We start from the raw sequence: 144,179 nt of genomic DNA, 5'->3' as shown, positions 1-144,179 counted from the left end.
CTGACCTAGGGCCCTGTACCCCATCGTGCTCGGTACCGGTCAGCTCTGTTGGTCGCTCTCTGGTGCCTGCAGATCCTCTTAGATCGCGTCTGTTGCACCCCAGACCGACGTCCTTGAACCCGGTCACGGACTCCTCTGGTCCACTGTCTGCAACCCAACTCTTATCTTCCTAGCTCCCCGGGAGCTAACACTCCAGCTCCTATCACTTTGAGAGCTGTCACAGGTCTCTCTTGGTCCCTCCCATCCGTCTGCCTGACCCCTAGTTGGGTGGCCCTGTTCCAGCTAGACCAACCCACTGTTGTGTGTGACAAGTCATGGTGTGAGGTGTTGATTGGGGTTTGTGGTGCTGATGGAGGTGACACCGGTTTCTGGGAGCCTGGAACCATGAAGGGGTAGGTCCTGCACCCGGGGGAAAAAGGATGGCATTCCCTGTAGCACCCTGATGTACTCAGGGGCGCAACAAGTCCACGTTATCCTTATATGTTAATGAGATGTTCCAGGCTATGGGTCAGACATTATATGCAGGAGAATCTGTCAACACAGCTTATATTTAATAAATGGAGGTGTTACCATTGTGAGACCTGCAACTAACACAGAACAGTAGAAATGAACTTTGTCTTCTTACGAACACATTTGCTGCAGCTCTCACAGCTCTGCTGTATTGCAACAGTATTCCAGCACTCACTGCCTGCGAGATGGAAGGTGAGAGGAAAGTGCAGATGTGTCAGTTATAGGCTGGTTTCAGACGTCCATGTTTAATCAGGTATCAGTCACACGCATGGTTATGGTCACACGTGTGTCATATGTGTATCATACGTGTGTCTCACGTGTGGCACATGTGTGACAGGTACTGGAGAAAATACGGGTCTGTGAAATAACGCTCATTATATTTATCGATTATTCACCGCACTCAGGAATCCGGAGCATCGCGGGTACAGCACTGCCGGGGACAGCACTGCGAGGACAGCACCGCCAAGGACAGCACCGCGGGCACAGCACTGCAGGGACAGCACCGCGGGGACAGGTGAGTATTCTGCAAGCACAGGTCATCCGAGTTCCCAATGAACTCTGCTGACATCCTGATGACCTACCGCGACACCCGCACTACAGCTTCACGGGTTCATCAGAGTTCATTGGGAACTGTGATGAGTCCCCGATGCTGTCCCCACAGTGTTCTGGCTTCCAGGTTCTTACCACACACACAAACTCTGCACACACACACACACACTCACACACACGTATACACTGAGCACATATACACACATCGTAGACACACACACATGGATACACCGAGTGCATACACACATAGCGCACATGCATGTATACACTGAACAAACACACACACACACTCTGCTGCAAACTCACCTAGCGATGCGGTCCCCAGCACTGAAGTCCCCAGTGCTGTCCCCGGTTCCAGCTCCACAGGGCACTGAATATTCAGTGAGTGTAATGAGCGGCGATAAAGAGCGGGAGACAGCAGAGCCGGAGACAGCATCGCTGGAAAGAGGTAAATATAGAAAATATTTTCATTAAAAAGACCCATATTTTCCCCGGTATGTTTTCCACTGATGTCACACGGATCACATCAGTGTGCGGTCCGTGTGACATCCGTGCTGCGGAGATGCCTGCGTGTGTGCGTGCAGGGTCATGATAGGTCACACGGTCCGTGTGCAAACACGGACGTGTGAGGCACATCATAGAATAACATGGGTATGTGTGACATCCGTGTTAAAAATGGATGTCACACATACATAAAACACGGATGTCTGAAACCAGCCATAATCACACACAGCTCTGCAGTGAGATCAGGAGAGCAGACATTACTCCTCCTTTCATATAAAATATACTCTGCAGGCAAATTCTCAAGGAGATTGGTATCTGTCATTTACTTAAGAAAAACGTGGATTTCTCTGGAATAAAACATTGGATTGCAGATATCAAGATATCACTTAATTCAGCTTCTGATGACCTACATGCCCATTTCCTAAGCCATTTGGAGAGTTAACCCTACTAATTCCCTTTAAGCTTAACATTTTTTTTACTTCACTGAAGAGAGCACAAGAGTAAGATGCACAAAAATTCATTAAACTTGCATCTCTTTTGTAATTTATGCCAGACGGAGAGGCTCAATGTCAAATAAAGTATAAATAATCTAAAAATATTATACAACATAAAACTGTAAGAAATTTAAGAAAGATCTTATTGTCAAAAATAGTCTGGGTAAAATGCTGGAAGAGGATCAGGAAAAGTCCAATCTATTAAATACCTACTTCTGTACAGGATTTCCACAAGAAAACTCCATAACTTATGATGTGGTCAAGGGTCCAATAAATTCTACATTAAATGGCACCTGATTAATGCAGACAAATCACCATGTTTAAACGGCATACATCCCTGAGTCCTACAGGATTAAGAACCATGATAGACAGACCACTATATCTAATATTCAAGGATTCCATGATAACAGGATCTGTACCACATAGCAAATGTAGTGCCAATATTCAAAAAGAGGACAAAATCATCTGAGCGTGAAATAGGCTAAGTTTAACCTCTACTGTAGGAAAAATCCTTGAAGGTTTTCAAATAAGACATGCTATCCTGGAGTATCTCCATAAGGATGCGCTAACTCGCGCTTAGTGACCAGTGCCAGGCAGCTGCTGATAAGGAATACAAAATAATGGGATGCTTTCAAAGAGACACAGATTCTCATGACAAGAACATAGTTTTACTCCTATACAAATCACTAGTTCGGCCTCTCTTTGAATACTGTGTACAATTTTGGTCTCCAGTTTATAAGGAACCATAGCGAGTGCAGAGAAAAGCAACCAAGGTTATTAAGGGAATGGAGAAACCGCAATACCAAGACAGGTTATTATAGATGGGGTTATTCAGTTTGGAAAAATAAAGGCTTAGGAGCGATCTTATTACAATGTGAATATGAGAGGACAGTGCAGAGATCTGTAAAATGATCTTTTTACACCTAGGCCTGCAATGATAATAAGAGGCATCCTCAACATTTTCAGTAAAGAAAGTAACCGTATTTTTCATATTATAAGATGCCCTTTTCCTCCCAAAAATTTGGGAAGAAAATGAGGGGTGCGTCTTAAAATCCGAATATAGCTTATCGGGAGGTGGAGAATTGGCAGGGGGCTGTCTATGCGGCTCTCTGTGTGGGCGGCCAGGTGCCTGTCTGTGCGGGCAGCAAGGTGCCTGTCGGTGCGTGCGGACAGCTGCCTCTGTGTGCCGGTGGGCGGCTGCCTCTCTGTGTCGGCAGGTGGCTGCCTCTCTGTGCAGGTCGTCGGGCAGCCTGCTGACTGCCACATTGTGCTGGCGGTTGGCTGGCTGTGCAGACTGTGGTGGCTGTGCTGGCAGTGGAAGCTGTGATGGGTGTCGCGGATGGTCTGTCTGTGGTCCGGGCTTCAAATGATGGTGCAAGGAGCCAGTGCGGACACAGATGGAGTTTTTTGGATGAGAGCTCTATCTGATCAGGCACTGCTCCGGGTGCCATTACTTTGAAGCCGGACTGCCGACAGTTCATCTGGGACATTCGCCGCACCGGTCTGCTCCACCACACAACCACCACAGCTTCCGCTGCCAGCACTGACCCGCCGTTGCTACCAGCAGTGACCCGCCGCCGCTGCCAGAACTGACCCGTCGCCGCTGCCATCAGCAGACCCGCTGCCGCTGCCACCAGCAGACCCATCGCCACCAGCACAGTCTTTGCCTCCTATGGCCTTGCTCCACCACCGCCGCTACCCCTCTCCGGTAAGACAACACTGGAGAAAAGACGGACCCCCTTTTTTTTTTTACCTTTTTTAGCTCCAACATTAGGGTGCGTCTTAAAATCCGGTAATTATTCACAGATGGCGTGTCTTTACAGTAGGTTAAGAGCAGTGAGACTATGGGAATCTCTGCCACATGATGTAATAATGTGATAAACAAGAGCACAAGGAGGTTTTTTTGGTGCAAATATAGAAATTTATTTCAAAGTCAATAAATAGCAAGAAGAGGATAAAAGACATATCAAGCACAGAATTCGGGAATTAAATACCTGGGTCCCGTGGACCACCATTGTAATTACTTGTACAAAGTTAATGTAGTGGGACAAGATTTTAGAAAGGCCAAGTAAAATCACAATGAATTTACATATCAAGCCAGGCACAGACAGTGATCTATGTCTAAAAAACCCTTATGTAGTAAAAAAGGGGGCTATATATGGTATAGTTAAAATGAGAGTCAGTAATCATAAAAATAGCTTGTATGAAAAAGGTGGGTTTAAATGAGTTGTCTGCTCACAGCGGTGGTGCACGAAGGCCAGGTCAGAGGAGGACCTCCACCTGGGTCCAGTGGACCCCAGCCGTGCAATTATCAGAGTGATAGGACCTAACCAAAAGAGGCCCACATGGAGTCACAAGTATTTTTATAGATAAGGCAAACCATTACAAGTAATCCATACAGATGAGCCACTCGGGCTCATGAACCCATGAGCTATGTGTAGTGTAAAAAGAGAGTTCACAGGATCTCAACTGCAAGTCATATTCAAAGGTGGATTGTGGGTTCACAGTGGAAAGCTTACCTAATCACAAAGGTGGTGTAGGGGAGCCAGACCAGAGGGGACCTCCGATGGCCGTTTCGCGGTATACTACCGCTTCTTCCGGGAGGGGTGAAAGTATACCCTTCCCAGTATGACCCACATGAGACCTTAAGGTATAACCATGAGGCTCTTTGTTTGGATGATGATGTAATAATGGTTGATTCACTACATAAGTGCAAGAAGGCCTGGTGATCATAGCATTACAGGTTATGGGTGCTAGATTCTGTGAATGGACATTGATCCAAGGAACTAGTCTGATTGCGATATGTGGAGTTGGGAAGGAATCTTTTCCCCTAATATGAAGCTTACTGTCTGCCTCATGGGGTTTTTGCCTTCCTCTGAATCAACATGTTAGGCTATGTGTTGTACTTGATGGACTTATGTCTACCTTTAATCTTAGAGTCAAAAAAACTTTTGTGGAGGGAAATATGAATTTGTCAGGTGCACTTGGCCATGAGCTTTCTCGCCAAAATCTTGCTTACTTTTGAAAAGCTGGTATAGCTGGCCGGAACTGGCATTAAAAAAAGAATTTTGTTTTGCTTAATTTTGAGAGGCACAAAAAAATTGAGACATTTCAAGCGTTTTTCACAAATATTCTGATGAACATGGCTTGATGAATTGGCCTCTGTTGCCTCTGTGTGCCAATATAAACATGGTTCTATAGAATAGTGTGTATAAAAACATTTATTCACCTTTTTAATCATATAAAAGATAATGTCCTGACATGGCAATTGTATGAAATTGAATGAAATATGGAACAGAAAATGTGATAATAGATGTGATAGTCTAGGTAGATCATTAAGAAACAATTGTATATATGTATATTAGAACCTATAACTATGGAGAGAAATAAGATGAATAATTTTTAACTATGACAGGCCGGATATTGAAACTTTACAGATAAAGCCATGGTCCACTAAATGTGGAAAAACATATATGAAGAGCTATATATTGGATTCACTGGCCATCTGTCCTTTTTTTAAGTAGTAACTCATCAAGGCAGCAGCTGCGACAAGATAGACGTGAGGGGGAAGGGACACAAGTGTAAGGAGAGATGATTTGGAAAGAAAAGAGAAATGGAACGTGAACAATCTCAAACTGCACAGTAGGATACACACAACTTTACATTCATATCATGTTTCTGCCATTCTGTGAACATATTATTAATCTAATTGGCAATACAAAAAGTAAAAGTAGTTAAGTAAAAAAAACAAGTTTAATAGTCTTGACTTGTTATAAATTAATGTACATTTGCATGCAAAATTTTGGACACCTTTAGTCAAAATTCCTGTTATTGTGAACAGTTAAGCAAGTTGAAGATGAAATAATCTCTAAGGGGGGCTTTACATGTTGCGACATCGCTTCCAAAATATCGTCGGGGTCACGTCGTTAGTGACGCACATTCAGCGCCGGTAGCGACATCGCAACGTGTAAATCCTAGGTGCGACGATAAACGATTGCAAAAGCGTCGAAAATCGGTGATCTGTGTGATCATAATGTCGGGTCGACCGCAGGTACGATGTTGTTTGTCATTCCTGCAGCTCCACACATCGCTGTGTGTAAACCCGCAGGAGCGACAAACATCTCCTTACCTGCGTCCCGACGGCAATGCGGAAGGGAGAAGTTGGGCGGGATGTTATTTCCTGCTCATCTCCACCCCTCCTCTTCTATTGGCCGGCCGATTAGTGACGTTGCGGTGACGTCGCTGTGACGCTGAACGCACCTCCCCTTTGAAGGAGGGATAGTTCGGCGGTCACAGCGACGTCGCCGAGCAGGTATGTGCGTGTGAAGCTGCCGTAGTGATAATGTTCACTACGGCAGCAATCACCACATATCGCATGTGCGACGGGGGCGGGTACTATCGCGGTCGGCATCGCTAGCCGATGCTAGCGATGTCGCAACGTGTAAAGTACCCCTAAAAGGCATAAACTGAAAACTTTATATATATATATATATATATATATATATATATATACTGTTAGGGCCAGGTGGACGGGCAGACCCAGGAGGTGGATCCACTGGGCCGAACTCCTTGATGATGGTAAGGGGTCCGGTAGCTGGAGCACTATAGGTAGCAGAACAGTCCGTGCACAAGAGTAAAACGTAGAAGTCCCTGGGACCACGGAGTCACTGATGGTAGTCCGGGTGACGGAGCTCAGGTTCGGAAGCCGAGAAGATTTCAGGCGGGGTCCGGAACCTTTGGAGCGAGATGACGGGTCACCGCAGGGATCCGAGATGGTACGGACTGTCAGGATGGCAGATAGGCAGCGTTCGGGGTTCAGGATTCGGCAGGACCGGATGGCGAGGCAGGCTCGGCTCTAGAAGAGAGAGAGGTGAGTATCTCACAGGAACACAAGGAGACCTGACTCCTAGCTTGAGAAACACGAAGATCAGGCCCCGCCCACTTGGACATTAAACCCCTTTATACCCTGTACCTGTGTGCTTCATTTCCTGTTAATGGACGCTGGCCCTTTAAGAAAGGGTCAATGACCGCGCGCGCGCCCTAATGCGCATGCGCGCGGCCCGAGTGCCAGAAGCCAGAGCAGGAAGCTGAGAGGAGGAAGCAGCAGAGCCGGGCTGGGGCTGAGAAGCCGACGGGCGCCGGGAGCGGGGACCAGGACGCCGGGGACGCGCCGGTAATGGATGCTGGAGAGCGGGGAGCGGCGGTGACCGGACCGAGGAACCGGGAAGCGAGGCAGAGGAGCCGGGGAGCGTGACAGGTGAGCCGGGGAGCAGCGCAGGGGACCCGGGGAGCGTGACATATACACACATATAATATACACACACACTATATATATATATATATATATATATATATATATATATTATATATATGTGCTCGTTAACCAAGTTACTCATTCAGCAAAGCAAGATTTCCCATAGGAAATCATTGCAATGCAGACAATTTGTTCCACAACTTGTTACATTTTCCATCCTGGTCCCCTATTGTGCCACTCCAAACACGCACAAACATACACAAAAAAACCCACGCATAAATGTTGCGGGCGGGGGACAGACCACCGCAGGGGGGCTGCTCGAGACGCTTGGATCCAGGCAGTTGCTGTGGCTCGAGTGGAAGCCGGACCTGGGCTCGTGCAGCCGTCAAGTGAGAAAGGGGGGGTTATTTACAGGGGAGAGTTTGTCAGTGACGCCACCCGTGGGTTGCGGTGATTGTTGGTGACACTGCCGCTGCCTTGGTATGGGTTGACCGGGGCTGATGGAGCGAGGCAGCAGGATCGTATCCCCTCCACGGGTAGGGGAGCTGTTGTCCCGGGGCCCAGGTGTAGGTGGAGTGCTGGGATGCAGTCTGCAGGGCTGGACCGGATGATACCGGTGTACTTACTGTTTTGAATTAAATCACACAGACTCCAGATAGTAAACCAAGTGCTGGAAACCGGTAGCTTCCGGAGGGGTGTGCTTGGGTCCCGCACACCGGTGGACAGAACAGGGGCCCTTCCTCCTGCACTTTAGTGTCTTGTCTTGTGGGTTGACTAGTCCGCATGAAACGTGGTAAGTCCACTCCCGGTGACTTTTCCGTAGGAGCTGTGGCCCGCGAGAGCTGACCCATGGGATTTTAGCAGGCACTTGCAGACACCCTATTCCCCACGTTGGTCTTCCATCTCGCTCTATCTGGGCTGTTAGTGGGACAAGACTTGGAATCTTGTCCCATGCTGGTTAATTGGAAAGGTGCTTGCAGCTGTCCTCTCCCTACGGTCCAGGTACCCCGACTGTGCACGACCTCCGAACCAGATTCCCGCTGTTGGCACCGGCGGGCTACAACCCTGCCCCAGTCCACTTAAGGTCTCCCACGACCGGATCTCCGTCGCCTGTGGCCCTGCTCTGCCACCTAGTCAGCTTAGGTAGTCCGGTAGTCCGGGAGCTACAACCCCAGACTACCACTTCACTCCTCTCACTTCCACTGCTCAACTCTACTCTGACCATCTTAACTCTGTGTTCCCTCCTCTTAACACCTCAGAACCCCTAGGTGGGAGTCACCATCTGCTTCACTCCGCCCACTGGTGTGTCCCTATTGTCCTGGGGGGTGACTAAGCTTTTGTGGCTGGTATATGTACCTGTGTGGGGTAGTGTTGGAAGGCTAAGGAGGAGGGAATCCTGCATCTGGAAGATGGATGCAGTCTTCTGTGACAACCTGATTTTGTCAGACACGCACAAACACACATGCACACACACATACTATGCTCAGCTTACCATCCGTTCCCTCGCCGGCTTCCTGGAACTTGCAGTTCGCCCGTACAGGCTGTGTATCGGGTAACCATCGCGACCGATGCCGGACCTTCCGCTCCCAGCGCGCTGACGTCAAAGGCAGGAGCCGCTTGCCTCTGATTGGCCAGCGTGCTGCCTTTGAATAGCGGCTGACAGGGGAAGTTCCTCCCTCATCGCGATGGTTACCGGATACACATCCTGTAGCGGCGAACTACAACAACCCTGAGGCCGGCGATGGAACGGAAGGTAAGGTGAGCATAATATGTGTACCTTCCATTCCATCGCCAGCCTCAGGGTTCTTGTAGTTCGCCGCTACAGGATGTGTATCGGCAAGTGTGACGCCCTGGCAAAACCAGGTAGTCACAGATGACTGTACCCCCCCACCAAGGGTACAGAAATCGCCTCCTCCTTGGGAATTTACCAGCGGGACAAGGTACCAGGCCTTGTTCACGAATAGAGAAGCCCAGATAGAGCAGACTGGCAGCCCACCGCGGGGAACAGGGTGTCCGCCAAGAACCCATTGAAGTCCCACGGGTCAATGTCTGCGGGCAACGGCTCCCTCTGCGTCCAAAACAGCAGGGGAGTGGATTTCTCCCATTCCACGTGGGGTTAATCCATACACTACAAAAACACAAGTGCAGGAGGAAGGGCTCCTACACTGCCAACCCGGGTGCAGGACCAGCACACCCCTCCAGAGGCAACCGGCATCCGGCCTTGGTTTACAATACGGACTTGGTGTGATTTCTTCCTAATTGTGAGTAGACTGGTATCATCTGGTCCAACCTGCCGACAGCACCCCAGCCCTGCTCCTCACCCACACCTGGGCCCCGGGACAACACCTATCCCCTACCCGTGGAGGAGATAACACCTTGCTGCCCCAACGTCATCGGTCCCCGACGTCGGCCCCGAGAGGCAGCGGCGGTGCCACCATCCCATCACCGCAACCCACGGGTGGCGTCACAGACAATCTCCCCTGTAAATACCCCCCTCTTTCACTGGGTGCGTGGACGGGCAGTTGTGCGAGCCCCTGGGTCTGGTCACCACTCGAGCCCCAGACACGATCCCGGACCCGAGCGTCACTTGAGCAGCCCCGGTTGCCGCAGCAGAGGCGGCACCTGTCCGCGACACAAGGATCGTGACTTCCCCTATCAGCCGCTACTCTAAGGCAGCGCGCTGGCCAATCAGAGGCAAGCGGCTCCTGCTTTTGACGTCAGCGCGCTGGGAGTGGAAGGTCTGCCATCGGTCGCGATGGTTACCCGATACACAGCCTGTACGGGCAAACTGCAAGTTCTAGGAGGCCGGCGAGGGAAAGGAAGGTAAGGTGAGCATAATATGTGTGTGTCTGCATGCGTGTTTGTTTGTGTATGTTTGTGCATGCTTGTGTGTGTTGGCATGGACTGCAAGAGCGGGTTAGATCGCGGTGGATGTACGGAACCAGAAGTGTGTGCAGTGAGTATTTTGCTCGTATAGCAAAGCTTGCTCGTAAACCGAGTTACAAATTTACAGCAAGCTTTGCTCGTTAAGCGAAATACTCGCTAACCGGGTTACTCGTTAAGCGAGGTTCCACTGTGTATATATATATATATATATATATATATATATATTATACAGTTCAGATCAAACATTTGGACACACCTCATTCAAAGAGTTTTCTTTATTTTCATGACTCTGAAAATTGCAGATTCACATTGAAGGCATAAAAACTATGAATTAACGCATGTGGCATGAAATACTTAACAAAAAAGTGTGAAACAACTGAAAATATGTCTTATATTCTAGGTTCTTCAAAGTAGCCACCTTTCGCTTTGATTACAGCTTTGCACACTCTTGGCATTCTTAAGATGAGCTTCAAGAGGTAGTCACCGGAAATGGTCTTCCAACAGTCTCAAAGGAGTTCCCAGAGATGCTTAGCACTTGTTGGCCCTTTTGCCTTCACTCTGCGGTCCAGCTCACCCCAAACCATCTCGATTGGGTTCAGGTCTGGTGACTGTGGAGGACAGGACATCTGGCGTAGCACCCCATCACTCTCCTTCTTCAAATAGCACTTATGCAGCCTGGAGGTGTGTTTTGGGGTCATTGTCCTGTTGAAAAATAAATGATGGTTCAACTAAACACAAACCATGAATCTACAATTTTCAGAGTCATGAAAATAAAGAAAACTCTTTGAATAAGAGGTGTATCCAAACGTTTGGTCTGTACTGTATATATGTGTGTATGTATGCATATATATATATATACTAGCTGTACTACCCGACTTCGCCCAGGTTAATAACTGTTGTTAACAAAATAGAATGTATTAACATTCCCGGGAGAGAATGTATAAATAGAATGTATTAACGCCCTGGATAATAACTGTCTCTCTGTCTCTCCCTCTGTATATATCTCTCTGTCTCTCTATCTCATTGTCTGTCTGTCTGTCTCTTTCCCTGTCTGTCTCTGACTGTCTCTGTCTCTTTCTCCGTCTGTCTCAATCTCTTTCCCTGTCTGTCTCTGTCACTTTCCCTGTCTGTCTCTTTCCCTGTCTGTCTCTTTCTTTGTCTGTCTCTTTCCCTCTCTTTCCCTGTCTGTCTCTTTCCCTGTCTGTCTCTTTCCCTGTCTGTCTCTTTCCCTGTCTGTCTGTCTCTTTGTCTGTCTGTCTGTCTCTTTGTCTGTCTGTCTCTTTGTCTGTCTGTCTGTCTCTTTGTCTGTCTCTTACCTTGTCTGTGTCGGTCTCTTTATGTCTGTCTCTTACCCTGTCTATGTCTGTTTCTTACAATGTCTGTGTCTGCCTCTTTCCCTGGCTGCATTGTGACACGCCAACATTCCATTTAAGGGCGTGGCTGCGCATTCTTCTGAAGTTCTGGCTGCACTGTGGCTCCCAGCTCCATTCGCTTTCATGGAGGCAGGTTTTTTGGTGAATAACTGTAAAGCACGGGGTTAAAATTTCCCCTCAAAACATAGCCTATGACGCTCTCGGGGTCCAGCCGTGTGAGTGTGCAAAATTTTGTGGCTGTAGCTGCGACGATGCAGATGCCAATCCCGGACATACATACACACATTCAGCTTTATATATATATATATATATATATATATATATATATATATATATATATATATAATAAAAATAGGCAGGCAGCAGTCCACAATTTTTTTCAATTACCTGACCCTTAATGTTGCTTTTGCTTGCAGCAGTTCTGGAATTTACCTCTGTTGTCTTGTTGCTTTTTTCCTGCTCTTGTTTTCCTCCTAATCTCTTATTTTCTTATAAGTGTGTGTGTGTGTGTGTGCTGAGTAAGAGAGTTTTGGTTTCCCCGTCTGTCTATTTCTGTGTTTTTTCAATATACTCCTGTCCTACCCCTCCCTAGGGGAGGGGGAGAGTGAATAAGATCAGGACTGGTCAGGAGCAGGGCTAGGAGGGAGACTCAGGCCTCTCCACCATTATGAGTATCCCTGAGGCTAGGGATAGCAAAGGGCCCCCTAGCTTGAAGGTCAGCTTAGGAGCCCTGCTTCCCTGCTATCCCATAGTCATCATGACATATGGCTTGTTCGTTATCATTGTTAGGAATTGCCAAGTGATGCAAATTCATAGTTTTATAAAAACTCAGCCTCCTCTAACCTTGAACCAAAAAACAGCAGCAATGGGTTCTTCTAAGCAGCTGCCTAGCACTGTGAAAATGCTGGAAGCCAACATAGCAGGAGAAGGCTATAAGAAGATAGCAAAGTATATTCAAGTTGCCCTTTCCTCAGTTCGAAATGTAATTAAGAAATAGCAGTTAATCAGAACAGCAGTGTAGGTCAAGATAAGGTCTGGAAGACCAAGCAAAATTTCTGTGAGAGCTGCTCGTAGGATTGCTACAGAGGCAAAACAGAATCTCCACTTGACTGCAAAAGACCTTCAGGAAGATTTTTCTGACTCTGCAGTTGTGGTACATTGATCTACTGTTTATAGACATCTGCACAAATATGGCCATCATGGAAGAGTCATCAGAAAAAAAATCTGTCCTGCATTCTCACCATAAAATACAGTGTCAGAAGTATACAAAAGAACATCTAAACACGCCTAATGCATTTTGGAAACAAGTCCTAAGGACCAATGAGGTTAAAATAGCAGACTTTGGTCACAATGATCAAAGGTATGTGTGGAGAAAAAAAGGGCACAGAATTTCAGGATAAGAACATCTTGCCACCCGTTAAGCATGGGGGTGGATCAATCATGCTTTGAGTTTGTGTTGCAGCCAATGTCACAGAGAGCTTTCACTGTTAATGGGAAGAAAGGATTCAATGAAATTTCAACAAATGCTTGATGCAAACATAACACCATTTGTAAAAAAGCTGAAGATATAAAAAGGATAGCTTCTAGAAATGGATAATGCAAGCTGAAGGTTTTACAATAACCCTCTCAATCCTTCATAATCAGATCTGAACATCATTGAAATTTGTGTCTAGAAATCAAAAGAGTAGTGTATGCAAGACGACCCAGGAATCTTACAGAAATGGAAGACTTTTCGAAGCAAGAATAGATGAAAATCCCTCAAACAAGAATTGAAAGACTCTTGGCTGGCTACAAAAAGCATTTACAAGCTGTGGGAACCTCCAGCTGTGACCGCAAATCACCTGATGGATGTCACAGCTGATCTTGCGGCTCACTCTCTCGCTACTTGAAGCTCACAGCAGGCAGTCATGTTCTATGGTGCGCGCTGTAAGCTTCAGATGTAGCAGAGCTGGCATTGCCATGGGCCTCGTGTGTGTTACGTCAAATATGCAGGGATGTTTTTGGGGTTAATAAAGGGGGTGAAAGAGAATGTTTTTTGTATTTTATTTCAAATAAAGGATTTTTTCAATGTTTATGTTTATTTACTTTCACTTAAAGATTAGTAATGGGGGTCTCATAGATCTCCCCATCATTAATTCAGGGCTTAGTGGCAGCTGTGAGCTGACAATAACTCCTTATTACCCCGATTTCTACTGCACCAGGGCAATTGGGAATTGCCTGGGTGGCTGCAGGCTGCTATTTTTAGGCTGGGGTGGCCAATATGCACTGGTCTCCCCAGCCTGAGAATACAAACCCCCAGCTGTCGTGCTTTATCATGGCTGCGTATCAAAATTGGGGGGGGGACCATACGCCGTTTTTTAAATGATGTATTTAAATCATTAAAAAAAAGCCACACGCGGTTCCTCTAATTTTGAAACACATCCAAGGTAAGCACATGGTTGGGGCTGCAGCCTGTAGCTGTATGCTTTATCTGTGCTGAATATCATAATATGGGGGGCCCTACACAAAAAAAAATATTTATCTTTACTATACGATATAGACCCGCAGACAGGTTCTGTGATTGGAAGAATCAGACGCTGTCAAACAGGCTAGGGGTGCGCCTGTCTGCAACCAATCATAGACGCCTGTGAGCGGGAAAAGCAGTGCATATGCAATGAAGGATAATAAGCAGGTACATCTGCACCGGAGCCTTGGTAAGTATAGCGTGCTTGCTTCATTCTTTTTTTTTCTTTATTCTTCCTTTATTTTTTTTTATTTTCGGCGATTCCGGATCAGTGCTCGTAATTCCCTGAGAAGCCCAGGCCTTGCACTCGGGTACAGGCCGGGTCCACCCATTACTATTGCTTAACTCTTCTCAATTTTGACTAGGGGTGTCCAAAGTTTTACATGCTACTGTACAAAATGAAAAATTGCTGGAGCCTCTACTCTACCTTAATACATGTTTTACCCATGGCTTTCCCAAGGGGTAATTAGGGGATAATCCACGTATTCTATTTTGTTATTACTGATGAGAGGGTGCTCAAACTTTTGCATGGCACTGTAGAAGGTGGTCCCTGTCCCAAAGAGGATTTCAAATGTAATGTCATTCTCACACAGATGTACAGTACAGAAATTCTATAGAAACCTAATTAGTTTAGTATAACCCCTTCCTGAAGTAGGATGTAATAGTATGGGTTCGCCTAGATATAGTGTGCTCATGGTTTGAGCCCGCACCATACCTGGCAAATGCTGGTTGTGCTATACAGCAGTCATCTGCCTGTAACAGCAGTGCCACAAGCAAGTTCCGATTCCTAACGCTTAACCACTAAAATTAAGTTGCTATCTTAGTTCAACTATAAAGTAAAACCTCTCTTCATGGGAAAATTTAATTTTCTCAAAAAAATAATATTTATCTACTTATATAACACCATGAATTCCACAGCGCTTTTCATGTATTAGCAATACTGTCCCCATTGGGGTTCACAATCTAAATTACCTATCTGTATTTGGAGTGTGGGAGGAAACCAGAGTACTTGGAGGATACCCACACAACCATGGGGAGTAGTCTACTATGTTTTGGTGTCCGCCTGCAGAAAACGTATATGCCCGAAAATGGTGCAAGACAGAGCACATACTCCATTATAGTCAATGACCCTGTCGGCGCATGCGTCCGAAACACGTTGTGTGGAGTGGGGGAGGGGGAGTTCGGACGGATGCCCCGACGGGACCACTGAATGTAAGTAAAAAAGCAATGTGAAAGGGGCCTTAGAACTCTTAAAATTGTTCCAGAAAATGGATTATTTCTCCAGAAAATTATTACAATTACACATGTTTTGTTATATACATATTTATTTCCTTTATTGGAACAACACAAAAAAATAAAATGGCAAATTGGACATAATTTCACACAATACCCCCACATATTTTAGCACCTTTCCAAAATTGTGGGTAAACAACTTTATTTACAGCATGTGATACTCGTTTAAACTTACCTGTGGCAAGTAACAGATGTGGGCAATATGAAAATCACATCTGAAACCAGATAAAATGGGGAGAAGTTGATTCAATCTTTGAATTGTTTGTCTCTGTGTGCCCCACTAAGCATGGAGAACAGAAAGAGGAGAAGAGAACTGTCTGAGGACTTCAGAACCAAAATTGCTGAAAATTACCAAAAATCCCATGGTTACAAGTCCATCTCCAGAGATCTTGATGTTTCGTTGGCCAGGATGCACAGCTTTACAACTCATGGGGCTGTAGCTAATCTCCCTGGATGTGGGAGGAAGAAATTTTTTATGAAAGGTTGTAAATCAGAATAGTCCAGATGGTGGGTACTCAAGTTCCAAGAAATTCAAGTTGTCTTGCAGGCTCAGTGTGCATTAGTGTCAATGCAAACTACAGTTAGGTCCAGAAATATTTGGACAGTGACACAATTTTCGCGAGTTGGGCTCTGCATGCCACCATATTGGATTTGAAATGAACCCTCTAAAACAGAATTCAAGTGCAGATTGTAACGTTTAATTTGAAGGTTTGATCAAAAATATCTGATAGAAATTGTAGGAATTGTACACATTTCTTTACAAACACTCCACATTTTAGGAGGTCAAAAGTAATTGGACAAATAAACCAAACCCAAACAAAATATTTTTATTTTCAATATTTTGTTGCGAATCCTTTGGAGGCAATCACTGCCTTACGTCTGGAACCCATGGACATCACCAAACGCTGGGTTTCCTCCTTCTTAATGCTTTGCCAGGCCTTTACAGCCACAGCCTTCAGGTCTTGCTTGTTTGTGGGTCTTTCCGTCTTAAGTCTGGATTTGAGCAAGTGAAATGCATGCTCAATTGGGTTAAGATCTGGTGATTGACTTGGCCATTGCAGAATGTTCCACTTTTTTGCACTCATGAACTCCTGTGTAGCTTTGGCTGTATGCTTGGGGTCATTGTCCATCTGTACTATGAAGCGCCGTCCGATCAACTTTGCGGCATTTGGCTGAATCTGGGCTGAAAGTATATCCCGGTTCACTTCAGAATTCATCTGGCTACTCTTGTCTGCTGTTATGTCATCAATAAACACAAGTGACCCAGTGCCATTGAAAGCCATGCATGCCCATGCCATCACGTTGCCTCCACCATGTTTTACAGAGGATGTGGTGTGCCTTGGATCATGTGCCGTTCCCTTTCTTCTCCAAACTTTTTTCTTCCCATCATTCTGGTACAGGTTGATCTTTGTCTCATCTGTCCATAGAATACTTTTCCAGAACTGAGCTGGCTTCATGAGGTGTTTTTCAGCAAATTTAACTCTGGCCTGTCTATTTTTGGAATTGATGAATGGTTTGCATCTAGATGTGAACCCTTTGTATTTACTTTCATGGAGTCTTCTCTTTACTGTTGACTTAGAGACAGATACACCTACTTCACTGAGAGTGTTCTGGACTTCAGTTGATGTTGTGAACGGGTTCTTCTTCACCAAAGAAAGTATGCGGCGATCATCCACCACTGTTGTCATCCGTGGACGCCCAGGCCTTTTTGAGTTCCCAAGCTCACCATTCAATTCCTTTTTTCTCAGAATGTACCCGACTGTTGATTTTGCTTCTTCAAGCATGTCTGCTATCTCTCTGATGGATTTTTTCTTTTTTTTTCAGCCTCAGGATGTTCTGCTTCACCTCAATTGAGAGTTCCTTAGACCGCATGTTGTCTGGTCACAGCAACAGCTTCCAAATGCAAAACCACACACCTATAATCAACCCCAGACCTTTTACCTACTTCATTGATTACAGGTTAACGAGGGAGACGCCTTCAGAGTTAATTGCAGCCAGGGGCGTAACGATCGCGGTCGCAGAGGTCGCCACTGCGACCGGGCCCGCACTGTTATAGGGGCCCGGCAGCCGCTCTGCAGAGCCGGCTGCCGGGCCCCTATGTGTAGTGCCGCTGTGTAGTGGCCAACTGTGAGATCGTTAGGGGGCCGGCCTGTGAGTCAGGGGGGCCCGGTGTCAGTAGGGGGCAGAGGGGCCCCTGACCTGGAGAAGCCACCAGGCGTTCCTGACCTGCTGCAGTGCAGAGGAGATGTGCTCCTGCACGGCAGACGGAATCCATCCCTACCAGGACCTGCGATGATGTCACGCCCATGTGACTGTGTGGGAGGAGACACAGGATGCCGGGGAGAAAACAGGAGAAGATACTTCGAACACATGAGTGGTAATGAGAAAAGAGGGGACATGAGGGGAGGGGCTGCAGGGTGAGTGGGATATGAGGGCTGCAGACTGTGACAGAAGCATGTGAAGGGTGCAGAGTGTTTGAGAGGGGTAAGTTGGGGTACAGGCAGGGTGAGATATGTGGGTCAGGGTGTGTGTGTGTGATATGGGGGTGCAGGCTGTATAGGGAGCAGAGTGTGTGACATATGGGGGCAGGGGCGTAACTACCGCAGTCGCAGGGGTCAGAAGGAGCTGAGAGGTACTTGTTTTTTTATTTGGCTGGCTGCATGACACATATAGGCCCGGGGAAGCTGCCTGCATGATACATGGAAGCCCTGGTGGGTCTGGCTGGCAGGCTGCATTACACATAGAAGCCCTGGGGGTTGGCTGCATGACACATGGAGGCCCTGGGGGGCTGGCTGCATGACACATGGAGGCCCTGGGGGGGCTGGCTGCATGACACATGGAGGCCCTGGGGGGGCTGGCTGCATGACACATGGAGGCCCTGGGGGGGCTGGCTGCATGACACATGGAGGCCCTGGGGGGGCTGGCTGCATGACACCTGGGGGGGGCTGGCTGCATGACACATGGAGGCCCTGGGGGGGCTGGCTGCATGACACATGGAGGCCCTGGGGGGGCTGGCTGCATGACACATGGAGGCCCTGGGGGGGCTGGCTGCATGACACATGGAGGCCCTGGGGGCTGGCTGCATGACACATGGAGGCCCTGGGGGGGCTGGCTGCATGACACATGGAGGCCCTGGGGGGGCTGGCTGCATGACACATGGAGGCCCTGGGGGGGCTGGCTGCATGACACATGGAGGCCCTGGGGGGGCTGGCTGCATGACACCTGGGGGGGGCTGGCTGCATGACACATGGAGGCCCTGGGGGGGCTGGCTGCATGACACATGGAGGCCCTGGGGGGGCTGGCTGCATGACACATGGAGGCCCTGGGGGGGCTGGCTGCATGACACATGGAGGCCCTGGGGGCTGGCTGCATTACACAGGGAGGCCCTGGGGGGGGCTGGCTGCATGACACATGGAGGCCCTGGGGGGGCTGGCTGCATGACACATAGAGGCCCTGGGGGGGATGGCTGCATGACACATGGAGGCCCTGGGGGGGCCGGCTGCATGACACATGGAGGTCCTGGGGAAGCTGGCTGCATGACACATGGAGGCCCTGGGGGGGGCTGGCTGTATGACACATGGAGGCCCTGGGGGGGGCTGGCTGCATGACACATGGAGGCCCTGGGGGGGATGGCTGTATGACACATGGAGGCCCTGGGGGGCTGGCTGCATGACACATGGAGGCCCTGGGGGGGCTGGCTGCATGACACATGGAGGCCCTGGGGGCTGGCTGCATGACACAGGGAGGCCCTGGGGGGGCTGGCTGCATGACACATGGAGGCCCTGGGGGGGGCTGGCTGCATGACACATGGAGGTCCTGGGGGGGGCTGGCTGCATGACACATAGAGGCCCTGGGGGGGATGGCTGCATGACACATGGAGGCCCTGGGGGGGCCGGCTGCATGACACATGGAGGTCCTGGGGAAGCTGGCTGCATGACACATGGAGGCCCTGGGGGGGCTGGCTGCATGACACATGGAGACCCTGGGGGGGCTGGCTGCATGACACATAGAGGCCCTGGGGGGGGCTGGCTGCATGACGCATAGAGGCCCTGGGGGGGGCTGGCTGCATGACGCATAGAGGCCCTGGGGGGGCTGTCTGCATGACGCGTAGAGGCCCTGGGGGGGCTGGCTGCATGACACATATAGGCCCAGGGGAAGCTGGCTGCATTACACATGGAGGCCCTGGTGGGGCTGGCTGCATGACACCTGGTGGGGCTGGCTGCATGACACATGGAGGCCCTGGTGGGACTGGCTGCATAATACATGGAGGCCTGGGGGTGTGGCTGCATGATACATGGAGGTCTATGGGACTGCATAATAAACATGAAGGACACCTTATACATAGACTATAGCAGCGCATTATACATGGAGGTCTATGGGGCTGCATTATAATACATATAGGACTATGGGGGCTACATTATAATATATGGAGGACTATGGAGGCTACCTTACACATGGTCTGTGGGGGTGCATTATAAAGCATGGGGGACTGTGGTGCAGTATAAAATATGGAGAACTATGGGAAATGCATTATAATACATGGAGGACTATGGGGGTGCATTCTAATATATAAAGGGTTATGTGGGACCCTTTATACTATTTGGAAGGCTATGTGGGGGCCATTATAGTATTTGGAGAACTATATATGAGGGAGGAAAAAGATACAAGTATGGGATGGGAATGTTTTGTGCTGAGGGAAAAGGGCTCTTTCCCATGCTCTGCTATACATCTCTCAGCACCCAGCTTTCCCATGCTCTGCTATACATCTCTCAGCACCCAGCTTTCCCATGCTCTGCTATACATCTCTCAGCACCCAGCTTTCCCATGCTCTGCTATACATCTCTCAGCACCCAGCTTTCCCATGCTCTGCTATACATCTCTCAGCACCCAGCTTTCCGATGCTCTGCTATACATCTCTCAGCACCCAGCTTTCCCATGATCTGCTATACATCTCTCAGCACCCAGCTTTCCCATGCTCTGATATGGGAAAGCTGGATGCTGAGGGAAAGATGTATGACAGAGCATGGGAAAGCAGGGTGCTGATAGAGGGATTTTAGATCATGGGAAACCTGGGTGCTGTGGGTAAAAGCCAAGTGTCAGCATCATTATCCCGTACCCTTAGTGTTGTGTACATGGAGGGGGGCCCCGGTCCAAAGTTTGCACCAGGGCCCATCAAACTCTAGTTACGCCACTGATTGCAGCCCTTAGAGTCCCTTGTCCAATTACTTTTGGTCCCTTGAAAAAGAGGAGGCTATGCATTACAGAGCTATGATTCCTAAACCCTTTCTCCGATTTGGATGTGAAAACTCTCATATTGCAGCTGGGAGTGTGCACTTTCAGCCCATATCATATATATAATTGTATTTCTGAACATGTTTTTGTAAACAGCTAAAATAACAAAACTTGTATCACTGTCCAAATATTTCTGGACCTAACTGTATCTATCGACATTTGAATTAAATATATCGCTATGCAGGAGACCCAGGAGAACCCTACTGTTGACACAAAGACATAAAAAATATATACTATAGTTTGCCACAATGTAGAATTCTTCTTATAAATATTGATTTGTTTTAATCGAGCGGCAAGGATTGTGCTGCTGCGTATCTGAAGAAACCCCATTGAGGGAGACCATGATGAACCCCAGAGATTTTTTGAACCGGGGGGAAACGCGTCGAACAGGATAGTAGCAATCCGGCAACCAGAGCTATGTACCATTATGACCAAGAGATTTCTGGGTGAAATTTGGTTAGTTCCTTGGTGAATATTGTTGCATAGAGAACTATTTAAGATCATTATGGTTCTAAAAGGTTGCCTATTGATATTTTACAGGTCTAAGGCTGCTTTCACACTACGTTTTTTTAAAATGCGTCATGAACGTTTTTTTGCTGTAAAAGTGGATCCTGTTTTTACAAAGAAAAATGCATGCAAACGCAAGTGTTATTTTGCAGGATCCTGTCACTTGAAGTTTATGAGCGGGCATTGAAGTCATGTGATCAGGAGTGAGGGGAACTGAACGTGACAGACTGGGAGCAGGCATCTGACAGCTGCGGACGCTGCTAACCAAGGTAAACATCGGGTAACTAAGCAAAGTGCTTTGCTTGGTTACCGGATATTTACCTTGGTTACGAGCGTCCGCCACTCTCAGGCGGGGGAGAGAGAGAGGAGAGAGACGGGGGAGAGAGAGAGAGAGGGAGGGGGAGAGAGAGAGGGAGGGGGAGAGAGAGACTGATCACGCTAGGCTGGTTTCTGGGCATGCTCAGTAGAGCAAGCAGGATCCTGTCTATCAGCATGCCAGCGTTGGCATGCGTTTGCGTGCAGTATAGTCAGGATCCAGTGAAAAACAGTATTTGGATGCAGCTCAAAAACGCTACAAGTAGCGTTTTTGAAAAAAGTTAAAAAACTGCAAGTCGCTGGATCCTCACTATAACGCACGCAAACACATGTGAACGCATGTTGACGCGAGTCCATTGCAAATGCATTGAAATGAAAACGCATTTGCACTGGATCCGTTTTTGCGTTAAAAAAACGTTCATGACGCATGTTAAAAAACGTAGTGTGAAAGCAGCCTTAGTTGTGCTCTTTGTGTCCTTGTTATTACATACTTTATTTAATTTGCTGCTATGAGAGTATTTGTTAACAGAACCTTATGCTGCTAATTGTTATTTAACCTGCTGCTATGAGAGAATTTGTTTAGAATTTACGATTTCCATATTTATGGGCGTATATATTTTGTATGTCAGAGGACACTGGTTTATCTTAGAGTGTACTAATATTGACAATTATGTCATTTTTGCATGATAATACATCTTTGAATAGGTGCTTTATGTGACATATATCACTGAGTGGTAAATATGTCCCCTTGAATATATCGTTATAGGGGATGTTTTTTGTCTGTGTTGGAGATATAATTTGTTACTCTCCCATAGACTAATAGGGGTCTGCTAATTGTTATTTGCTAATCCTTTGGGTTTTTGGTGCTTGATCCATCTTTCTGAATTAATATTAGATGTGATGTGTGGCGTGCAATAAGAGGTAACCCCAGCACTCCCTGTATTCCCAGATTAACTACACGTTTAGACCAGTGCAGTTTAAGAAGGGTGAGCCGTCTTTGAATGGGGGCGCCACTCGTGAACTTAGGGTGCCAACCTCCGCGGATAGGTAGGGAAAGTAGGAGGGCGATTGGTCCAACCCCTACCTGAAACACTGGAGCACTTAACCTTAGCATTTTTTGTGTGTTTTTATTTTTTGGATACCAGATTTTAATGAATCTAATAAATACAATTTTAGGTTTTTTTTTTTAAGGTTTTATAGATTGGTGGAAGTCCCAGCAGTGGGACCATCACGAGCAACAACTCATGATGTATTCTATGGATAATCATTCACCTTTTCCTAACCCATCTTCCTTTATCTAGACACTACCTGAAACATATTGTAAAATGGCCAATTAAGCTTATCAGCTTAAGCACTGCTTGAACATTAATAGGACCAAGAAACTCCTTCCTGTCCCAGTTCCACAGAGATAGTTGACACAGGTGCAGAGTTTACTTTTCAGATTCATGGGCTATTTAAAAAAAAAAAAAAAAAAGGCATTTCAGTCCCTAGTCTACTCCCTTCAGACGTGTCAAAGGAAGGACTATCGGGCTCACAAGGAAACCAAAGGCCACCAAGTTGTGTTCAGTAGTGTACTAGACTTCTTATGGTCTCGTTACACATAGCGACGTACCAGCGAACCCACAGTAATCCGACCTGGCAGAGTTTACTAGTTCGCCGCTACATGATCACCGTTGAGTTGTCAATCAGACAGATCTCCGCAGCGACCAGCGACCAGCCATCAGCAACCCATGTAATGACGGCTCCCTGCATACTCAGAACCGACACTCGTTGGTCTCCTGCCGTCAAACACGCCGATGCGTGCTGCACAGCGGGAGACCAACGAGCAAAAAATGGTTCTGATCGTTTTGTCACAATCAGCAACCTCGCAGTAGGGGCCCGCTCGCTGCTGCTTGTCACACACAGCGATATCGCTGGCGAGGTTGCTGATACGTCACAAAAGTTGTGACGTTTCAGCGATCTCACTAGCGATCTCGCTATGTGTGACGGGGGCTTTATCCTGGCTACAGCAAATGGTAAGAAAGAGGGTAGCTATATATTGCACCTATCCACCCCAACATTTGATAAAGGCTTACCAATCAGCAATAATATTGTTACGACACTCTGTGCAAGAGGACCTTTAAAAATGGCATACCCTGTGGATACTACTCTGCCTGGTATAAAAACCCAGATAGTACAACAGCTGCGGGGATGGTAATGTATAGGCAAGACAGTAATGTGTAATGTATAGAGCAAGACTGTTGTTTTTTATATCATGAGGGGGGGCGGATAGAATAATTTGTTGCCAACCGAATGGTGTGCTTTCTCCCTACAGTACTCCAGTGATATTTTTTTATTGCATTGCTGGAGTGGCGCTTTAAATCTAAATCCCTTGATTCCTGTCTGTCACGCCCCCGATATCCCAGCACCACTCCTTACCCACTGATCCAGTCCCTGTGTTCCGGCACCGCTCCTTACCCACTAATCCGTTCCCGATGTCCCGGCGCCGCTCCGTACCCACTGATCCGGTCTCCGTGCTCACCGGCCGCGGCTCCGGCTCCTGTTCCTGCTACCCTGCGTCCCCCCCCCAGCTTGCTGCGACTCAGGACTCTGCCTCCGGCTCCTCTGCATCCTGTTCCCGGCCTCCTATGCTTGCCTCTGGCTCCCGGGCTTCGCGCATGCGCATTAGGGCGTGGGCTTGCTCATTCACCTTTTCTTAAAGGACCAGCATCCCTGGAACAGGTGATGGCTGATTGCAGGTGCAGGGTATAAAAGACTTCCTGTTACATACGGGTGGTGCTTGTTCAACAAGTTCTCTCAGCTTAGTATCTTGTGCTAGTGTTCAAGCCCTCTGTGTTCTGTTCCTGGATTAACCCTGTCTCTGTCCTCAGAACCTGACGCCTGGTGTGTGCCTCAGTTGGTTCGGCTCCCTGGAGATTCCCCAGTGTCCGTTTGCAGTGGACCTCTCCATCGTCCCTCTGCTTCACTTCGCCACCGTCTCTGGATTACATCTGAAGTCTCCAGCCTGCACTCGTCACTGGTCCTGGACTCCGCCTGCTGTTTTCACCCGGTTCCGATCATCCGTTCCGATTCCCTCCGGTCCGAAATCATCACGGGACTGGCCTCAGAATTCCCTCCGGTCTTTTCCAAGGACGCTCCCGGTATCCCGCCTGTGTTCCGGCCACTGTGCATCTAGGCTCTCTGGGTGGTCGCCAGACAGTCCTTTTAGACAGTCCTTTTATAGGGGTTCTCTCCTGGTGGCCTCCCTGGGGGAGTCCAGTGCACGGCCCAGTGGGTCCACTCCTGGACTGAACGTAACACTGTCTTACACTTTCAGGGGCTTCATTTTCCATCACAGGTCGCTCTTGGCGATTTTTAACAAGCAGCGCTCTCCAATGTTTTAGGGAGTGTGCTGGAGGTCACTTTTCAATGCATCTCTATAAGAGCCCAGTTCTGGTTCTCATAGACTTGCATTAAGAGCTTGTGACGTAGCTTCTGACTTCCGGCTAGTCAGAAGTTACTGACACAATCTAGCGGACCAGAGCGGCATCTGTAAAAGGTGAAGTTGCTAGAAGGTGTGTACAAGACTGGCGGCAGAGAACTTAGATGTAAAAAGCCACTCCAGTGCTGAAACCATGCTACATATAAATTGCACCTAAATGGAAGGTGGTCCACTAGTGTCTAAATGTGACGCCCTGGACTATTCGGGTCGTCACAGGGATCTGCAAAATCTGCCTACCCGTGCAGGACTCAAACCCCCATGGTTCTGGGTCTCCATCCTGCAGTACTGCCTCAATCAGCATTCACAAATCCTAAATACACTTTGCACCACACCTGTCAGGCACACCAGTAGGCTGCTTAAGCAGGAATAGGGCCGCCCACCTAGGGGTCAGACAGGGAGGTGGGAGGTGTCAAGTTAGTTCAGTGGTAGCCCTCGAGCTGTGAGGAGCTCTGAGGAAGCTGGAAGTTGGAGCTCCCAGGGGAGAAGTAAACTAGGTCACAGACGGTGGTCTGGACCTAGAGGAGTCGGAACCCCGGTCACAGAGGATTGAAGCGAGGTGCCTGGAACCCATCAAGGAGGACGGTCAGCAGCCTGGTTCTACTGGTCCGGGACCGAAGGCACGTCGGGGTACACAGACCCTAGGTTGGGGAGAAGCTTCAAGTGACCCAGCAATTAACCTGCGGAGGACAGGGCCTTTATGGACTGTTCCCGCCCTGTTCAGAGATCGGGGGCACTAGCGCAATGAGGGGGATAGGGCTTTCCTAGCAAGCGGCCCACTGAAATCCCAAGCGTGAGCTCCTGAGAGCAGGCTCCTTCATTTAGCCATAGTGGGGAGCAGGGCCCGGAAAGCTCCAAGATACCGAGCCACAACGAACAATCTAAAACTTTTGTGCCAGGAGGCAGGTTACAGACCACCAGAAGTGCTGCAGGTGACGGGACCCGGACGAGCTCCCCTCGAGTGGCAATGGCAGTCAGAGACTTGGTTTACCCTGTTGTCAGTGTCTGCTTCATTGCTGAGTGAGTACCCGACTGACCCCCGTCCCCGCATCTCCATCCAGAGTCCCGGGGCCTACCCCTACCCGTGGAGGGTAACGTCATCTAGCTGCCCCACTCAATCACCCTAGGTACTCCCAACGGCAGCAGCGGGACTCCCAATTACCGTACACCACGGGTGGCATCATGAACTATACCAAATCCCCTGTAAATACTCCCCTTTTCCATTTGAGTGTGTTCCCTAGCCCCCGGGTCCGGAGACCCTCGAGCCACGAGTAATCACCACCCCTGGATCCGAGTGGTTCGTTCCGTTGCAGGGGCGGCACATAAATATTTATACTGGATACAAGGGAGGGACAATGCAGAAAATAAAATGGGTAGCTAGGTTAGAGAGGGGTCACACTTTATTGGAGGGTGGTTCAAATTCAAAGTTTGTTGGTAATGTCACTGTTTGAGAAAATCTTTGTACTAGTTACAATATCATACAATATATCACAAAAGTGAGTACACCCCTCACATTTATGTAATTATTTTATTATATCTTTTCACGGGACAACACTGAAGATATGTTTCTTTGATATAATGTACAGTGGTCAGTGTACAGCGTGTATAACAGTATAGATTTGGTGTGCCCTCTAAATAACAAAACACACAGCCATTAATGTCTAAATCGCTAACCACAAAAGTGAGTACACCCCTAAGTGGAAATGGCCAAATTGTGCCCAATTAGCCATTTTCCTTCCCAGGATGATGTGACTCATTAGTGTTACAAGGTCTCAGGTGTGAATGGGGAGCAGGTGTGTTATATTTGGTGTTATTTCTCACACACTCTCTCATACTGGTCACTGGAAGTTGAACATGACACCTCATGGCAAAGAATTCTCTGAGGATCAAAAAAAAATTCTTGCTCTACATATAGATGGCCTGGGCTATAAGAAGATTGCCAACACTCTGAAACTGAACTGCAGCACGGTGGCCAACACCATACAGGGGTTTAAAAAGACTGTTTCTACTCAGAACAGACTTTGCCATGGTTGACCAAAGAAGTTGAGTGCACATGCTCAGCGTCATATCCAGAGGTTGTCTTTTCAAAATAGATGTAGGAATGCTGCCTGCATTGTTGCAGAGATTAAAGGAGGGGGGAGGGGTCAGCCTGTCAGTATTCAGATCACATGCCACACATTGAATAACAATGAATTGGTCTCTATGGCTGTTGTCCCAGAAGGAAGCCTTTTCTAAATATGATGCACAAGAAAGCCCACAAAAAGTTTGCTGTAGACACACAGGATTACTGGAATCATGTCCTGTGGTCTGATGAGACCAAGATAAACTTATTTGTTTCAGATGGTGTCAAGTGTGTGTGGGGGCAACTAGGTGAGGATTACAAAGACAAATGTGTCTGGCCTACAGTCAAGCATAATGGTGGGAATGTTATGGTTTGCAGCTGTTGGTTGTGGGGAGCTACAGTTCAATGAGGGAAACACGAATGCCACCATGTACTCAGAGATGCTGAAGCAAAGCATGATCCCCTCACTTCGGAAACTGGACCATAGGGCAGCATTCCAACATAATAATGACCCCAAACACTTCTCCACAATGACCTCTGCCTTGCTAAAGAAACTGAGGGTAAATTAGCTTGACTGTCCAAGCATGTCTCCATACCTGAACCCTATTGAGCATCTATGGGCATCCACAAACGGAAGGTGGTGAAGCACAAGGAGGCTATGTGAGGGCTCATGCTTTATATATGAGGCTAAGGGTACCTTCACACTTAGCGATGCAGCAGCGATCCGACCAGTGATCTGACCTGGTCAGGATCGCTGCTGCATCGCTACATGGTCGCTGGTGAGATGTCAAACAGGCAGATCTCACCAGCGACCAGTGAACAGCCCCCAGCCAGCAGCGACGTGCAAGCGACGCTGCGCTTGCACGGAGCCGCCGTCTGGAAGCTGCGGAGACTGGTAACTAAGGTAAACATCGGGTATGGTTACCCGATGTTTACATTAGTTACCAGCGCACACCGCTTAGCTGTGTGTGCAGGGAGCAGGGAGCCGCGCACACTGAGCGCTGGCTCCTTGCTCTCCTAGCTACAGTACACATCGGGTTAATTAACCCGATGTGTAATGCAGCTACATGTGCAGAGAGCAGGGAGCCGCGCACACTGCTTAGCGCTGGCTCTTTGCTCTCCTAGCTGCTGTACACATCGGGTTAATTAACCCGATGTGTACAGCAGCTACATGTGCAGAGAGCCGGAGCCGGCAGCACAGGCAGCGTGAGAGCTGCAGAGGCTGGTAACTAAGGTAAATATCGGGTAACCACCTTGGTTACCCGATGTTTTTCTTGGTTACAGCTTTCCGCAGCTGTCAGACGCCGGCTCCTGCTCCCTGCTCGCTTCATTTGTCGCTCTCTCGCTGTCACACACAGCGATCTGTGTGTCACAGTGGGAGAGCGCCTTTGAAGAAAACGAACCAGGGCTGTGTGTAACGAGCAGCAATCTCGCAGCAGGGGCCAGATCGCTGCTCATTGTCACACACAGCGAGATCGCTAATGAGGTCACTGCTGCGTCACAAAAAGCGTGACTCAGCAGCGATCTCGGCAGTGAGATCGCTGTGTGTGAAGCACCCCTAAGTGGGGCTCAGACATGTACTGTATATAGAAGGCTATGTGGGAGCTGATGCTTTATATATGAGGCTAAGCAGGGCTCAATGTATATAGGAGGTTATGTGGTGGCTCATGCTGTTTATAGGACGCTAAGTGGGGCTCATAATGTATATAGGAGTCTATATTGAGGTAAGGCTGTGTATAGGAGGCTAAGTGGGGGCACAAAATATATCGGAGGCTATGCGGAGGCTCATAAAGTATATAGGAAGCGCTATGTAGGTACTCATAAAGTATATAGGAGGCTATATGGGGGCTTGGAAATGTATATAGAAGGCTATGTGGAGGGGATATTCTTTATATATGAGGCTAAGTGGGGCTTATACTGTACATAGGAGGTTAACTGTGAGCTTAAATTATATAAGAGGCTATGTGAGACTCACACTTTATATAGGAGACTATATGGGGCTCATGCTGTATTTAAGACACTATGTGCGGCTCACAATGTATATATGAGGATATGTGGGGCTCATAAAGTATATAAGAAGTATACAAGAAAATGTGTGAGGCTTATAATGTACATAGGAGGTTATGTATGGGCTCAGAAATCTATATAGGAGGGTATGTGGGGGTTCAGAAATGTATATAAGAGTCTATGTGGGGCTCATATTGTATATATGAGGCTATGTGAGGGCTCATACTATATATATAGGGAGGCGGTGTCACGGTTCTGGTGCACAAAGAATCTTGTGTTATGTTCTGCCATGCTCTCCTGCAGATCCGGTACTTCCTGTTACATCGTGCAGGGCTTTTTGCAGGTTTGGATGCTCTGCTTTTTGTCTTGAACACCTATGGATAGGTTGTCTCTCAGCTTTGGGTTCGCTAGTCCTGGGAGGTGCCTATGCAGATGCTCCTCATTCCTGGTGATTGCTCTGCTTCATTAGGGAGCATGCTCGCCCAGAACATCGCCAGTCATACTTCTTGTTCACAGTAGTGCTCTTGGCTCCCATAGTATTCAGTGATGTGATCTTAGCTCTCGACTCTGGACTGTTGTTTACCCTTCTCTACCTCTCCCTGTTTATCTTGTTACCTCCTGGCTTCTGACCTCAGGCTTCCCCCTGACCACATCCCCACTTGCTCCCTGTATCCTTTACGTACTCTTCTGGAATCCTAACCCTCGGCTTGTATCTTGACCTCGTCTATGTCTGCTCTCATTGTCCTGTCGCTACCTTCTGGATTCTGACCTCGGCTTGTCTGAGTATCTCTCCATTCACATTCTCGCAAGAAATGTCTAGCGCCACCTTGTGACGGACATCAGAGGCAGGCTGTGCGGGGCTCTCACTGTATATATAGAGGAAAAAAAGAAAGGATTGTCCAGCAATGATGAATCCCACGATAAAATCAAAATCAAGACATGACAATGAAAAGGATAGGGATAATATTCCCTGGGGACTTCCTTTTGATGCGTTTCGACCAACAAGCGGTCTTAATCATAGGACACATGTATATAGAGAGGCTATGTGGGGGGCTTTACTGTATATAATGAGACTATATGGGGGTTCATATTGTATATAAAGGAACTATGGGGGGCCTCATACTGTATGTAGAGGGCTGTGTGTGGGCTCATATTGTATATAGGGTATTTCAGCATAATCAATATTAATAAGTATAATTAATATTAACATTTTAATTATTTTATATTAATATTGAGCAGAATTAATTTCAGTCTTTTGGCTCAGCCCTCTACACCAGTCATGGTCTCTCATGTGGCCCCTCGGGAAAATTAATTGCCAGACCCTGGTATAGATGATAAAATTACTTTCCACATGGCTTGCACATTGGATTATAAATCTTAGGGGTCAGCTCTAGGATTTAAATTCTACAAAGCTGTAAAATAGTCATCAAATCAGCTAAAGTAGAAAATAAATAGCATATAGCCAAAGAAAGGAAGGCAAATCCCATAAAGTTCTTTAAATTAATAAAAAAGACCAGATCCATAGAGGATGGTTCTCTAGATATTGGCAATGGGGAGGTAGTCATAGAGGATCAAGATAAGGCTGAAATCACACTTGTGTGTGACTTGTGCGAGGATCGCATTTCATCGCCCGAACCGGTCAGCAGCTCTCCTGACAGAAGTGTGTCATCTTCATGTATTTCCATGCAGCCATAACGCTCCTGTCAGTAGAGCTGGTGGCCAGTCCGGGCAGTGTGATGCGATCCTCACGTGAGTCACATGCATGAGTGAATCCAGCCTAAAGCAAAATTAGTAAATGGGTTCTTTAGCTCTTCATATAACGAATAAGATATGTAGTCAATCCCAATGCTCTTAATACCTCAATTAACCCCTTCATGACCAGGATATTTTCTGGGGGGTATTTTAATTTGGCAATGGTGAATAAAAATTTATAAAAACAAAATGCTTGTGATGCCATTTTCCAATTTTTTATTTTTTGGCCAATGGGGCTGTGTGAGATCTTGTTTTTGGTGGAGCGAAAAGACAGGGGGGAGGGTTATACCATTTTGGGATAAATATGGCGTTTTGGATGCTTTTTACAGCACTTTAATATGGTATTGTGGTGGCAAATGGATGTATAGAGCGCTGTGACTGCCATGCCTTTACTGCTACCACTGGAGTTTGACAACGACATTTAAAAGGTTAACAGTTGAGGACGGAGGTCTGCTCCACCGTCGGGAGTTAAAGGCAGGTTCTTGCTGTATATTAGGATGCATGTGCACGTCCACATAAATTGGACAGAGATTAGACCGCAATGCTCGGATTACTAATACTTGGACTTTACGGAACCGAGTGTGACAGCTGCAAATATCTCAATACGTTTGTCACGCTCGGGATGAAAGATGTGCTGTCAGTCCGAACATTGCACTCTGATCTCTATACGATTTATACGTTCGTGTGAATGCATGCTTACATGGGGCGAGCTCACCCAGTGAGCAAGCTTCAGACTATGTGCGCACTTTGCATTTTTTCATGCGTTTCCGCAGCGTTTTCAACTGCAGCGTATTAATGCCAAAATGCAAAGCAAGTAAAGTCTATGGGAAATGGGGCTTTCTTCTGCGCACAATGCTGTTAAAAATGCAGTGTTTCAGTTGCAGAAAATTTGGCAAAAACTCAGCGTTTAAAGAAGCAACATGTCAATTGTTTTTGCCATTTTGGCAGCGTTTTGCTTACATTAGAGTCAATGAGAACTTTCAAAACGCATCCTAAATCAAAATCCTAGCGTTTTACATGCTTTTTTGATGCAGAAAACATTCTTTTTTGACAAAATAAACGCATGCGTTTTTGCCTTTATAATAAGGGCATGATATGTCCCTTTACACACACCTAGTCCGACAATTAAATTAATGAAAATCCATAATTTAACGTTATTTTATACATAAAGGTTAGAACACAGTTATCATTTTAATAAAATAATCATAAAATAAATAATAAATAAAATTAATAATTTTGTGTGTGATTTTAATTATGATATTTGTTATCATTTTTTTTCTTTTTTTCATAGTGTTTGAATTTTTAAACTTTATTTAGCATTGTATTTGTAGTAAAAAGGCATCTGACTTTAAGCAAAGAAAAAGCATGTAAACGCGGTAAAAATGCAGCTAAAACGCGGTAAAAACGCAAGCATATTTATAGCGTTTTTGTGGTCACAACCAAATTTGACTGCCAGGGAGCCAGCACTGGCAGTGTGAGAGCGGCGGACGCTGGTAACGAAGGTAAATATCGGGTAACCAAGGGAAGGGCTTCTTGGTTACCCGATGTTTACCGTGGTTACCAGCGTCCGCAGAAGCCAGCTCCCTGCTGCCTGCACACGTAGCAGAGTACACATCGGGTAATTAACCCGATGTGTACTGTGGCTAGGTGTGCAGGGAGCCAGCCCTAAGCGGTGTGCTCTGGTAACCAAGGTAAATATCGGGTTGGTTACCCGATATTTACCTTAGTTACCAAGCGCAGCATGCTTCCACGTGTAGCGACGCTCCAGCGATCCCTGCCAGGTCAGGTTGCTGGTGGGATCGCTAGAGCGTCGTTTAGTGTGACATCTCACCAGCGACCTCCTAGCAACTTACCAGCGATCCCTATCAGGTTGTATCGTTGTTGGGATCGCTGGTAAGTTGTTTAGTGTGACTGGGCCTTAAAGGGGTGGTTCACCCATTTTTTTTTTTCCCCCCAATGATTCTCACTTACCATTGTCTGCATCTTCTGCATTGGCTTCCGTTTCCATTTCTGGCACTGAGCGGCGCTATCCTGCACGCTCAGTGCCTGTCACATGACCCCCTGGAGCTGTGGCCGCCGGCATCCTCTGACGTCCCGGCATTTCCGGGCTCTCAAACAAGACGGGTACGTCACAGGATGCCGGCGCCACTCAGATTGAGTGACAGGGCTGTGGGCGGTGACTACCGCACGTCACAGCTCAGCATCGAGGGGAGGATCCGGAGGACGTCAGTGTGGAGCCGGCGTCCTGCAGATGGTGAGGCTGAGGCACGGGGCGCCAGTGTGCAGTGCAGGGGGGGGGGGGTCTTCAGCTGAATCCCTCCCCTGCATGTAAGTATGTGATCACACTGTCCACCCGCCCGCTCTGCTGCGATGTCAGGAGAGCGGCCGGTGTCGGGCAGTGTGATCGTGTGCTCCTCCCAGCAGCAAGACACTGACAGGCATGTCACCGCTGTGCTCTGCCATCTGTCCTGCTGCATGGGACCAACTGTCTGCACTCTGTCACCTGCACCACAAGTCACAGAGTGGAGACAGTTGGTGACAGAGCACCTCTGCCCCCTCCCATCTTCTTTCCCCACCCTCTTCTCCCCCCCTCTCTCTCTTCTCCCCCCCTCCCTCTCTCTCCCCCCCTCCCTCTCTCTCCCACCTCCCTCTCTCTCCCCCCTCCCTCTCTTCTCCCCCCCGCTCGCTCTCTTCTCCCCCCGCTCTCTCTCTTCTCCCCCCCCTCTCTCTCTTCCCCCCCTCTCTCTCTTCTCCCCCCTCTCTCTTCTCCCCCCCTCTCTCTCTTCTCCTCCCCTCGCTCTCTTCCCCCCCGCTGGCTCTCTTCGCTTCCCCCCCGCTGGCTCTCTTTTCCCCCCCGCTCGCTCTCTTTCCCCCCCCGCTCGCTCTCTTTTCCCCCCCGCTCGCTCTCTTTTCCCCCCGCTTGCTCTCTTTCCCCCCCGCTCGCTCTCTTCCCCCCCCGCTCGCTCTCTTCCCCCCCGCTCGCTCTCTTCCCCCCCCGCTCGCTCTCTTCCCCCCCGGCTCGCTCTCTTCCCCCCGTTCGCTCTCTCTTCCCCCCGCTTGCTCTCTTTTCCCCCCGCTCGCTCTCTTCCCCCCCCCGCTCGCTCTCTTCCCCCCCGCTCGCTCTCTTTCCCCCCCCGCTCGCTCTCTTCCCCCCCCCCGCTCTCTCTCTTCTCCCCCCTCTCTCTCTTCTCCCCCCCTCTCTCTCATCTCCCCCCCTCTCTCTCGTCTCCCCCCCTCTCTCTCGTCTCCCCCCCTCGCTCTCTTCTCCCCCCCTCGCTCTCTTCCCTCCCCCCCCGCTCGCTCTCTTTTCCTCGCTCTCTCCTGGCATGGTCAGTACAGAAATCTCTCCATCGTGGAGGGGTGAGAGGGAGTAATAAACATGGAGTCCCTACTGTGTCTGTGTATTTATTTCTAATAAAGTATTTTTCTCTGCGTGATGTCTTTTTTTTTTTTTTAAACCCTTTGTTGGAGATTCTTAATGGCCAGGTTAAACTTGGCCTGACATTAAGAATCTCAGGCTTTATACCAGCTGGTAAAACATAGCTGGTATTAACCCCTTATTACCCAGCGTGCCACCTGCCACCAGGGCCACTGGAAGAGTTGGATACAGCGCCTGAAGATGGCGCTTCTATGAAAGCGCCATTTTCTGGGGCAGCTGTGGACTGCAATTCGCAGTGGGGGGCCCAGAACGTTTGGGCACCCTGCACTGTGGATTCCAATCCCCAGCTGCCTAGTTGTACCTGGCTGGACTCAAAAATTTGGCGAAGCCCACATTATTTTTTTTTTTTTTAATTATTTCATGAAATTCATGAAAAAAAAGGGCTTTTCTATATTTTTGGTTCCCAGCCGGGTACAACTAGGCAGCTGGGGGTTGGGGGCAGCCCGTAGCTGCCTGCTGTACCTGGCTAGCATACAAAAATATGGCGAAGCCCACGTCATTTTCTTAAAAACATTTTCAGGGAAAACCTTTATAAAAAAAAAATGCTTCCCTGCATTTCTATTGCCAGTGAAAGTAACACCAAGCAGCGGGGGCTAGCAGCCAGTAGCTGCTTTGGTTACCCTTAGCAATAGAAAATGCAGCGGGAGCCCACAAACAATGTGATTTTTTTGTTTTTTTATTTTTAATGAATTTTTTTTAAAAAAAATCGGCATGGGCTTCGCCCATCGAGCACCAGAGCATTTTACTGCTCAATTCATCCCAAGTAATCAGATGACTCCAGTGTCGGCCGATTACTTGTTCTGTGTCCCCCTGCATCCATCGCAGCGTGTACGGGCTGTGAGGTCAGCGGAGTGGAGACAGTGACATGCTCTGCTCTGACACATAGTGTGCTGCATGTCACTATCTTTCTCCACTCTGGCACTTGTGCAGGTGACCGGATGCTACATGTCACTAACTATCTCCACTATGGGACTTGTTGTGCAGGTGAGAGTGTATACAGTTGGTACTATGCAGCAGAAATCACAGAGTGGGGCAGTTAGTGACATGTATCATCCGGTCACCTGCACAACAAGTCCCAGAGTGGAGACAGTGACATGCTCTGCTCTGACACGTAGTGTGCTGCATGTCACTATCTTTCACCACTCTGGGACTTGTTGTGCAGGTGACCGGATGATACATGTCACTAACTGCCCCACTCTGAGACTTGTTCAGGTGAGAGTGTATACAGTTGGAACAATGCAGCAGAAGTCACAGAGTGGAGCAAGTTAGTGACATGTATCATCCGGTCACCTGCACAACAAGTCCCAGAGTGGATACAGTGACATGCAGCACACTATGTGTCAGAGCAGAGCATGTCACCAACTTGCTCTGCTCTGTCACCTGCGATGCTGCATGTCACGTTTTTGCCGCGATTTGGTGCCTTTTTTGCTGCGTTTTTGCTCACTGCGTTTTTAATCAGTGCACAATGCCATTAAAGATTGTTGATGAAAAAAATAAAAAAGGTCTGATGTCATTTCCTTATTCAAAATGTTCATTGTATGCAGGAGAGCAGACAGCAGCTGCAGAACTACAAGGCTCAGCATCCTCCATCCAGGACTGTATGCAGTTTTTTACCCAAAAAGAAAAAAAAAATGACATGGGCTTCGCCATATTTTTGTATGCTAGCCGGGTACAGCAGGCAGGTACGGGCTGCCCCCAACCCCCAGCTGCCTATTTGTACCCGGCTGGAAACCAAAAATATAGAGAAGCCCTTTTTTTTTAATTATTTCATGAATTTCATGAAATAATTTAAAAAAAAAATGACGTAAGCTTCGCCTAATTTTAGTGTCCAGCCGGGTACAACTAGGCAGCTGGGGATTGGAATCCACAGTGAAGGGTGCCCAAGCTTTCTGGGCACCCCCACTGCGAATTGCAGTCCGCAGCCACCCCGGAAAATGGCGCTTTCATAGAAGCGCCATCTTCTGGCGCTGTATCCAACTCTTCCAGCTGCCCTGATGCCGGGTGGCTAGCTAGGTAATAATGGAGTTAGGACTAGCTGTATATTATCAGCTAGCCCTAAGCCCGAAATTCATGGTGTCACGCCAATATTAGACATGGCCACCATGAATTTCTAGTAATGATAAAAAAAAAACACAACACACAGAAAAATATTTTTATTAGAAATAAAACACAACTCAATTAGTGACTCCATCTTTATTGAAATAAAGAACCCCCCCTCCGCAGTAATCCTGGGTTAGGGTCCCGCGCCGTCCAATCAGGATCCAATATCATCTGATCGGTTTGCTGGAACTACGTGAATCACATCATACATCAGCTGATTGTATAAAAGCCGATTATACAATCAGCTGATGCATCAGTAGAAAAAAAAATAAATAAATAAAATACTCACGTCTGTGCTGATTACCGGCAGCTCCTGCAGCGGAGTCTGATCCTGTCCCATCGCTGCAGCAGCTGCCGGTAATCAGCTGATGAAGTCCCCTGACGGCAGGATCAGCTGATAGCCGGCCGGGCGCGAAAAAGCCGGCGACACCACGAGAATCGATCAGCTGATGCGTCAGGTGACTGCATCAGGTGATCCACGGCCAGGTCCTGCAAGCTTCGTGCGTGCCCCGGGGAGACTGCACACAGCCAGAGCGGCGGGACCGAGACAGGGGCTGGAAGCAGGCATGGCACCCGGACCCTGCAGACAGGTGAGTATGACATACACACACACTGTATATACGCACACACACTGTATATACACACACACACACACACACACTGTATATACGCGCACACATACACATACACTGTATATACGCGCACACACACTTTCTTCCCCTGGCTGTGTAGAGCTGCTGCTGTCTCTGTGTGATTTCTCTTAGTGCACATCCACTGGGAAGAGGCAGGGAGGAGGGTTTGGGTGGGAGCAGAGTGGGTGTATTAGACATAATGGGTGTGTTAGATAAGCCAGACACAGCCCTAGAGCCACAAAGAATTCTGGGACTTGTAGGAACTGAACACAGGAAGTCAGAGGAGAGATTAACCCCATCAGAGCTGGAGCCAGCAATGAGCATGTGCTGCTAGTGCACAATAAAAGCTAATTTTGCTGAAAAAAACATAATAGATGTGTTGAGGGGCACATATTAGCAAGATTTATCAGAAAAAAAAAAATCAGTTTTGGTAACTGGACAACTTCTTTAACGCTGTTCACCATATGATATAAGAGATAAGACAGCTTTATTCTTCAGGTCAGTATAAATACAGTGATTTATATAGTTTATATAATTTATAGTTATATAGTTTTTTTATGTTTTGCCATTTTTACACCATAAAAATGTTATTATAAAAAAAAAATGTTTTTACATTGCTGTATTTTGACGGCTGTAGCTTTTTAATTTTTTAGCTGATGAATCTGTACAGTGGCTTGTTTTTTGTGGGACAAGATGATGTTTTCAGCAGTACCATTTTTATATGACTTTTTTATTACGTTTTATTGTCAGCAGAATGATGAAAAGACATTGTTTTTGCTACATTTTTTTTACGGTATTCACTAAAGAGGTTTCCTTGAGACAGTTTTATAAATCGGGTTGTTACGGACACGGCAATGGCAAATATGTCTACTTTTTTGCTTATTATTTTTACATTAATGCACATTTATTGGTATAATTTTTTATGTTCTTTATTTTCTGATTTATTTTTCCTTTAATATTTTCACAACTTTTTTTTTTTTTACTATTTTACTAAGAGCCTATTTGGGACATTAACGTTTACTGCCCTGGTTGAAGCTATAATGTATTGCAAGGCACTAGCATTGCAATACACTATAGCTATCAGTGCAACACTGACAGAAACATCTGGGATCATGCTCCTGGCATGATTCCAGTGGCTTCCCATATCTTAGTGACCCGGAGGTTGTCACGATGAGGTTGGGTCACCATGGCAACCATTGGGCCCTTGCAATCACATCGTGAAGGCATCGATCGGAGGGGAGAGCGAGTGTGATCCTTCTCCCAGACCCCTTAAAGCTGCTATTCATATCAATCTATTCTTCAGTTGACTCTCACTCTTTTTCAATATTCAAGATCATGCTATCTTCTAACTGGTCTGCTCTCATGTCAGCAACACCGTCATGCATTTCTGCTCTCTAGTCAGACCATAGGTCCATCAGTACTGCTTGCTGAGCCCTATCTGCTCTTCTGACAGGAAACTGTCATTGTTCCCTCAGTTTACCACCTCCCACTCTGGGCTAGTCCCAAACATTAACTCTTACTGTTCCCGTGTGTCGCCCAGGGAAGGGGGTACTTGGTCCTGGGTGATAACAAATGGGAATGTTACTCTGGTGGCCGTTGCCTGGTCCCGTGCCATGGGCCTCTTTTGTAAAGGGAAATATTTACAGAGGTGAATAGAGTTAATGTCATTTGACCCCACCTGCGGGTTGCGGTTAAAGATAGAGAACCGCCGCTGCTAAAGGTGGGTATTCCCAGAGCTGGTCGTGATGTCAGCAATGGTGTTAGGCCCTCCGCAGGTAGGGCCGTGCCTGGGAGATGATGAGCGATAATAACGGAGACCACACCAGGTTGTCTTTAACAGTCTCTCCTCACTCGGACCCAGGAGTTGTGTCACGCTCTCCGGGTCCCCTGCTCTGCTCCCCGGCTCACCTGCCACGCTCCCCGGCTTCCCTGCTTCTCCCCCCGGTCTCCAGCCTCCATTGCCTGCGGTCTCCAGGCGGCCCGGTCCCCGCTCCCGGCGCCCGTCGGCTACTCAGCCCCAGCCCGGCTCTCCTGCGTCCTTCTCACTGCTCCCTGCCCTGGCTTCTGGCACCCGGGCCTCGCGCATGCGCATTAGGGTGCGCGCACGGTCATTGACCCTTTCTTAAAGGGCCAGCGTCCACTGACAGGAAATTGAACACACAGGTACAGGGTATAAAGGGGTTTAGTGTCCAAGTGGGCGGGGCCTGTTCTTCGTGTTTCCTAAGCTAGGAGTCAGGTCTCCTTGTGTCTCTGTGCCATACTTACCTATCTCTCTTCTAGAGCCGCTCCTGCCTCGCCATCCGGTCCTGCCGATTCCCGAACGCTGACTATCTGCCATCCCGTCAGTCCGTACCATCTCTGATCCCTGTGGTGACCCGTCCTCTCGCTCCATCGGTTCCGGACTCTGCCTGACAACATCTCGGCCTCCGAACCTGAGCTCCGTCACCCGGACTACCATCAGTGACTCCGTGGTCCCAGGGACTTCTCCATTCCACTCTTGTGCACGGACTGTCCTGCTACCCGTAGTGCTCCGGCTGCCGGACCCCTTGCCTTCATCAAGGAGTTCGGCCCAGTGGATCCACCTCCTGGGTCTGCCTGTCCACCTGGCCCTAACAAGTTGCTGGTTCAGGTCCCTTGGAGTATCAATGCCAATGTAGTGACCCAGGTTGCTCTGTACCTGGCACTCTCTGTTGGTTGGATCCCCGTAGCGTGGAGAGTTTGGGGCCCCGACTGTCCCTTTTGGGGTACAGTCTCCTCGGTATGGCGTGCAGTGCGGACCCTGTGGGGAGGTAAGTGTCCGAACCCCGATCCTAGTTTAATGCTGATGCCCCTGGATTATTTGGTTCGGTAAAGTCCGTGAAGGTGTCCTCACCGGGCAGGTATTTATCAAGCCATGTAGAACTGGTGCCTGATCTAGGGCCCTGTGCCCCGTGCGTGCTCCGGTCCCAGCTGTATCTCCGGTACCCAACCTGGCAGCCTCTCTCCTTTGCCCCCCGGGTCACCGCTGCATGGACCCAGCTCAGGCATGTCCGCACACCTCTCCTGTGTGCCACACTCTCTAGACTTTCTACTGACTGCTGACTCCTCCCACTAGGCTGGCTAATCCCAGGGACTCATTCCTTTCCATAGCGACCATCCCCTTACATGGTTAACCCTCCCGGTGTGGAGAACTAGGATTTTGGTTGTGCTTTGGTGGTATCGGCACTGGTACTCCAGGTCCCAGGGGGTAGGTTCTGCATCCCCAAGAGGATGCAGTTCTTTGTAGTGCCCTGAGTGTGTTAGAAGTGATACACCTGTTGTTAGACAAAATACAATCTATTAACATTAACACATGTTACAGTTCACTTAATACTTCACAATAACACTGATGTCTTCAAGGGGGAAAGTGGGAAGTATGTATCTCGTTACATGATTGAAGTACAAATACTAATATTTTACAGATAGCAGAAGTTCTGAGAAGAGATAAGTGAACCCGAACTGTAAATTTCGGGATTCGCACCAAACGTAGACTTTACAAAGAGTCAGTGTCTGAGATCGGGGTTCATGTGCTGTATGTATGCTAACCACTTGATTGGACCCTGGTATGCTCAACGGTGCGTGGCCCAGTGAAAGTTATTTGCAGTCTCTGAATGGCTCTCACTGGAAGTAGAAACATTTTCGAATGTAGTGTATACAAAAAAATCCCGCTATCCCATCCCCAGAAATGCTCTATTTATGGCTGGCTGTATGTGGGTGGAGAGGAGAACTGCTCAGTCATTGACTTCCAAAGGGGTTGGGGCTCCCGGATCAAGTTCAGGTCAAGCTTGGGTCCCAAACTGAACTTTAGATAAAGTCTGGCTGAACCCGGCAAACCCGAACTTCCACGTTTCTGCTCATCTCTAGTCCTGATAGTTACCAGTTCCTACATAGCTATTATTAATGTGAAGGCTGAGAAGTAGAGATGAGTGAACCTGAAAAGTAAAGTTCAGTGTTTGCACCGAACACGGACTTTATGAAAAAGTACAATGTTGAGGTTCGGGTGCCCCACCACTCGTTTTTTTTTTCCATAGCAAAAATGTATATAAAAAAACAACAAGATCGCAGTGTGATTAAGCACTTATGCCTGTTTCCCACCTGTTAATTTTTAACAGCCTCATTCTCTGATATTGCAATAAATATAAGATCAGTTGTAAAAGTGATATAAATGGACTCATTTTAAAACAAGTATGTCTACTTTTTTAACATATACATATTTTTTTTTCTCATCCTGTAACATACTGAAATTGATATGTGCAGAAAAGTAATTCACATACATAATAATAATTTTATTTATATAGCACCAACATATTAACCGGCACTTTACCGGAAATATGAAGAAACAATAAAAACAAGGCAAAATAACATATAGTTAAAAGTCCATCTCCAGAAATCTTGATTTTCCATTATCCACGGTGCACAACATAGTTAAGAAGTTTACAACCCATCGCACTGTAGTTAATCTTCCTGGACGTTGGTGGCAGAGAAAATAGTTCAGATGGTGGATAAGCAGCCATAATCAAATTCCAAACAAATTCAAGCTGTCCTGCAGGCTCTGGATGCATCATTGTCATTTGAAACTATCAATCAACATTTGAATGAAATGAGAGGCTATGGCAGGAGACCCAGGAGGACCACACTGCTGACACCAAGACATAAAAAAGGAAGTCTGCAGTTTGCCAAAATTTATGTGAGTAAGCCAAAATCCTTCTGGAAAAACATCTTGTGGACAAGTGAGAACAAGATAGAGATTTTTGTTAAGATCATTGTTTACCAAAAATGTAATTAGACTTGCAAAAAAAAAGAACACAGTACCTACAGTCAAATATGATGGAGGTTCGACGATGTTTTGGGGTTGTTTTGAGGCCTCTAGCAATGAGTGCCTTGACTGTGTGCCAGCCATCATGAAATCTGTAATGGAGCTTTTATACTGATTTAATAGATACCCATAGTACAGAAACCTGCAGCCAGGTTCTTGTTTAATTCATTATAGAAGTTCTGGTACAATATCCTTTTCGTGCATTGAGCTGGGAACGTGGGTTGGATCTTTGGTTTTGCTGTGACCCCTCAGCGTTTGTATGAGCCTTTTTAAATGTCGTGTTAGTATCGACTACAGAAAAGACGTCACACATTCATCTCCCAGGGAGTCTTCAGCAAAATGGTGCCATAGGGGGCACATGAGCACACTGATATCGGAAGGTCTTCAGAAAAATGGAGGTCTTAGGCTTTTTGTGCACTTAAATGCTGAATTTTCTGCAGCAATTTGACAGCACATGTGCGCTTCAAATCGCTGCAGAAACACTGCGTAATGGATGCAGTGTTTCAGCAGAATAAATTCCGATTTCATGCGCTTGGGATGCTGCCCCCACAATAGACAGTGGGAGCTGCATCCAAAGCGCACGGAATAATTGACATGCTGCTTTTTTGAATGCACGGATTTGGGTCAAAATTTTAACATCCAAATCGCTGCGTTTAAAAAAGCAACGTGCGGATGGATTATCATAATCTACATAGATTGTGCTGGGGACGCAGGACACATGCATTTACGCTGCAGTGCTAAATGCAGCGTAAATGCATGAATTTACGCAATGTGCGCACATGCCCTTAGTGCCCGCATGCACCTCCCATAGTGCCATTTTGCTGAAGACAATTGAGCGAAGAATGTACACAAGTGCCGCCCTTTCTGTAGGTGGTGCTAGCGCAAAATTTAAAAAAAGGCTTGTAAAAATGTGGAGGGGCTGCAGCAGAACTAAAGACCTTACCCACAGTCCTGTGCCGATGCACGAAAAAGGATATTGCACCAAAACTTCTAGAATATCAAAAGAAGAATAAAAAAATACAAAGAAACCGGTCACCGCTCTGTAGATATGTCAGAATCCACCTCAAATAATAAAATGTTCTGGATCCAAACACGGAACTTCGGCAGCAAACCGCACAATAGTAGAACAAAAAAATGCAGAAAAAAGTCCAGCCAGGCATCCACGGATGAAAAAATAAAATGTAGTGCCACTGAGTTATATCGTACCATCAGCATTACATGTCAATACCATTATGGACTATTAATCTTATTTAATAAAAGCTACATTTTATTTTTTCATCCATGGATGCCTAGCTGGATTTTTTTCTGCATTTTTTTGGTCTAAAATGTTTAGAATGAATAAAACAAGAACCAGTCTATAGATTTCTGCACTACAGGTATCTATTGAATCAGTATAACAGCCCCATTATGGCCATATATTTACTCTAACATGTGAAATCATGATGACAGGTTCTCTTTAATGGCAGGCATAGAGTCACGTAGCCGTGTGTGTAGAAAAGCACATGGTCGTCACACCCTCCACACACCTTTCTAACTGGTACTAACAAAACAATCAGGTAGTGTAGGGGGACGTTCCCAAATACCTTCAAGGCTTTGATGATTATGCCAAAGTCTCTGCAGAACATTTGTCAGTCACTGTGTACGCTTTCCTCCTGTCAGACGGATTATAAAAAAAGAAACCTTTGTCATAACTTGTAGGATTCCTACATATTGCGTTGTGAAATATGTCAAGTCTTTAAAAGAGAAAAGAAAACTGTAATGTAGAAAATGGTATTTTCACTGTACCACGAAGGATTTTGTTTTTTTTAGTAATTGAAGAATTTTTATGAAGTGTTTTGTTTTTTTATAAATACTGATTGAAAGTTGTTTAAAATTGTGTATGTTACATGCTATATTTCTTGATCATTCAGGCTTCCAATATCTAGGCCAAATGGCTTTTTGTCACTGCAACAGTCAAATAAATATCCATGGGAGATGTTTCCCACTGGCAGCTTGAGTAACCGTTGTTCAGATGTCTGCGTATGACAGCTTGCTCAGAGTATGAATGCACTCAAATGTATAGTGGCTGATGCAAAAACTGCAATTTTATTAGCAGTTTACACTATACCGGAAAGCAATACAGATGATCCAAAGATGTGCTATGATTTTCTGCCCCTATGCACCATCCAGCTTCAGGCTCACAGCTTATTGTTATGCACAGAATGGGCAAAGCTTTCTGTCTAGTATGGGAATGGCCCTAGCAGTTCATGTTTAACCCAGGGCCGCCACTAGGAATTTCAGGACCACATACTGGCAACATTTTCGGGCCCACTTGGGACTCCGCCCAGGCTCCACCCCAGCTCTGCCTCCACCCCTCAAACCTCCTACAGTTTCACTGCCCCTCTTGGAAAAACATCTGTAATATATATATATATATATATATACACATATATATATATATATATATATATATATATATATATATATGCGTGTCCCCCTCCTGAAATATAAGTCCCTTTCTTTTTAGATATGTCCCCGTTTAGGTATATATGTCCCATCCTGGGCCCCTCCTGCTATATACATCCCCCTCCTGGGCACATTCTGGTATATTCAGTGGCTTGCAAAAGTATTCGGCCCCCTTGATTTTTTCAACCTTTCCGCACATTTGAAGCTTCAAACATAAAGATAAAAATGTTAATGTTCTGGTGAAGAATCAACAACAAGTGGGACACAATTGTGAAGTTGAACGAAATGTATTTATTTTAAACTTTTTATAAAAAATAAATAACTGAAAATTGGGGCCTGCAATATTATTCATCCCCTGTCAGTTAATACTTTGTAGCACCCCCTTTTGCTGCGATTACAGTACAAGTCTCATGAGGGTATGTGTCTATCAGTTTTGCACATCGAAAGACTGAAATTCTTGCCCATTCTTCCTTTGTAAACAGCTGGAGCTGAGTGAGGTTGGATGGAGAGCGTTTGTGAACAGCTGTTTTCAGCTCTTTCCACAGATTCTCAATTGGGTTCAGGTCTGGACTTTGACTTGGCCATTCTAACACCTGGATATGTTTATTTGTGAACCATTCCATTATAGATTTTGCTTTATGTTTGGGATCATTGTCTTGTTGGAAGACAAATTTCCATCCCAGTCTCAGGTCTTTTGCAGACTCCAACAGGTTTTCTTCAAGAATGGTCCTGTATTTGCCTCCATCCATCTTCCCATCAATTTTAACCATCTTCCCTGTCCCTTGAGCTGTGTTGCTTTTACACCAAACATATCGTTTCGTATTGTGCCCAAATAGTTTGATTTTGGTTTCATCTGACCAGAGCACCTTCTTCCACATGTTTGGTGTGTCTCCCAGGTGGCATGTGGCAAACTTTAAACAACACTTTTTTGTGGATATCTTTGAGAAATGGCTTTCTTCTTGCCACTCTTCCATAAAGGTCAGATTTGTGCAGTGTACGACTGATTGTTGTCCTATGGACAGACTCTCCCACCTCAGCTGTAGATCTCTGCAGTTTATCCAGAGTGATCGTGGGCCTCTTGGCTGCATCTCTGATCAGTCTTCTCCTTGTTTGAGATTAAATGTTTGAGGGACGGCCGGGTCTTGGTAGATTTGCAGAGATATGATACTCCTTCTATTTCAATATGATCGCTTGCACAGTGCTTCTTGGGATGTTTAAAGTTGTGGAAATCTTTTTGTTACCAAATCCAGCTTTAAACTTCTCCACAACAGTATCATGGACCTGCCTGTTGTGTTCCTTGGTCTTCATGATGCTCTCTGTGCTTTACACAGAACACTGAGACTATCACAGAGTAGGTGCATTTATACGGAGACTTGATTACATACAGGTGGCTTATATTTATCATCATCAGTCATTTAGGACAACATTGGATCATTCAGAGATCCTCAATGAACTTCTGGAGTGAGTTTGCTGCACTGAAAGTAAAAGGGGATGAATAATATTGCATGCCCCAATTTTCAGTTATTTATTTTTTACAAAAAATTAAAATAAGCAATAAATATAGTTCAACTTCACAATTGTGCCCCACTTGTTCACCATAAAATTTTATTTTTTTTATCTTTATGTTTGAAGCCTGAAATGTGGAAAAAGGTTGAAAAATTCAAGGAGGCCGAATACTTTCGCAAGGCACTGTATATACATCACAGGAGGGACTGGGGGCATATACACATCACAGGAGGGGCTGGGGCTCGGACAGTACTGGCGGTGGCACGGACAACACTAGAGGGGCACAAACAGGACTGGAGACATGAACATGACTGAGGGAGCACAGACAGCACTGGAGGGAGGAGGCTCACAGCAGAGAGGCCAGGAGGCTCACAGCAGAGGGAGGCTCAAAGCAGAGGGAGGCTTAAAGCAGAGAGGCAGGAGGCTTACAGCAGAGGGAGGCTCACAGCAGAAAGGCAAGGAGGCTCACAGCAGAGAGGCCAGGAGGCTCACAGCAGAGAGGAAGGAGGCTCACAGCAAAGGAAGGCTCACAGCAGAGAGGCAGGAGGCTCATAGCAGAGGGAGGCTCAAAGCAGAGAGGCCAGGAGGCTCACAGCAGAGGGAGGCTCAAAACAGAGAGGCCAGGAGGCTCACAGCAGAGGGAGGCTCACAGCAGAAAGGCCAGAAGGCTCACAGCAGAGAGGCCAGGAGGCTCACAGCAGAGAGGCAGGAGGCTCAAAGCAGGGAGGCAGGAGGCTCAAAGCAGAGAGGCAGGAGGCTCACAGCAGAGGGAGGCTCACAGCAGAAAGGCCAGGAGGCTCACAGCAGAGAGGCAGGAGGCTTACAGCAGAGAGGCCAGCAGGCTCACAGCAGGGGGGCCAGGAGACCACATGCCAGAGGTTCCCCACCACTGATCGGCGGGCGGCCACGGGCAAAGATCAGCGCCCCCCTTCAGCAGAGATCAGCACGGGCCCCGGGAAGAGATCAGCGTTCCCCCCCCGGGCAGAGATCAGCGTGGGCCCCGGGCAGAAATCAGCGAACCCCCCCGGGCAGAGATCAGCGCCCCCCCGGGCTAAGATCAGCGTCTCCCTCCCGGGCAGAGATCAGCGCGGGCTCCGGGCAGAGATCAGTGCGGGCCCCGGGCAGAGATCAGCGTCCCCCCCATTGGAGATCAGTGGGTCCTGGGCAGAGATCAGCGCCCCCCCCCCCAGCAGAGATCAGCGGGCCCCTCCCCATCTTCAGCTCACAGCGCTTACCTGTCCCGCTGGCTACTGCGTTCTCGCCACCTCTGCCACTGTTGCAGGAGTGTAATGAGGTCTCAGAGTGATGACCTCACCACCCTGCTGCACGGCACAGTGATGACGTGCCCTGCTCTGCTCCAATCACGCTGCCTCCACTACAGCACATGGCTAATTTGCATGCTCCGCCCCCTTGCATGCAAATTAGTCATGTCTGGTAGTGAAGTGACACTGCGGGGCCACTCTGCTGCTGCTGCTGTGACTGGGGCCTGGTGAAGAGAAGGGGCCCGTCCTGCCTGAGGCTAAAGATAAGTATTTACCCCGGGCCTGGCCAGGCCCCCTCTCTTCACCGGGCCCCCTACACCAGGCACAGTAGTACAGTAATGCCCTGATGGCGGCCCTGCTCTAACCTGTCAGCTTTAGGCCATGTGCGCACGTTGCGTCCAGTACCTTGCAGAAATGAAGGCATCCTCTGGCAGAGTTTGTCGTAGTCAAATTTGGTTTTGACCACAAAAATGCTAAAAATATGCTTGCGTTTTGACGGCGTTTTACATGCTTTTTCATTGCTTAAAGTCAGATGCGTTTTCAATACAAATACACTGCTATATAAAGTTTAAACATTCAAACACTATGAAAAAAAGGAAAAAAATAATAACAAATATCATGTTTTAAATCATTAACAAAATAGCTAATTTTAGTAAAAAGATTAATGTGATCTAATATTTATGTATAAAATAACATTACATTTTTGTTTTTCTATTATTTTCTAGTCGGACTATATGTGTGTGAAAAGGGACACATCATGACCTCAATACTATATATTGTTAAAAACGCATGCGTTTATTTTGTCAAAAAAGCATGTAAAACACTGGGATTTTGATGTAGAATGCGTTTTGAAAGTTCTCATTGAGTCTAATGTTAGCAAAACGCAGCCAAAATAGCAAAAACATTTGACATGCTGCTTCTTCTAACGCAGACATTTTGACAAATTTTCAGCAACTGAAATGCTGCGTTTTAAAAAGCAAACAAGAAAGCCATATTTCCCATAGACTTTGCTTGGAAATCAAAACTCATGCATTTTTGCATTAAAACGCTGCAGTTCAAAACGCTGCGGAAACGCATGAAAAAACGCAACGTGCGCACACAGCCTTACAATCATCCTTTCATATAGTGTTTCCAGATCTGGGTAGCTTAGCTTACGGCATGAGATCTCTTGTGCTTTAGGCCTCTTTCACACGTCCTTGAAAATCACGCAGGTTTTTCATGGACGTGTCAAAGGTGCGTATTGCCCTCTGTGTGCCGTGTTTATGGCACACATGTGTTCTACGTGTGCTATCCGTGATAACACACGGAGCACATGAATTTTCTGCTCACCTGTCCCTGTCGCTGCTGTCCGTGGTGCTGATCTTCGGTCTCAGCTCCTGCTGACTCCCCGCTTCTGCTGCTTTCGGCCCCCAGTGGAGTGAATATGCGATGAGCATAATGAGCGGGGTCGGAAGCAAGTGACAGCAGCGGCAAAGACAGCAGCGCTGGAGAAGGTGAGTATAGAAATTTCTTTTACTTCACAGACACATGTGTTTTTTTGGTGCATGTCACATGGTTCATATCCGTGCGGTCCGTGTGCGGTCCGTGTGACACTCATGATGCTGGAGAAAAACGGATATGTCTACATGTGGAGCACAGGGACACACGTATGCTCCACACAGACACACAGCCCATGGCAAAACACGCACGTGAGCGCAGACCCGGCACGTGATGAAACGGACCAAACACATGCCGGAGACACGGACGTGTGAAGGGGGCCTTAGGGGTACTTTGCACGTTGAGATATCGCTACCGAAATATCGTCGGGGTCACGGTTGTTGTGACACACATCAAGGCGCCGGTAGTGACATCGCAATGTGTAAATCCTAGGAGCGACGATGAACGAGCGTGAAACAGTCAAAAATCGGTGATCTGTGTCACGTCGTTCATTTTCATAATGTCGCTCCTGTTGCAGGTACGATGTTGTTTGTCGCTCCAGCGGTGTCACACATCACTGTGTGTGAAGCCGCAGGAACGACAAACATCTCCTTACCTGCGTCCATCGGCAATGCGGAAGGAAGAAGGTGGGCGGAATGTTACATCCCGTTCATCTCCGCCCCTCCGCTTCTGTTGGCCAGCTGATTAGTGACGTTGCGGTAACGCCGAATGCACCTCCCCCTTGAAGGAGGAATTGTTTGGCAGTCACCGCGACTTCCCCGACCAGGTATGTGCGTGTGACGCTGCCGTAGCGATAATGTTCGCTATGGCAGCAATCACAAGATATTGCATGTGCAACGTGGGCAGGTGCTATCGCGCTGGACATCGCTAGCATCGGCTAGCGATGTCGCAGCGTGAAAAAAGTACCCCTTAGGCCCGTTTCACACGTCAGTGAAAAACACTGACGTTTTTCACTGGCGTGTAAAACACGCATATGTCCCTCCGTGTGCCGTGAATCACGGCACACGTGGGTTGTCTAAGTGCAATCCGGGCTCCGTTCTCCGTGGTTCGTGATTGCACTTAGAGATTAACTCACCTGTGCGCGCTCCCGCTCTCCATGGTGCTGATCGCTCCCGCGGTGCAGCATCCGGCCGGCGCTGACCCCCGCAGCAGCTGCTTCCAGGTTGGCTGTGTCGTGCATAATGAATATGCGCGACAGTAATGAGCCGGCTCAGAAGCAGCAAGCTGCACGGGCTGCAGAGAGCGTCGCTGGAGCCGGGTGAGTTAAAATGCTTTTTATTTTAGAAGCACGTTTTTTTCTGGCACGTGTCTCATGGATCACACCACTGCGTAGTTCGTGGGACATCAGTGATGCCAGAAAAAAATGGACATGTCTCCGTGCGGCAATCACGGACACGCGGGTACGCCGCACGGAGACACGTGCAGTGAAAAATCACTGACGTGTGAGCAGACCCATTCATTATAATGGGTCTGCGTATGTCAGTGATTCTGGTACGTTTAAAAAAAAGCACAAACGTCCCAGAATCACTGACGTGTGAAAGGGGCCTTAGGCTGGGTTTTGATTAGTGTGTGTAAGATAATCCATTTTATTTATCCGATAGGGGTCTACTCTGTTGACCACAACCTGGAAAAACAAAATTGCAAAGTGCACACATTTCTTGTGGGGGTTAGGAGCAAGACATTTCTTACATTCGCCAAAATGATTGAAGTTCAAGGTTCGACTTTTGCTTTGAAAATCCAAAACCACAATCTGTCAGTATTGCAATTGTGCAGTGCAGTGTGCATGGTAGGTGTGCAGTGTGCATGGTAGGTGTGCAGTGTGCATGGTAGGTGTGCAGTGTGCATGGTAGGTGTGCAGTGTGCAGTGTGCATGGTAGGTGTCCTGGAAAGGCAGGCCAGGTCCTTGGTTGAAATGAGAATAATTCCGTCCAGGCTCTGACCACTGGAAGTTACTTTTTCCGTGTCTCCACCTCCAGTTGTTGAAGACGGAATTATTCCCGTTTTATAGTCATTAAAGGCTGAGATGAGAATATCACATTAAAGGGATCCTGTCAGGTCTAATATGCACTCTGAACCACGAGCAGTTCCGACTAGCGAGGAAGCAATGCCCTTGGGGCTACTGCCCTCGCTCATTAGCATATGATATAAGATCTTTAGAAATACTTTTTCTAAAGAGCTTTATTTATGCTACCAGATGCAGGGATTAGCGATATGCACCCAGGACTACTCGTGGTTCTGGGTGCATATTGGGCCTGACAGGTTCCCTTTTAAGGCCGGTTGCACTTGAGAAAAGCAGATCGATTTTTATTTGGTATTTTTCATCTGATATTTGGTCTGTCTGGTTTTTACTAATCAATGTAGCATACGTTTTTCTACAAATAAATCAATCCCAGGTCCTGATACTCCAAAAAACAAAAAAGGGGCAGCACTTGGATGACTGCAGTAAAAAAAGGGAGAGGACTCAGAAATGTCTCTTTTACAAAAATCCAGCACCGAGTCCAGGAATTATATTAAAAAATAATAATGTTTATTGAAGCATATTAAAAAGTCCAATTAGGGTCCAGAGCAAGGAAACGGAGAGGACGCGTTTCGAACTGTGTAGTTCTTAGTCTGTCTCTAGCAAATGAGTGAAATGGACTGATTAAAATAAGCTGAGAACCGGACATGGACAACAATGGGCGGAGAGAAGGGGGAGGAGCAGACAGAAGGTTAGAGGAGAAAGGAAGGGAAAAAAAAAAATTTAAATTTTTAAAAAAATTTTTTTTTAAATATTTAAAAAAAAAAAAAAAAAAAAAAAAAAATTAACAGAAGAAGAAAAATGGAATAACAAAGTTGATATAAAGACAATATAAAGTAAATAATAAAGGCCAAATTAGGCCATAAAGATCATTTTTTATATATTTAGTATGTCAAAAACAAATCACTTTTAAGGTTCATGCCGAAAGGTGATCTAGTGCCCATTAAAAAGATCAATTTGGTCTCCCTCCGTAACAACAAATCTTTCAAGTTACCTCCTCTTTTAGGCAATCTAACCTTTTCCAAGGCGACTACTTGCATAGTATCTGTATTACCCGCATGCTTTAGCATAAAATGTTGGGAGGCTCCTGACAGATTTCTTGTTGTTACGTGGCTAGCATCGTACACGTGTTCCGAGATTCTCTTTCTCAAGGGGCGTGTAGTACTGCCAATATATTGAATACAACATTTAGTGCAAGATATGCAATAGATTACATGGTCAGTACCACAATTAATCATGTCCTTAATCAAAAAGGATTTACCATTAACGTAAGAGGAAACCGTTTTTGTACCCACCATAAATTTACATAAGCCGCATAATTTGCACCCGCACCTATAGGAACCGCATGTAGGGAGCCAGGAACAGTGATCATTACAATTAGTAAATTTATGGAATTTTCTATGATCACTGGGAGCCAATTGATTGCCCAGGGTAACATTTCTTTTAGGTACAAATTTTATTCCTTGATCCAGCACTTTTTGCAAAACATCATCAGATGACAGGATAGGTAAAAATTTCTTGATGATGCGAACCACTTGGTGGTAATCTCTGCTATAGTTAGTAGAGAAAACCACTGAAAATTTGTCATGAGTGTTAGAAGGTGTGTTTTTCATCTCCAGATACTGAGCTCTACCCTTGAGGCTAACTTTAAACTTAGAGCGATCCAAATGAGCCTGGGAGTAACCCCTGGCTTTGAATCTATTATCAATTGTAATGAATTCCCCGGCTAGGTCCGCATTAGTTGTGCAGCATCTAGTAGCTCTAATGTATTCTCCCATGGGAATATTTTGAATAACATGTCGAGGATGGCAGCTTTTTGCATGCAGAAGGGAGTTACCCGAAAAAGGTTTCCGATATAATTTACTCTCTATAACTCCATCTATTTTATTGCCATAGAATGACATGTCCAGAAAATTGATTACCTCCGGATGATACTGGTAAGTGAATGAAAGGTTATGGGCGTTGTTACTGATGTAACCAAGAAATTCAGTGACACCATTATAAGTACCCCCGCCATATAATCAAGATATCATCCAGATATCTCAAATATATGGCGGTATCTGTCAAAAAGGGGTTGGACAAGGTAAAAATATACTGTTCTTCCCACCAATGCATATAGATGCAGGCTAGGGAGGGTGATTGAGATTAAATGTTTGAGGGACGGCCGGGTCTTGGTAGATTTGCAGAGATATGATACTCCTTCTATTTCAATATGATCGCTTGCACAGTGCTTCTTGGGATGTTTAAAGTTGTGGAAATCTTTTTGTTACCAAATCCAGCTTTAAACTTCTCCACAACAGTATCATGGACCTGCCTGTTGTGTTCCTTGGTCTTCATGATGCTCTCTGTGTTTTACACAGAACACTGAGACTATGACAGAGTAGGTGCATTTATACGGAGACTTGATTACATACAGGTGGCTTATATTTATCATCATCAGTCATTTAGGACAACATTGGATCATTCAGAGATCCTCAATGAACTTCTGGAGTGAGTTTGCTGCACTGAAAGTAAAAGGGGATGAATAATATTGCATGCCCCAATTTTCAGTTATTTATTTTTTACAAAAAAATTAAAATAAGCAATAAATATAGTTCAACTTCACAATTGTGCCCCACTTGTTCACCATAAAATTTTATTTTTTTTATCTTTATGTTTGAAGCCTGAAATGTGGAAAAAGGTTGAAAAATTCAAGGAGGCCGAATACTTTCGCAAGGCACTGTATATACATCACAGGAGGGACTGGGGGCATATACACATCACAGGAGGGGCTGGGGCTCGGACAGTACTGGCGGTGGCACGGACAACACTAGAGGGGCACAAACAGGACTGGAGACATGAACATGACTGAGGGAGCACAGACAGCACTGGAGGGAGGAGGCTCACAGCAGAGAGGCCAGGAGGCTCACAGCAGAGGGAGGCTCAAAGCAGAGGGAGGCTTAAAGCAGAGAGGCAGGAGGCTTACAGCAGAGGGAGGCTCACAGCAGAAAGGCAAGGAGGCTCACAGCAGAGAGGCCAGGAGGCTCACAGCAGAGAGGCAGGAGGCTCACAGCAAAGGAAGGCTCACAGCAGAGAGGCAGGAGGCTCATAGCAGAGGGAGGCTCAAAGCAGAGAGGCCAGGAGGCTCACAGCAGAGGGAGGCTCAAAACAGAGAGGCCAGGAGGCTCACAGCAGAGGGAGGCTCACAGCAGAAAGGCCAGAAGGCTCACAGCAGAGAGGCCAGGAGGCTCACAGCAGAGAGGCAGGAGGCTCAAAGCAGGGAGGCAGGAGGCTCAAAGCAGAGAGGCAGGAGGCTCACAGCAGAGGGAGGCTCACAGCAGAAAGGCCAGGAGGCTCACAGCAGAGAGGCAGGAGGCTTACAGCAGAGAGGCCAGCAGGCTCACAGCAGGGGGGCCAGGAGACCACATGCCAGAGGTTCCCCACCACTGATCGGCGGGCGGCCACGGGCAAAGATCAGCGCCCCCCTTCAGCAGAGATCAGCACGGGCCCCGGGAAGAGATCAGCGTTCCCCCCCCAGGCAGAGATCAGCGTGGGCCCCGGGCAGAAATCAGCGAACCCCCCCGGGCAGAGATCAGCGCCCCCCCGGGCTAAGATCAGCGTCTCCCTCCCGGGCAGAGATCAGCGCGGGCTCCGGGCAGAGATCAGTGCGGGCCCCGGGCAGAGATCAGCGTCCCCCCCATTGGAGATCAGTGGGTCCTGGGCAGAGATCAGCGCCCCCCCAGCAGAGATCAGCGGGCCCCTCCCCATCTTCAGCTCACAGCGCTTACCTGTCCCGCTGGCTACTGCGTTCTCGCCACCTCTGCCACTGTTGCAGGAGTGTAATGAGGTCTCAGAGTGATGACCTCACCACCCTGCTGCACGGCACAGTGATGACGTGCCCTGCTCTGCTCCAATCACGCTGCCTCCACTACAGCACATGGCTAATTTGCATGCTCCGCCCCCTTGCATGCAAATTAGTCATGTCTGGTAGTGAAGTGACACTGCGGGGCCACTCTGCTGCTGCTGCTGTGACTGGGGCCTGGTGAAGAGAAGGGGCCCGTCCTGCCTGAGGCTAAAGATAAGTATTTACCCCGGGCCTGGCCAGGCCCCCTCTCTTCACCGGGCCCCCTACACCAGGCACAGTAGTACAGTAATGCCCTGATGGCGGCCCTGGTCTAACCTGTTAGCTTTAGGCCATGTGCGCACGTTGCGTCCAGTACCTTGCAGAAATGAAGGCATCCTCTGGCAGAGTTTGTCGTAGTCAAATTTGGTTTTGACCACAAAAATGCTAAAAATATGCTTGCGTTTTGACGGCGTTTTACATGCTTTTTCATTGCTTAAAGTCAGATGCGTTTTCAATACAAATACACTGCTATATAAAGTTTAAACATTCAAACACTATGAAAAAAAGGAAAAAAATAATAACAAATATCATGTTTTAAATCATAAACAAAATAGCTAATTTTAGTAAAAAGATTAATGTGATCTAATATTTATGTATAAAATAACATTACATTTTTGTTTTTCTATTATTTTCTAGTCGGACTATATGTGTGTGAAAAGGGACACATCATGACCTCAATACTGTATATTGTTAAAAACGCATGCGTTTATTTTGTCAAAAAAGCATGTAAAACACTGGGATTTTGATGTAGAATGCGTTTTGAAAGTTCTCATTGAGTCTAATGTTAGCAAAACGCAGCCAAAATAGCAAAAACATTTGACATGCTGCTTCTTCTAACGCAGACATTTTGACAAATTTTCAGCAACTGAAATGCTGCGTTTTAAAAAGCAAACAAGAAAGCCATATTTCCCATAGACTTTGCTTGGAAATCAAAACTCATGCATTTTTGCATTAAAACGCTGCAGTTCAAAACGCTGCGGAAACGCATGAAAAAACGCAACGTGCGCACACAGCCTTACAATCATCCTTTCATATAGTGTTTCCAGATCTGGGTAGCTTAGCTTACGGCATGAGATCTCTTGTGCTTTAGGCCTCTTTCACACGTCCTTGAAAATCACGCAGGTTTTTCATGGACGTGTCAAAGGTGCGTATTGCCCTCTGTGTGCCGTGTTTATGGCACACATGTGTTCTACGTGTGCTATCCGTGATAACACACGGAGCACATGAATTTTCTGCTCACCTGTCCCTGTCGCTGCTGTCCGTGGTGCTGATCTTCGGTCTCAGCTCCTGCTGACTCCCCGCTTCTGCTGCTTTCGGCCCCCAGTGGAGTGAATATGCGATGAGCATAATGAGCGGGGTCGGAAGCAAGTGACAGCAGCGGCAAAGACAGCAGCGCTGGAGAAGGTGAGTATAGAAATTTCTTTTACTTCACAGGCACATGTGTTTTTTTGGTGCATGTCACATGGTTCATATCCGTGCGGTCCGTGTGCGGTCCGTGTGACACTCATGATGCTGGAGAAAAACGGATATGTCTACATGTGGAGCACAGGGACACACGTATGCTCCACACAGACACACAGCCCATGGCAAAACACGCACGTGAGCGCAGACCCGGCACGTGATGAAACGGACCAAACACATGCCGGAGACACGGACGTGTGAAGGGGGCCTTAGGGGTACTTTGCACGTTGAGATATCGCTACCGAAATATCGTCGGGGTCACGGTTGTTGTGACACACATCAAGGCGCCGGTAGTGACATCGCAATGTGTAAATCCTAGGAGCGACGATGAACGAGCGTGAAACAGTCAAAAATCGGTGATCTGTGTCACGTCGTTCATTTTCATAATGTCGCTCCTGTTGCAGGTACGATGTTGTTTGTCGCTCCAGCGGTGTCACACATCACTGTGTGTGAAGCCGCAGGAACGACAAACATCTCCTTACCTGCGTCCATCGGCAATGCGGAAGGAAGAAGGTGGGCGGAATGTTACATCCCGTTCATCTCCGCCCCTCCGCTTCTGTTGGCCAGCTGATTAGTGACGTTGCGGTAACGCCGAATGCACCTCCCCCTTGAAGGAGGAATTGTTTGGCAGTCACCGCGACTTCCCCGACCAGGTATGTGCGTGTGACGCTGCCGTAGCGATAATGTTCGCTATGGCAGCAATCACAAGATATTGCATGTGCAACGTGGGCAGGTGCTATCGCGCTGGACATCGCTAGCATCGGCTAGCGATGTCGCAGCGTGAAAAAAGTACCCCTTAGGCCCGTTTCACACGTCAGTGAAAAACACTGACGTTTTTCACTGGCGTGTAAAACACGCACATGTCCCTCCGTGTGCCGTGAATCACGGCACACGTGGGTTGTCTAAGTGCAATCCGGGCTCCGTTCTCCGTGGTTCGTGATTGCACTTAGAGATTAACTCACCTGTGCGCGCTCCCGCTCTCCATGGTGCTGATCGCTCCCGCGGTGCAGCATCCGGCCGGCGCTGACCCCCGCAGCAGCTGCTTCCGGGTTGGCTGTGTCGTGCATAATGAATATGCGCGACAGTAATGAGCCGGCTCAGAAGCAGCAAGCTGCACGGGCTGCAGAGAGCGTCGCTGGAGCCGGGTGAGTTAAAATGCTTTTTATTTTAGAAGCACGTTTTTTTCTGGCACGTGTCTCATGGATCACACCACTGCGTAGTTCGTGGGACATCAGTGATGCCAGAAAAAAATGGACATGTCTCCGTGCGGCAATCACGGACACGCGGGTACGCCGCACGGAGACACGTGCAGTGAAAAATCACTGACGTGTGAGCAGACCCATTCATTATAATGGGTCTGCGTATGTCAGTGATTCTGGTACGTTTAAAAAAAAGCACAAACGTCCCAGAATCACTGACGTGTGAAAGGGGCCTTAGGCTGGGTTTTGATTAGTGTGTGTAAGATAATCCATTTTATTTATCCGATAGGGGTCTACTCTGTTGACCACAACCTGGAAAAACAAAATTGCAAAGTGCACACATTTCTTGTGGGGGTTAGGAGCAAGACATTTCTTACATTCGCCAAAATGATTGAAGTTCAAGGTTCGACTTTTGCTTTGAAAATCCAAAACCACAATCTGTCAGTATTGCAATTGTGCAGTGCAGTGTGCATGGTAGGTGTGCAGTGTGCATGGTAGGTGTGCAGTGTGCATGGTAGGTGTGCAGTGTGCATGGTAGGTGTGCAGTGTGCAGTGTGCATGGTAGGTGTCCTGGAAAGGCAGGCCAGGTCCTTGGTTGAAATGAGAATAATTCCGTCCAGGCTCTGACCACTGGAAGTTACTTTTTCCGTGTCTCCACCTCCAGTTGTTGGAGACGGAATTATTCCCGTTTTATAGTCATTAAAGGCTGAGATGAGAATATCACATTAAAGGGATCCTGTCAGGTCTAATATGCACTCTGAACCACGAGCAGTTCCGACTAGCGAGGAAGCAATGCCCTTGGGGCTACTGCCCTCGCTCATTAGCATATGATATAAGATCTTTAGAAATACTTTTTCTAAAGAGCTTTATTTATGCTACCAGATGCAGGGATTAGCGATATGCACCCAGGACTACTCGTGGTTCTGGGTGCATATTGGGCCTGACAGGTTCCCTTTTAAGGCCGGTTGCACTTGAGAAAAGCAGATCGATTTTTATTTGGTATTTTTCATCTGATATTTGGTCTGTCTGGTTTTTACTAATCAATGTAGCATACGTTTTTCTACAAATAAATCAATCCCAGGTCCTGATACTCCAAAAAACAAAAAAGGGGCAGCACTTGGATGACTGCAGTAAAAAAAGGGAGAGGACTCAGAAATGTCTCTTTTACAAAAATCCAGCACCGAGTCCAGGAATTATATTAAAAAATAATAATGTTTATTGAAGCATATTAAAAAGTCCAATTAGGGTCCAGAGCAAGGAAACGGAGAGGACGCGTTTCGAACTGTGTAGTTCTTAGTCTGTCTCTAGCAAATGAGTGAAATGGACTGATTAAAATAAGCTGAGAACCGGACATGGACAACAATGGGCGGAGAGAAGGGGGAGGAGCAGACAGAAGGTTAGAGGAGAAAGGAAGGGAAAAAAAAAAAAATTTAAATTTTTTAAAAATTTTTTTTTTAAATATTTAAAAAAAAAAAAAAAAAAAATTAACAGAAGAAGAAAAATGGAATAACAAAGTTGATATAAAGACAATATAAAGTAAATAATAAAGGCCAAATTAGGCCATAAAGATCATTTTTTATATATTTAGTATGTCAAAAACAAATCACTTTTAAGGTTCATGCCGAAAGGTGATCTAGTGCCCATTAAAAAGATCAATTTGGTCTCCCTCCGTAACAACAAATCTTTCAAGTTACCTCCTCTTTTAGGCAATCTAACCTTTTCCAAGGCGACTACTTGCATAGTATCTGTATTACCCGCATGCTTTAGCATAAAATGTTGGGAGGCTCCTGACAGATTTCTTGTTGTTACGTGGCTAGCATCGTACACGTGTTCCGAGATTCTCTTTCTCAAGGGGCGTGTAGTACTGCCAATATATTGAATACAACATTTAGTGCAAGATATGCAATCAGGGCCGGCGTCAGCACCCGGCAAACCCGGGCAAATGCCGGGGCCCTGGAGAGCCGGGGGGGCCCACTCGGCCTCGTCAGTTCTCCTGTCCCTTGGCCGGGGCCCACTCGCCTTTACAGTTCTGCGGTCCCCGGCCGAGTTCCGGGGACCGCAGTCCTCGGCAGCAATCTGCGGCGCCGTCACTTTAAGGCGCGCAGACATCCTCGTTTGAATTTCACCTGTGGGCGGAGCTACCGCCTTCTCAGTCCCACAGATGAAGGAGGCGAGCTTCTGTCCGGCGCTGTGTGGGCCCCCTCTGAGCCCTCTCCACCGTGACCTAATCGGGTAAGTGCCCTCCCCGCCTCCCCATTATAGGCCCCGGTGAGCTGCTTCTACCCCCTGGATGTATGCCCTGGCCCCTGCCAATGCCCCCACCCGCCGATTCCGCGGGTGTGGGCCCCGCCGAGCCGCGGGTGCTGCCAGTGCCGCGGGTGCTGTACCCGCCGAGCCGCGGGTGCTGGCCCTGCCGAGCCGCGGGTGCTGGCCCTGCCGAGCCGCGGGTGTGGGCCCTGCCGAGCCGCGGGTGTGGGCCCTGCCGAGCCGCGGGTGCTGCCGCTGGTGCTGTCCCCGCCAAGCCGCGGGTGTAGGCCCTGCCGAGCCGCGGGTGCTGCCAGTGCCGCGGGTGCTGGCCCCGCCGAGCCGCGGGTGCTGCCGCTGGTGCTGTACCCGCCGAGCCGCGGGTGCTGCCAGTGCCGCGGGTGCTGTACCCGCCGAGCCGCGGGTGTGGGCCCTGCCGAGCCGCGGGTGCTGCCGCTGGTGCTGTCCCCGCCAAGCCGCGGGTGTGGGCCCCACAGAGCAGCAGAGTTGTGTGCATTTGTCTGAATGTAGCAGAGTTGTATGCGTTTGTCTGAATGTAGCAGAGTTGTGTGTGTTTGTCTGAATGTAGCAGAGTTGTGTGTGTTTGTCTGAATGTAGCAGAGTTGTATGCGTTTGTCTGAATGTAGCAGAGTTGTATGTGTTTGTCTGAATGTAGCAGAGTTGTGTGTGTTTGTCTGAATGTAGCAGAGTTGTATGTGTTTGTCTGAATGTAGCAGAGTTGTGTGTGTTTGTATGTATGTAGTAGAGTTGTGTATGTGTTTGTCTGAATGTAGCAGAGTTGTGTGTGTTTGTCTGAATGTAGCAGAGTTGTGTGTGTTTGTCTGAATGTAGCAGAGTTGTGTGTGTTTGTCTGTATGTAGCAGAGTTGTATGTGTTTGTCTGTATGTAGCAGAGTTGTATGTGTTTGTATGTAGCAGAGTTGTGTGTGTTTGTCTGTATGTAGCAGAGTTGTGTGTGTTTGTCTGTATGTAGCAGAGTTGTGTGTGTTTGTCTGTATGTAGCAGAGTTGTGTGTGTTTGTCTGTATGTAGCAGAGTTGTATGTGTTTGTATGTAGCAGAGTTGTGTGTGTTTGTCTGTATGTAGCAGAGTTGTATGTGTTTGTCTGTATGTAGCAGAGTTGTATGTGTTTGTATGTAGCAGAGTTGTATGTGTTTGTCTGTATGTAGCAGAGTTGTATGTGTTTGTCTGTATGTAGCAGAGTTGTATGTGTTTGTATGTAGCAGAGTTGTATGTGTTTGTCTGTATGTAGCAGAGTTGTATGTGTTTGTCTGTATGTAGCAGAGTTGTATGTGTTTGTCTGTATGTAGCAGAGTTGTATGTGTTTGTATGTAGCAGAGTTGTATGTGTTTGTCTGAATGTAGCAGAGTTGTATGTGTTTGTCTGTATGTAGCAGAGTTGTATGTGTTTGTATGTAGCAGAGTTGTATGTGTTTGTCTGTATGTAGCAGAGTTGTATGTGTTTGTCTGTATGTTGTATGTGTTTGTCTGAATGTAGCAGAGTTGTATGTGTTTGTCTGTATGTAGCAGAGTTGTATGTGTTTGTATGTAGCAGAGTTGTATGTGTTTGTCTGTATGTAGCAGAGTTGTATGTGTTTGTCTGTATGTAGCAGAGTTGTATGTGTTTGTCTGTATGTAGCAGAGTTGTATGTGTTTGTCTGTATGTAGCAGAGTTGTATGTGTTTGTCTGTATGTAGCAGAGTTGTATGTGTTTGTCTGTATGTAGCAGAGTTGTATGTGTTTGTATGTAGCAGAGTTGTATGTGTTTGTCTGTATGTAGCAGAGTTTGTGTGTGCGTTTGTCTGTATGTAGCAGAGTTGTATGTGTTTGTCTGTATGTAGCAGAGTTGTATGTGTTTGTCTGTATGTAGCAGAGTTGTATGTGTTTGTCTGTATGTAGCAGAGTTGTATGTGTTTGTCTGTATGTAGCAGAGTTGTATGTGTTTGTATGTAGCAGAGTTGTATGTGTTTGTCTGTATGTAGCAGAGTTTGTGTGTGCGTTTGTCTGTATGTAGCAGAGCTGTATGTGTTTGTATGTAGCAGAGTTGTATGTGTTTGTCTGTATGCAGCAGACTTGTGTGTGTGTGTGTGTGTCTGTAAGTGTATATGACTGTATATATTTGTCTGTTTATATGTATTTTTGTGAGTTTGTCTTTAAATATGTATATGTTCGTATCGGTGTCTGTGTGTGGATGGGGCCCACTGGGACTCTTCCGCCCGGGGCCCACAAAAACCTGGAGCCGGCCCTGTATGCAATAGATTACATGGTCAGTACCACAATTAATCATGTCCTTAATCAAAAAGGATTTACCATTAACGTAAGAGGAAACCGTTTTTGTACCCACCATAAATTTACATAAGCCGCATAATTTGCACCCGCACCTATAGGAACCGCATGTAGGGAGCCAGGAACGGTGATCATTACAATTAGTAAATTTATGGAATTTTCTATGATCACTGGGAGCCAATTGATTGCCCAGGGTAACATTTCTTTTAGGTACAAATTTTATTCCTTGATCCAGCACTTTTTGCAAAACATCATCAGATGACAGGATAGGTAAAAATTTCTTGATGATGCGAACCACTTGGTGGTAATCTCTGCTATAGTTAGTAGAGAAAACCACTGAAAATTTGTCATGAGTGTTAGAAGGTGTGTTTTTCATCTCCAGATACTGAGCTCTACCCTTGAGGCTAACTTTAAACTTAGAGCGATCCAAATGAGCCTGGGAGTAACCCCTGGCTTTGAATCTATTATCAATTGTAATGAATTCCCCGGCTAGGTCCGCATTAGTTGTGCAGCATCTAGTGGCTCTAATGTATTCTCCCATGGGAATATTTTGAATAACATGTCGAGGATGGCAGCTTTTTGCATGCAGAAGGGAGTTACCCGAAAAAGGTTTCCGATATAATTTACTCTCTATAACTCCATCTATTTTATTGCCATAGAATGACATGTCCAGAAAATTGATTACCTCCGGATGATACTGGTAAGTGAATGAAAGGTTATGGGCGTTGTTACTGATGTAACCAAGAAATTCAGTGACACCATTATAAGTACCCCCGCCATATAATCAAGATATCATCCAGATATCTCAAATATATGGCGGTATCTGTCAAAAAGGGGTCGGACAAGGTAAAAATATACTGTTCTTCCCACCAATGCATATAGATGCAGGCTAGGGAGGGTGAAAATTTTGCACCCATTGAACAGCCTTGGCGCTGAATATAAAAATCACCCAAAAAGGAAAAATAGTTGTTCTTTAAGAGAAAATTAGTAGCCTCAAGGATAAAACTCTGCAGTTCCATAGAATAATTTGTGTACCTGTCAAGATGGCATTTAAGAGCTAATATAGCTAAATAATGTGGAATACATGTATAAAGCGTCTGGACATCGCAAGAAATCCCACTAAAACCCTCCTGCCAACTGATATTGGATATAACGTTCAATACATGTTTACTATCAGTTACATGACTTGGAGATGACTGAGCCAAATCATGTAAATAATCGTCCACCCATTCAGACAAATGTTCGGTGACAGAGCCGATCCCAGAGACAATCGGTCGAAATTTAGGGGGGAATACATCTTTATGCGATTTGGGGAGCGCGTGTAATATAGGAGTCAAAGGGCAAGATGGAACAAAATAATCCCTTTGTTTGTCATTAAACAGACCAAGTTGGAAACCTTCTTCAATCAATTGTGTTAAAGAATTTTTAATTTCATTTAATGGATCTTTAGTGACTTTACTATAAACACTGCTATCATCAAGCATTTTGCATAATTCTCTTTCATACAATCCTGTGTCCAAAACTACAACCGCGCCCCCCTTGTCAGCATTCCTAATAATAATATTAGGATTGTTTCTCAATGATTGAATGGCAAGTTTTTCTTTACCTGAAAGGTTGGACGAGAGATTCTTAGGCTGTTTATGCAAAGCTGTTAACTCTTTCTCAACCAAAGTTTGGAAATCAGTCATCTGGTTACATCGTGATTGCACCGGATAAAACGATGGATTAGGAATTCTTCTAGGTATAATCGAATTATCTGACAAAATACATGAGTCCTCAGATAATTCACGTAAGGTCTGCAACGCTATTTGCTCCTGAAAGGAAGACATCAAAAAGCCAGATTCCTGTACAACCTGAGGAATATGGTGATTCTGTTCGGGCTCCTGAAAAAAGTGTTTTTTAACAGTTAGATTTCGTATAAAACGATTGACATCCAAAATCGTTTCAAAAAGATTGAAATTAGTTGTCGGTACAAAATTAAGACCTTTTTGAAGAACCCGAACCTCATCATCATTAAGAATATTAGCTGACATATTAATCACAGAGAAAGAATGTTCCAGATCTAATATTTCCTCTCCCTCGTAAAATGTCCGTGCTGGAAGTCTTTTTCTCCTGGAGTGCTTAGTACCGGCCCGCCTTGTTTTTTTCCTGGCTGTTTTGAAGCAGGGCAGTTTTTTGGATCCTGTACTGATGTTGAGGGAACAAGATGGTTAGGCTCAGATGTGTCCGTATTGTAGTCAGTAGACTCTGCATCCAGTTCAGTTGAAGAGAAACTGACTTTATTATAAGGGGTATTAGATCTCTTTTTTTTATTATTTTTAAGGATGGATCTTGGTTCATTCCCCCTGTTCCATCTGAACTGGTGCCACGTATATACCTTATCCGTCTCATAGTCCCTGGAGTCCCTTTTAAACTTTCCTTCTTTAAAAGATGTAATTGAGTCCTCCAGTTTAGAGATCTTAGTATTCAATTGTTCTCTCATAATTTTATAAGTATCACTGGATGAATATTTTTTCAGTGATTCCTCAATTTCCTTTGTTTTAGTGTCCAAACATAATAATTTTGACTGCTCTTGTTCAATAATTAGCAGTATTAATCTTTTTGAACATTCTGAGAGAATATTATTCCATTGTGAGATAAATTCCTGATTAAATTCAGTAGTAGGTCTTTTATGCAGGCGTAAGCCTCTGGGAATCATCCCATGTTCGACATAAGCTTTTAAGGTGTGGCTGTCCCACCAAGTTCTGATGCGGACAGAGATATTCTTTTCCAAGTCCCACATAAGTTTATTTAAATCCGTATGTTCCTCTGATGAGATATCAACTTTGTTAAGAGAAAAGATTCTGGCCGCTCTCTCCTTCCTTCTCTCATTGTCCAAATTTGAAAAATCATCCAAAGTATTATTAACTTCAACGGTCTCCATAAATATATCACAATAATGTGAATAGGAATTTTTATATAATAAACAAGACAACCCAATAACAGTTCATTTAGGGTTTTAGCAGAAAAAATTCCAAAATGTAAGACTGTAAAAGGGAGCAAGGATACTGAGCCAGATTAGCAAAGTCCAGAGAAAGTGTATGTATCCGCTCACCTGTAGTATGAAGGAGACCAATGCTTCCCAGACACGTGCAGGGATTAGCGATATGCACCCAGGACTACTCGTGGTTCTGGGTGCATATTGGACCTGACAGGTTCCCTTTTAAGGCCGGTTGCACTTGAGAAAAGCAGATCGATTTTTATTTGGTATTTTTCATCTGATATTTGGTCTGTCTGGTTTTTACTAATCAATGTAGCATACGTTTTTCTACAAATAAATCAATCCCAGGTCCTGATACTCCAAAAAAACAAAAAAGGGGCAGCACTTGGATGACTGCAGTAAAAAAAGGGAGAGGACTCAGAAATGTCTCTGCAGGTGCGGACTCTGTGCTTTATCTTTCTCTGCACAGGACATTTAGATGAGCGCACTACAGTGAATATGATTTATATATTATACAGACCACTGACCATTGTGCTGAAGGAGTCACAATGGTACGAGCATTGAGAAGGATTTCTGAAGTGTGCTGCTGTTTGACCAGTGATAACTGCCGGGGAGAGTGATCAGAGTACACAGAGGAGGCGTGCTATGGTTAATCAGTCATTCAGCTTTCATTACAACAGCTGTCATTCATATTTATCTGATGGTTTCTTCATACAAATGTCCTAGGTCCAAGCGGCATAGTCCTGCCTCCCTGTGAATGGCTGCAGGACACTATAGTGAAATATCTTACACTACACAGTTTTCCCACCAGACCAAGGAGTCAATGGGAACAGATCAATATTCCCAGGCGGGTAATATAGGATTGCTTGGCTCCTACTGCTAGAACATCACAGATCACGAGAATGGGTCCTGTGTCCCTCAGGTGACAGGCGCTATGGTCGCACATGTGCAGTACACTACCCCAGTAAGCGTGATTGATGGGTACAGCCCAGTATTAACTGTTATTGGGGCCTTGGTACTGACGTAGTTACTGTATAAGCCTGTAGCTGTTATCATGACAACTTTTTTCCTGACTTTTATCTGGTATCAGGACTTGTTACTGACGTGCAGCTCTTGTTGTTACTGACGTGCAGCTCTTGTAAGAAAAAAAAGATCCTTTACAAATGCAAGAATAACGGATGACTAGCAATCCATTAACGGATCCGTTCTCCATAGACTCGAATGTTTAAAAAAAATGCGGACTCGGCAGAAATCAAGTTGTTTTTCGAAACGGACAGAAAAAGTTGTGTTTGCAGAATTTTTCCCACCAGATTTCTGCAGGATTTGTTCTAAAGAATATCTGGCCACGTGACCTCAGCCGCACTAATATCCTGCTCCTGTGACTGACACGCAATAGCGCCTCCTGCTGGCCCCTGTATCTGCGCTCATACGTCCCCGTTCTATCACTACCCTCAGCGAGCTGGACACATGAACGAGCCGTGCTTGTCCCGCACTCTCCTGCCGTGAGCGCGCCCCTCAACAGAGCGCGACGTGGTCCCGCGCTCTCCTCCTGTGAGCGCGCCCCTCAGCAGAGCACGACCTGGTACCGCACTCTCTTGCCGTGGGCGCGCTCCTCAGTACAGTACGCATTGGTCCCGCCCCCCCTCAGCACAATACCCATTGGTCCCGCCCCCCTCTGCACAATAACCATTGGTCCCGCCCCCCTCTGCACAATAACCATTGGTGCCGCCCCCTCGGCTGAGCCGTCCTGGGCCCGCGTTCTCCTGCCGTGGGCGCGCCCCTCAGCACAGTACCCATTGGTCCCGCCCCCCGCAGCTGAGCACGTGCTGGCCCCGCCCCCCGGAGTCGCGCTCGGGGCGTTCCTTATATAGGCGGCTGCTCGGCGCTGCTGTCCCACCCCAGCTGCTGTCCTGTGTCGGTGCCCGGTCAGCTCCCGTTACGCAGCCATGTATCGCTATCTGGGGGAGCTCGTGTCCCGGGGCGGCGGTGCTCTGGTCTCAGCAGCCGACAATGCTCTGCCGGCCGCTGCCTCCCCGCTCCTCCGCCGGTACAGTCAGGCCGTAGATCCGGAGGACGACCCCAACTTCTTCAAGATGGTGGAGGGGTTCTTCGACCGGGGCGCTCGCATTGTGGAGGACAAGCTGGTGGAGGACCTGAGGACCAGGGAGACTGAGGAGCAGAAGAGGAAGCGGGTGAAGGGCATCCTGCGGATCATCAAGCCCTGCAACCACGTCCTGAGCGTCAGCTTCCCGATCAAGAGGGACAACGGCGACTGGGAGGTGGTGGAGGGCTACCGGGCCCAGCACAGCCAGCACCGCACACCCTGCAAGGGAGGTGAGTCCCCGGGCGCAGCTGCTGCACAACCTGGTGATCGGTGCGGGCTGTGGCCCATGTACCGGGACCCTGGTGATGGCTCGTCGGGAGAGGTGCCACGTTCATGGGGAAAGTGAAAACCAGCCCCCTGGAGGGTCAGGAAGTTTGGCTTTGTCGGTTCTGCCCCCACCCTAACATGGCCATTCATGGATGGCTGCTCTGATCGGGGTCGTCCTTTATCACCACCACTGCCCTGGGGTCTGCAGCTGTCGGGGTCATAGTGTGCAGGCTGGGCGCAGTCCTCCTATAGGTGGTGGACGTCACCGGCTCTGACGGTGACTGGTGTGAAGGGTAATTGAAGGTGTGGGGTTCCCTGGGGGTCGTGCGCCATTACAGTAGTGTGCCATCCATGCTACCGGGGGCACCAAACCTAGACCTGCTGAGAAAGGAGTACCGCAGGCTGCGCGCACAGGCTCTGGGTCCAGTACAGACCAGGCACTCGGTGCTGGAGGGCGAGGCGGCCGATACCACTGGACCGGTCCTGGCTCAGACTGTTTGGACGCACTGCACGGGCTCGTACGGTCTCCGCCGTCTGAGTGGTCTTCATAGCTGTGCTTCTATGTGAAAGTTGGTCACCATTCATATTAGTACTGGCCCATGTAGGGCCCCTGATCTGTGCTGCGCTGTGGGATATGTTGGTGTTATCGCAGTCTCTGAGATGGGCTGTTCTGGTGACTGACCCATTGCAGGAGTAGTCGCACACGTGCAGCTTGTCACACTGGCTCCTGCAGGTGAGATCCGTGGTAGCGGTCACACAAAGGGGTATGTCCTGCTGGCCCTATGGCTAGCTCAGGAAGCTGTGCGGCACAGGTTACTACATGATGGGCCCAGCCATGCTTTTACTGAGCTAAACTTGTAATACAGGAAAAAGTGGCTCCGCTCTAGTATAACACTGTACGCGACCCCGGAGGACTGTAAGGTTTGGTAACCTGCGGAGCTGACACCTTTCAGGGCTTCTCCAATTCTTCATGGCTCTTCAGAGTTCGAATATCACAAAGCCAGGCTTCCTGCATGGGGGTGGAAAGAATGAGGGTTTTTGAGCACTGGTGCTTAGGGTTTTTTTTTTTTTTTTTTTTTTTTCACCCTTTGTCTCTAAATTGGCAGCAGAATAGGTGTTGTGTGGAGATTTGTCAGTGCATAGCAGGCGAGCGCTGCTGGTATGGAGCAGGACTGCAATGTCAGACTTCTCTGGCCTGTAACTTTAGGCACATGACCGTGTGTGCTATGAACACCACCACCACCACGGGGACCCCTAATGATGACGGAGGCCGTGCTCCTCTTTATGTGCAGGTAGTTTAGCATGAAGTATTGTGCAGATACAAGCGGGTGACCGCAATGGAAATGGACACTTCTTGTGTTATGGTGAAGTGTTTCATTAATTTAAATTGGTTCTCCTCTTCCTGGCCAGCCCCCTCTTCAAATGTGGTAGTCCCATTTGTAAGATTAAAAAAACAAATATTCCTGCCACGCTCCCAATCCACTATACTTTTAGTGGCCCTGCAGAAAGAAATTCCCCACAAAAAGATGGCCATAAAAGGAAGTTTATATTGTGAGCACTGATGGGGACAGTGATTTATGTCTGTAAGGCACCGTGGAATTAATGAGTCTATATAAGTGAGCACATTAAAAGATAAGACCAGACATTGGGTTGGCCAATAGCCAATCTGGCTATGTGCTTACTTTTAAATTGCAGTCTATGCCCAGGATCTATTCTGATACTTGGCAGGCTTCTTCTATAGCTACTGGAACGTCTCTTCCCACTTTGCAGCATGCCCCTCTAATAAGCCTGAAGGCATGTTTCTCCTTGTGTAGACTGTAAAGATGCTGTAAGGAGACTTAAAGGGAACCTGTCACCAGATTTTGGATTTCTAAACAAAGACTAACACCTTAAGCAGCACCTGTGCTGTATTCTATAAAGGTGCATCTTGCGCCCTGATTCCCCTGCAGACCATCTCCCGCTATGTACCGTATTTTTTCGTTTTATAAGATGCACCGGATTATAAGATGCACTCCAAATTTGGAGGGTAAAAAAAATATGGGGTCCGTTTTATAATCTGGTGGTGTCTTACCAGGGAGAGGGGGCAGCAGCCGAGGAGCGGGGGTCACAGGAGGCAGGGGCGGTACTGGAGTGCTGCAAGTAGTATACAGGGGGGCCCAGATACTCACTCACTCACTCACTCACTGTGGGTGCTGCTCTGTGTGGGGGTGGGGCCGGCGTCGCCGCTCTGCTCTGTTCGGGGCTGGTGATGGAGCAGTCGAGCGCCGAGCAGAACTGAGAAGCAGAGCAGTCGTGCACAGAGCAGCTGAGCAGAACAGAGCAATCATGCACAGAGCAGCCTAACAGAACAGCTCCACACAGAACAGAGCGGCGCTGCCCGATGCACATACCAGCAGCGCTGGCAGCAGAGTGCATTGCTTGGAGCATCTCCCTGCCTCCTTTGACCCCTCTGCACAACCCCCCGGTAAGCTACATTCGGATTTTAAGACTCACCCCTCATTTTCCTACCAAAGTTTTGGGAGGAAAAGTGCATCTTATAATCTGAAAAATACGGTATGTAAATTTGACAGCCCGGTCCGATGGACGTCCTATTTCACGGCTCCTGGTTCCTCCTTTCGGCACTGATCTCTGCCTCCTTTGATGATTGACATGGATGACTCCTCCAGCACCATCCACGTAGCCGTGCAGAATCTGGCGCCTGCGTAGATGTTGCTGGCTCGCGCAGGTGCACGTCCCTCTGCCCTATGGTGGTCAGATCCAAAAACATAAGTTCGCTTGTGCGAACCAGTGAGATTTTACCCAACGATCTGAATGACGTCACCTGTGTCATCCACATAGCCGGGCAAAATCTGGCACCTGCGCAGAGACATTGCCTGCTCACTCAGGCGTACTTATGTTTTCAGCTCTGACCGCCATAGGGCAGAGCGAAATGCGCCTGCGCTAGCCGGCAGTGTCTCCACACAGGCGCCAGATTCTCCCCCGGTACGTGGATGGTGCTGGAGGCGCCAATCCATGTCGGTCATCAAAAGAGGCCGAGATCGGCACAGAAAGGCGGGACAAGAAGTCGTGAAATAGGATGTCCATAGGATCAAGGAATTGACATACTTGGTGGGAGATATTATAAGGTATTTGTGGGGTCTGCAGGGGAGTTAGGGCACAAGATGCAGATGATAGAATACAGCACAGGCACTGCTTAAAAGGAATCTGTCACCAGTTTTTTGCCCTATAAGCTGCGGTCACCACCAGTGGGTTCTTATATACAGCATTCTAACATGCTGTATATAAGAGCCCAGGCCGCTGTGAGAACATAAAAAACACTTTATAATACTCGCCTAAACCGGTCGCTGCAGTGGATGTGGCTCAAATGGGCGTCTTCGTACTCTGGTGTCGGCGCAGCCTCTTTCACTCAAAATCTAGTGACAGGTTCTCTTTAAGCCATACAAGGCTCCTCTAGGAAATGAAATGTGCAAATATCCTCTTCAGAGAGGAAGAGCACTAGAAGGTTAAGGCCCAGTCACACTAAACAACTTACCAGCGATCCCAACAAAGATCCAACCTGATAGGGATCGCTGGTAAGTTGCTAGGAGGTTGCTGGTGAGATGTCGCACTGCGACGCTCCAGCGATCCCACCAGCAACCTGACCTGGCAGGGATCGCTGGAGCGTGGCTACACGAGTTGCTGGTGAGCTCACCAGCAACCAGTGACCAGCCCCCAGCCAGCAACGCCGCGTGGAAGCGATACTGCGCTTGGTAACGAAGGTAAATATCGGGTAACCAACCCGATATTTACCTTGGTTACCAGTGCACACCGCTTAGTGCTGGCTTCCTGCTCTCCTAGCTACAGTACACATTGGGTTAATTACCCGATGTGCACTGCAGCTACATGTGCATAGAGCAGGAGCCGGCACTGACAGCTGAGCGGCGGAGGCTGGTAACAAAGGTAAATATCGGGTAACCAAGGTAAGGGCTTCTTGGTTACCCGATGTTTACCGTGGTTACCAGCGTCCGCAGAAGCCGGCTCCTGCTGCCTGCACATTCAGTTGTTGCTCTGTCGCTGTCACACACAGCGATCTGTGCTTCACAGCGGGAGAGCAACAACTAAAAAATGGTCCAGGACATTCAGCAACAACCAGCGACCTCACAGCAGGGGCCGGGTTGTCGCTGGATGTCACACACAGCAACATCGCTAGCAACATCGCTGTTACGTCACAAAAGTTGTTCGTTAGCAGCGATGTTGCTAGCGATGTTGTTTAGTGTGGCGGGGCCTTTAGTGCCACCTATCAGAAGTAGCAATCCTAAAAGTCAACATTGACTCTTTAATGAGCCTTGCAACTTGATTGTGCACTAATGAGGGGCGATCACCCTGAAATGTGTTTCTGCAAATTTCTGGTTTGGCTTCTATCCTAAGGGTACCTTCACACTTAGCGATGCAGCAGCGATCCGACCAGCGATCTGACCTGGTTAGGATCGCTGCTGCATCGCTACCTGGTTGCTGGTGAGCTGTCAAACAGGCAGATCTCACCAGCGACCAGTGAACAGCCCCCAGCCAGCAGCGACGTGCAAGCGACGCTGCGCTTGCACGGAGCCGCCGTCTGGAAGCTGCGGAGACTGGTAACTAAGGTAAACATCGGGTATGGTTACCCGATGTTTACATTAGTTACCAGCGCACACCGCTTAGCTGTGTGTGCAGGGAGCAGGGAGCCGCGCACACGGAGCGCTGGCTCCTTGCTCTCCTAGCTACAGTACACATCGGGTTAATTAACCCAATGTGTACAGCAGCTACATGTGCATAGAGCCGGAGCCGGCAGCACAGGCAGCGTGAGATCTGCAGAGGCTGGTAACTAAGGTAAATATCGGGTAACCACCTTGGTTACCCGATGTTTATCTTGGTTACAAGCTTACCTCAGCTGTCAGACGCCGGCTCCTGCTCCCTGCTCGCTTCATTTGTCACTCTCTCGCTGTCACACACAGCGATCTGTGTGTCACAGCGGGAGAGCGGCTTTGAAGAAAACGAACCATGGCTGTGTGTAACGAGCAGCGATCTCGCAGCAGGGGCCAGATCGCTGCTCATTGTCACACACAGCGAGATCGCTAATGAGGTCACTGCTGCGTCACAAAAAGCGTGACTCAGCAGCGATCTCGGCAGCGAGCTCGCTGTGTGTGAAGCACCCCTAAGACTTGTGGCAAGGCTCATTATTAAAGGATTCATGTTGACTTTTTTTAGGATTGCTTTGTCCCAGTAAGTAGCATGAGCGCGGAGTCCTCTTCCTGCAGCATGACACAGGGGACAGTAGGATAGAAGGGCGACCTCTAGTGGCCAGCACTTTAGAATGCGCTTATCTAGGTTTACACAAGATATGCAGCAGTTTTTCAGTTCTACCTTCTTAAACATGTATTTGACAATGCAGTGTAGTAATGAAGCTTTCGCACGGAGCTGGGGAATTTAGTGATGATGACCCTGATACCCTTCTACTTAACAAATGCTGCTTGTGTTTTAAGTCGGCAGTGTGGTAGAGGTCTGGGTCAGTTATAGGGAGTGGTAAGCTTTAGTCAGTTTCTTGTGGATATTTTTTTTTTTTTTTTTTTTCCTTTTTGTTGAGTGGAAAATGTTCGTGGTTGAAAATAAACAATAATCTAGCAATGAGTCACAGTGATTCATAGACCTTTCCTTCTTTTCCTGTGAGATGTTTGCAGTTTGTGTAAGGGTTGCTCTTGGCAGTGTTGAATGCTTCACTCCTGGAGCCATAACGTTCATCTAATCCAGAAATGGTCATGGCCTTAGCCCAAGCCCTGGTGTGATTTACTACACTGTTTGTTTTTTAATTTAGTCTTTGCCCCGAAATAAGCACTAGAGCTTTATTCTCGGGGGGAACGTTTAAACACCACCACCCCCAGAAAAAAAATGCAAATCCTCCCTTCCAGGAGAGCCATACTTGCCAGACACCTGTGTAGCTCCCAGGTCCTCCTGTGATCTCCGTCCGGGGCCTCCCAGCAGGTATACTGCACGCCGTCCTCGCCTCCTGGCACACAGGCACACATTCCCCTCATCCAGTGATACCACTTCCAGCCAGCAGGGGACTCTCTCTGCTCTCTTGTCTCAATGATTTGTTCCACCACTGGGTCCTCTGCTTGCCACCTGCAGGTCCTGGCACTGCACAGCATCACAGGTCTTTATATGCTGTCCAAAATCAATAGATTTTGCTGGATGTGGTGAGTGTGTGCACGCACGATCTCGTATATGTGTGCATGTCTTCTGCCGCAGGACCTTGATGCATTCCACTGCTCCCGGTCGATGTCTGGTGAGTATGATCGCAGGGTCTTCTTTCTTCTCTTTTGGGAGTGCCTGCTTTCTATGATGTGTCCTTCAGTATTGCTTACCTTTTTTTAGCTGCATGGACACTTCTTTATTGAACCGCGAATAGGACTTAATTACAGGGTAGGTGTTATATGTAACTCTTTCTGAAAATTCCTGCTAGGCCTTATCTTTGGGGTAGGTCTTCTTTTTGGGGAAACAGTTTGTGCATAAAAACCTACTATATTGATGTCATAGCTGATTAACCGGTACCAAACAAGTTTCTTCTTAACAGTATTAGAGCAGCGGAGCTAACAGCGCTGTAGGGGACCAGGGTAGTAAATCTGAATGCAAACTTCTGGCCACAGGTCCTTTAGAAAGGTCCTGTTTTGCTATGGAATTTCATACTCCAAGAAGCACGCTGATGACCTGCGAAACAGCTGTCTAGGCTTACTACCCTGGTTCCCTACAGTGCTGCTAGTGCCACCGCTCTAATACTGGTAAGAAGAAACTTGTTTGGCGCCTGTTAATGTGCTGTGACTGCAGTATAGTTGGTTTCTATGCATTAGCACTTTATGCACATACCACTAACATTCTGCAAGTCAGAAGGTGCCCAAGTGTAGCCTACTCTGTAGGTACTAGATGGTGAGTGAACTACTGACACTGTAGTGTGTGTGTGTGTGTGTGTGTGTGTGTGTTTCCAATAACCTGTAAAGGGGTTTCTTTCTGGCTGTGTGAATTGAGTATTTGCTGGTGGTGTGTGCGTGGCCTACATGCTAACTAGATGGGCGCGGCAACGCTCAACACGAGTATTTGAGCGAGGCCAGATAGGCTGGAAATCCCGTACTTGACATGAGCCCCCGACACCGTGCGATGTGAAGATTCACAGGTCTGCAGACTTGTAGCCCACGGCCTGACAACCCCATTCAATCTTACTGTTGTGGCTTGAGTTGGAATATATGTGGCCTTTATTCCGTGTCCTCCCTCTATTCCTGCACTAAGTTAACACTTTTAACGTTTATCTGATGCCACTTTTTTTTTTTTTCCTTGTAGGTATCCGTTACAGCACAGAAGTCAGTGTCGATGAAGTGAAAGCGCTGGCGTCTTTAATGACCTACAAATGTGCCGTTGTAGGTAAGCTGGTCCTTGATCTACACAGCTAATAGTGAGGAGGCGTTGTGTGCACTTCAGGGTATACCTGTTCACATATAGCTTTCTGTCCCAGGCCTCTTAGCAGTATCAGTGTGTGACCAGTATAATACAATATAATCCACACACCTGCTGGGCAGTTTCCATATATAGTGCCACCGCTCTTCCCGTCAGCCAGCACATGACCGGTCTCACCAGAAGGAATTGGCACATTGTATGCAAAGTGTTTTTCTCCATGTAACTGCTAAATTGCCACCCAATTTTATTAAAAAGGTAACTGTAGGATGCTACTGTAAATGGTATTGAATGTTTGAAAATAAATATTTGGTCCCGTCCTGCCCCAGTGCTGCCATTGTGATGGACCACATTGGTTCTACAAAGGCTGCGTCTCTGCCATCATTCACAGATGCCATTATATGAAGAAAAGGCTCCTTGTGGTCCCTGCAGGAGTGTGATACCCTTGATTACTGTACATTACACCCAATTCACAACCTGCATCAGATTTTGGTTTGTATGTTATCTTAGTTCTGTGTAATGTCACTCTTTCAGATGTGCCTTTTGGAGGAGCCAAAGCCGGTGTGAAAATAAATACTAGAAATTACTCAGTAAGTGGATTGCAGATAAATATAGATATCGTATGTAATGTATGTGCGTGTGTCTCTAATATAATTGCTTATATTATACAGGATGCAGAACTTGAGAAAATTACTAGAAGGTTTACTATAGAACTGGCAAAGAAAGGCTTCATTGGTAAGTTGGTACATAATGGTAACCTTCAACAAACTTAAAGTGGTGGTCTCCTGGACTTCCAGGCTAAAAGGGGGTGTCCAGTCGAAAATCACAAGTCTCCAGTCACTGTCTGCAGATGTGATCCTCTCAGCGTACGCTCTTACTGCAGACTTATCATTTTTATTATGGACAACCCCTTTAATCAAACTGTTCTAGCAATGTTGGCTTTGCTAGTCTTGGAGGGTGACAGACGTTGTCATGTTACTGCTACAGCCATTACTAGTTTCAGAGTGGACTTGTGCACTGCAAAAAATTAAGCAGTAGCCAATCAGTGACCTTCCAAGAATAGTAAAGGTGGTACATGTAGTTTTGTTGTGGGGTGTGTTTTTTGTTTTTTTTTTTTTTTTTTTTTTTTTTTTTTATTCATACAGGGCTCTAAATAGATAAACCCCCTTCAAGTCTTTTCACGCAACTTTGTGTCATAGGTTTTGAACTCCTATCTGACCTGTGACGTAAACTTGTGTTTTGGTGATTGTACAGGAGCTCAGTGTTGTCACAGCCAGGTACTGTTTCTGCACTGCCCCTGGCTGTTTAACCCCCTAAATGCCACGATCCATAGCGATTGCACTATTTAGGAGGCTGGGAGAAGACATGCGCTCCCTTTTCCCACTCAATCGGAAACACATGACGTGATCACACGGTCCCAATCGTTGCCATAGTAACCTGAGGTCAAATGACAACCTCCTGGTTATCTGGTTACGGCAAGCATGTTAGACCAAACAGCCCGATTTTTATTAAACTGTCACACTAGTTACCCTCTTGACGACACATGACATACTGGGTAAATCATTGATCGTGTCAGGGTAATGCCCGCCGGCTGCCTCAGGCAGAAATCCCCGCACGTTGGTTGATTTGAACAGCTGACGTTTGCCTCCCAGGCACGAGTGGACCGAAGTCCACCCGCGCCTGTTAACTCCTTACAATGGGCTTTCAAACTGTGAGTGCATGACGTACAAGCTCTGCACTGTAAGCGCATACTCACCAGCCGACATAAGTCACGTGACTTGATCACGTGTAGCCGATAGTTGTCATGGGAGCAGGGGATCATGTGATGACTCATGGCTGATCCTTATAGTAAAATAAAGTTTAAAGTTTTTTAAAAAAAAAAAAAAAAAATAATAAATTTAACCTAAAAGTTAAAATCACCCACAACATTCGTCCCATTGAAAATAGAAAGGGTTAAAATAAAAAAAAACACACATTTGATATCGCCCCACTCAGACAGGCTCGATCTATTAAAATATAAAATCAATTAACCTGATCGCTAAACAGCGTAGCCGCAAAAAATCCAAACTTCAATATTTCATTTTTGGGTCACCATAAATTTTCCGCACAATGCAATAATGGGCGATCAAAACGTAGCATCTGCGCAAAAATGGTGACGTTAAACCCGTTAGCTTGAGATGCAAAAAATAAGCCATAACTGAGCCCCAAATCCCGAAAAATGAGAACGCTACAGGTTTCGGAAAACGATGCAAAAAGTGCGCCACTTTTTTTTGAACAAACTTGTGACATTTTTTTAAACCCCCTTAGATAAAAGTACATCTATACATATTTGGTGTTTGCGAACTCTAACCGACCTGAGGCATCACACAGACACATCAGTTTTACCATATAGTGAACATGGTGAATAAAATATCCCAAAAACTTTTTTTTTTTTTTTTAGCAATTTTTCCGCACATAGAATTTATTTGCCATTTTTTTCAGTACACTATATGGTAAAACTCATGGCTTCATTTAAAAGTACAACTCGTCCCGCAATAAATAAGCCCTCATATGGAAGGATTGATGGAAAAATAAAGCTACGGATCTCGGAAGAAGGGGAGCAAAAAACAAACAAAAAAAAATGGAAAGTCGCCTGGAGGTGAAGTGGGTTAACCACTCGAGTACACACTAAAAGAAAAAAAAATTGCAAAACTTTTTTCCATCCATAGTAATAGACAATTCAACTTCTGATTTTTTTTTTTTTTTTTTTTTTTTTTTCTTATTCTGCCTCACAAAGATTGCAGTAAGTCGCTGCTCACATTTATTCTGCGCTCTACACTGAGCGCTTACATCAGGGATTACATTTAAATCTCTGGAAAAGCTTGATTTGGAGAATTCTCTAATGAGGCAGTCACTTTGACCTCACATCTGGCCTATATGGTTTGTGGGTGTCAGTCTTTTAAAGTGTCTTTTTAGGTGTACACAAATGTGTGGTCAACAGTTTTTTGTGCACTTTTGGAAAGACTGACACCGTGGAACAGAGGCTGAACGAAGTTGGGAGTAACTGCTGGTATGTGATAACATGGTAAATTTTTCACAGAAAAAACTCCTAAAATACCAAATCTTTATTATACAAAACTAAAATCTAAACACCTTAAGGATATACATATAGACAATCACATACAACAAATACAATTAAGGACTCCAGCTGGTTATATAGTAGAAAGACCAGTGATATGCCCTAAAGAGGGGGTAAATATATCACTCCGCCAATCAACTTTCCTGTATCTCAATGTAGAGAAATATGATTGGAGTAAATTTAGTCCAGGTATATCTATATTCTAGAGCTCTCCATCAATGCTGTCATGATGATCCAACCTAGATATTGAAATATGAGAGCACCTATTTCTTATCTGTGAATTATGTGATAACATGCTAGGTGGGCTGACAAGGGGAAGTAACGCCCCATCAACTAGTCAAAGGGGTAATTGGCATACGATTAGCTTTAGAAATACGTCTAGTAAAGATCTGTTTAAGTGCAGTGTAGGGCTGTAAGGCAGGGAATTTTGATGTGTCCACCCCATGCCCCCAACAATTGTGTACCTAACAATTTGCAACATACAGAATGTGCAGTGTCCCTCCCCGGGGTGGAGGCATGCTGGACATCATACCGATATCTATTTAAGTAACTATTTGACCCTTCTCTCTCCTATTGTTTATGCACATTCAATGCAAAAAATGGTAACTTGTGCTAAGCAGTGCGAGACCCGTACTCTTTATAAATTGTGGACATAAGGTGATTTTTATCACAAGTTTGTACAGGATTAGCAGTGACACACATTATTGGTGTCCAGGTCCCTCATCTTTGAGGCATCTATTTTATTTTTTTTTTTGCATCCTAATCAGTGGGTTTTTTTTTTTGTGTGTGTAATAATGATTTTGTGAATTAAAAGTTATATATTAGAATTATTTGTGGTGTTCGTTTTGGTTTTCCTATCCCCATCTGTGTATTTTTTTTTATATGGTACACTTTGATCAATATGATCGCAGCATTTAGGGTCTGGGAAAGATGAGCGGCAGTAAAGACCAATGTGATGTGATAACGGGGGCCCAATCGTTGAAATGACAATCCGAGGTAATTTCTACCTCCGGGTCAACCACATATGGCAAGTCTCTGTAACCATGCCAGAAACAGTCTGAGGCTTGTGTCAGTGTAAAACTGACAGGTACAATTCACTACAATAATTTATTTTCATTTTTTGCACAATTATACCAATAAATATACATTAGTTTTGCTGCATCTGGAGCGATCCGATCTATAAAACTAACAGTTAAACCCTTCACTGAACACTGTAAAACAAAATGCAGGGCAAGCGCTCTTTTGCAATTTTTAATTCTGCAACACTTGCTCTGTTTGATTCAATGGGTGTTTTCCAGAGACTGAATTGTCACTTCACCCACAGATTAACTCGGGGGGGGGGGGGGTATCCTGTCCAAAATGTGCTGACTTGAAGGGGATGGAGTCCTGCAAACTGGCACCTCCAAACTATTCCAACTAAATCTGAAGTCCATTATGAAGCTCCTTCCCTTGAGTCCTGCTATGCGCCTAAACAGTAGTGTTCACACCACATATGGGGTACCTGTGTACTCTGGAGAAATTGCAATAAAAATTGTGTGGTGTATTTTCTCTTCCTGCCCTTGTGAAAATTTAAAAATTTGTGGTAAAAGCAGCAGGTTTGGGGCTGGATTGTGTGTGTGTGTGTGTGTGTGTGTGTGTGTGTGTGTGTGTGTGTGTGTGTGTTTTTTTTTTTTTATTTTCACGGCTCAACGTTATACAATTATGGGAAGCTTCTGGGGTTTCAAGGTGCTCACTACACATCGACATAAATATTCCTTGAGGGATCTAGTTTCCAAAATGAGGTCATATGTGCAGGGTCTTGACTGTTTAGGTACCTCAGGGCTCTCAAAGTGATTTGCCGTCCGCTAATTTTTCCAGCCACTTATACTTTACAAGATTCAAATAGCGCTCGATTACCAATATTTTCACAAACATAAAAAAAATTGTCCTAAATCTCAGACTAACCTGAAGTACAATGCCTTGAAAAATAATCTCCAAATAACTGGGATCTACTCATTCCAGAGTTAACACAGTGACACTGGTCAGAATTAACAAAATTGGCCTGGACTGGAAGGTGAAGACAGGCTGGGGGTTGAAGGGGTTAAAGAGATTGTTCAGTAGTGTTAAACACCTTTTAAAGAGAATCTGTCACCAGGTTTTTGCTACCCCATCTGAGAAAAGCATAATGTATAGACAGAGATCCTGATTACTGGGTTGTTTTCTGTCATGTGACCCGGAAGTTGCAGTGCTGCCATTGTACTGTATCACACGGTACTGGAGTCCGCTGAATTCGGCAAACCGGCGAAAAGCCGGATGTGTGAAACTAGCCTAAGTAGAAAGTCCCAAGTTTCAGGAGAATTTTGAGTTTACACTTCAAAAACTTCTCAAACTCCGTGTGCACATGAACTGGCACCTTCCTGTAACTGCTGTGATTTGAGAGAAGTGCACAGAGAATTTTGAGGTTTTTTTATTTTTGAGCTGTCAAAAGTGAAACTGAGCATATCACTCTTCATAGATGCACCTTATCAGCAGCCTTGTGTTGATTGACACTGCTGGTCTTTATCTTCCATCTTTATCCAGCTTTACTCCTTTTTTGACAGGGTTTGGCTGTTTTTCAGCCTTAGGCTATGTGCGCACAGTGCGTTTTTCGCGGCGTTTTTGCACGTTTTTCGGGTGCGTTTTTGGCCTCAAAACTGCAGGACTTTGCTTCCCCAGCAAAGTCTATGACTTTTCATTTTTGCTGTCCGCACACATCTCTTTTTTTTTACCTGCGTTTTTGAGTTTAAAAAAAAAATGGACATGTCAGTTCTTTCCTGCGTTTTTCTGCGTTTTCCCCCCATGCAATGCATTGGAAAAACGCACCAAATCGCGGCAAAAACGCATGCGTTTTTGATGCGTTTTTTCGACGCAGGTGCGTTTTTAGCGGCCAAAACTGCACAAAAACGCAGCGTCAAAAAGACGCAGTGTGCGAACCTAGCCTTATTACTATTCACCTCTAAGTGGATTTGTCTCAATTCTCCCCCTCTGGGTAATGGTTTATGCCACTGATTTCCGATTGTGACTTGCTCAGGTAATTTCTTTTTGACTTGTACCTATTTACTAATAGCTTGAGCATCTCTATTTATGGTAATTTATTCACTCTCTTGGATTGTTCAGTGACATTCACCACCCACTTTGGGGGTCAATATTCCTGTACTACTGCTGGATATTGTTTTCTGCTGGTACTGTTAGGCTATGTGCGCACGTTGCGTAAAAACATGCAGTTACGCTGCGCTTTGTAGCGCAGCGTAACTGCATCCGTCCAGCGTCCCCTGCACAGTCTATTGAGATTGTGCAGGGGCCGTGCGCACGTGGCGTCTAAGAGCGCAGCGCTTCGGCTACTGCCGAAGCGCTGCGCAAAAAGAAGTGACATGTCACTTCTTTCCTGCGCTTTGCCGGCAGCTCCTGCTCTGTCTATGGCAGGAGCTGCAGGCAGAGCGCATGGAATCGGCCCTCACTACGGACATTTCTGCAGCGATCTAAAGCGCACATGTGCTCTTCAGATCGCTGCAGAAATATCTGCAGAGCTAGTACGCAACGTGCGCACATAGCCTTAGAAGGTAGTCAATGTGCACTGCCCGATTTTTACTGGTTCCTGGTATTTTCTGGTTTTAGCCTGTCTATTATACCTATATTTATATCCTTTAAATGAATTTTCTCTTCTTATGAATTTAATTTAGTGACAATAAAATTTCATTAGCTTTTTCTTAAGAGGTTGTTTTATTGTGCATTATGTTTGACCACTTTGTGGTTTCACTAGTAGAAACCCCTTTTTTTTCCCTCTTGTTTTTCTACATGTTCATCATGGGGTCTAGTGACTTTAGATATTAACCATGCATGGCCCAAACGTCCCTACTCTTGTTATATATGTTTTAGAGATGTGTCTGCTGCTAGAACTCTGTGTGGCATTGACCTTGTCTCTAATCTGAGCTGCTGTTTAACCTGTGATTTCTGAGGCTGGGGACTTGGATAAACTTATCCTCCACAGCAGAGGTGACTCTTGGTCTTCCTTTCCTAGGGCGGTCCTCATGTGAGCCAGTTTCTTTGTAGCGTTTTGATGGTTTTTGCCACTGCACTTGGGGACGCTTTCAAAGTTTTATCAATTTTTCTGACTGACTGACCTTCATTTCCTAAAGTAATGATGGCCACTCGTTTTTCTTCACTTAGCTGCTTTTTTTTTCTTGCCATAATACAAATTCTAACAGTCTATTCAGCAGGACTATCAGCTGTGTCTCTACCAGATTTCTGCACAACACAACTGATGGTCAGAACCCCATTTATAAGGCAAGAAATCCCACTTATTAAACCTGACAGGGCACACCTGTGAAGTGAAAACCATTTCTGATGACTACCTCTTGAAGCTCATCAAGAGAATGCCAAGAGTGTGCAAAGCTGTAAACAAAGCAAAAGGTGGCTACTTTGAAGAACCTAGAATATAAGACATATTTTCAGTTGTTTCACACTTTTTTGTTAAATATTTCATTCCACATGTGTTAATTCATAGTTTTGATGCCTTCAATGTAAATCTACAATTTTCAGAGTCATGAAAATAAAGAAAACTTTGAGGTGTGTCCAAACTTTTTGTCTGTACTATATATACCGTATTTTTCGCTTTATAAGACGCACTTTTCCTCCCCAAATTTTGGGAGGAAAATGGGGGGTGCGTCTTATAAAGCGGTAGCGGGGGGGGGGGGGGGTCCTGTCTGAGGCGATCGGGCGGGTGCCTGTGGCTGCATGCAAGCGGCCGGGTACCTGTACTTGCATGCAGCGGCAGCCGGGTACCCGTGGCTGTGTGCGGGCGGCAGCGGGTGCTGTGTGGGGTCGGCAGCCAGGTACCTGTGCTTGCATGCGGTGGCAGACGGGTACCCATGGCTGTGTGCGGGCGGCAGCCGGGTGCTGTGTGCGAGCGGCAGTCGGGTGCCCGTGCAGGTACCCGGCTGCCGCCCTCACACAGTCACCCATCTGCCGCCCGCACACAGCCATGGGTACCCGGCTGCCACCGCACGCAAGCACAGGTACCCGGCGGCTTGTACGCAGAGTGGGCGGGCAGCCTGCTGGCTGCCACTCTGTGCATGCGGGGCGGGCGGCTGTGCAGCTTACCAGTTGTCCGCGGTCCCACTTTCAAATGATGGCGCCGGTGGAGCTCTTGGATGAGAGCTCCATCTGCGCACGCGCTGCTCCGGGAGTCAGCGCGTGCGCAGATGGAGCCCTTGGATGAGAGCTCCATCTGCGCATGCGTCGCTCCGGGCGCCATTACTTGAATCGGGACCGCGGACACACTCCACCACTGAGCCGTCGCCGCCGCTCCCACCACTGAGCCGCCGCCGCTGCCACCACTGAACCGGGACCGCGGACACACGCCACCACTGAGCAGTCCCTGCCGCTGCCACCACTGAGCAGTTGCCGCCGCTCCCACCACTGAGCCGCTGCCACCACTGAACCGGGACCGCGGACACACGCCACCACTGAGCAGTCCCTGCCGCTGCCACCACTGAGCAGTTGCCGCCGCTCCCACCACTGAGCCGCCGCCGCTGCCACCACTGAACCGGGACCGCGGACACACGCCACCACTGAGCAGTCCCTGCCGCTGCCACCACTGAGCAGTTACCGCCGCTCCCACCACTGAGCCGTCGCCGCCACTCCCACCACTGAGCCGTCGCCGCCACTGCCACCACTGAACCGGGACCGCGGACACACTCCACCACTGAGCAGTCCCTGCCACCACTGAGCAGTCGCCGCCGCCGCTGCCACCACTGAACCGGGACCGCGGACACTCACTGCACCGGCCTGCTGCACGGCTCACACGCCACGGCTGCTGCCGCCACCACGGACCCCACGGATCCTGCCACCGCGGATGCCACCGCGCCTGCAACCACGGACGCCACGGCACCTGCAACCACGGACCCCGCTGCCACTGACCTGCCGCGCCTGCCAGCACAACCTGTGCCTCCTGTGACCCCGCTTCACCACCACTGCTGCCCCCCTCCGGTAAGAGAACACCGGAGTATAAGACGGACCCCATTTTTCTTTTTTTTACCTTTTTTTATGTCTAAGTTTGGGGTGCGTCTTATATTCCAGTGCGTCTTATAAAGCGAAAAATACGGTAATCTATATAAATATATAATTACTAGAGATGAGTGAACCGGTCGCGGTTCGGCTCGAGGTCGGTTCGAACCGAACTCGAACTGCATAGGAAACAATGGCAGGCAATCACAAACACATAAAAACACCTAGAAAACACCCTCAAAGGTGTCCAAAAGGTGACAAACAACTCGCAACACAAACACATGGGAAAGTGACAAGGACATATACGCATGCGAAAACAAAAGAGCTGGACAAGGAAAAAGAGGAGGAGACACAGATATATGAGTATATGCAAGGAAACATCGATGCCATTACTGTGCAACTTGAGACCTGCTCATTTTAGGCTTCCAATCTGGATAAATTGCCTGAGCTCTACACGTACGCCTTAGGGATCTTGTTGTGTACTGCAGCCAGCGTTCTCTCGGAACCTGTCTTCAGTGCTGCTGGGGGTCTGCTGGCAGATAAGCACACGTGTCTGTCCACTGACAATGTGGACATGGCTCTCAGAGGACTTTTCTTCCCCTGGGTCAGCCAGGGAACGGGAAAGGCACGCGTAGTTTTGAGAGTGCTTCATGCAAAGCATCTTTTTCATCTTGAAAATTGGGTCAACTGATGCCAGTCAAGTGGCGTGTGTGTGGCCCAGTTAGTGGAAACGAGGGAGACTGTGGTTGGAGTCCCCTCGCTGTGTTTTACATGCTTTTAGAAGGGCATGACATGGCTTAGAGGTTGACTTTCAGCATCTGGAAACTGTTGGCTACCAAAATGCTGCCTTTCCAACCTTTTTAACCGAGGATTTTCGAGACCTTATGCCCATCGCAGTGCCCCAAGAGCCGATGCCCAGGCGCCACTCCTTCTCCAACAAAGGCGTGCACGCGCTACACCAGCATGTCGCACTAAACATCACTGATTCCTTGAGAAACTCTGTGTGACAGGGTGCATTTCACCACAGATAATTGGCCCAGTAAGCATGGACAGGGGCGTTACATGTCGCTGACTGGGCAATGGGTTACTGTGGGGAGAGATGGAGAAGGGTCTGCTGTACAAGTCTTGCCGTCCCCACGAGTTGTGTCAATCCTTCTTCTGTATGTAGAAGTTAATACACTGCTTCTGCCTCTTCAACCTCGTGTGGGTCCTCCACCTTGGCGCAAACCCTGTGTGGTCAGGCCACCCTTCCTTTTAACTGCGCACAAGGAATACCACACACCCCCTTACTATGCTGGCAGCAGAGCTCAATGCCATCAGGCGGTCAAAGGTTTACTTTGAAATGTATGGGAAATGTGAGTCACACCGCTGAGAAGTTGTGGACGGTTAGCTCTGGAGACCGAGTTTCATCAATGGTTGTCTCCACTCAACCAGCAGCCAGGGAAGGCCGGGTGCGACAATGATGCAAACATGGGTGCGGCCCTTCGCTGTGACAATGTGACAGATGTGCCTTGTGTGGCTCACGTGTTGAACCTGGTTGTCCAGCAATTTTTAAAGCACTATCCTGGCCCACATGGCCTTCTGCAGAGAGCACGGTGTAACGCCTTCCTTGATCCACACACTCAGATGGGCTGTAAATGATAGGCTAGAGGGAAGCCACTCACCAAGCAGGACCCCTAGAACCCTGAAACCCTTTAACCCCTATACAGGGATTAGGAATTACACAGGGCCCAAGGTGATCAATACCTGCGGAAGGCTGCAGTTCCAGAGAATAGTAGTCAGGCAGGGTCAAAACATTAATTGAGGAACAGGAACAGAATGGGACGGCCAGGACTTAATCAGAAAACAAGCAGAGGTGAAATGCGGATCGGCCAACAAGGTACATAAACAGCAAGCAGGAAAAGTAGTCAGGTAACAAGCACACAAAATCATAAAACTGAACTGGGGGTAAAAGTAACCAGAGGTTCATAGCTATGTCTGGCTGTGGTCTGCAGACAGGATGGGCATAAAAAAGGGTGTGGTGTCTTCCCATTGGTTGTAGCTGAATGATGGTATTTCATCTGTGAGATACCCACCAGCTACATTCAGCCAGAGATTCTGCATCTGTCAAGGTAATGCAGCCCAGTGGGTGAGCATAACCTGCGTCCACCTGCGCCGCTGGCATCGACTCCTCTCCCATCATCAGCACTATTCATGAAAGGAACACGTTGTCACCTGGCGACCGGAGTACAAATTGACGGAGCGGACTCCGTTGGTGACTTAACAGCCGTGTGCGGCAATGATGCAAACCTGGCTGCGGGCCATCGTTAGGGCAATGTGACACACGTGCCTTGTATGGCTCACGTGTTGAAACTAATTCTCCAGCAATTTTTAAAACACCATCCCGGCCTACATGGCCTTGTGCAGCGGGCACGCTCGCTATGTGCTCACTTCCATCGTGCGCACACAGCAGCTCAACAACTTTCGTCGCTACAGAAGTCTTTAGGTCTGGTGGTTAAACGCCTGAAATGCGATGTGCCGACACGCAGGAATTTGAATCTGCACATGTTGCAGCGTTTGTGGCAGCACCGCCGAACCCTGCTGCAATACGTTATGACATATAGCCTGGGATAACTTGATCCAGAGGTGGTGCAGATCACGCTGCTGGAGTGGTGTCAGATCAAGGACCTATGCACCCTGCTACACAGTTTACAAATGTCGACGAAGATGTTTAGCACTGGCAATGTCATTCTCAGCGTGACAATTCTGGTCATCTACATGTTGGAGCACACTGTAATTATTATTCGGAGTCAGGTGTTGGGACAAGAGGAAGGGGAGGAAGTACAGGAGGAGTCATATGCGGAAGGGATAACAAGATCTACGAGGTCCAGATGGTCAGTGGCACCTAGGCGGCAGTCATGGTGAGGGAGAGGGATTAACAAGGGCGCATAGTATCACCAAAAAGTGTTGAGGAAGGTGCAGGAGCCCATGAAGAAATGGAGGACGAACTGGCGATGGGCATGGAAGACTCAGCAGATGAGTGAGAGCTTGCTCACATTTCGGTTGTGGGGAGAGGGCAGAGGAAGGAGGCACGATTCTCACCTCTCTGCCACCAACACACCAAGGACTTGGTCCTCCTGGATGCACAAGACACATGAGCGTCTTCTTGCTGCACTACCTACAACATGACCCTCGGATTGTACGAATTCAAAGTAATCCTGACTACTGGGTTGCCACACTGTTAGATCCCCGGTACAAGACAAAATTTGGCAAAATAATTCCTGCCATAGAAATGGACGCACGTATACAGGAGTATCTGCAGAATGTGGTACGCAATCTTAGATCTGCTTTTCCACTAAACACCAGTGCTGCACAGAGTGAATCTCAACGCTTTGTCATGGATAGGAGGAAATGGTCTTTTACTTGTCCACATCTGAGGGACCGAGGGCTGGCTGCTGTGCTGAGATGGCGTTGAGTACGGTGTCCCTGCAGAGTTGCACTTTTGGTCATATACCAAAATGAGTTGAAAAAGGACAGATGCTGGTGGAAAGGGGAACAGGTGTGTTGGAAAGGGGAAAAAAGTTTTGGTCCGTGGATTTGGTGGTTAAGCAACAGTAACATTTGCTGAAGAAACACCATCTGTTACAGTGAGACTGGCAGATTTGGATAAGGTGGTATATACTATGTTACCGCTATATACCGAAAATTATTAAGAAAAGAAAGAGAAAGGTATATATCCCCATCAGCAGTCAGTGTCCACCGTGCTCCCAGATGGAAAAGGAGAGGTTGGCAACTGGAAGGTTTGGTGGAGGATACAGAGCTGTGTGGCTATGAAACTTAGATTGCCTGGTGTAAAGCAGCCTTATCGTGCGATAGATCGTCGGGGTCACGGTTTTTGTGACGCACATCCGGCATCGCTGGCGATGCCGGCCTGTGTGACACCTCCTAGCGACGCAGTATCGCTCACAAATCGTGAGTCGGGTACTGCTCGTTAGGTTCCATAATATCGTTTACTTTAGTTGACCATCGTTTCCGTGGTAGCACACGTCGCTCCGTGTGACACCACGGGAACGATGAGCAGCTCACCTGCCTCCCGCGGCCGCCGCCGTCTCTATGTGGAAGGAAGGAGGTGGGCGGGATGTTTACGTCCCGCTCATCTCCGCCCCTCCGCTTCTATTGGCCGGCGCCCGTGTGACGTCGCTGTGACGCCGAACGTCCCTCCCACTCCAGGAAGTGGACGTTCGCCGCCCACAGCGAGGTCGCACGAGAGGTAAGTATGTGTGACGGGGTTTACTAACTTTGTGCGACACGGGCAGCGATATGCCCGTGATGCAAAAAGGACGGGGGCGGGTACGATCGATTGTGAAATCGCACAATCGGTCGTACCGTGTAAAACAGGCTTAATAGTAGCCTGAACCGAGTTAGACGCCATTCGGATCTGGAGACTGGGAGCCCTGTTAGCGTCACAGGGTCCACATGCCCACCCAGCCCAGGAACTCACTGTTAACAACACAGGGGCCATTGAGTACGCTGACCGTGTGCGTAGGGGCCACACCTGTGGACAGCAGGCGCATCAGCAGCAGCAGGCCTGTTAATGCCACTGGGCTGCACAAGCAGGACTGGTAGGACAGGAGCTGGTCTTAACCGTTCTGCGTTACCAACTGTGGTGTTGGCCTGCATCGACACCCTATCCCTGCCTACCTCTAGCCTAAAGCCGCAATGGGTTCAACACATGGAGGTGTGCTCTTTCGGAGCATAATAGAAGACTGCGCACCTCCTTGTTGGTTCCAGCCCCTTTTATAACCTGGGTCCGCCCCACACCAGGGTGAACCACAATGCACCTCCTGGAGACAAAAGCAGAGTGACACGTCATGAGTGGCATAACTAGCGTCCTATTTGGAACCGCAACTTCAATGATGACCTCATGGCTGCCATGACCCAAACACCTCACCAGTCATCGTCTGACCATCAATAATGTGGTGACAAGTCATAGGGGTAGGCCTCTGCAAGCCATTTGGGAGTGGCCTGGCCACATCGTCAGGACACCTGATGCCCTGTGGTCTATATGGGCCCCCCACATCAGGGGCAGGGCCAAAGAGTTCATTACCGGACCTAGTCTCTGATGCAGTAAGTGCCTGAGCATGCTCAGTAGCATGAAATACAGTCTCTGAAAAAAGACTATCAGCTTTAGCATGGTGTCTAGGCACAAAACAGGACTTAGACCCGGCACGGAATGCAAGTACCTGTGCAAAGAGGCTTTTCGCACTAAGTGTGGGAGCATGTGCTGTATCCCGAAATGAAGACTTAGCCTTAGCAATGGCACAGTCAGGCAGAGCATACTCACTAGGCGAAACACTGTAGTTAGGCTGTGGCTGGGGTAAATAGGCACACGCATGTGCACTAGCTGCCTCTCCACACTTAGACGTGGAGGAGAAAGTAGCCAGCTGGACAACCCAAGGCATAGCCCTAAATGGCAGCTGACGCCTGGGCGCAAATGAAACCGCAGCAGGCTTCAGGTTACAGGTTTTGTAACAACAAATACCATCCAAAAGAACAGGTGTACTTCTTCCCATGGATAATCTGATATGATCCTTTTTTTCACTGACACAACCATCGCTAACAAATGTAGATGAGGCCAAAACAGCAGCTGCTTCAATGGATCTCCAGTGCTCCATAAAGTGGCCTCTCCTCCACCCCAATTTCAAGATTCCAAATACTCCATTCCTCTGTGGTGTCAATCCAATCACACTTGCTTCCTAACAGCTCTCAAGTTTCCACCAGCCCTGCTGAGTATGGGGTAACAGAGATGGTTGAGTTTGCATAGCTGTTCAGTCGCACTATAGCCTGGGAATCAGAGGTCTGCTCCAAAGCTGCAATGAGTACAGACAAGGAAGTTATTATTATTTTCATTATTATTGATTTATAGAGCACCATTGATTCCATGGTGCTGTACATGAGAAGGGGGTTACATACAGAATACATATACAAGTAACTATAGACAGACTGGTACAGAGGGAAGAGGGCCCTGCCCTTGCGGGATTACATTCTAAAGGATTTTTGGGAGGAGACAGTAGGAGTGGTGTAGGTTGAGCGTCAAGTACGTATGGTGGTGGTGTCATTGAAGGTTCTAGTCATTTCTGAACAGATGAGTTTTCAGATTGTTTGAAGCTTGCGGGTGTAGCAGATAATCTGACGTGTTGAGGTAGCGAGTTCCATGAGACAGGGGAAATGATCTGCGCAGATGGCCAGAAGCTTTGTGAGTGGGATCCAGGCCCCGATGAAGAAGGTGCTGAGCCTAATCTACACCCTCATTTCTAAAAAGTAAATCCTCCTGGTGGAGACAATGGGGAACATGATGAGGAGCACAGATACCTGATTGGAATGACAACTTTACTATTCGGTCAGGGCAGGAAGAGGTTGTCTCGGAGGACTCAGGACGAGGGGAATGAAAACACACAGGGTTATTGATGAGGTTGGAGACCACACTTACTGTCAAACCAAAGTCAGCCAGTCGATGAGGTCAGCAGAGGAGGTGGAGGAGGATGCTACTGACGACGAGGTTACGTTGCGTCTTCCTGGCCAGAGACAAAGTACTGGAAGCACGTCAACAACTGAATCCTGGACCACAACTTTGACTCTGAGCAGAAGTCGTGTTGGCTATGCAGGTCGCATGGGCTGTAAGCCTTGCCTAGCCTGTGAATTTTTGGACATCGCAAAGGATCACCCAAGTCATGGAATCTGTAAGATTTGTCAACAATCTGTAAGTAGAAGGCAAAAACTCACACCTTTTGAGTAGTTCCTCCATGAAGTGTCACATGGATATGAATTGATAGCGTGAAGGTGTATTGCTCAGCTTTAGCCACTGTCAATGCAACATGCTAATTTGCCATTGCATGCATTGTTGCAGACTACACACAAGGGGCTGCTGTTATTTTGGATCTGCCTTTGTTTGGTCACTATAGCAATATCAAATTGCTCTTCGGGTGTGGACTTGGAGATGCTGTCTATGAACAGAAGGAAAAGGTAAAGGTGTGTGTTACAGCAAGGAGCCACCGCGGAAACACTTCGTTCAATTGTGAGGGGAGTCATGTTGTACTTTGATGATGAGCCCCGTAATGCCAGTGAGCAGCATCCTGTGCCACAGACCAACATTCTTACAGTGCTGTCTATACTGTTTACCGTGAGAGGAGCGTAAAGTCTGTATTTCTGGCAACTGGACATCAGAGTACCCGGGTACGGTAGGCTGTGCCCAGACAATAATGCGGACACGCAACACTTTGTTTTATTAGCAAAACACATATCTGTTCTGGGTAGGCCGACTATTTATAGACAATAAGACTTGCTGCCTCTGCACTGTCAAATTGTCACATACAGTTTAAATCATAGAGGGACAGCAACACATGTTTGCATTGACTGTTGCTTTTCAAGATTTCCATGACTGTGTTGCAGAGCTGTGTGGTTTGCATTCACACTGTTATCATCTGCATTATCTGTGAGGCTTCAGCTAACAAGGGTATTCAGGGGGGGTAATGTGTTTTGTCTATGTTTAGGTAGGTAACTTGGAAGCTCTTGTGATGCGCCACTGGTAAGTAGTGTTCGCACACACACACACACACACACGCGCATAAACACACAATTACTGCTACACAGAGGGATTAGCAGGTAGTAGGCAACAGAATAGATTGTTCAATTATTTAAATTGTATGCATGGTTCTTATTGTTTGTTTTGGTAAAGTTAAACAATCCTTTATCAACCCAACTGCCTAGAGTCCTTTTCCTGTTGCCTGGTTTTGCTGCATACTGGGGAGCCCACCCTGTACACGACTTAAAATGAAGCATAAGTCGCAATATGAATTTCACTGTGCTACAATGCAGCCTAGCGTGCCTGTGCAACCACCGCCTGCCCCATCAAGTGCATCTGCGTGCTCTTCATCATCTGTGACTGTGGGGACAGCAGTCACACATGGTTTTTCACACTGAACTTCCACTCCTTTACCCGCAACAGGGAGTGTGATTGGCAGGTCATCACTTGTTTTGGAAGTGGAAACAGAAGGTATTGTTGAGCTGTCAGACATCGAGAGAACCATCATTGGATGCAGGCTACATTATATCCACACCTGCACCTTCGTCACAGATTGGCTGGACTACCTGCAGTTAATAATTGCATTCCAGAAATGGAAAGGAGTGTAGAATGCACATGTGTTGTACCTTGCTTGGCAGCAAAGGAACACTAACTTAGTATTCCAGACAATTTTAGGATGGCAGAAAAAGAGTCAGCTCTTTGGGCAAATTAAATAGCGTGGCAAAAGTGGACAGATGGGTACAGGGGCCGTGTTCTGTGGGTACCAGGACAGTAAAAGAAGCCTCACTTTCTATCCCTCCTAATGATCAAATGCAGCAAGGAATTCCCTGAGTTTGCTATAAAATTAGCATAGCTAAATGTGCATGAGGGTAGAATGCAGAGGTGCTTGAGATTGCTTGGCACAAGTGGCACAATAAAGGAGTCCAACAGCCAGTTCTATGATGCCACTAAATGGCAGTATTTTTTGCTATCATTATAGCTTATTAAAAACAGAGCAGGAGGGTGTCCTGCACAGGTGCTGCACATAGATTTGCACCAGTGGGGCACTAATGGAGTACAACAGCCACTTCTTGTATGCCACTAAGTTTACTCAATTTTTGGTATTATAATGTCTTAGTAAGTAACAATGAGTTTGAGTGTGCAATGCAGGCAGACGTGCTGCAAATATCTTTGCACTAGTGGGACTAGACAAAAGTCCAATAGCCACGTTTAGGATGCCACTAGGTACACTGAGTGTTTGCTAGTATAATGGCTTAGTTATAATGAGTTGGAGTGTGCAATGCAGGCAGACGTGCTGCAAATATCTTTGCACTAGTGGGACTAGACAAAAGTCCAATAGCCACGTTTAGGATGCTACTAGGTACACTGAGTGTTTGCTAGTATAATGGCTTAGTTATAATGAGTGGGAGTGTGCAGATGACAGGAGGGTACAGTGCCAGGGTTGTGGGGCTCTGGGTAGAGGAAAGGAAGCCTGCCTTTCTATTCCCTCCTAATGGGGAAATGCAGCGACGAAATCCCTGACCTTAGCTACACAGACGCTGTCTCTGTTTTCAGGACCTGTCACCTATGGCTCTGACCCTGCCGGTACGAGCCCTTAAAAGGACTTATAGAAAGTGCTCTCCCTAAGCTGTCCAGCGCTGTGTATGGAGCGCATACAGCAGTATCGGCGATAGGACAAAGGACGGAGCTGCGCCAGTGATGACTGACACCAAGGACGCAGAAGGCAGATAATGGCGTGCTGGAGGAAAATGTCCGGTTTTATAATGCAGGGACATATGACATGGACATCCTATCACACATGCCGTTGCTTCTCTGGCTAAAAGTCCACTTAGCTGTGTGTGTGTCTGGGATTGGCTGACATGCTGACCCGCCCCACAAGACGCGCGCGCTTAGGGAAGGAAGACCAGGAAAAAAAAAAAAAATGGCTATCGCCATTATACAAACAGCAGTGATCTGAAGGCGCTGTTCACGCACACTATACACTGAAATTTCATAATAGTGTGAGTCACAGAGTGACTTACACTATTACAGCGGAAAGCCAGCTAGGAATTAGCTGTTTTTTTGCTGCTAGAACCATTATCGAACGTTTCTAGAACTATCGAGCTTTTGCAAAAAGCTCGAGTTCTAGTTCGTTCTATAACAGGCCCCAAAATCACTCGAGCCTAGAACTGGAGAACCTCGAACCTAGAACCGCGCTCAACTCTAATAATTACACAGTGGAATATTGGTTAACGAGTGGGAGTGCTTGTTAACAAAGTTACTCGTCTAGCAAAGCAAAATTTCCCCATAGGAAAGCATTGCAATGCAGACAATTTGTTCTACAACTTGTGCAATCTCCCATCCTGGTACCCTAGTGTGCCATTCCACACACGCATGCGCATACACACATTTTATACTCACCTTACCTTCCGTTCCATCGCCAGCCTCCCGGTTCTTGTAGTTCACCGGTACAAGATGTTTATCGGGTAACCATCGCGACTGATGCTGGAACTTGCGCTGACGTCAAAGGCGGGAGCCGCTTGCTTCTGATTGGTCAGCATGCTGCCTTAGAGTAACTGTTGACAGCGTAAGTTCTTTCCTCGTCGGGATGGTTACCCGATATACATCATGTAGTGGCGAACTACAAGAACCGAGAGGCCAGCGGTGGAACGGAAGGTAAGGTGAGCATAATTTGTGTGTATATGATATAATGCCCTTGTCATGCCCAGTGCACTGTGTCCATATACCGTGCCCAGATTTTTCTTCTGGAGACATCCCCTCCCGCTGTAAATTAAGCAGGCTTCCTCCCTACAATGACATCAACCATGTGGAAATTAACTGTGGTTTAGGCATATTGTGGGGCTCAGAGGGGAAGGGGGGGGGGGAGGGAGTGTGTTTTGGGAGTGCACGTTTTGCTTGTTTTCTTTTTAATGGATTAGATCAGATCTGGAGACCTTGGTAGCCATTCAACTGGCCCATACTGACCAATCCACTTTCCATGTCACTTCATGTAGGAATGCTCGGACCTGTCACCCATAATGTGATGGTGCACCATCATATTATGGGTGTCAGGTCCAAGCATTCCTACATGATCAGTGTCCTGGAAAATGTGGATTGGTCATTGTGGGCCAGTTAAATGGCCACCAAGGTCTCCTGATCTGACCTCCTTAGACTTTTATCTCTTTGGGGTCATCTGAAGGCAATTGTCTATGCTGTGAAGATACAAGATGTGCAACATCTGAAACAACGGATACTGGAAGCCTGTGCTAGCATTTCGTCTGCGGTGTTGCTATCAGTGTTAAGAGTGGGACAAAATAGATGCATTGACTATCTAACACAATAGGCAGCACTTTGAACATATTTTATAAGTGTTCATGAAATTGTAAATAACGAACGAATAAAGTTACGTTAAAACCAACCACACCATTGTTTTTCTTGTGACATCAATAAGTTTGATATGATACATGACCCTCTTCCCATTGGAAAAATAAAAGTTTGATCCAAAATGGCAGATTTCAAAATGGCTGCCATGGTCACCACACATCTTGAAAAGTCCCACCCCCCATATATTAATGATCCAAAAACAGGAAGCTGATATCGCCAACCACTCCCATTAAAATTAGACATCCATATAAATGGCCCACCCTATATATCCCCTTTTCAAGTGAAGTGCTGGTGTACCTTGATTTACTTAACCAGCTTCTATTGAGAGATGTTAAGTGTAGTTGCTGTGAGGCAGCATATATGCAGTTACATGATTGGCTACTCGCACCAGCAATTCTAGGGTATATTGAATTACCAGTCAGAAGTCTGCAGTCAGTGGCTGCAGACTTGTTTAACCTGGACAACTCCTTTTAATCACTGGAGAGCATTATCCATAATGTCTTGGAAGGGGTTGGCTAACTGGGTCATTTTAATAGATAAGCTGCTTATTAGGGGGCTGGCTTTGCATCGCTTATAGTTCCTTTACCTCATACCTTACTAGTCTACAGCTGATACAGGAGGCTTACGCCTCTCAATCAGCTGAAAGTGAAGTTTGTGCTGACTATGGGGAATCTTAAGTTTTGATAAAAGCGTATGAGCAAATTGTTCAGTGGGTACGGAAAGTATTCAGACCCTTTTACATTTTTCACTTTCATTGCAGTCATTTGACAAAACCGTTTTGAATTTATTTTCTCAATGTACAGTCTGCACCCCATCTTAACAGAAATGTAGAAATGTTTGCAAATTTATTAAACAAGAAACTGAAATATCACATGGTCATAAGTATTTAGACCCTTTCCTCACTCATATTTAGGTCACATGCTGTCCATTTCTTTGTGATCCTCCTTAAGATGGTTCTACTTCTTCACTGGAGTCCAGCTGTGTTTAATTAAACTGATAGGACTTGATTTGGAATGTGGGCATGTCAGACCAAATGAGAATCATGAGATCCAAGGAACTGCCCAAGAAGCTCAGACAGAATTGTGGCAAGGCACAGATTTGGCCAAGGTTACAAAATAATTTCTGCAGTACTCAAGGTTCCTAAGACCACATTGGCCTCCATAATCCTTAAATGGAAGAAGTTTGGGACCACCAGAACTCTTCCTAGACCTGGCCATCCAGCCAAACTGAGCAATCGTGGGAGAAGAGCCTTAGTGAGAGAGGTAAAGAAGAACCCCAAGATCACTGGGGCTGAGCTCCAGAGATGCAGTAGGGAGAAGGGAGAAAGCTCCAGAAAGTAAACTATAACTGCAGCCCTCCACTAGTCCGACCTTTATGGCAGAGTGGCCCGACGGAAGCCTCTCACCAGTGCAAGGCATCTGAAAGCCTGCATAGAGTTTGCAAAAAAACACGACTCCCAGACTGCGAAATAAGATTCTCTGGTCTGAGCCGAAGATACCACTTAGAACTTTTTGTGATTTCTATGTGTGGAGAAAACCAGGCACTGCTCATCATCTGCCCAATACAATCCTAACAGTGAAACGTGGTGGCAGCATCATGCTATGGGGGTGTTTTTCAGCTGCAGGGACAGGACGACTGGTTGTAATTGAAGGAAAGATGAATGCAGCCAAGTACAGAGATATCCTGGAAAAAAAACCTCTTCCAGAGTGCTGTGGACATCAGACTTTGCCGAAGGTTCACCTTCCGACAAAACAATGACCCTAAGCACACAGCTAAAATAAGAGGAGTGGCTTCAGAACAACTCTGACCATTCTTGACTGGCCCAGCCAGAGTCCTGACCTAACCCCAATTGAGCATCTCTAGAGACCTGGAAACGGCTGTCCACCAACATTCACCATCTAACCTGACAGAACTGAAGAAGATCTGCAAGGAAGAATGGCAGAGGATCCCCAAATCCAGGTGCGAAAAACTTGTTGCATCATTCCCAAGAAGACTCGGGGCTGTACTAGCGCAAAAGGTGCTTCTACTCCATAGTGAGCAAAGAGGCTGAATACTTATGACCATGGGATATTTCAGTTTTTCTTAATAAATTTGCAAAAACTTCTACATTTCTGTTTTTTCTGTCAAGATGGGGTGCAGAGTGAACATTAATGAGAAAAAAATGTAATTTTTGAATTTACCAAATGGCTGCAATGAAAAAAAGTGAAAAATTTAAAGGGGTCTGAATATTTTCTGTACCCAATGTATATGTCTATTTTAAATGTATGTAAAATCACTTTACATTTTGTTTAGCTGAACGGCCCCTTTCTAATCCTGTACTTCTGCTGACTGCTATAAAATGATGTATAGATTATATATAAATATATAGTTTGTTTTTTATCTGTCCAGGGCCTGGTATTGATGTTCCTGCTCCTGATATGAGCACTGGAGAGAGGGAGATGTCGTGGATTGCAGACACCTATGCAAATACAATTGGATACACAGTAAGATTCAACCCGAAAGAACTTGTCTTCCATCATTCTATAATATCAGTGTAATCTATATTCTAGTGGTGGAGTGGCCCATATTTCAGGCAACTATGAATAAGGTCAAAGTAATCTATCCCTAAAAGAAATGTTGATAGAATATCAACCGTCACAGCAGTACACTTTACTGCACTTTTGCCTTCCATGTGTCAATATAGCCGTATGAGGGCTTGTACTTTTGAATTACCCAATTCATTCTGCCACATATTGTACTGGAAAATTGGGGGGGGGGAGGGGAGTGCAATGCTATTGCAAAAAAGTACAATTGCTCTGTTTTTTTATTTACCATGTTCACTATATGGTAAGTGACCTAGCAATATTATTTCCCAGGTCACTACAAGGTTGTAGATACCAAACATATATAGTTTTACTTTTATGTAAGTGGTGGGGGGGAAAAAAGTTCTGAATTCTGAAGAAAGCCACTTTTGTTGCCATTTTCCAAGACCTGTAGCGTTCTTTTGTTCAGGATATGGCGCTTAGTGATGGCTTATTTTTTGCTGACCTTTTTAATCCTACCATTTTGGGGTCAATACAATGTTTAATTTGTGGGTTTTTTTTTTTTTCTTCCCTTGCTACGTACTTTGCCGATCAGATTAATTGATTTTATCTTTTCATTCGATATTTCTGAACACGGAGATATACCAAGTGTGTGGGCCGGGAGGGGGGGCGGGGGGGTTAGTGATTCGAACTTCACAACTTCATAGATAGTTGTAGGGAGGAGGCAGGAGCTGTTGGGTCCCAGATAAGGTCTGCTATACAGTCTTTAGGCTGACTTTCCCCTGTAACTGGGGCTAATATGCAAGATGAGGGGGATACCTGTTAAAAAAAAAAAAAGTGGTTTTAAATGTTGAAATGCCGTCAAAGGTCTTTTATAATCTTTATAGGGGGCACAATATATGAAATAATTTAATGAAAATCAGAAAAAAAAGAGTGTGGGGGGGAGGGGGAAATCTACTATTCCAAATTGCTGATTCTAGATCTGCCCAAGTTGGGAATTGAGGTGGACTCTGATAGATCGATCTATCTCTAATATTATCCTCCTTTTACATAAAGGGGACAAAATTAAAATGTATTTTAATGGTCCTTTTTATAGTTGCACACTTTGTATTTTTTTTGTGACATAGGAGGCCTAATTTTTGTTTTCATAAAAAAAAATCATGAATATCCTTGCTAAAAAAAATATTAATGCTGATAAACCCAAAATGTGTGTAGTCAGGAATAGGGAAAATGGACCAGTCTTATACTGGTAATACTTGATTTAATTGTGAAGGGTAATTTTTTTTTTTTTTCTCTCCTGATTCTTTTAGGATATTAATGCACATGCTTGTGTAACTGGAAAACCCATCAGCCAAGGAGGCATTCACGGACGTATTTCCGCCACAGGACGTGGTGTCTTCCATGGAATTGAGAATTTCATAAATGAGGCATCCTACATGAGCCTGTTGGGAATGACCCCAGGTTTTGGTGATAAAACCTTTGTTATTCAAGTAAATACTTTAGACTAGTAGATTTATTATTATTTAGTGGTGATAGTTATGGTTTCTCTGCTAGGATTTCTTTTTTGGATCACAATCATTTGACTACCTTTCATATTTTACAGGGGTTTGGTAATGTGGGTCTGCATTCAATGCGTTATCTTCACCGCTTTGGTGCCAAATGTGTTGGCATTGGTGAAATAGATGGAACAATCTGGAATCCAGATGGCATTGACCCCAAAGAGCTTGAAGACTACAAGTTGGTTAGTCCTATTGTTTGATATTAAAATGATTGTTCTGCACATTGGCTTCTCCATAGGTGTTCTCTGCTCAATAGACTTACATGTGGCTGTACATTATCAGCTAATTGGTGAAGTTGCCAATTGTTTGTCCTCCTTATTGCTGGCTTGTCTAATAGGTCCTAAATCTTAATTCCAAATAACTCTAGCCCTGTATATTTGTTTGGACTGTTAATGCATTGTGCAGTTATAGCAAATAGAAGTTGATAACTTTTGATCTGTGACACATGACTATACCCTGTGACTCTTGCCTCGTGTTACATATATATATGGTGGCTGCATTCCTTATTTCTTCGTCGCTCTATTGGGAGACCCAGACGATTGGGGTGTATAGCACTGCCTCCGGAGGCCACACAAAGCAATTACACTAAAAAGTGTAAGGCCCCTCCCCTTCTGGCTATACACCCCCAGTGGGATCACTGGATCACCAGTTTTCTGCTTTGTGCGAAGGAGGTCAGACATCCACGCATAGCTCCACTGTTTGTAGTCAGCAGTAGCTGCTGGCTATATCGGATGGAAGAAAAGAGGGCCCATATGGGGCCCCCAGCATGCTCCCTTCTCACCCGCGGTGGTGCTTGTAAGGTTGAGGTACCTATTGCTGGTACAGAGGCTGGAGCCCACATGCTGTTTTCCTTCCACATCCCCTGGAGGGCTCTGTGGAAGTGGGATCTTGCCGGCCCCCAAGCCCTGGGGCCGGGCTCCATCCACAGACCCATAGAACCTGCTGGATTTGGAGCGGGAGTGCCGTTCAGGGACAAGGCCCTGCAACTTTCAGGTACTCTGTGTCCCCGGCAGGCACGGACACTCTCAGGCTTGCTGAGCGTTATAGTGCGCCGGGGACAGTAGCGCTGTGCGCCGGGGTTAGGTCACTGCAGCTTTGCTGAGTGACGTTTCATGTTGGGAACTACTGCGCCGACCGCTCCTGGAGCGGCGGCGCAGCTGCGACTTGTAGTGCGCCGGGGACTTTGCGCCGACCGCGCTTTTACGGCGGCGGCGCTTCTAACTTTAGCCCCCGGCTTCTGCGGCCTAGTGCCGCTTCGTTCCCGCCCCCACCCTGTCAATCAGGGTAGGGGAGAGACGCTGCTCAATTAACAGCGCCGAGGGCTGGAGCTTTATTTACATGCTCCAGCCCTCTCACTAGGCACAGGGGGAAGCAGACTTCCCGCTCTTCGTCGGTGTACGCCCAGGGCCCACCCCCCCTCTCCACAAGGACGCCGGCAGCCATTACACATGCGGCTGGCTGGGGAAAGGCAGCAGGCTCTGGGAGACCCAGACTAGAGGGATTTCTGGCGTCCACACACCGCTCCTAAGCGGGTGGTAAGCAGCACAGTAGTGCTGGCCCCTCTAGTGCCTCAGTGTTATATTAGTGTACTTTTTTCTTGGTACCATATATATATATATATATATATTTATATAGTGCACTGTAAGGTCGCTTCTTGGCTGGACACCCTGTACTGCTCTGAGGAGGCAGCAACATGTCATCCGCAAAACGCAAGGGTGCCAAGGCACAGGCTGTGTACACTGTTTGTACTGCATGTGGGGCTGATCTACCGGCAGGCTCCAAAGACTCACATTGTGTTCAATGTTCAATCCCAGTGGCACTTCGTCAGCCAGAGCCTAATGTGGTGGTAGCCCAGGCTGAGGCGCCTGTGAACCCTGCCCCGGTGACGGGGACAGACTTTGCAGTTTTTGCTGATAAAATGTCTGTGACTATGGCAAAAATCCTGGAGACCTTGCAGTCCAGGCCAGTTGCTCAGGCCATGGACACTGCTGTGTCTATGCTCCCCGGTCCCCCTCAGTTGGAACTAATCCGTACTTCAGGGGGGTCTCAAGCATCACAGGCTGAAGTCTCTGACTCAGATGACAGTCCCAGGCAGCCTAAGCGAGCTCGCTGGGAAAGACCCTCCACGTCCTCACACTGTTCAGGGTCTCAGCGACAAGAGTCTCTCTGTGATGAGACTGAGGAAGGTGACCAGGATTCTAATCCTGAGGCCCCTCTCAATCTGGATGCCCCTGATGGTGACGCCATGGTTAATGACCTTATATCGGCAATTAATAGGCTGTTGGATATTTCTCCCCCAGCCCCTTCTGCAGAGGAGGCAGCTGCACAGCAGGAGAAGTTCCATTTCCTATATCCCAAGCGTAAATTAAGTGCTTTTTTGGACCACTCTGATTTCAGAGAATCGATCCAGAAACACGACGCTCATCCAGACAAGCGTTTCTCTAAACGTTCTAAGGATACCCGTTATCCTTTTCCCTCTGAGGTAGCCAAACGCTGGACCCAGTGTCCAAAGGTGGATCCCCCAATTTCCAAGCTTGCGGCTAGATCCATAGTCGCAGTAGAGGATGGCGCTTCACTTAAAGATGCCAACGACAGACAGATGGACCTTTGGTTGAAATCTGTCTATGAATCTATCGGCGCGTCGTTTGCTCCAGCATTCGCGGCCGTGTGGGCACTCCAAGCTATTTCAGCTGGTTTAGCACAGGTGGATGCTTTCATACATCCAGCAGTGCCGCAAGTGGCGTCCCTAACTTCGCAAATGTCTGCGTTTGCGACCTATGCTATCAATGCTGTCCTAGAATCTACGAGCCGTACCGCTATGGCGTCCGCCAATTCTGTGGTTTTGCGCAGAGCCTTGTGGTTAAAGGACTGGAAAGCAGATGCTGGTTCCAAAAAATGCTTAACCAGCTTGCCATTATCTAGAGACAGACTGTTTGGTGAGCCATTGGCTGAAATCATAAAACAGTCCAAGGGTAAGGACTCTTCCTTACCACAGCCCAGAGCAAGTAAACCTCAACAGAAAAAGTGGCAGTCGAGGTTTCGGTCCTTTCGTGGCTCGGGCAAGGCCCAATTCTCCTCGTCCAAAAGGACTCAGAAAGAACAAGGGAACTCAGATTCCTGGCGGGCTCACTCACGCCCCAGGAAAGCAAATGGAGGAACCGCTTCCAAAGCAGCTACCTCATGACTTTCGGCCTCCTCCCTCCGCATCCTCGGTCGGTGGCAGGCTCTCCCGCTTTTGCGACATTTGGCTGTCTCAGGTCAAAGACCGGTGGGTAACAGACATTCTGTCTCGCGGGTACAGAATCGAGTTCAGTTCTCGGCCTCCACTTCGGTTCTTCAGAACCTCCCCACACCCCAACCGAGCAGATGCCCTGCTGCAGGCGGTGGACTCTCTAAGAGCAGAAGGAGTCGTGATCCCTGTCCCCCCTCTCGAACGGGGGCGAGGATTTTACTCCAATCTCTTTGTGGTTCCAAAAAAGGACGGCTCCTTCCGTCCTGTTCTGGACCTAAAACTACTCAACAAGCATGTGAACGCCAGGCGGTTCCGGATGGAATCCCTCCGCTCAGTCATTGCCTCTATGTCTCAAGGAGATTTCCTAGCATCAATAGACATCAAGGATGCTTATCTCCACGTGCCGATTGCTACAGAGCACCAATGCTTCCTACGCTTCGTGATAGGAGACGACCATCTTCAGTTCGTAGCTCTGCCATTTGGTCTGGCGACAGCCCCTCGGGTGTTCACCAAGGTCATGGCGGCAGTGGTAGCAGTCTTGCACTCTCACGGACACTCTGTGATCCTTTACTTGGACGATCTACTGGTCAAGGCACCCTCTCAAGAGGCATGCCGACTCAGCCTGAATGTTGCACTGGAGACTCTCCAGGCGTTCGGGTGGATCATCAACTTCCCAAAGTCAAATCTGTCACCGGCCCAATCACTAACGTATCTTGGCATGGAGTTTCATACTCTCTCAGCGATAGTGAAACTTCCGCTGGACAAGCAGCGGTCTCTACAGACTGGGGTGCAGGCTCTCCTTCAAAGTCAGCCGCACTCCTTGAGACGCCTCATGCACTTCCTCGGGAAGATGGTGGCGGCAATAGAGGCGGTTCCGTTTGCGCAGTTTCATCTGCGTCCACTTCAATGGGACATTCTCCGCCAATGGGACGGGAAGTCAACATCCCTGGACAGGAAGGTCTCCCTTTCCCAGACAGCCAAAGACTCTCTGCAGCGGTGGCTTCTTCCCACCTCATTATCACAGGGAAGATCCTTCCTACCACCGTCTTGGGCGGTGGTCACGACAGATGCGAGTCTGTCAGGGTGGGGAGCAGTCTTTCTCCACCACAGGGCTCAGGGTACGTGGTCTCAGCAGGAGTCCACCCTTCAGATCAATGTTCTGGAAATCAGAGCAGTGTATCTTGCCCTACTAGCCTTCCAGCAGTGGCTGGAAGGAAGGCAGATCCGAATTCAGTCGGACAACTCCACAGCGGTGGCATACATCAACCACCAAGGGGGGACACGCAGTCGGCAAGCCTTCCAGGAAGTCCGGAGGATTCTGATGTGGGTGGAAGCCACAGCCTCCACAATATCCGCGGTTCACATCCCCGGCGTAGAAAACTGGGAAGCAGACTTCCTCAGTCGCCAGGGCATGGACGCAGGGGAATGGTCCCTTCACCCAGACGTGTTTCAGGAAATCTGTCGCCGCTGGGGGGTGCCGGACGTCGACCTAATGGCGTCACGGCACAACAACAAGGTCCCAACCTTCATGGCACGGTCTCGCGATCAAAGAGCGCTGGCGGCAGACGCCCTAGTGCAAGATTGGTCGCAGTTCCGGCTCCCTTATGTGTTTCCACCTCTGGCACTCCTGCCCAGAGTGCTACGCAAAATCAGATCCGATTGCAGCCGCGTCATACTTGTCGCCCCAGACTGGCCGAGGAGGGCGTGGTATCCGGATCTGTGGCAGCTCACGGTCGGCCAACCGTGGGCACTCCCAGACCGACCAGACTTACTGTCCCAAGGGCCGTTTTTCCATCGGAATTCTGCGGCCCTGAACCTGACTGTGTGGCCATTGAGTCCTGGATCCTAACGTCTTCAGGGTTGTCCCAAGGGGTCGTTGCCACCATGAGACAGGCTAGGAAGCCCACGTCTGCTAAGATCTACCACAGAACGTGGAGGATATTTTTATCCTGGTGCTCTGCTCAGGGAGTGTCTCCCTGGCCATTTGCATTGCCTACCTTTCTTTCTTTCCTGCAATCTGGGTTAGAAAAAGGTTTGTCGCTCGGCTCCCTTAAAGGTCAGGTCTCGGCGCTATCCGTCTTTTTTCAGAGGCGTTTGGCACGCCTTCCTAAGGTGCGCACGTTCCTACAGGGGGTTTGCCATATCGTACCCCCGTACAAGCGGCCGTTAGATCCATGGGATCTGAACAGGGTACTAGTTGCCCTCCAGAAGCCGCCTTTCGAGCCTCTGAAGGAGGTTTCACTTTCTAGACTATCACAGAAAGTGGCTTTTCTGGTAGCGATCACATCTCTTCGGAGAGTGTCTGAGCTGGCAGCACTATCATCCAAGGCTCCCTTCCTGGTCTTCCACCAGGACAAGGTTGTGCTGCGTCCTATTCAGGAGTTTCTCCCGAAGGTGGTATCCTCTTTTCATCTTAATCAGGATATCTCTTTGCCTTCGTTTTGTCCTCATGCAGTTCATCGGTATGAGAAGGATTTACATTTGTTAGATCTGGTGAGAGCACTCAGAATCTACATTTCCCGCATGGCGCCCTTGCGCCGTTCGGATGCACTCTTTGTCCTTGTCGCTGGTAAGCGCAAAGGGTCGCAGGCTTCTAAAGCCACCCTGGCTCGATGGATCAAAGAACCAATTCTTGAAGCCTACCGTTCTGCTGGGCTTCCGGTTCCATCAGGGCTGAAGGCCCATTCTACCAGAGCCGTGGGTGCATCCTGGGCATTACGACACCAGGCTACGGCTCAACAGGTGTGCCAGGCAGCTACCTGGTCGAGTCTGCACACTTTCACCAAACATTATCAGGTGCATACCTATGCTTCGGCGGACGCCAGCCTAGGTAGAAGAGTCCTGCAGGCGGCAGTTGCCTCCCCGTAGGGGAGGGCTGTCTTGCAGCTCTAACATGAGGTATTTCTTTACCCACCCAGGGACAGCTTTTGGACGTCCCAATCGTCTGGGTCTCCCAATAGAGCGACGAAGAAGAAGGGAATTTTGTTACTTACCGTAAATTCCTTTTCTTCTAGCTCTTATTGGGAGACCCAGCACCCGCCCTGTTGTCCTTCGGGATTGTTGGTTTGTTTGCGGGTACACATGTTGTTCATGTTGAACGGTTTTCAGTTCTCCGATGTTACTCGGAGAGAATTTGTTTAAACCAGTTATTGGCTTTCCTCCTTCTTGCTTTTGCACTAAAACTGGTGAGCCAGTGATCCCACTGGGGGTGTATAGCCAGAAGGGGAGGGGCCTTACACTTTTTAGTGTAATTGCTTTGTGTGGCCTCCGGAGGCAGTGCTATACACCCCAATCGTCTGGGTCTCCCAATAAGAGCTAGAAGAAAAGGAATTTACGGTAAGTAACAAAATTCCCTTCTTCCCAATCACGAGGCAGTGCCTTTAATGAGGGCGAGGCACAAATACAATGCTTACCCACTGGATGCCGCTGTCAATTGTGACCAAGTGATCTAGGCAGTTATGGAGGGGGTTTCTTTCTTGCCCTCATTGGCAACCTATGACAGTGTTTGGTACCAAAGGTTGAACAGAGGACCATAAGCCCTTATTAGATGGCCTTAGGAGTTTTCCGATTTCTGAAAACCACCATCCCCAGGCACAGTTAAGCAATGATGTTACCTTGACAGTGCGGCAGTGTAGGGGAGATTGGTGACTGTCAGATTATTCGGCTTGAGCTGCATAAATCTGCGGAGCTCATCGATAGGTTGACAACACTGCAGCCAAACATCAGCCAAAAATCAGCGCCGCAGTTGTCTTGGAATTCCCCTACCTCAATGCAATGTACTACAATTCCTAAGTACTGTATTAACTCATCTAATATATATATATATAAACAAACCTCTCCCAATCACACTGAGGTTATACTTTATTGAACAATGAACAACCCAAGTGTAGAATACTTCAGGGTCGCCCTTAAAGTTCTAACTCTATAAATGCACCAATGCATGAACAATAACTTTTTTTTTTTTCCTGTAATATGGTTGACAGATTGCAGATGAAGTTATTAGTCTCCATCATATTTAGGTGACAGGCTTAAGGCCTAGCTTTCTGTAAAATGTTGCATGCACTTGTAGTTGCCACAAGGTGGCAGTGTGATCTCTGTTGTGGATTTGTTCATGGTGTCTGTTACGGGCGCTCCTCCTACACCTAAAGTTATTGCCAGAAGTCCAATGTTTTCTATTCGAATTGTCAGCCCCTGTTTACACTGCAGCGGAGCTGGTGATCAGTTGTAGTCAGAATGCTGAAACGCCTAGCATTCATGTCACTATGTCGGGGTGCTACCTGTTAAACGTCATCCTACTTTAATAAAAGCAGTGTAGCGTTGGTGACCAGGTAATGCCGGAAGTCAGTCCTCCAATTATGTAGCATTATGTAATTCATACGGAGTGTTAATAGGTAAGAATAATCCCATTTACAAATGTATTTTACCAGCAACATGGGACAATTGTTGGGTTCCCCAAAGCCCAGCCATATGATGGGAACATTCTTGAAGCGGACTGTGACATCCTCATCCCAGCTGCTAGTGAAAAACAGCTGACCAAGTCTAATGCCCACAAAATTAAAGCAAAGGTACGATTATGCCAGAACACGTATGACACGTCATTCACAGTGTGGGTCTCCTTTTTAGTATTTAATTTTTTTTTTCTTTGCTTTAAATCTCTAGATTATCGCAGAGGGAGCTAATGGGCCTACAACTCCTGAGGCCGATAAAATCTTCCTTGAGAGAAATATTATGGTGATTCCAGTAAGTATGGGAGGAGAAACGCTTCATTAAGATCTGGTATATTTTTGCGATGTCTGACCAAATCTAGCTTGTGTTATCTTTATTGAAATTAAACAATTATACCACTATATGATTATAAAAGGCACCGCTCAGCTCCATCATCAATCCTTTGGTAGCAAGAGGCTTTGTATATTCTGTTTTAGATATAATTTAATTAAAACAAAAAATGTACATGGGAGTGATTCAGTAATGTGATTTTCTTATTTTTTATTTTTTTTTTGGTTAAACTAATCTTCTCTTGTTTTCCAGTCACTATGGTAAAGTGAATAGTGTATTTTAAAACTACAGCTTGTTCTCCCAAAAAAAGTAATTCCTAAAACTGTCGCAGAAGAAATAAGTTTGTTTTTGAAAGAAGGAAAATAAACGTAAAAATGAAAAGTCCCATTATGGTGATGGGCATGGACTACAGTGTTCAGTACTTGTATCGAGCAGTCGGAGGCGTGCAACTCGTGCACTGTGTATAATGGAAGTCAATGGGTAACTTGAGCATTTTTCCAGAAGATCTGGAAAAATTCTCAATTTCTGCAGTGACTTCCATTATACTCAATACACGAGTCGAGCCCTTTTTTTCCTCCTTACTAGTACCAGCTATGGTAATGCTCGCTCCTCACTAGGCCCTTATTAAAGCTACGACTACAAAGTGACTGTCCACTACTCTGAGTAACTGAGTTCACTCGCTGCGACATCACTGCACTATAGGATCATGTGACAGCTGTCATGTCCAAAGCCGCTATGTAACTCTAGCCTTGACCGTTAAGCCAGTTTAATGATTTAAATAGCCTACCCCTAAACTGATTGATATTGGAAAGCCTTTTTTTTTCTTTTCTTACTAACAGGACTTGTATCTCAATGCTGGAGGTGTAACTGTATCATACTTTGAGTGGCTGAAGAATCTTAATCATGTGAGCTACGGAAGGCTGACCTTCAAATATGAGCGAGATTCCAATTACCATTTGTTAAGTACGTATTTCTAAACCCTGTTTGCTCTTACCATAAGAGGGTAACATGGGCATTAACCGTTTTATATTTGCTTTTCAGTGTCTGTCCAGGAAAGTCTAGAGAGAAAGTTTGGAAAACATGGTGGATCCATACCTGTGGTGCCTACTGCTGAGTTCCAGGCTAGAATATCTGTAAGTGCCACCTTTACTGCTTCAAATGTGTAAATGATTTGTTTCAAGTCTACCATATACTTCAGAGATCCATAAGAGAAGGTCTGAAATATCTGAGAAATGAAGTATTTTCACATTTAAATCACACACACTGCTGGATATCCTCTAGAACTGAAAATATAACTCTTTCAGCTTAACTTCCACAATAAGGCCTAAGACACACGGCATGAAAATCGGAGCGAGTGGAATGTGATAAAACATCGCATTTCACTCTGACCAATATTCGCCTATGTGTCAGCACCCATGAGTGATTATTTTCTCAGCCCTAATCGGACCGAGAAAACAATCGCAGCATGCTACAACTGTAATGTGATCATTGTTTCTCTCGCACCCATTCAAGTCTATGAGGCGAGAGAAAAATTGCACTGCACTCGCGGTACACCGGTGTACCGCGAGTGCAGGGCGAGAAGGGCAATAGCTGGCCACGGAGGAGAGAGGGAGATAAATCCCTCCTCACCTCCGCAGCACCAGCCCGCCCCTTCTCAATGTCAGCCCGCCCCCACAGCTGTGGTCCAATTGCATGATCTGACCTCAGTCGCAATGACACTCTGCTCCCATTGTGCTGCCAGCGTGAGCAGAGTGTCATTCGAGGATCGCAGTAGTCTCCTGTGTGGCCCCGGCCTAACAGTAGAAGTTCAGAAATGCCATCGGCACTGAAAATATATTAAATGGCTTGCTTACATTTTGAGGCTGAATGGTTTGATACTAAAGTATCAAAGCATGCAGCAGCACACTGTCCGTCCTAAGATATATAATACGTGAAATATGGCATTTGGACGATGACTACTGTATAAAATTTACTTACAAAATGAAGATTTTTAGCTCATAAATTTGGAGGGATTCTAACCAATCAATTGTCTCTCCTGGCCCAAAAGCCTACATATGTAAAGGGGAAGAAGGGTTGTCCTGGAATTTTATATACTGTATTTATTTACTCTGATTTATTTCTACTAACACATTGCACATTCTTTACATTTTACTAATCTAGAGTTTCCCGACTTAATATTTGCGTTACAAGACATGGTACCAATACGCTGAATGAGATTTTATGAATTCTCATCCACATGCCATGGAGAAAATCCACAACAAAAACCTGAACTCCACTGTGGCTTTAACATGTAACTGTTCTTAAATGCTATGGCGTGGATCTCTATGCTTTTCACCCTATGAATTGCAATGATAATGCATTAATGACCTATCCCAGGATGTGGCATAAATCTATAGCAGATGTGGGTCACACCAATGGGACTTGCAATGATCTCTAGACTGGGGCACTGTATGCTGCTGTCAGTGGGGAGGTGGGCAGAGTTCCCATTCATTACAAGTACATTTATCTATACATGTTTATGGCATATTGTTTGCCCATGCCATTAGATGCATGAGATGGAACAGTTTTCATGTACTAAACCAAAAATACTCTGGAGTTAATGTCTTTGGGAGGATAATTGCATTAGAAAGCACCAACATAGACAAATCTCAGAATTCATTTTTTTAAATTTTGTTTTCTGTACAGGGTGCTTCTGAAAAAGATATTGTTCACTCTGGCCTGGCATATACCATGGAGCGATCTGCAAGAGTAAGTAGAAAACCACTTCTGAAAAGGAGGGTCCTTTTTCCTTTAGGCCCTGTGCGCACGCTGCGGTTTTTGCTGCATAAATTGCTGCCGAAAATGTTCATAACCTTGCTGCAGTCCTTCCCCAGCAAAACCTATGGTAATAAAAAAAAAATGCTGTGCGCAGCGGTTTTGCTGCAGGATTTCTGCAGCAAAAAATGTGCATGTTACTTCTTTTCCGCAGGTACCTGCGGTATTTTACACCATTGACTGTAATGTAATCATGAAATACCGCAGGGAATAATGCAGGTAGCAAATTGTGCGTTTCATTGCGTTATTCCCACAGTATTTTGCTTTTTTCGGGACATAATGTTCATCACTACCCTGTGTTTTGCAAAGAAGTGATGTCATTAGGAGAGGAAGAGGACATAGAGCAGAGAGAAAATACACACATCACATAGACGCATACATATATAATGCACATACACATAGAAATCAGAAACGTACATATTAAAAATAAGCGAAAAACGTGGGCTCCACTATATTTTAACCGTCCAGCCAAGTTAAGCACCCAGCAGGGGCTTGGTATTCTCAGACTGGGGAGGGCGAGGACCATGGTCATTGCTACCCCCCTCCCGCAACCAAGAATATCAGCCTGCAGCTGCCCCGAGAATGTCGCATCCATTATGCGACTGTCCTGGCATGTTGCCGGCTTTTCCCGATTGCCGTGATGCGGTGGCAATCTCGGTAATAAGGAGTTAATGGCAGCTCATAGCTGCCATTACTAATCTGTAAGTGAAAATAAATATACACACACACCGAAAAATCCTTTATTTGAAATAAAACACAAAAAAGCACCCTCTTTCACCACTTTAACCCCCCAAACACCCAGGTCCGACGTAATCCACACGAGGTCCCATGACTCTTGCACACTGATTAGCGACGTCTGAGACTTAAGGTCCAGTCACACTAAGCAACTTACCAGCGATCCCAACAACGATAGGGATCGCTGGTAAGTTGCTAGGAGGTTGCTGGTGAGATGTCGCACTGCGACGCTCCAGCGATCCCACCAGCAACCTGACCTGGCAGGGATCGCTGGAGCGTGGCTACACGAGTTGCTGGTGAGCTCACCAGCAACCAGTGTCCAGCCACACGTGCAGAGAGCAGGGAGCAGCGCACACTGAGCGCTGGCTCCTTGCTCTCCTAGTTACAGCACACATCGGGTTAATTACCTGATGTGTGCTGCAGCTAATGTGCACAGAGCAGGGAGCAGCGCACACTGCTTAGCGCTGGCTCCTTGCTCTCCTAGCTACAGCACACATCGGGTTAATTAACCCGATGTGTCCTGCAGCTACATGTGTACAGAGTGAGAGCGGCTGAGGCTGGTATCAAAGGTAAATATCGGGTAACCAAGGACAGGGCTTCTTGGTTACCCGATGTTTACATTGGTTACCAGCCTCTGCAGAAGCCGGCTCCTGCTGCCTGCACATTTAGTTGTTGCTGTCTCGCTGTCACACACAGCGATCTGTGCTTCACAGCGGGACAGCAACAACTAAAAAATGGCCCAGGACATTCAGCAACAACCAACGACCTCACAGCAGGGGCCAGGTTGTTGCTGGATGTCACACACAGCAACATCGCTAGCAACTTCACAAAAGTTGTTCGTTAGCAGCGATGTTGCTAGCGATGTTGCTTAGTGTGACGGGGCCTTTAGTACTCAATGCTGCCTCGTTCTGTGAACGATGCTGCAGAGGTAACTCCAGGACATTTCTCACGGTCGGTGATGTCAACACATTATCGCTCGTGAGAACTTCAGGGCCTCACAAGCGGTAATGGTGACGTCACCGACCGGCAGTGACCCTGCGAGAACTCTGACCCAAAGGTCCCGCAGGGTCACTGCTCTATCACAAATACTGTTGGGAGGGGAACACATACATCCATCAGAAATAAAAGCTGCAATATCTGTCTCGCTCTGTCTCGCTCTGTCTCGCTCTGTCTCGCTCTGTCTCTAAGAGGAAGGAAATGACAACCTTTTTTTTTTATTTTTTATTTAACGCGGTTGCGTTATTACCGTGTTTTTTTGCTGCAGGTGCGGTAATCTTTCAGAGTGTGGATTTTACTTAAAAAAAACAAAAAAAAAAAATAAAAAACAATTTCTAGTGTGCACAGGGCCTTAGACACGAGTTACCTGTCTCTCAATTATGTATGCATGCATACTTTTACTGTATTCTTGTCACTTCATGGCTTGATTATTCATCAGGTTCCCTTTTGATTCGTCCCCTATTTTAATAAAAGTATAAGGAAAATTGCAAGTAAACCTGCAGGATTAGTCTCTTGTAAAACCGAGATCTGTCACCAGTAATGGTTTACAGGAGTGGTTTTAAAAATCAAGTAGGACTTTTGCTAAAGTGGCAATAATTCTTAAATTCTGCAAGCACAGAGAAGTTGTACTGGAATTTGTTTGTTTTGCATTTACTCTCCAGAGACTAAACACAGTAGTGAGATAAGTGCAAGTCTTGTGGCCTGAGGCCATTCAAGGATGTCAAAGCGTGGGTGACAAGTCAGACACTGGGACTGTGCTGCTTTCAGTGCTGTGCATTAGTCAATGGTGTTTAACACTAGAATTCCCAGAGAGGGGTCATTTAACATTCCTACCATTGAAACCCTATGGAGCTCGAAATTCCTGGGTTTTCTAGTGTTAAAGGGAACCAATCATCAGGATTTTCGTACATAACCTAAAGCCAGTGCTATACTGGTACTATCATGCTGATTCTCTACATACCTGTAGTGGTCAGCTCAGATATATATAGGTTTTGAAATCCAAAAAAGTAAAGTTTATAAAATCTGCAGCTTCTTGAGTGACATCAGCTGAGGATCAAATAATATCTGGGGGTGGAGGGGGTATTCATACTTATCCCCTCCCCCTGTTTGAATTGGCATAAGTATTATACAATTGATTTAACTTTTCACTAGCAGGACATCTGTGTGGTCATACCCATGTGACCAGAAGGGGTGGGGCCTCGGCTAACAAAGCTGATACCAGGGAGCAACATTTTCTGTTGCTGAGGCCCGGCCCCTTTTGGTCACTTGGATATGACATCGGCACAGGTCTTGCTAGTGAAAAGTAAAATTTTATAACAGGGGGAGGGGATAACTCTGAATACCCCCCAGATATTATCTGCTCCTTTGCTGCTGTCACTCAAGAAGCTGCTGATTTTATAAACTTTACTTTTTTGGATTTCAAAACCTAAACATCCAGCTGACCACTACAGGTATGTATAGAATCAGCCTGATGGTGCCAGTACAGCACTGGCTTTAGGTTATATACGAAAATCCTGATGATTGGTTCCCTTTAAACTCAAAGAGATTGCAGCTACTACTCTACTGCTTGTTCAATATATAGACTGCATGTCAGAGGCGCTTTAAATGTGGTATCATTGGCTGTCTGACTGGGTCATTGCTGCTGGATGTAACATTTAAAAATCTATTTTTCTTACAGCAAATCATGCGCACTGCAATGAAGTACAACCTTGGCATTGACCTAAGAACGGCTGCCTATGTAAATGCCATTGAGAAAGTGTTCAAGGTGTACAACGAGGCTGGCCTGACCTTCACATAAACAAGGGGACTGCCTGGATTGTCCCCAAGCTCCCTCCATATCAGATATCATATACAAGTTTACATATAACCACAAGACTTCATTTGTTTTCCACCTCGCTCATCGTAGAGGATCCTACATCTTAATGCTTCCGTCCATATTTTATTTTTATTTTAAAAATATTTTCATTTAAAAATTACCCCACTGGTGTAGACATGACAAGTGACCCTTACCAAGATTTTGTAGACCCCTGATAGTATTGCCATGGTCACTGGCTATAGGGTTACATTAGTTGCTCACATTATTGGTCCCTCTGAGATACATAACTGCTTTGACAGTTAAAAATTGGGGTCATTTAGTTGTTTAATTTTTTTTTTTTTTTAGTTTCCCAGGCCATTGTGTTTTTAGTATCTGTGACCCAGAAGAGTCTTTGCCAAGTGAGGGACTGCATGTGTGGATTTTTGGTTTCTGCAAAGCCCTTAAATCAGTGCATTTGTTAGGGAAAAATGGGAAAGGCCCTAGGTGGAGTGTATCAGGGGAGTCTTTATATGACGTTTTTGCACATTAATCTCTGCTGGCCTCCTTTAACCTATGCTGCTGAAATCTACTTTTTTCAATCCTGTTCCATGTGTAAAGTTTAGTATTTTACTATAAGGAATATCTCCTGTAAATAGTCACTTAGACTAAATCCAACTTTTTTTTTGTTTTTAATCCTGATCGCTGTTTGCTCTTGGCTTATTTTACCCCTGCAGTGAGGACGATTGTTTATCAGTTTGAAACTTTTATATTGCCATTACCATTTTTAATGGTTCTAGTCTATTTTTGCACTGAGATACCTTTTATTGCATAAGTAGCAGTTAACAGCGATTTGTCTTAATCTTCCATCAATGTCTGGAACAATTTGCCTAAGTATACTGTACTTTATATTTCTTTTTGTTTCTCAAGCCTTGCATTAACAAAGGGTTGTTGTGTTTTTCTGTTTTATATATAATTTTTTTTTTTTTTTTTTTTTGTATCAAAACTGCCACTGTAGTTCCAAAGAGATTTGTCACAGAACATAGAAATTTGTAACAGCATGACAAATGATCAAATTATATTAAACTTCCTCCTTTACAAAGTTAAATGTTTGGTGTTTTTTTTTAACATTTTCATTACTTTCATTTACTAGTCAATTAAACTCAAGCCAAAAATCAAATAATTTGGTGATGTTCAAAAATAATGTGCTAAATGCGCAATATGCTAATTGCTTTATTTTAAAGGGAATGTGTCACCAGGTTTTTGCTCTCCCCTCATCTGAGAGCAGCATTTATAGAGACCGACTCTGATTCCAGCCATTTGTCACTTACTGAGCTCCTTGCTGTCATTTTGATAAAATCAATGTTTTATCTGCTGCAGATCTAGCAATTATACAGAGTCCTCTAATCATGATCTACTGCTCATTGGACAGTGATTTTATCAAAACTACATTAAGTAGACCAATGAGTGAAACACTGCTGGAATCAGGATCCTTGTAGGGGCATTATGCTGCTCTCAGATTAGGTGTCAAAAACCTGGTGACAGATTCCCTTTAAAATATCTTATGGCGTTTCTGTCATTTCCTTCTATGAAGAGGCTACATGCATATTTAAATTCCCAGGGGAGAATTGCATGCCCTTAAGTCTCCCTACCAGGGCTGTAGAATTGATAAGCCAAACCTTTGACTCCTTAATTTCCCTGATTACGACTCCACGACTGACTCCTTCATACAGGACTCGCCATGTTTGTGATAAACTTACTGTAGTAAAATGGTAACATCAATACTTATACCATGTAGCTTCAGTGAAGCACAGATTCATCTCAACTAAAAGCCAAGATACTATGATCAGGAATAGAACTGACATTTATAGGAGATATCATGTTCCCAAATTTTTATGACAAAAATATACATTACATACTGCATTGAACCGCTGTATCCAATTTCTTCTATCCAGTTGAAACCAGCAGTTTACATACACTAAGTGTAATATGCCTTTCTTCGGCGCTCTATTGGGAGACCCAGACGATTGGGTGTATAGCACTGCCTCCGGAGGCCACACAAAGCAACTACACTAAAAAGTGTAAGGCCCCTCCCCTTCTGGCTATACACCCCCAGTGGGATTACTGGCTCACCAGTTTTTCGGCTTTGTGCGAAGGAGGTCAGACATCCACGCATAGCTCCACTGTTTGTAGTCAGCAGTAGCTGCTGGCTCTATCGGATGGAAGAAAAGAGGGCCCATATAGGGCCCCCAGCATGCTCCCTTCTCACCCGCGGTTGGTGCTTGTAAGGTTGAGGTACCTATTGCTGGTACAGAGGCTGGAGCCCACATGCTGTTTTGCTTCCACATCCCCTGGAGGGCTCTGTGGAAGTGGGATCTTGCCGGCCCCCAAGCCCTGGGGCCGGGCTCCATCCACAGACCCATAGAACCTGCTGGATTGGGAGCGGGAGTGCCGTTCAGGGACAAGGCCCTGCAACTTTCAGGTACTCTGTGTCCCCGGCAGGCACGGACACGCTCAGGGCTTGCTGAGCGTTGTAGTGCGCCGGGGACAGTGGCGCTGTACGCTGGGGGTTAGGTCACTGCAGCTTTGCTGAGTGACGTTGTGTGTTGGGAACTACTGCGCCGACCGCTCCTGGAGCGGCGGCGCAGCTGCGACTTGTGGTGCGCCGGGGGCTTTGCGCCGACCGCGCTTTTACGGCGGCGGCGCTTTTAACTTTAGCCCCCGGCTTCTGCGGCCTAGCGCCGCTTCGTTCCCGCCCCCACCCTGTCAATCAGGGTAGGGGAGAGACGCTGCTCAATGGCAGCGCCGAGGGCTGGAGCCTTATTTACATGCTCCAGCCCTCTCACTAGGCACAAGGGGAAGCAGACTTCCCGCTCTTCGTCGGTGTACGCCCAGGGCCCGCCCCCCCTCTCCACAAGGACGCCGGCAGCCATTACACATGCGATCTGGCTGGGGAGAGGCAGCAGGCTCTGGGAGACCCAGACTAGAGGGATTTCTGGCGACCACACACCGCTCCTAAGCGGGCGGTAAGCTGCACAGTAGTGCTGGCCCCACTAGTGCCTCAGTGATATATTAGTGTACTTTTTTCTTGGTACCATATATATATATATAGTTGCACTGTAAGGTCGCTTCTTGGCTGGACACCCTGTACTGCTCTGAGGAGGCAGCAACATGTCATCCGCAAAACGCAAGGCTGCCAAGGCACGGGCTGTGTACACTGTTTGTACTGCATGTGGGGCTGATCTACCGGCAGGCTCCAATGATCCACATTGTGTGCAATGTTCAGTCCCAGTGGCACTTCGTCAGCCAGAGCCTATGGTGGTGGTAGCCCAGGCAGAGACGCCTGTGAACCCTGCCCCGGTGACGGGGACAGACTTTGCAGTGTTTGCTGATAAAATGTCTGAGGCTATGACAAAAATCCTGGAGACCTTGCAGGCCAGGCCAGTTCCTCAGACCATGGACACTGCTGTGGCTATGCTCTCTGGTCCCCCTCAGTTGGAACTAGTCCGTACTTCAAGGGGGTCTCAAGCATCACAAGCTGAAGTCTCTGACTCAGATGACAGTCCCAGGCAGCCTAAGCGAGCTCGCTGGGAAAGACCCTCCACGTCCTCACACTGTTCAGGGTCTCAGCGAGAAGAGTCTCTCTGTGATGAGACTGAGGAAGGTGACCAGGATTCTAATCCTGAGGCTCCTTTCAATCTGGATGCCCCTGATGGTGACGCCATGGTTAATGACCTTATATCGGCGATTAATAGGCTGTTGGATATTTCTCCCCCAGCCCCTTCTGCAGAGGAGGCAGCTGCACAGCAGGAGAAGTTCCATTTCCTGTATCCCAAGCGTAAATTAAGTGCTTTTTTGGACCACTCTGACTTCAGAGAATCAATCCAGAAGCACGACGCTCATCCAGACAAGCGTTTCTCTAAGCGTTCTAAGGATACCCGTTATCCTTTTCCCGCTGAAGTAGCCAAACGCTGGACCCAGTGCCCAAAGGTGGATCCCCCAATTTCCAAGCTTGCGGCTAGATCCATAGTCGCAGTAGAGGATGGCGCTTCACTTAAAGATGCCAACGACAGACAGATGGACCTTTGGTTGAAATCTGTCTATGAAGCTATCGGCGCGTCCTTTGCTCCAGCATTCGCGGCCGTGTGGGCACTACAAGCTATTTCAGCTGGTTTAGCACAGGTGGATGCTATCATGCATCCAGCAGTGCCGCAGGTGGCGTCCCTAACCTCGCAAATGTCTGCGTTTGCGACCTATGCTATCAATGCTGTCCTAGAATCTACGAGCCGTACCTCTATGGCGGCCGCCAATTCTGTGGTTTTGCGCAGAGCCTTATGGTTAAAGGACTGGAAAGCAGATGCTGGTTCCAAAAAATGCTTAACCAGCTTGCCATTATCTAGGGACAGACTGTTTGGTGAGCCATTGGCTGAAATCATAAAACAGTCCAAGGGTAAGGACTCTTCCTTGCCACAGCCCAGAGCAAGTAAACCTCAACAGAAAAAGTGGCAGTCGAGGTTTCGGTCCTTTCGAGGCTCGGGCAAACCCCAATTCTCCTCGTCCAAAGGGACTCAGAAAGGACAAGGGAGCTCAGATTCCTGGCGGGCTCACTCACGCCCCAGGAAAGCAAATGGAGGAACCGCTTCCAAGGCGGCTACCTCATGACTTTCGGCCTCCTCCCTCCGCATCCTCGGTCGGTGGCAGGCTCTCCCGCTTTTGCGACATTTGGCTGTCACAGGTCAAAGACCGGTGGGTAACAGACATTTTGTCTCGCGGGTACAGAATCGAGTTCAGTTCTCGGCCTCCACTTCGGTTCTTCAGAACCTCCCCACACCCCAACCGAGCAGATGCCCTGCTGCAGGCGGTGGACTCTCTAAGAGCAGAAGGAGTCGTGATCCCTGTTCCCCCTCTGGAACGGGGGCGAGGATTTTACTCCAATCTCTTTGTGGTTCCAAAAAAGGACGGCTCCTTCCGTCCTGTTCTGGACCTAAAACTGCTCAACAAGCATGTGAACGCCAGGCGGTTCCGGATGGAATCCCTCCGCTCAGTCATTGCCTCAATGTCCCAAGGAGATTTCCTAGCATCAATAGACATCAAAGATGCTTATCTCCACGTGCCGATTGCTATGGAGCACCAACGCTTTCTGCGCTTCGTGATAGGAGACGAACATCTTCAGTTCGTGGCTCTGCCATTTGGTCTGGCGACAGCCCCCCGGGTGTTCACCAACATCATGGCAGCAGTGGTAGCAGTCTTGCACTCTCACGGACACTCTGTGATCCCTTACTTGGACGATCTACTGGTCAAGGCACCCTCTCAGGAGGCATGCCAACTCAGCCTGAATTTTGCACTGGAGACTCTCCAGGCGTTCGGGTGGATCATCAACTTCCCAAAGTCAAATCTGTCACCGACCCAATCACTAACGTATCTTGGCATGGAGTTTCATACTCTCTCAGCGATAGTGAAGCTTCCGCTGAGCAAGCAGCGGTCACTACAGACAGGGGTGCAGGCTCTCCTTCAAGGTCAGTCGCACTCCTTAAGACGCCTCATGCACTTCCTCGGGAAGATGGTGGCGGCAATAGAGGCGGTTCCGTTTGCACAGTTTCATCTGCGTCCACTTCAATGGGACATTCTCCGCCAATGGGACGGGAAGTCGACATCCCTGGACAGGAAAGTCTCCCTTTCCCAGACGGCCAAGGACTCTCTGCAGTGGTGGCTCCTTTCCACCTCGTTATCACAGGGAAGATCCTTCCTACCACCGTCCTGGGCGGTGGTCACGACAGACGCGAGTCTGTCAGGGTGGGGAGCAGTGTTTCTCCACCACAGGGCTCAGGGTACGTGGACTCAGCAGGAGTCCAGCCTTCAGATCAATGTTCTGGAAATCAGAGCAGTGTTTCTTGCCCTACTAGCCTTCCAGCAGTGGCTGGAAGGGAAGCAGATCCGAATTCAATCGGACAACTCCACAGCGGTGGCATACATCAATCACCAAGGAGGGACTCGCAGTCGGCAAGCCTTCCAGGAAGTCCGGCGCATTATGATGTGGGTGGAAGCCACGGCCTCCACCATATCCGCAGTTCACATCCCCGGCGTAGAAAACTGGGAAGCAGACTTCCTCAGTCGCCAGGGCATGGACGCAGGGGAATGGTCCCTTCACCCGGACGTGTTTCAGGAAATCTGTCACCGATGGGGAAGGCCGGACGTCGATCTAATGGCGTCCCGGCACAACAACAAGGTCCCAACATTCATGGCACGGTCTCGCGATCAAAGAGCGCTGGCGGCAGACGCCCTAGTGCAAGATTGGTCGCAGTTCCGGCTCCCTTATGTGTTTCCACCTCTGGCACTCTTGCCCAGAGTGCTACGCAAGATCAGATCCGAATGCAGCCGCGTCATACTCGTCGCTCCAGACTGGCCGAGGAGGGCGTGGTATCCGGATCTGTGGCATCTCACGGTCGGCCAACCGTGGGCACTACCAGACCGACCAGACTTACTGTCCCAAGGGCCGTTTTTCCATCGGAATTCTGCGGCCCTCAACCTGACTGCGTGGCCATTGAGTCCTGGATCCTAGCGTCTTCAGGCTTATCCCAAGGGGTCGTTGCCACCATGAGACAGGCTAGGAAGCCCACGTCTGCTAAGATCTACCACAGAACGTGGAGGATATTCTTATCCTGGTGCTCTGCTCAGAGAGTGTCTCCCTGGCCATTTGCATTACCTACCCTTCTTTCTTTCCTCCAATCTGGGTTAGAAAAAGGTTTGTCGCTCGGCTCCCTTAAAGGGCAAGTCTCGGCGCTATCCGTCTTTTTTCAGAAGCGTCTAGCACGACTTCCTAAGGTGCGCACGTTCCTACAGGGGGTTTGCCATATAGTTCCCCCGTACAAGCGGCCGTTAGATCCATGGGATCTGAACAGGGTACTAGTTGCCCTCCAGAAGCCGCCCTTCGAGCCTCTGAAGGAGGTTTCACTTTCTAGACTATCACAGAAAGTGGCTTTTCTGGTAGCGATCACATCTCTTCGGAGAGTGTCTGAGCTAGCAGCGTTGTCTTCCAAGGCTCCCTTCCTGGTCTTCCACCAGGACAAGGTAGTGCTGCGCCCCATTCAGGAGTTTCTCCCGAAGGTGGTATCCTCTTTTCATCTTAATCAGGATATCTTTTTGCCTTCGTTTTGTCCTCATGCAGTTCATCGGTATGAGAAGGATTTACATTTGTTAGATCTGGTGAGAGCACTCAGAATCTACATTTCCCGCACAGCGCCCCTGCGCCGTTCGGATGCACTCTTTGTCCTTGTCGCTGGTAAGCGCAAGGGGTCGCAGGCTTCTAAGGCCACCCTGGCTCGATGGATCAAAGAACCAATTCTTGAAGCCTACCGTTCTGCGGGGCTTCAGGTTCCATCAGGGCTAAAGGCCCATTCTACCAGAGCCGTGGGTGCGTCCTGGGCATTGCGACACCAGGCTACGGCTCAACAGGTGTGCCAGGCAGCTACCTGGTCGAGTCTGCACACTTTCACCAAACATTATCAGGTGCATACCTATGCTTCGGCGGACGCCAGCCTAGGTAGAAGAGTCCTGCAGGCGACAGTTGCCTCCCCATAGGGGAGGGCTGTCTTGCAGCTCTAACATGAGGTATTTCTTTACCCACCCTGGGACAGCTTTTGGACGTCCCAATCGTCTGGGTCTCCCAATAGAGCGCCGAAGAAGAAGGGAATTTTGTTACTTACCGTAAATTCCTTTTCTTCTAGCTCTTATTGGGAGACCCAGCACCCGCCCTGTTGTCCTTCGGGATTTTTGGTTTGTTTGCGGGTACACATGTTGTTCATGTTGAACGGTTTTCAGTTCTCCGATGTTACTCGGAGTGAATTTGTTTAAACCAGTTATTGGCTTTCCTCCTTCTTGCTTTTGCACTAAAACTGGTGAGCCAGTAATCCCACTGGGGGTGTATAGCCAGAAGGGGAGGGGCCTTACACTTTTTAGTGTAGTTGCTTTGTGTGGCCTCCGGAGGCAGTGCTATACACCCAATCGTCTGGGTCTCCCAATAAGAGCTAGAAGAAAAGGAATTTACGGTAAGTAACAAAATTCCCTTCTTTAACAATATGGATCAGCCTATATGCTTGTCATGCCTTTGGAAGCTTCTGATAGGTTTATTGGAAATATAGGTGTTCGAGATACACCTGTGGATGTATTTTAGTGCACACCTGAAACATACAGCTTCTTTATGTAGCATCATGGGAAAGTCAAAATAAATCAGCCAAGATCTCGGTAAGAGAATTATGGACTTGCACAATTCTGGTTCATCCTTGGGTGCTATTTCCAGATACCTGAAGGTGCCTTGTTCATCTGTACAAACAAGATGGGACTGTTCAGCCATCATACCGCTCTGGAGGGAGACTGGTCTGTGTATCAGAGATGAACGTGCTTTTGGTCAGACATGTACATATCAACCCAAGAACAAATGCAAAAGACCTGGTGAAAATGCTGGCGGAAGCTGGTAAGATTGTGCCATTATCCAGAGTGAAATGAGTACTGTATTAACATTTGTTGAAGGCCACTCTGCGAGGAAGAAGTCATTACTCCAAAAGAAACATAAAAAAGCCAGATTAATATTTGCAAATGCACACAGGAACAAATACCTTCATTTTTGGAGACTTGTCCTGTGGTCTGACTAAACTAAAATTGAACTGTTTGGCTATAATGACCATTGTTATATTTGGAGGATAAAGGGGAAAGCTTTGAAGCCTAAGAACACCATCCCAACTGTGACACACAGGGGAGGGATCATGTTGTGGGTTTTGCTGCAGGAGAGACTGGTGCACTTCACAAAATAAATGGCATCATGAGGAAAGATGATGCGGCAATACTGAAGCAGCATCTCAAGACATCAGCCAGGAACTTAAAGCTTGGGCTGAAATGGGTATTTCAAATGGATAATGACCCAAAGTATACTGCCAAACTGGTTACAAAGTGGCCTAAGATAATACAATCGATGTGTTGGAGTGGCCATCACAAATCCCTGATCTCCAATCCTATTGAAAATTTATGGGCAAAGCTGAAAAGGCCGGTGTGAGCAAGGCAACCTACAAACATAGTCAGTTACACCAGTTCTATCAGGAGGAATGGACCCAAATTACTACAAACTATTGTGAGAAGCTTGTGGAAGAATATCCAAAACGTTTTAACAAAGTCATACAGTTTAACGGCAATGGTACCAAATACTAATGAAATGTATAGAAACTTTTAACTTTGCAGAAAGTAATAAAAATGCCTTAAAACATTCTCCAACTCTCATTATTTGTCAAATAGAAATAATTTTGGTTTCTAATTGACCTAAAAACAGGAAAGGGTTATTCTGATTTCATGTCATAGTGAAAAAAAGATGCAGATGTGTATTTTCAGAGAGTTGATGGAAACCTCTGGTTTGAACTGTATTTTAGGAGCATGAGTCAGTCCACTTTATACCGACTCCACAGCCCTGCTCTCTTCACAACCTTGGTGTTTTCCACAGATATGAAACTTTTTCCGCTTGGAGCCCATTATCTTATCTCCAAACTGCTCCAGAGTTTCGGCCACTAGGTGTCTCCCTTCTGTCTAACCAGTTTTCCACTGACTGTTGTCAAGTACAGTTCAAGCAGCAAAAGTATTTGTGAAAGTGGGGCTGAATCACCGGACACTCCTGACACACTACTGTGTGTAGATAAAAGCAAAAAACGAAAACCCAGATCCTTATAATATTGCTACTAACTAGATAACAAGATTCCACAACGTGGAAAAAAATTCCTTTAACACCTCATTAGACTGATGTAGTAAATAGCAAAAGGTGTAAACCAAGGAAAAAAGCCCTAAAATAGCTTAATATTTTCAAGAATTAAAATGACCGAGGTCCATTTTCATAAAGAAAGACCTTAAATGAACATGAAGCATCACATCTGGACCACAAAGCTCAAACTGGTCCAGATCTGTGGCACATTAAAAAGAAATGACCACAATACTTTACACTAAACGTCCCCTTAATGAGCTACAGTTCACTGATTAGGTAAGTAATATTGTATAACAGAAGATTTCATAAACCTACGGGAACCACCCATCCGGTAAATGAACATCTCAAAGGGTCAGTACAAACTATTAATACCCTGAGGAAAGCAGTATATCTAGGGGTAATAAATATTAATCACTAACACTAGTCATAATGAAAAGTCGCTCCCACCCAAGTGTATAACCATAGTCCCAGCAGGATTCCTCGTAAAAATGACCATAATAGTCTATACTAAACCCAATATTTCCTCATATCAAACTACAATTCACTGATATCAGAAATGTTTCATAGACCTATGGGATCTGCCCGTCCGATAAATGAACAAAGACACGGGGGTTCAGTACACGATATTAATACTCTGAGGAAAGCAGTATTCCCAAACATAATACTAATCAATCACCACTATTAATCATAGTAAAGTAACGCTCTCACCCACTTATGTAGCAGTAATCCCCGCAGGATTCCTCTGATTCATAGAATCACATTCAGATTCAGCATAAAGAAGACTAAAACGTGGCTAAATCTATTATTCCTTACATAGATGTAAGTTTGTATTCAGCCACCATTACTGGGGGACTTACTACTTTATTAGATGTATATCTCAATAATAAAGCAGCGTGCTGTAGGTGTGTTCTTCAGTCATCCAATTATTCACCTCTCACTCTGTGCTGTGAGGTGTGCCACCCTGGGTTACCAATGTTGATACTGAGCCATTTGTATCTTCTATAGCTATGTTCTGATGGAAGGGTATTACATCCACAATGTTGCTGTTATCGGTGTGCACTATTTAGAATCTGGATAAAACTATACAGTGTGTCCACCCATATCCTGTCCACCGCCATTAACTTGAGAACGGCGGCAGCTATAGGCATAGAAGTGGTGTCTAGGTATAGTAAAGTAGCTATGCGCTACGCAATGAAACCTATAGCGCCACCTGGTGGAAAACAATGGAGTTAGCATTTTTATCTCGAAAATGGAACGAGATAGAGGAATAAAGTGAATTAAAAAAATTGTAGGGCATCATCAATTCAATACGAATCGACACCTTGCATACAGATATGATATGAAACCCCTGACCCCCCCAAAACATTAAATGCTGGTCACGCATATGGCGCTCATTTAACTTTGTTGCTCAAAGTGGCCACTATCAGCTGCAATGCACATCTGGACTCTGGACAGCATACTGTATCTTGCTGCACATTGTGCAATATTGCACAAGCATCTGTGATACGTCGTCGTAGGTCCTGCAATGTTGGTGGAGGGGTTGTATACACCTGCTGTTTGATGTGACCTCACAGAAAGAAGTCCAATGTGGTCAGGTGAGCGTGGAGGCCACTCCTCGCAGCCACCATACCCAATGACTTGTAGGAAAGTCTCCATGAGGTATCGCTTCACGTCCGCAGCCTTGAGTTTTACACGTTCTAATCATAGCGTTTTTGTATGCAAGGTGTCGATTCGTATTGAATTGATGATGCCCTACAATTTTTTAATTCGCTTTTTTTCTCCATCTCGTTCCGTTTTCGAGATCAAACCTTTTGGAGTGCTGCCCATAATATTAGATTATTTCAAACCAATGATGATGTGACAGTTATCCAAACCTGCAAACAATATATTTTATTCCATGTTCTGCACAAATGTGGGGTTTCAACCCAACTAGGGGTCTTATTCAGGCCTCTTTCACAAGTCAGTATTTTGTATCAGTATTTTGTATCAGTGTGTCATCAGTGTTTGGATGCCAAAACCAGGAGTGGAACCTACAGAGGAGAACTTTAATTGAAAGATTGACACCTGTTTTGTGCTTTGGAGACACTCCTGGTTTTGGCATACAAATACTGATGACACTCTGATGAAACACTGATGCAAAATACTGACGTGTGAAAGAGGCCTCAAGCAAGATACCTGTATAGAAATCACTGCTATAGCATAAAAAGTCAGATCTATTTCGGCCTAACCAGCTGCATGCAATATCCTGCTAAATTGGTGGCGACATGGGCAGATTTGTGAGAAGTGTTCGTTGTTACACACAGCACCCAAGTCACAAGTGGCTCTTATTTTACCAGAGCAGTTTAGGAAATGAAAGCTGCTCGGTGATTGGTTGCTACGGACAACACATCCAGGTTTTACTTTTTAGACATTTATTAAGACCTATAATCTTGTGAAATTTTTTCTCCCCAAGTATGATGAGCTTTCTCCCTCTCAAATAATAATAATGTTTAAATGAATATTTCTTGAATACCTTGTTATACATCTCATTAAAGGGGTTGTTCACTACTTGTACAATCCCTTCTCATCTCCCATGTGCTCCCCCATGAAGATAAAGAAAGCTTATACTCTCCTCTGGTGGTGGCACACTTCGAGCAGTGTCGGGACTCTCCTAGCTGGGGCCTACGTGACACTGTTATAACCTGTGAGCCCCATGTCTAACTGTAGGATTCTATGTCCCTGCCTTTAGACACTGGATCAATCAACAGGAAGTGAGTGACAGCTGCAGCGCTCACGTTCTGTTAACCTAACCCTCAGATGGTGAGGAGACAGGAGCCGGCAGTTGGACGTGGATCTTACATGCCATAGCAGTGTCACACAAGCCTTCTAACACCTCTAGAACAGTGTAGACACTGGAGGGTAGTAAAAGCTTTTTTTTTATATATATAGATCTAATATATAAAGCTGTGTGTGTGTGTGTGTGTATGTATGTGTATGTATTGGCATCTGCACCGTTGCAGCTACAGCCACAAAATTTTGCACAATCACACGTCTGGACCCCGAGAGCGTCATAGGCTATGTTGTGAGGCGAAATTTTAACCCCACGCATTCCAATTTACCAATCAATTTTGCTCCTATCTACATAATGGGGAAAAAGTGAAACTAAAAGTGTATCCGCACCGTCGCATTTACAATCACGAAATTTTGCAAAGGCACCTTATGTGACCCAGGGACCGTCATAGACTATGTTTTGACAGGAAAATTTAACCCCGCGCTTTACAGTTACTCTCCAAAAAACATGCCTCCATTAAAGTAAATGGAGCCTGGAACTACAGGTTATTAGTAGGAGCTGTGATTGGTTGCTATAGGAACAAAAGACATTCATAGTATAAGAAGCTTATATGTGAGGTAATAAGATGTCGGTGGGGAGACGGATAGAAAGAGACAGAGACAGACGGGGAAAGAGACAGACGGGTAACGAGACAGACGAGGAAAGAGACAGACTGGTAACGAGACAGTTTTTGCCTTTTAATAATTACATTTCTATTTTGTGGTTTTTGTGTGCAGAATACATTTTTGTTAATACATTCTATTTTGTTAACAGCAGGCGAAACCGGGTAGTACAGCTGATACATATATACATACTAGCTGTAGTACCTGGGCGTTGCCCGGGATAGTAACTATCTCTCTTCGAGTTTCTGTCTGTCTCTGTCTCTCTGCCTGTCTCTGTGTGTCTCTCTGTCTGTCTCTGTCTCAGTCTCTATGTCTGTCTCTCTCTATCTCTGTGTCTCTATCTCTGTGTCTCTATCTCTGTGTCTCTATCTCTGTGACTCTATCTCTGTGTCTCTTTCTCTATTTCTCTCTCTTTCCCCGTCTTTCTCTATCAAGGTCTGTGTCTTTCCCTATCTACCTTTGTCTGTCTCTCTGGCTGTCTCCTCCTTCCTTGTCTGCCTGTCTCTGTCCCTGTCTGTATGTCTGTCTGTCTCTTTCCCCATCTGTCTCTTTCCAGGTCTGTAGCTCTGTCTGTCTCTTTCACCGCCTGTCTCTGTCAGTCTCTTTCCTTGTCTGTCTCTATCTCTGTCTGTTTCCCTTTCTGTCTCCCTGTCTCTCTCTCTGTCTCTCTCTGTCTCTCTCTATCCATCTCCCCACCGACATCTTATTACCTCACATATAAGCTTCTTATACTATGAATGTATTTTGTTCCTTTAGCAACCACTCACAGCTCCTACTAATAACCTGTAGTTCCAGGCTCCATTTACTTTTAATTGAGGCATGTTTTTTGGAGCGTAACTGTAAAACGCGGGGTTAAATTTTCCTGTCAAAACATAGTCTATGATGTTCCCTGGGTCACATGAGATGTCTGTGCAAAATTTCGTGATTGTAAATGCGACGGTGCGGATACACTTTTAGTTTCACTTTTCCCCCATTATGTAGATAGGGGCAAAATTGATTGGCAAATTGGAACGCGCGGGGTTAAAATTTCACCTCACAATATAGCCTATGATGCTCTCGGGGTCCAGACGTGTGAGTGTGCAAAATTTTGTGGCTGTAGCTGCGACGGTGCAGATGCCAATCCCGGACACACACTCACACTCTCTCTCTCTCTCTCTCTCTCACACACACTCACACACACACACACACACACACACACACACACACGCGCACACACACGCACACATGCGCGCGTATGTAAGTGCTCATGGGGAATGAGAAGGGGTTGTCCCAGGCAATTGACAACCCCTTTAAAAATCTTGGACAGACAGCACAACAATCCCTAGATGTCATATGATCTCAGGGGAATGTTACCTATCTGACTACGCTGTCTTAACCGTAAAGTTTAGTGGTGTTTATCAGGGGTTGGTCTAGACTTACTGCTTTAGCCTGCAAAATGTGTTTTGGACAATTGTATGCGTCCACCTTTTAGCAACAGTTTAGGTAAGGCCCTTCTTTTTTTTTCCACAGTATCCAAAGCAAGGTCCATGAAGGAAGGGTTAGGGGAGATTGATGTGGAACAACTTGACGTCCTGGCCCCAATGCCATTAAACACGTTTGTGAAGATCTAGAATAGACATTGAGTCCAGCCCTCTCGGTGTACGTACCCACGATCCTCACGCTCTGTGTTCTGGACGTAGCGTGTCTTCTCCTGCAGATGAGCGAGTGTTCTCCAGAGGAGAATACAACGATCCGTGCCCATGATCAGGGGTTTTGGAATGCTAAAGACTTTTTTCCTTGTTGAGAATACTCACGTCTCTCAAGGCATAAATTGACATCCTGCGGCTCGAAAAGCCGCCCTGAATGTCAGTTTACACTGTATATAATAAAAAGTGGGCAGGGGATATCTATAAATCCCATCCACTGTGCTTCTATTGCACAACACAGCATTTTGGACTCTGGGAAAACACACTGCGGCCAAAACACTGCTATTCTTGATCTTGGGGCCATACCCTAATTCATTATTTGTGTCTGACCTCATAAATGCTCTTCTAGATAAATTGGCAAAATATCCCATACACAGTTTATAGAAATCCTTCTCACAAAACAAAGTTTTGTTGTTAGATCCAAATTGTAGATCCTCTGGATTTAGAATGGAATACCAAAAAATAATGAAAAAAAACTCCTGTGAATGTAACCTGGGAGTGCCCCAATACTTTTATCCATTTAATGTATTGAAAAACTATTTGGGAGGGAGAATGAAAAAGTTTATCTCAATTTTTTATTTTACAAAAGAATGTGAACCCATGTTGTCCCCAGCTGCAATGACAATACATTGGCACCCCACAACTTCACTGACAGGCAGGCCCCTTCACATTTTTATTTGTAGGGAGCATGTAAGGACATCTGGAACTAGGATGATTATCGGTTGACGTCATCTTGTTAAAAACAGGAGAACCAATCAGAAACTTGTGTTTACTCGTGGCAGCTTCTTTGTAGGCTATTTGTCACAACAGTTTCCAAAACATCTTTTTTTTTTTATTATTATTAAATGGAAACAAAACTTCCTAGCTGCACATTGTTCATGTGAATTGGTGATTACAAAATAACCAAAAGACTGAACAACTCGATAAGAGAGGGAAAAAAAAACATCAATTGAGCCAAATACAATCCTCCGTAACAACGTTTGTTGCCATACTGACTCTTTAGGCTTCTGTGAAGATACATTTAGTAGTGGAAGTCAATAACATTAGCCAGGGCTGGCTCCAGGTTTTTGTGGGCCCCGGGCGAAAGAGTCTCAGTGGGCCCCATCCACACGTAGACACCCACATACACAGATACATACACATACAGGCATACATACACATACATATTTAAAGACAAATTCACAAAAAATACATATAGACAGACAAACCTATACAGTCATATACACTGACATACATAGGCTGGTTTCACATCAGCGTTTTTTTGCCGATTGGCAAAAAAATGCAAAACGCATCTTACTGGGTCCGTTGCCTGCTCAATGCAATGTCAATGGACTTGCGGCAACATGCGTTTGTATGCGTTAGTGTCAGGATCCGCTGAGTTGCAGTTTTTTACCTTTTATCAAAAATGCAACTTGTTGCGTTTTTCACCTCCGTTCAAAAACTGCATGTCACCGAATCCTGTACATTGCGGCAATAGCTGCAATGTATTTCAATGGGCGCCGGATCCAGTTTTAACAGTTGCGGTTGTATGCTGCAGGAAGGATCCTGTTTGCTGTACAGAACATGGCCTGAATGTCACTCTCTCACTCTCACACACACACTCTCACACGCTCTCACACACACACACACACTCTCACTCACACACACTCTTACTCACACACACTCTCACTCACACACACTCTCACTCACACACACTCTCACTCATACACACTCTCACTCACACACACTCTCACACACACTCTCACTCACACACACTCTCACTCACACACACTCTCACTCACTCTCTCTCTCGTCCAGAGCTGCATCCACGCTGTCATGGCAGATTCAGCTCATTCCCGATCACATGCCTTTAATGCTCGCTCAGCCCCATTCAGCTCATTCCCGACCACATGACTCATAAACTGCAAGTCACAGGATCCAGTAAATAACACTTGCGTTTGCATGCGATCAACTCAAATTCATCAGGATCCAGTCACATGCAGTTTGCATTTTTTTTTGCCTCAAGGCAAAAAAACGCTGATGTGAAACCATCCAATTCTGCAAACAGTCCTCACCAATCAAAGATTAACAGCTAGTCGTCATTTTGACAGCCCAAAAAAAGCTGCATGGCTTTTATGGGTCATCAATATGACGAGCCCCAGACAGAATCATCAGCCATATATGTACATCTAATATATAAAGCTGAGTGAATGTGCAAGTGTGTGTGTGTATGTGTGTGTGTGTCCGCTAAAGGAATCCGCATAGTCTCATTTACAATCACGATATTTTGTACAGACGCCTCATGTGAATGTCATAGACTATGTTTTGAGGGGAAAATTTAACCCCGCGCTTTACAGTTATTCAACAAAAAACCTCTTTACATTAAAGTCAATGGAGCTGGGAGCTACAGGTTATTAATAGGAGCTGTGATTGTATACTATAGGCAACGAAGAACATTCTTAGTATAAGAAGCTTATGTGTGAGGTAATATGATATCAGTGGAGAGACAGAGAGACAGGGAATGAGAGAGAGACATACAGAAAGGGAATGAGAGAGAGAGACAGACAGACAGGCAATGAGAGAGAGAGAGACAGGAAATTAAAGAAAGACAGGGAATGAGAGAGACAAGGAATCAGGGACACAGGGAATGAGAGAGACAGGGAATGAGAGAGAGACAGGAAATGAGACAGAGAGAGACAGGGAATGAGACAGAGAGAGACAGGGAATGAGAGAGACAGGGAATGAGAGAGACAGGGAATGAGACAGACAGGGAGACAGGGAATGAGAGAGAGACAGGAAATGAGAGAGAGAGTGAGACAGACAGGGAATGAGACAGACAGGGAATGAGAGGGACAGGAAATGAGAGGGAGAGTTAGAGAGACAGGGAATGAGAGAGAGAGACAGGGAATGAGAGAGAGAGACAGACAGGGAATGAGAGACAGACAGGGAATGAGAGAGAGACATGGAATGAGAGAGAGACAGGGAATGAGAGAGACAGGGAATGAGAGAGACAGACAGATTACATGCACAGTTACACACACTATATTACCTCATCTTGCAGTTCCTGATCGTTGGAGAGCAGGAGAGAAGTCACTAGGAACTGCACGGAGGCTGCAGCAGCTGAACAGCAGGACCTGCCACTTCATGTGATCAGGCAAGGTCCTTCACCTTCTCAGCCTCCGTTCTGGTCAGTACATTTTCTGTCCTGCTCTGCTGATCACATAGATCAGTGCAGAGCAGGAAGAGAGAGGACAGCTCTCTGTGAGCGCCCCGCGCCCCCCTGATGGTGGCCCCGACCCCTGGGGCCCGGTAAGCTGAGGGATGAAAGGGGGAGGGTTCTGGGCTGTCAGGGGCTCCGCCACCTCCTGGCTTCTGCTTGCGGGGCCCCTTACAGGAGTCACGGTTGAAATACCCTGACGGCGATCCTGAGTGCGGCTGCCAGCCTAAGCACTGCAGTCGTCGAAACTCAGCCTGGGGCCTGCAGGATTGAAGACGGCGAGTGTGCCCCCAGCTGTCCAGGGCCCCGGCATTTGCCTGTGTGTGCCGGGTGCTGACGCTGGCCCTGCCATTAGCGACGTACTCTGCAAAAGATTATTCCGGTTTCTGTTGACTACTCATTCATTTATTTATTTGTGCCAATGTTTCTAATTATTATATCTGCCCTGTTTTGCATATATCCTCTCCCAATAGATGCCCTTCCAGGCTCTATTTAGCCTCTAGTTGCATTGCAACCTACCTGCTGTAGTGTCAGTGCTCATAGTCAATCATATACAGTGCAGTCTCTCAGCTGGCTTCCTACCAGCATAGCTCTGCTCTGTTCCTCGGACGGCCCTGCCATCCACATTTAGTATAGCTGCCTATGGACTTTTCCAACATTGTTAGCTGGTTTGTGGAAGACCTCAACTCTCCAGCATTCCTCTACAATAGAGATTGTAATTAGGGATAATCGAATACCACAAATATTCGGCTTCGTGAATATTCGCCGAATAGGTCGCCCCTATTCGACTATTCATGAATATTCTTTGCGCAATGTAAGTCTATGGGAAACCCGAATAACAACTATTCGGGCTTACCATAGACTTACATTGTGCATCAAATATATGTGCATCAAATATCTGCGACCTATTCATCAGGCCTAAAACACACTTCCGCAAAAAAAAAACGTACGTGTCTCACGGTCCGTTTTTCGCGTCCGTGTTCCGTTTTTAGGGGCGTTTCTCCGGTACGTATGGCATCCGTGTGATGGCATATGCGAACCATGTGTGCGTGTGTAATGTCCGTATTGACATAAAATACGTACGTGTGCTGTCCGTGTGCTGTCCGCTTTTAAAGGCCCGCATTCTTACCCAATTAACGTTGTTAATCATTCATCATGAGATCCTGGTGTTTTTGTTTGCCATCAATTGACCTGATAGATTGGTAACAAGTGTTTCATATTTTGTGATTAAAAACGGACACGGACGATACGTGCTGAACACGGACATACTCTGTGTGCGGTCCGTGCAGGCACGGACCCATAGACTAAAGCGGGTCCGTGCCTGCATGCTACCGGCCAAAAACGGACATGTCGTCCGTGTAGAAAAGCGCAAACACGTACTTACCACACGGACACACGTTCCGTGTGATTTTACGTGTGTGTGCCATCTACCATTGAATAACATGGGTCTCCGTGTCTCCGGTACGTGCAAATACGTACCGCACACGTACAAAAAAAAAAGGAAATGTGTGTTGCGGGTCTCAGATATTCATGAAGCCGAATATTTGTGGTATTCGATCATCCCTAATTGTAATCTCTGGGCAGTGCAGGGCTGGTAGATAAGCTGAGCTGCTTGTTGCCTGCTGCCTATAGATAAGTGATGTGAAAATACAAATCTGTTGATCTTCTATGCATCAATAGACATGCATTTGCAGTTTCACATCACTGATCTGATATGAATCAGCAGGCACAATGTTCAGCACAACTTGTATATCGGCTCTACACTGCCAATTTATTACAAGTTTTATGGTGGAAGAGTGCAGGAGAGTTGAGCTCTGCCAGAAACCAGCTAACAATCAATATAAACAGGCAGCTATACTTATGTGGATGGCAGAAGATGAAAACAGCTACTATATGGTAACAGAGTGCACAGAATAAGCTGAATTCTACACTCAGGCTATGTGTGCACGCCCAGATTTACTACGGATTTGCAGTCATTCCCCAGCAAAACCTATGGGTATAAAAAAATGCTGTGCGGATTTACCCGTGGAATTTCCGCTGCGGAATTAATGTGCATGTCACTTCTTTTCTGCAGGTCCCTGCGGTTTTACCATTAATTATTAAAAACCGAACCAAATCCGCAACATCCCACGGTAAAACCGTATGCGGAATTTGTGTCCGGATTTCTGCCGCGGGTGCAGGATTCTTGCAGAAATCCGGAATTTTCTAAAGAAAATTCAATTTTCTACTGCGCACATGGCCTTAGATTAGTTTGAAGATTGCTCAAAAAAGTGGGGCTAGCCAGGAGCACGCAGGAGAAGCCTATTCAGTCATGTGAGTCATGTGAAGCTGGATGCACAGAGGAGTAAACAGAGATTGTAAAAAACAAAGGTACAAAAAGGAATGTTTAGCTTGTGTATTAACAATAAGTATGCATTTCTGCAATTTATGAAAACTAAGACTAATGTGAGAATTACCATTTAAGACCAAATGCACGTTGAGTGTTTGGTGAATTTTTTTTTAACCTCATTATTTGTAAGTCAAAACCAGTAGTGGGTTAAAAAAATAATGCAGAAGTGGTGTTCAAGTTAAAGTTTTACTTTTCCCCTGAAGGTACGTGCCCATGATCCAGAATAGGAGCGTTTTGGAAACCGTGTGTTGTACAGTAGAAGCACAGTGGATGTGATTATTAGAAGTCCCATGCCCACTGTGTTTCTTCCTTCCTAAGCGTAAACTGACCTGCAGCACAGCTTTCCGATACACAGCATGTTTATACTTATGGAGATGGGAGTGTTCTCAGTGGGGAGAACACCGAAAGTCTGCAGCACCCAAAACCCTGATAGGCACAGATGCTACGTTCTACTGCGGAATACAGCGTGTGAGGATCATCGAAACGTACCCTGACTGTTCTATTCCTCGTTCTGGCTTACAAATACTGAGGTAAAAAGCTCACCAATTACTGTATGTGGCATAATTGATTATCAGCTAATGTCACCCTCTATCTGTAAAAGATCGATTGCACCTCCATTTATTTGTATCTAAACTATGGACACAGGGAGCTGATTGACCCCGAAAGTACCTGCGCCTGCACTTCCGGGGATCACTTGCTCTGTGCTGCATGCGGCATCCAATGCTGCTAACATGCAGACGTTGAGAGCAGTGTGACAGCTGCACAGGAGACTAAGTACAGTATAACTCTCCTGCTCTAATCCCCTTTCTACCAGCATTTTACAGTACAATGTTTGGGATCCTATAGACTTATATGTGGTTTGGTATCTGGGCAGATGTTCGGGTCCAAGTCTGGTCCCTTTTTATTTTTTATATATTATATATAAAGTTCGGCTAGATCCGCCGAACCCGAACCTCTGCGAGTTCACCCATCCCTAGTTATTAGTCGTTCTCTACATAGGTGCCACCTAGGGACACACACTTGTAGAAGTTGACAATTTGCTCCAAAAGCCATGTTGTGACTTCGGATGTTAGAGTCTTATCATCTGGAAAATGTTTGCCTGACAAAAATAACTTCAATTAGTTTCCAACGCTGTTTGACCACATTTGAAATAACAATGCCAGTTCTTGACTACATCATATGATGAGGAATCGTCACCATAAACCTCTTTCATCTCTTCGAATGTCTGCCTTGATGTGTAGCCTTTCAAGTAAAGAAACTTGATGACTGCTCTGTATTCTATTTTGTACATTATCACACCTCACACCACTGCAGCATCTGTAAAAGAAAGACCGTTCACAGTTCAGAGTTGAAAATTAGCACATAATCTATATAATGTAATTATATCATTACACAAGTGCAGTTTCAGCATCCTATGATAAATGGAAGTGAGTCAAGGGAAATCTTTTATGAATGCCCCTCATTTTTTAAAAAAGGAAACATTGGGATAGAGAAGGGATGGTCCGTATAGTGGACAACCCCTTTAAGAACAACAAATAAAATGCAGCCATTTGCTCACTCAAAGAGGAAAGGCAGTTAGGACTCTAGCCCATGAGCTGTATCTAATAGACAACTACTTTCAATGTGTTATGGTCCTGAGCTACAATACCAAAGAACAAAAGTTAGAATACAATTTCATCTTGTGATTTGCCTGGTCATATTATACAGACAATGAATTTGGAATTCACATGTCAAAGCTGACTACATTGTTTTCTACAGTAACATCTTATGTCTAATACTGCTTCTAACAACTCAATATATATTAATGTAGCAGGCACTTTGATGCCATCTCTGTTGCTTGCTGCTTTTTAAAAGGAAAAGTGATGATTGGTTGTTTTAAGCAAATAAGTCTGTAACAGCGATCAGGTTGATGGTTTCTACATCAGGACGCTGTATAAAGTGGGGATAAAAAGTATTTATTCAGCCAACAAATTATGCAAGTTCACCCATTTAAAAATATGAGAGAGGCCTGTAATTGACATCATAGGTAGACCACAACTATGAGAGAAAAAAATTAAAACACAAATCCAGAAAATCACCTTGTCTGATTTGGCAAAAATTTTTTTTTGCATATTATGGTGGAAAATAAGTATTTAGTCATCTAAAAACATGCAAGATTTCTGGCTCTCACCGACCTGTAACTTTTTTAAGAGGCTCCTCTGTCCTCCACTCATTACCTCTAGTAATGGCACCTATTTGAACTTGTTATCAGTATAAAAGACAACTGTCCACAACCTCAAACAGTCACACTCCGAACTCCACTATGGTGAAGACCAAAGAGCTGTTGAAGAACACCAGAAACAAAATTGAATCTCTGGACCAGACTGGGAAAACTGAATCTGCAATAGGCAAGCAGCTTGGTGTAATGAAATCAGCTGTGGTAGGAATAATAGAAAAATGGAAGACATACAAGAGCACTGATAATCACCCTTGATCTGGGGCTCCACACGAGACCTCACCCCGTGGGGTCTAAATGATCACAAGAACGGTGAGCAAAAAATCCCAGAACCACAAGGGGGGACCTAGTGAACAATATGCATAGAGCTGGGACCACCATAACAAAGGCTACCATCAGTAACACACTATGTCGCCAGAGACTCAGATCCTGCAGTGCCAGACATGTTCTCCTGCTCAAGCCAGTACATGTCTGGGCTCGTCTGAAGTTTGCTAGAGAGTATTTGGATTATCCAGAAGAGTATTGTGAGAATGTCATATGATCTGATGAAACCAAAGTAGAACTGTTTGGTAGAAACACAACTCAGCATGTTTGGAGGAGGCAGAATGCTGAGTTGCATCCAAAGAACACCATATCTACTGTGAAGCATGGGGGTGGCAACATCATGCTTTGGGGCTGTTTCTCTGCAAAGGGATCAGGACAACTAATCCATGTACATGAAAGAATGAATGGGGCCATGTATCGTGAGATCTTGAGTGTAAACCTCTTTCATCAGCAAGGGCATTGAAGATGAAACATGGCTGGGTCTTTCAGCATCATAATGATCCCAAGCACACCACCAGGACAATGAAGGAGTGGCTTCGTAAGAAGCATATGAAGGTTCTGGAGTGACCTAGCCAGTCTCAAGATCTCAACCCAATTGAAAACATTTGGAGGGAGTTGAAAGTCTGTGTTGCCCAGCGCCAGGCCCAAAACATCACTGCTCTAGAGGAGATCTGCATGGAGGAATGGGCCAACATACCACCAACAGTGTGTGCCAACCTTATGAAGACTTACAGAAAACGTTTGACCTCTGTCATTGCCAACAAAGGATATATAACTAAATATTGAGATGAACTTTTGTTATTGACCAAATACTTATTTTCCACCATAGTTTGCAAAATAACTCTTCCCAAATCAGACGCGGTGATTTTCTGGATTTGTTTTCTCATTTTGTCTCTCATAGTTGTGCTCTACCTATGATGTCAATTACAGGCAAATCTCATCTTTTTAAGTGGGAGAACTTGCACAATAGGTGGCTGACTGACTACTTCCCCCCCCCACTGTACGTTTTCTCCTCATTTTAAACATTTGCTATTTGTTCAAGGCAAAATATAACACACCCCCCCTCGCTTACTAAGACTTTGTCCACATCCACAGGTTCAGTTTTTATCTGTATGCAATGAATCCAGTACAAAAACATTTTTTAATTACAAATTAAGCAAAAATGGATGAACACTTTGGTTTTCCATCTGTTTTTATTAGAGGTGACTGTAGTGTGCTTGGCATGTACAGTGCTAATTAAAAATCTGTTAATGGATGACTTAACGGTTGACCAGCCATTATCATCCATTTTCCATAGACTTTAATGTAAAACATAGAACAGAACATCCAATTGTTATCCATCTTTTGACTGGACAGAAAAGCTGAGCAGATTATGGTTTCCATTCATTAAATCCGACATTGTACATGTCAGTGTTTATAAAGGGGTATGTTGAAGTAAGATGCTCCTAACAAGTGAATGCTACTTTATTAATTTGGTGCATCTTATAACTGCTGAGCTCCTCCACTAAAGTGAATTAGATGGCCCCATCCTACTCATGCTTGGACCATTTTGGTGAAACTGGATAAAACTGGAATTAAAACAGCAAAAGTCGCAACACTTTTGTGCAACTTTTTAAGGTGTTTTACACTAGAATTCTGATATAAATGTAAGGGTGGTTGAGGTCCCTACCATATAAAGTGTATGGTTATGTAAAGTATAATGTGTTATGTGTGGTAAGTGTGTTAACATTGTGTATTAGTCAGATATATCAGGTGGAGAATGTTATGTATATAGATTTTGTAATAAAAACAGTTAATGTCAGGTTCAGCTTCGTGGGAAGGGGGAACTAGTGTTGAGCAGAGTCACTTTCTGATTACAGAGAGAGCTGAGTCAGTTCTGCAGAAGGGTTCAAGGAGTAAAGACATGGCACAATGTCAGGAGCCAATCATGGAACCCTGAGGTAACCTTTTAAAGGTCCAGAGCCTATGGGTCAAGCCAGCAGGTTCAAAGAAGACGTGAGGCTAGACAGCCATAGGGGCCCAGACATGGACAGTGGTGAGAAGAAACGTGGGAAACAGACACACAGATGCCCAGCAGCTTGCAGAATAGTTCCAAGTGGGTTGGGTTGAGTGATAGTACCCCAAAAACACAGTAACCACAGATCATGTGTGTCAAAATGTGACTCAATTGTTTTTATTGATTTTGCAAGTTAAAATGGGGAGGCATGAGTTGGGATAGCATGGGGTATCAATAGAAAAAAAAAATCATGGTTATATAGGTTTAACCAGGGGGGTAATAAACAATTTATATACAGAGATCAGAGTTAAGAGGGTTTTTTTTTACACTTGATTAAGGCCTTGTGCGCACTAGGCGTTTTTGCCGCGTTTTTAGCGGCGTTTTTTACCGCGTTTTTGTGCTGAAAACGCAGTGACATTGCTTCCCCAGCAATGTCAATGGGTTTTCAGAAGTGCTGTCCGCACACAGCGTTTTTTTTTAGCTGCGTTTTTGTGGTGACCACAAAAACGCAGCATGTCAATTATTTCTGCGTTTTTCACTGCGTTTTTCACCCATTGAATTCAATGAGATGTTAAAAACGCAATGAAAAATGCATATAGCCGCGTTTCTATGACTAAAAACGCAGCTATAAACGCAAGGGGTGGGTACTACAGTGACGTGTACAGGAAGAGGATTCCTTCTGTTGGTAAACACAGAAGCATGAATCCTCCCGGTACCGTCACCGCTGCGTCCACCTCCCGTCCTGTGCATGTCAGCTCCGTGCGGCGCCATGTCTGGGTGGGAGGTGGAGGCAGCGGCGAAAAATCAAAGTGAACAGTAGAAAAAAAAAAATGTCATATATACTCACCTGTCCGCAGGGTCCCGGTGCCATGCCCGCTCCCATCTGCTCCCGGTACCGCCGCTCTGCCTGTGTGCAGTCTCCCCGGGGAAGGACCTTGCTTGCAGGACCTGGCGGTGGATCACCTGATGCAGTCACCTGACGCATCAGCTGATCGTAGTCTCGCCGGCTTTTTCGTGTCCGGCCGGCTATCAGCTGATCCTGCCGTCAGGGGACTTCATCAGCTGATTACCGGCAGCTCTTGCAGCGATCGGACGGGATCAGACTCCTGTCCAATCGATCGCTCCAGGAGCTGCCGGTAATCAGCACAGCACATAGGTGAGTATTATTTTTTTTTTTTTTTTTTCTACTGATGCATCAGCTGATTGTATAATCGGCTTTTATACAATCAGCTGATGTGTGATGTGATTCACATCCTGGAACCTGACACATCATCTGATCGCTTTGCCTTCCAGCAAACCGATCAGATGATATTGGATCCTGATTGGACGGCGCGGGACCCTGACCCAGGATTACTGCGGAGGGGGGTTTATTTCAATAAAGATGGAGTCACTAATTGTGTTGTGTTTTATTTCTAATAAAAATATTTTTCTGTGTGTTGTGGTTTTTTTTTATCTGTACTCGAAATTCATGGAGGCCATGTCTAATATTGGCGTGACACCATGAATTTCGGGCTTAGGGCTAGCTGATAATATACAGCTAGCCCTAACTCCATTATTACCCGGCTAGCCACCCGGCTTCAGGGCAGCTGGAAGAGTTGGATACAGCGCCAGAAGATGGCGCTTCTATGAAAGCGCCATTTTCTGGGGTGGCTGCGGACTGCAATTCGCAGTGGGGGTGCCCAGAAAGCATGGGCACCCTGCACTGTGGATTCCAATCCCCAGCTGCCTAGTTGTACCCGGCTGGACTCAAAAATTAGGCGAAGCCCACGTCATTTTTTTTTTTTAATTATTTCATGAAATAATTAAAAAAAAGGGCTTCTCTATATTTTTGGTTCCCAGCCGGGTACAAATAGGCAGCTGGGGGTTGGGGGCAGCCCGTACCTGCCTGCTGTACCCGGCTAGCATACAAAAATATGGCGAAGCCCATGTCATTTTTTTTTTCTTTTTGGGCAAAAAACTGCATACAGTCCTGGATGGAGGATGCTGAGACTTGTAGTTCTGCAGCTGCTGTCTGCTCTCCTGCATACACTAGTGAATGGAGGATGCTGAGACTTGTAGTTCTGCAGCTGCTGTCTGCTCTCCTGCATACACTAGTGAATGGAGGATGCTGAGACTTGTAGTTCTGCAGCTGCTGTCTGCTCTCCTGCATACACTAGTGAATGGAGGATGCTGAGACTTGTAGTTCTGCAGCTGCTGTCTGCTCTCCTGCATACACTAGTTCTGCAGCTGTCTGCTCTCCTGCATACAATGAACATTTTGAAGAAGGAAATGACATTAGACCTTTTTTTTTTTTTTCATCGACAATCTTTAATGGTATTGTGCACTGATTAAAAACGCAGCGAGCAAAAACGCAGCAAAAAACGCACCAAATCGCGGCAAAAACGCATGCGTTTTTGCCGCGTTTTTTAGCCGCGGGTGCGTTTTTTTTTTACAAAAACGCACATAAAAACGCAGCGTGAAAAAAACGCCTAGTGCGCACATACCCTAAAAGTTCTGTTAATCTGGTGAGTTTTTTGCAGTTACAATACATACATTAAATGAGTTTGCATATACAGTGTGTCCACCCATATCCTGTCCACCGCCATTAACTTGAGAACGGCGGCAGCTATAGGCATAGAAGTGGTGTCTGGGTATAGTAAAGTAGCCATGCGCTACGCAATGAAACCACCTATAGCGCCACCTGGTGGAATACAACGGAGTTAGCATTTTTATCACGAAAACGTAACGGGATACAGAAAAAAAGTGAATTACAAAGTTGCAGGGCATCATCAATTCAATACGAATCGTCACCTTGCATACAGAAATGCTATGATATGAAACCCATGACCCCCCCCCAAAACATTGAATATTGGTCACACATATGGCGCTCATTTAACTTTGATGCTCAAAGTGGCCACCATCAGCTGCAATGCACATCTGGACTCTGGACAGCATACTATATCTTGCTGCACGTTGTGCAATATGGTAGGTGGCTCGTTTACACAAGCATTTGTGATACGTCGTCGTAGGTCCTGCAATGTTGGTGGAGGGGTCGCATATACCTTCTGTTTGAAGTGACCTCACAGAAAGAAGTCCAATGGGGTCAGGTCAGGTGAGCGTGGAGGCCACTCCATGCAGCCACCACACTCAATGACTTGTAGGAAGGTCTCAATGAGGTATCACTTCACGTCTGCAGCCTTGTAAGTTTTACATGTTCTATTCATAGCATTTCTGTATGCAAGGTGTCGATTCGTATTGAATTGATGATGCCCTACTGAGACGACATGGACTCTCATGGGTTAAAGTTTCTTAACATTCAGCCAGATGTATTGTTCTTATGTGTGCTAAGTCATGTTTGCTTAGCTATTGTTTCTCCAGACTCTTCCAGTAATCATTGTATTGTAGTTGTGTATTGCTAATGTGATTACCTTAGTAGCCATTATCTAGTCTGTGCATTCCAGACTACATGTATACCCTCAGTCTTTCTGTAGACATCATTTGGATGAACATTGTCCATGCAGCTTGAGATTCATCCAATGGGAGAGGCGATCTTGTCCAACCAATCGGTGAGGACGCAGTGTATCCAGGTGTAAGGCTGTGGCTATAAAAGGGATTTCTTTAAGCCACCAGGTTGTTGTTGATGGATCCAGTCTAAGCTCTTAGGAGCTGACTAGAGGATCAGGATACCTTATGGCTTCAATCTAGGGACTCCGGTTCCGGTTGGAGACCATATCCACAGTCTAGGGATTTCGACTCCGGCTGCCAGGATTGTATCATTGTTACGGGGGGCTGTCTGATAATAACCTAAAGGAGTATCAGACAGTCAGGGTCCACCGTGCAAAGACTCTGCTGCAGACTATGGCAGAGTGCAATACCTCTGTTAACTCACAGAAGGATATAATAAGAAAGTAAAGCAATTCCTCCTTTACTTGGAGGGTGTGTGGAATGATCTTTGTTAATAATCACAGAGACAAAGGCAATGTGTGCGAAATGGCACCTACCTAGGTCCGCTCTTCTAGTGGTGCAAAAGAGACGAACAGCAGCGTAAGCCGCGCAAAGCTCCTACCTGCGTTCGCTCCACTAGTGTGCGAGGACACGAACCACTAGATATGGCACCTGCCTAGGTCCACTCTTCTAGTGGTGCAAAAGAGACGAACAGCAGCGTAAGCCGCACAAAGCTCCTACCTCTGTTCGCTCCCCTAGTGTGCGAGGATACGAACAACTGCTAGTCGCAGTATAAGGAACGTTACCCTAGCGGCAACGTCCACCTACGAGTCGAACCACAAGGCCCAGCCAGACCATGTGCCTCAGGCACCTGCCTATGTCCGCTCCCCTAAGAGGTAAGGATACGGACAGCAGCCGAAGCTGTAAGGTATAAGAACACTACCCTGCCGGTAGCGCTCACCTAGCATAGACAGAGGAATGCCTAGAGGAACGCGCACAGAGCGTCTACTCTTATGCATGAACCAAGAGGACTGAGCGCCATGCGGCGTGTGTCAGGGTCTTATATAGACTCTGTGCCTCATCCAAGATGGAGGACACCAGAGCCAATCCGCTGCCAGAACGACAGGAGTGACATCATGCTGGCCTATCACCGAGCAAGGCATTCCAAGCACATGACCAGCGACCAATCGGCATAGAAGGTGTCAGAGACATGTGACCTCGTGTCAGCGATGATGTCACCCGCACATGTGCAATGGCTCCAAGATAGGACTTAGTCTCCGGCGCTCGCACATGTGCAGTAGCAAGAAATCTGGACTTAGTCTCTGGCGCTCGCACATGTGCAGTAGCAAGAAATCTGGACTTAGTCTCCAGCGCTCGCACATGTGCAGTAGCAAGAAATCTGGACTTAGTCTCCAGTGCTCGCAGCAACCGTAACAATCATCATACCAAGACTACCCCTAAGGAGGACACTCAGGTTGGGACAGTTCAGTCACCTGCTACAGACTTTGCAGACCTCAGACAGCTTCCTAAATCTGTCATTATTCCTTTCTTGGTGGGTGCCTGCCAAAAGCGGGGTGCTGCTGGATTGGAGTAAATAGCCCTGGGACCTCTGAGGCATGGACATTCTAAATCCCTGGTGAGCCAGCGGAAGGGTGAGACTCTGTTGCCTGTTACATTTGTGTGTTTTGCTGGTTATGTGTTATGTGCCGTTAATTGTTTGGGGATCCAATAAAGTCTAATTATTGTGGTTCCCACACCCTGTGTTATCTGAGTAGTGTTCCGCCCACGGTTAAGGAGGTCGGCGTTCAGTTGGGATGAGCCCTGAGCCACGCTGTCTTTCTAAAGGCGGCTGGTTCAGTGGACAAGAGCACCCACTGAGCCCCGTGTCTCCACACCTACAACTTTGTAATTCACTTTTTTTCTCTATCTCGTGTTGTTTTCGAAATAAAAAGCTAACTCTGTTGTTTTCCACCAGGTGGCACTATAGGTGGTTTCATTGCGTAGCTCATAGCTACTTTACTATACCTAGACACCACTTCTATGCCTATAGCTGCCGCCATTCTCAAGTTAATGGCGGTGGATAGGATATGGGTAGACACACTGTATAATGGCATATGGTAAGTTTTTAGACCTAGTCAATGGTTTCTTCTATGTGTAGTTGTGTAAATGTTTTGATCCAGGGAGCCAATTTTGGTTGTATTTTTTGTAGCTATTTTCCCTTAGGGTGAAGCTATCATAGTGTGGAAATAGTAAACTGTTCAAGTTTTGGTTTGAGAAGAAAACTCCAGTGTCACGTGTTTGTCTACTGCTTCTACGACGGGGAAAGGCTGTGGGGTGATGAACACCAACCCAAGTCATACACACACTCACACTGACTCTCTCTGGTGAAGGAGAGTGGAGCCCCCACGGCCCAGCATCCGTACCATCCTTTATAAACACCCTAATGAATTGGACCGTATGGTTTTTGATCAAGCTAAAAACATTGCAGCTAGATTAAAGTCAAAGGGAAAACATTTCAGAAAATTTCCATACCTTTTTAAATGAATGTATGGTGTACTGAATTATTTTATTTATTTTCTGTTATCACAAAACTGATCTAAAAAAATGAAATATCTACTGGACATATGAACTAGTGCGGCCACACTAAGAAACCTGTGAACAATGTTTGGTCTCTGGTGTTTAAGAAGGATATAACTGAACTAGAGCTGGTGCAGAGAAGAGCAACCAAGGTTATTAAAGGAATGGGGGGAATGCAATACCAAGACAAGTTATTAAACTTCGGTTATTCAGTTTGGAAAAATGAAAGCTTAGGGGACTATTATTACAATGTACAAATATACGAGTGGACCGTATAGAGACCTTTCTACACCTACACCTGTCACAAGTACAAGGGTCATCCTCTACTTCTGGAGGAAAGAGAGTTTAATCATAATCACAGATACA

The 144,179-nt window shown here is 46.5% G+C and overlaps 1 protein-coding gene across 1 annotated transcript; it reads left to right on the top strand.

Moving 5' to 3' along the window:
• The first annotated feature begins 66,391 nt into the window (after window positions 1-66,391).
• On the top strand, window positions 66,392-113,948 carry LOC142311020 (glutamate dehydrogenase, mitochondrial). The gene is made up of 13 exons (XM_075349004.1): window positions 66,392-66,856; window positions 74,238-74,318; window positions 74,883-74,938; window positions 75,020-75,083; window positions 96,803-96,897; window positions 98,247-98,426; window positions 98,540-98,677; window positions 106,155-106,292; window positions 106,387-106,467; window positions 107,343-107,466; window positions 107,545-107,636; window positions 109,189-109,251; window positions 112,727-113,948. Exons 1-13 carry the CDS (start codon window positions 66,469-66,471, stop codon window positions 112,844-112,846), a joined length of 1,620 nt encoding a protein of 539 aa, XP_075205119.1. The 5' UTR covers window positions 66,392-66,468; the 3' UTR covers window positions 112,847-113,948.
• The last annotated feature ends 30,231 nt before the right edge of the window (window positions 113,949-144,179 follow it).

This window comes from Anomaloglossus baeobatrachus, chromosome 5 (genome assembly GCF_048569485.1).
Source record: "Anomaloglossus baeobatrachus isolate aAnoBae1 chromosome 5, aAnoBae1.hap1, whole genome shotgun sequence".
Taxonomy (NCBI): domain Eukaryota; kingdom Metazoa; phylum Chordata; class Amphibia; order Anura; family Aromobatidae; genus Anomaloglossus; species Anomaloglossus baeobatrachus.
Note: the sequence above shows the minus strand (reverse complement) of the source record. Positions and strands in the feature narration are given on the sequence as shown.

Coding starts and splice junctions, on each gene's coding strand:
- LOC142311020 (XM_075349004.1), top strand. CDS start 66,469: ATGTATCGCTATCTGGGGGAGCTCGTGTCCCGGGGCGGCGGTGCTCTG. Junction 74,319..74,882: donor CTACAAATGTGCCGTTGTAG/GTAAGCTGGTCC, acceptor TCACTCTTTCAG/ATGTGCCTTTTGGAGGAGCC. Junction 109,252..112,726: donor CCATGGAGCGATCTGCAAGA/GTAAGTAGAAAA, acceptor TTTTTCTTACAG/CAAATCATGCGCACTGCAAT.